At 43.0% G+C, this 144,179-nt stretch overlaps 8 protein-coding genes across 9 annotated transcripts; 7 read left to right on the top strand and 1 right to left on the bottom strand.

Moving 5' to 3' along the window:
- Window positions 1–2,213: 2,213 nt before the first annotated feature.
- On the top strand, window positions 2,214–3,194 carry LOC132779254 (olfactory receptor 11H6-like). The gene has a single exon (XM_060782945.2). The coding sequence runs from the start codon at window positions 2,223–2,225 to the stop codon at window positions 3,192–3,194; it is 972 nt and encodes a 323-aa protein (XP_060638928.2). The 5' UTR covers window positions 2,214–2,222.
- An 8,291-nt stretch (window positions 3,195–11,485) lies between these two features.
- On the top strand, window positions 11,486–12,445 carry LOC132779324 (olfactory receptor 11G2-like). The gene has a single exon (XM_060783017.2). It carries the CDS (start codon window positions 11,486–11,488, stop codon window positions 12,443–12,445), a length of 960 nt encoding a protein of 319 aa, XP_060639000.2.
- A 6,854-nt stretch (window positions 12,446–19,299) lies between these two features.
- On the top strand, window positions 19,300–20,247 carry LOC132779323 (olfactory receptor 4Q3-like). Its single transcript, XM_060783016.2, has one exon. The coding sequence runs from the start codon at window positions 19,300–19,302 to the stop codon at window positions 20,245–20,247; it is 948 nt and encodes a 315-aa protein (XP_060638999.2).
- Window positions 20,248–27,108: 6,861 nt separating this feature from the next.
- Window positions 27,109–28,047, bottom strand: LOC132779253 (olfactory receptor 4Q3-like). The gene has a single exon (XM_060782944.2). It carries the CDS (start codon window positions 28,045–28,047, stop codon window positions 27,109–27,111), a length of 939 nt encoding a protein of 312 aa, XP_060638927.2.
- A 3,953-nt stretch (window positions 28,048–32,000) lies between these two features.
- On the top strand, window positions 32,001–42,422 carry LOC132779252 (olfactory receptor 4M1-like). The gene is made up of 2 exons (XM_060782942.2): window positions 32,001–32,011; window positions 41,492–42,422. The coding sequence occupies exons 1-2, from the start codon at window positions 32,001–32,003 to the stop codon at window positions 42,420–42,422; spliced, it is 942 nt and encodes a 313-aa protein (XP_060638925.2).
- Window positions 42,423–50,416: 7,994 nt separating this feature from the next.
- Window positions 50,417–51,520, top strand: LOC132779322 (olfactory receptor 4K3-like). Its single transcript, XM_060783014.2, has one exon. It carries the CDS (start codon window positions 50,417–50,419, stop codon window positions 51,518–51,520), a length of 1,104 nt encoding a protein of 367 aa, XP_060638997.2.
- Window positions 51,521–59,429: 7,909 nt separating this feature from the next.
- LOC132779251 (olfactory receptor 4K3-like) lies at window positions 59,430–64,295 on the top strand. Its single transcript, XM_060782941.2, has 2 exons — window positions 59,430–60,337; window positions 64,226–64,295. Exons 1-2 carry the CDS (start codon window positions 59,430–59,432, stop codon window positions 64,293–64,295), a joined length of 978 nt encoding a protein of 325 aa, XP_060638924.2.
- Window positions 64,296–79,781: 15,486 nt separating this feature from the next.
- LPCAT4 (lysophosphatidylcholine acyltransferase 4) lies at window positions 79,782–136,146 on the top strand. 2 transcript variants are annotated; one of them, XM_060780126.2, is made up of 14 exons: window positions 79,782–80,157; window positions 122,220–122,362; window positions 122,471–122,691; window positions 125,868–125,980; window positions 126,083–126,143; window positions 127,213–127,271; window positions 127,944–127,978; window positions 128,089–128,143; window positions 129,202–129,284; window positions 130,774–130,899; window positions 131,282–131,423; window positions 132,525–132,623; window positions 133,736–133,895; window positions 135,517–136,146. In XM_060780126.2, the coding sequence occupies exons 1-14, from the start codon at window positions 79,984–79,986 to the stop codon at window positions 135,672–135,674; spliced, it is 1,629 nt and encodes a 542-aa protein (XP_060636109.2). In that variant the 5' UTR covers window positions 79,782–79,983; the 3' UTR covers window positions 135,675–136,146. The 2 variants fall into 2 exon arrangements, with proteins under 2 accessions (XP_060636109.2, XP_060636110.2); XM_060780127.2 differs by having other exon boundaries at window positions 80,023–80,157; window positions 122,476–122,691.
- Window positions 136,147–144,179: the final 8,033 nt, after the last annotated feature.

The following is a 144,179-nucleotide window of genomic DNA, read 5'->3' as shown; positions in this document are numbered from 1 at the left end:
AGGATTTTATCCAGAATGAACAAGATACACAAAAGCATGAAGCAAGTCTTGATAAAAATATTTCAAATCTTTATGAAATCCCTTGAAAACTTATTTCAAAAGCCATCCAGAGTCAGAACTTATTAAAGTCTTTAGACTGGGCATGGGCAAACTTGGGCTCTCCTGGTGTTTTGGACTTCAACTCCCACAATTCCTAACAGCCTCAGGCCCCTTCCTTTTCCCCCTCATCTGTTAGGCTGTTAGGAATTGTGGGAATTGAAGTCCAAAACACCTGGAGGGCCCAAATTTGCCCATACTTGCTCTAGAGGCACATATTCTTTTAAATCACATTGCTGTGATGTGGAATTTAGCCAAGAGTCAGCATTCTTGGGTCCTGCATGCTTTTCCTGTGAAAATACTACAATCATTTTTCAATCAAAAATTCGCACAATACCATTATCTGTAGAAAATGTAGTTCTCATAATTCTTTCTGGGCTTCCCACGAACACCTGACTGGCCACTGTGCAAACATAACACTAGCCTAAATATGCTTTGGATCTAAGCTAGCATGAAGGTGTTATTTTCCTAAAGTCAACATAAAAGCTTTCAAATACACTTTCATAATTATAAAACAAAGTTGGATATCTATATCCACATATGAGATATTTTTAACCAGTAGTGTTTGATCCTTCAAAGAAGAAGAACGCTAAAAGGGATTTGCATGATTTTTCTGGTTTTCTTTTTTGGATTTAGCAAAGGTTGTGCATTGCACCAACATTTCAATTTGACTAAGGTTCCTTCCACACAGCCATATAACCCAGAATATCAAGGCAGAAAATCCCACAATATATGATTTGAACTGGTTTATTTGAGTCCACCCTGCCATATATTCCATTTCAAAACAGAAAATGTGGGATTTTATTCAGCTGTGTGGAAGGGGCTTAAGAAATTATTCACAGCATGGTCCTCAATGTAGCCAGATTTTAAAAATTCTTTAACATAGCCAGAACTTTATTTGATTGTGCATTCCTGCATGGCAAGGGGTTGGCCTGGATGGTTTCTTCCAACTCTACAGTTCTATGATTTCTCAAAAAGGTCTAATGTCAACCTTCCTAATGCCACAACCCCTTATTACAGTTCCTCATGATCTGGTGACCCCCAATCATCAAATTATTATTAGGTTCTTGTGGGTTTTTTCGGGCTATAGGGCTATGTTCTAGAGGCATTTCTCCTGATGTTTCGCCTGCATCTATGGCAAGCATCCTCAGAGGTAGTGAGGTCTGTTGGAATTAGAACAATGGGTTTATATATCTGTGGAATGGAATTATTATTGTTGCTACTTCACAACTATAATTTTGCTACTGTTATGAATTGTAATGTAAATATCTGATAAGCAGGATGTTTTTTCCTTCATTTTCACTGGACCAAATTTGGCACAAATACCCAATATCCCAAATTCGAATACTGGTGGGATTGGGTGGAGAGGGGTTGATTTTGTCATTTGGGAGTTGTAGTTGTTGTGATTTAAAGTTAACCTACAACCAAAGAGCACTCTGAACTCCACCAACAATGGATTTGAACCAGGGTTGGCACACAAATGTCAAGGTCTATTTTCCGCACACTCCACCAGTGTTCACGTTCCCATGACCAACAGAAAATACTGGAAGAGTTTGATGGGCATTGTCCTTGAGTTTTGGAGTTGTAGTTCATCTACATCCAGAGATCCCTGTGGACTCAAACAATGATGGATCTGGATCAAACTTGGCATGAATACTCAATATGCCCAAACGTGAACACTGGTGGAGTGTGCGGAAAATAGACCTTGACATTTGGGAGTTATAGTTGCTGGGATTTATAGTTCACATACAATCAAAGAGCATTCTGAACTCCACCAACAACAGAATTGGGCTAAACTTTCCACACAGAACCCTCATGACTAACAGAAAACATTAATGGTCCTCGTGACACCCCCCCCCCAGGGGTCCCAGCCCCCAGGTTAAGAAACACTGGTCTAATGGAAAGGTATTGTACATAATTTAGATTTGATGAGAAAAAACTGATCTTTCATCTGAGAAATACTCAGAGTCAGAACTGTCGGCCAGAAACAAAGATTGGTTGCTCCTATGCTTTGGATGGCCTGCCTTCATAGCTTTTGCCTTCCAATGGAAAAAGATGGCCAGTTAAAGTTACGTTGACTATTCCTTTGCATGCTGTGTGATAATGATTAGATTTTGTGATTCCAGATGGAGAATGCTAATGGGACCACACTTAAGGAATTTGTTTTACTTGGATTTGGATTGGATCCCTCGAAGCAGTATATAATCCTCATCTTTTTTGTACTTCTCTATGTGCTCACTTTAGTGGAAAATGTTACCATTATCACAGTGGTGCTTCTAGATGCTCAGTTGTCCCAACTTCCCATGTACATCCTGCTGAGTAATTTCTCATGGATGGAGATATGCTACGTGACCACCACTGTGCCCCGGATGCTCTTTGACTTGACTTCTTCTCATGGCATCATCTCCCTCCAGGCTTGCTTAACCCAGTTCTATGTGCTATTTTCTCTTGGAACAACAGAATTCTTCTTCCTCTCAGCCATGGCTTTGGATCGGTACCTGGCCATCTGCCACCCATTGCATTACACCCAAATTATGACTCCGAATTCTTGCTATGCTCTGGTGGCAGCTTGTTGGTTCCTTGGCTTTCTGGGATACATTGTCCCAGTGACTTTGATCTCAACGTTGTCCTTCTGTGGACCGAACATCATTGACCATTTTCTGTGTGATCCTGGACCAATCCTGTCCTTGGCTTGTCCTCCAGTTGGCAACATTCCTCTTCTCTGCCAAATAGTCATAAACACTCTGTTTTTAGCCAATGTCGTGTTTGTTGTTATTTCATATGGCATTGTAATTTTCACTCTGATGAAATCATCCAACCAAGGGAGTCGTAAGAAAGCCTTCTCCACCATATCTATGCATCTGTTGGTGGTGACCCTTTTCTATGGCTCGGTTGGGGGGATGTATTTAATTCCAAGTGGAGAGAACCAGTCTGAGTTCACCAAAGCGATAACTCTTTTCTATACAACCATCACACCTTTTGTCAATCCCTTGATCTACTGTCTGAGGAATGGTCAAGTGAAAGAGGCACTAAGGAGAATTATAAGACGGATATTTGTGAAAGCCACAGTTGAAAAAAGGCACAGATCAGAGAGGTAGAATTAATAAAATACAATTCAGAAACTCTACTTGAATGAAATGTATGTATTTGGTCTTTGTTTAGTATGTTCTATGGGGCAGGCAAGTTTGATTAAAATCTGAGTTGGATCAGGAAAAAAATGTAATAATTTCCCCATTAAAATGAGAAAACAAGCTACAAACTATTGAAACATTATTTGGCAGATATGAGCCTCAATTCACTAGGCCCTTAGTGTAGTTCAAAGAGCCACATGTGAATGTACATAATAATAATAATAATAATAATAATAATAATAACAACAATAACAACAACAACAACAACAACAAGCCGGAAAAGGTTACAGAAAATGAACATATCAAACTCCTCTGGGACTTCCGAATTCAGACTGACAGAATTTTGGAGCACAATACTCCTGACCTCATGATCATGTTAAAAAACAAAGTATGAATTGTTGATGTTTATTTATTTATTTATTTCGAGATTTTATATACCGACCCTCTCACCTTCAAAGAGGGATGTTGCAATCCCAGGTGACAGCAGGATCGAAGAGAAAGAATCGGAAAAGCTGACACAATATGAGGAACTGCAAAGACTCTGGCACAAGCCAGTCAAGGTGGTCTCAGTGGTGATTGGCACACTGGGTGCAGTGCCTAAAGACCTTGACCTGCACTTAAACACAATCAGCACTGTCGAAATTGCCATCTGTCAGCTGCAAAAGGCCACCCTTCGGGGATCTGCACACATTATTCGCTGATACATCACATAGTCCTAGACACTTGGGAAGTGTGTGATCCAATACAACAACCAGAATAGTGATCTTATTTTCTGTGTACTAATCTTGTTGTGTTTGAAGTAATATAATAATAGTAATAATAATAATAATACTTTATTTATATCCCACCACCATCTCCCCAAAGGGACTCGGGGCAGCTTACACAGTACTCCAGGATGCACATATAACATACAACTAGTAAAAATGGTACATAACATCAGTTAAAAGCACATCAACTAATAAAAATATATAACTTCAGTTTTAAAGGATATATAAGGTAAATACATATTGAACATTATTCAAGGTAAAGGTAAAGGTTTCCCCTGACATTAATTCTAATTCTGTCTGACTCTGGGGGTTGGTGCTCATCTCCGTTTCTGAGCCAAAGAGCCGGCATTGTCCGTAGACACCTCCAAGGTCATGTGGCCAGCATGACTGCATGGAGTGCCATTACCTTCCCACAAAAGCAGTAGCCATTGATCTACTCACACAGAAGTTTTCAAACTGTTAGGTCGGCAGAAGCTGGGGCTAACTGCAGGAGCTCATCTCACTCCCTGGATTTCAACCACCACCCTTTCAGTCAGCAAGTTCAACATTATTACATACTTAATAATGGCTGAGGGGGGAAAGGAAGGGGCCTGAAGCTGTTAGGAATGGTGGGAGTTGAAGTCCAAAATACCTGGAGGGCTCAAGTTTGCCCATGCCTGCAATAGAGGGTAGAACATAATGTTGTTCTCTAGGACCTCCAGGAGGTTAACCGGAGCTGTCAGAGGATACTTGCATCATCATATCCTAGTTACAACCATCATTGATGGCTGATTTGCCTCAAATGGCTACTTATTCAGTTGCTGCTTGACTCTCTTGCTGGGCATTACATGCCTGTTCCAATGGGAGGAAGTGGGAGATAGCCAAGTGAAGACTGTCCATTGCTACTTGGCTGTACTTACATGAGGGGAAAATAGTGGAGTGAGGCCTGTCCATCGGTGGCAACAAAGGCCACCAATGGGTTATCCTTTTTGATTAGCTGCCTGTCCCTGCTCTGTCCACATTTGGTCATCATATGTCTGTGGAGAAGACCAAGAAAAGTGAGTCATGGTGTGAAGCACTTCTCCTCCCTGCAAGTAAGTGGAAAACTCCAAATTTTTACCAGATATTTCTACAGTAAGAGAAAACTTGTTTAAATTACCCTTTGGTAATGAAAAATTTAAATAAGTACGGCCCCAAGCCGCCACCAAGACATCTTAAGAAAGAATGGACAAGTTATTTCCTGTGGAGGAGTGAAAGGCAGAAGGTAAGGAAGCTCTCTCATGTCAACAGCAGTTGATAAATTTTAGGAGTTGTGACTATCCAAAGAATGACAAAAGCAGCAACGGTAGAATTACCAGCAATGGAGCCCCCGGTGGCGCAGTGGGTTAAACCCCTGTGCCAGCAGGACTGAAGACCGACAGGTCGCAGGTTCGAATCCGGGGAGAGGCGGATGAGCTCCCTCTATCAGCTCCAGCTCCTCATGCGGGGACATGAGAGAAGCCTCCCACAAGGATGATAAAAACATCAAAATCATCCAGGCGTCCCCTGGGCAACGTCCTTGCAGACGGCCAATTCTCTCACACCAGGAGTCACTCCTGACACGACAAAAAAAAAAAAAAAAAAAAAAGCAATAGGATTCAGACTAGCTTCCCAACAAGTTTCTCTGGGCCTGTGCCATTTGTTTTGTTCTCCACGTTTAGTAACACTAGGAAGAAACAATACTTCGATAGATAGAAACTAGGGCTGGTCAATTCGTTTCGTTAATTCGTAATTCGTTAAAAAATTCGTTATTTTTTGAATTACGAAACGATTACAAAACTTTTTTTTTAACCTGGAAGTGTTTTTAAATATCGAAACGGCAGGCGCCAAAAATTTTTGTATTTCCGTCCATTTCGGAAATACGTAAGATGGCCGCCTGCCGATGCTTGCTGGGAGCTCTCCTCTCTGAGTTGTAGGTTTTTTCAGGCCATATGGCCATGGCCTAGAGGCATTTTCTCCTGACTTTTCGCCTGCATCTATGGCGAGCGAGAGGGGCGAGCGAGCGGCGAGCGAGCGGGGCGAGCGAGAGGGGCGAGCGAGCGGCGAGTGAGAGGGGCGAGCGAGGCATTCTCTCCTGACGTTTTGCCTGCATCTATGGCAAGCATCCTCAGAGGTAGTGAGGTCTATATTTATAAGGGTTTATATTTATGTGGAATAATGACCAGGGTGGGACAAAGGACTCTTGTCTGCTGGAGCGAGGTGTGAATGTTTCAACTGACCACCTTGATTAGCATTTGATGGCCTGGCAGTGCCTGGAGCAATCTTTTGTTGAGAGGTGATTAGATGTCCCTGATTGAGTTGTTGTAGGTTTTTTCAGGCCATATGGCCATGGCCTAGAGGCATTTTCTCCTGACTTTTCGCCTGCATCTATGGCGAGCGAGAGGGGCGAGCGAGCGGCGAGCGAGCGGCGAGCGAGAGGGGCGAGCGAGGCATTCTCTCCTGACGTTTTGCCTGCATCTATGGCAAGCATCCTCAGAGGTAGTGAGGTCTGTTGGAAGTAGGAAAAAGGGTTTATATTTATGTGGAATAATGATCAGGGTGGGACAAAGGACTCTTGTCTGCTGGAGCGAGGTGTGAATGTTTCAACTGACCACCTTGATTAGAGGGCCCGCCAGAGTGAGTGCCTGCCTTCCCTCCTTAATAATAATTTTAATTTCTCCTCCCTATTCTACTAAATTAATAATTAAATTTAAAAAATATTTAAAAAATATTGAAAAAAAAGGGCGCCATCTTTACAAAATGTTTTGTAAATATTTACGAAATTTCGTAAATACCGAACTTTTTTTTTGGAAAATTTTGTAATTATTTTAAATATCGAAACAAATAAAACCCCCAATTACAAAACGATTTTAGAAACAAATTTTTGCGTTGTTACCCAGGCCTAATAGAAACCATGTTCCAAAATGGGAGAAAGAAATGAGAGATATCAGGAGAATCTTGTCTCCCGGGAAATGATGTTGCCATAGCTCAAAGTGTAATTGTTCCAGTGAGACACATTCCCAAGGTTCGCTTCAGCCCTGGACATAAAACTGCAGTCAAAATAATTAATTCAGCTCCAATCTGCAGATCAACACAATGACTTTGACTACCCACAAAACCTTCAGCATGGGCCTTTATTTCTTTGCTCCTTCAATCCCGCTGATGAACATCCATGGAAATGGTACAGCACGGTGTCACTCCTTCTATATTCGTTTGTAACTCTTTGGCAGAACTTTGGCTGGACTGATCACTCATTGGACTCCTACTGAGGTATGGAAATGGGAGACATTTTTCCCCTCAAAGCTAAGGAAACTTGGGTGGAAAATGCAAGGAAGAGAATTTCTGACAATCTCCCCAGAAAAGAAAAATGACTTTTCCAATAAAAATTTGATTCTCCATTTTAATTTACTGAGAGAGAAGGAAGAATGGAGAAGTTGGAATTGGAAGCACAGACCATGAACATTCTCATGCCTCCCATCTATATTAGCTTAGTAAACAAAAATGTAATAACTTCTTATGTGATCTGTAATGTATGGACGCTCATCCTTCAATGACCTGTGCATCCCATTGTGCTTGACAAATGCTATTGTCATTGAGATTCTGAAGAGGTTATAACAGTGGTTCTCAATCTTCCTAATGCCGCGACCCCTTAACACAGTTCCTCATGTTGTGGTGACCCCCAACCAGCAAATTATTTTCATGACAACTTCACAACTGTAATTTTGCTACTGTTATGAAGCATAATGTAATTATCTGAAATGCAGGATGTATTTTCATTCACTGGACCAAATTTGGCAAAAATACCTGATACACCCAAATTTGAACACTGGTGGCATTGAGTGGGGGATTGATTTTGTCATTTGGGAGTTGTAGTTGCTGGGATTTATAATTCGCCTACAATCAAAGAGCAGTCCAAACTCCACCAATGATGGAATTGAACCAAACTTGGCACACAGAATTCCCATTACCAACAGAAAATACTGGAAGGGTGTGATGGGCACTGACCTTGAGTTTTGGAGTTGTAGTTCACCTACATCCTGAGAACACTGGACTCAAACAATAATGAATCTGGACCAAATTTGACATGAAAATCAATATGCCCAAATGTGAATTCTGCTGGAGTTTGGGGAAATAGAGCTTGACATTGGGAGTTGTAGTTACTGGGATTTATAGTTCACCTACAATCAAAGAGCATTCTGAACCCCACCAAGGTTAGAATTGGGCCAAATTTCCCACATAGAACCCCCGTGACTAACAGTAAATTCTGTGTCTTTGGCGACCCCTCCAGGGATCCCGACCCCCAGGTTGAGAAATTCTGGGTTATAAGAAGTCATCTTTTTTAGGGATACCTTAATATTTGTTGTAATCAGACATGCTAATCTTCATTAGGCTTTTCTACCCTTAACCCAGGTGACAGCTACTAAACACATACAAACCAGTCCATCTTCTGTCTAGTCCTCCCTTTCACCCATAGACAGAACAACATGTTCAATTTTTTTGTTCCCTCTAGAGATAATGATGATAATTATTTGATACATAACAAGATTAGTACACAGCAAACAAGATCACTATGCTAGCTGTTGTATTGGATCATACGTCGGACACTTTCCAAATGTCTAGGACTGTGTGATGTATCGGCAAATAATGTGAGCAGATCCTAGAAGGGTGGCCTTTTGCAGCTGACAGGTGGTAATTTTGTCAGTGCTGATTGTGTTTAAGTGCAGGCCAAGGGCCTTAGGCACTGCACCCAGTGTGCCGTTCCCCACTAGGACCACCTTTACTGGCTTATTATTATTATTATTATTATTATTATTATTATTATTGTTACTTATACCCCACTTTATCTCTACAAAGGGAACTCAAATCAGCTATGCACAGTTATATATTTTAATGCCAACAACAGTAAACATATTAAACTGGACAATTTGTGACCATTCATAAAGTAAAAGCCATACTAAAAATATTCAGATCCCTCCTTTTCTTGTGGTGAAAAGAGTTAATTTAAATGCTGTTTTACAAGCATTTAAGTGTGTGTGTGTATGTGTATATACACACATATACACATATATACACAAACATACACATAGGGTCATCCCATGCCAAGTGGTCTAAACCTTCCCACCATCATGTCTCCATTTTTTTCTAAATTTTAGCTGTAGCTTTAAACTAAGTTTCCCAAAATCTGAAGTCTCTAACTACAATATTTTCTGATCTAGACCCCCTTATCTTAAGGATAGTTAATCAGCATGTGCACAAAATTTAAGAAAATGCCATTTTGGGCATCTAATAAAATTGAAATTAAATGCATAAAAATAGCAAGTAAACTGAAATCCTGTGCAGTTTTTTTCTGCTTATTCCATGAAATTAATTTTAACATTATGGATGCAAAATCCAGTCAAACAAGGTGACTGAAAATGTGCATCAAAATGTGTTGAGACTCTTTCTGACAAATGTTGAGCAATATTCAGACTGCAACCATTTCCATGCAAACAAAGATACAAACTTGAAATTTTGACCAAGCATTATGCTTGTGCTGGACATAATGCTGCCAGATTTGCAACTATCCAGCATCTATAGCCACCCTGTGGGATCTCTTCAAATTTGTCAGTGCAAATCGTAAAATCTACTAAAATTCAAAGCCAATTATTTTAAAATGGTCTAACTGAATATGCTTGTGAATAGTGTGAATTTATGCATTATGCTCAATGCATCCTCTGGAATCCAGCAAGTATCGCATGTTAACGGCGATATGAACCAGCAGGACCCTGAGAACGCATAAAGCATAATGCATAAATGCACAAAATAGAACACACTTTGACCTGAGTGAATGAATACTTAATGGTCACATTGCAAAACAAAAACATATCAGTCTTGTAGAGCAAAATTTTCTCTTTCAGATACTATTCACAAGCATATTAAGGTAGGCTCTTAGGAATTGTGGGAGTTGAAGTCCAAAACACCTGGAGGGCCCTTGCCTGATCTACACTGTAGAAATACTGCCGTTTGACACCATTTAGCTTCCATGGCTCAGTGCCATGCGGGAGTTGTAGTTTGGCAAGAACTTTAGCCTTCCCTGCCAAAGAGCACTGGTGCCGCACTAAACTACAAATCCCAGGGTTCTGTAGCATTGAGCTTTGTACCATCAAAGTGTTATCAAACTGCATTAATTCTACAGTGTAGATGCACCCCATGTCATAACACAGTGTCACCGTATCATCGAATCAGTGTTGGAAGAGAACATAGGGGCCATCCAGGCAAAGCCCCTACCATGGCAGTTAAAGTGGTGGCAAATTGCATTAATTTTACAGTGTAGATCAGGCATGAGGAAACTTGGGCCCTCCTGGTGTTTTGGACTTCAACTCCCACAATTCCTAACAGCCTCAGGCCCCTTCCTTTCCTCCCTCAGCTGTTAGGAATTGTGGGAGTTGAAGTCCAAAACACCTGGAGGGTAGCAGTTTGCCCATGCCTGGTGTAGATCTACCCTTAGTCTTTTGATGGCAATAATAATAATAATAACTTTATTTTCATACCCAGCCTCCATCTCCCCGAAGGGACTTGGGGCGGCTTACAAAGGGACAAGCCCAGCGAGCACAGAGTTAAAACGTAATGCAATAAAATAAAAACAAAACAAAACCAAATAGAAACATTTTACAATAAAACATAACATCATGAAAACAGTACCATGGGAGCAAGAAAAGTGCTGAGTTCAAAGGGCTCTGAGTTTGCACAAAATTCCTAGATAGAGCTAAGGGAAACTGCAAAAATCAGAGGAAGGGATGGGAGAGTAATGTCCTTGGGCTTTATAATGTCAGGATTGTAGAGCGGAGGCCATGCTAAAGTGCCAGAACTTAGGTATTAAAGGGCGAATTCTTTGGAAATGCCTAATCAAAGCCACAATGGAACATCCATGTTTTTAGGTTCTTGCAAAAGGAGGACAGGGTAGGTGACAGTCTGATCGCCCTAGGAAGAGAGTTCCAGAGCCAAGGGGCCACCACTGAGAAGGCCCTCTCCCTCATCCCCACCAACGGCACCTGAGATGGAAGTGAGAGGAGGGCCTCCCTGAATGATCTTAGGGCTCATGTTGGTTCATAGGGGAAGATAGGCAGGTCCCGAACTGTTTAGGGCTTTGTAGGTAATCACCTGCACCTTGAATTGGAACTGGAAACTCATTGGCAGCTAGTGGAGCCGTTTAAACAGGGGAGTTGATTGCTCCCTGTAACTGCCCGCCGATCTCTCCACCAGTTGCAATTTCTAGACCATCTTCAAGGGCAACCCCACATAGTGCATTGCAGTAACTAGGACATGGACTACCATGGCCAAGTCAGACTTCATACCGACACACAAGCTTTAATTGCACAAAGGCCCTCCCAGTCACTGTCAACACCTGAGCATCAAGTGTCAGAGCAGAGTTGAGAAGGATAGATGGATAAAGATCCTTTAAGAACATTATAACTTGTTATGCTATGTGAGAGTGATTGGACTTGTTGATTCCAGATGGCGATGGATAACAGCACCACCACTGAGGGGTTTGTCCTGCTGGGATTTGGAGTCACATCACAGAAGCGAGTCCTGCTTCTCGTCTTCTTTGCCATTCTCTACATGCTGACTTTGGTGGAGAACATCATCGTGATCCTACTGGTGTTCCTGGATGCCCACTTGTCTCAGCTCCCCATGTACACTCTGCTGAGCAATTTCTCCTGGCTGGAGATATGCTATGTGACCACCACCGTGCCCCGAATGCTTTATGACCTGACTACCTCTCATAGGACCATCTCCTTCCAGGCCTGCTTGCTCCAGTTCTACAGTCTGTTCTCTTTGGGCAGCACTGAATTCTTCTTCCTCTCGGCCATGGCTTTGGATCGGTACCTGGCCGTCTGCCACCCATTGCATTACTCACAAATCATGTCCCCTAAATTCTGCTATGCTTTAGTGTCCACTTGTTGGATCCTTGGCTTCCTGGGTTACATTCTCCCAGTGACTCTGATCTCTAGGTTATCCTTCTGTGGATCCAAAATCATCGACCATTTCTTGTGTGATCCCGGACCAGTCTTGTCCTTGGCTTGTCCTCCAGTCGGAAATGTCCCTCTGGTCTGTCGAATCATCATGCATGCTGTTTTTGTAAGCAATGTCCTGTTTGTTGTATTTTCATATGGCAAGGTGATTTTCACTTTGGTGAAATCTTGCAACCAAGGCAATCGTAAAAAGGCCTTCTCCACCATATCTATGCACCTCTTGGTGGTGACACTTTTCTATGGCTCGGTTGGAGGGATGTACCTAATTCCTGGTGGAGAAAGCCCAACTGTGATCACTAAGGCCATAACGGTCTTCTATGCTACCATCACACCCTTTGTGAACCCATTGATCTATTGCCTGAGGAATGATCAGGTCAAAGAGGCAATGAGCAGATTGCTGAGGAGAATTATGAACTCGATGCTTATGAAAGGCTCAGTGTAAACAATGCAAGAGAAGGAAAAACAATGGTACAACTCTGTACAAATAAATAAATAAAACTCAAACAGCTCACTTGTATGGTTGTCATCACTTTATTTTGAATCTGGGACTGGGGTACAGTATTTTGTTTGATTTATGTGGTTCATTTACCCAAATTGAAGATCTCCATTTGTGTTCATTAACAAGGTAGTACATCAAGAAAATTAAGTTCTCTCATTACAGGTCTCAGTAAACACTATTTAGCAAGTTGTTGTTGTTGTTGTTGATGATGATGATGATGATGATGATGATGGCGGGGACGAGAGACAGGGCCTTCTCTGTGGTGGCCCCTCAGCTGTGGAACTCCCTGCCTAGGGATATTAGATCAGCCCCCTCCCTCCTGACCTTTCGGAAAAGAGTAAAAACTTGGCTCTTCAAGCAAGCATTTGAAACCTCTGAATAAATAGACAAACTTGAATTGGAAAATGACCCAGGAACGGCCCAATACGATGGAACGGATAAGGACTTGAATGAGAGGATATAGTTCTTAGTTTTTAATATTGTTATTATGCACTGTCTTATGTCTAATTGCACTATAATGGTTCTTTTTGTTATCAGTGTATGTATTTTTATGACATCGAATTGTGCCGATTGTGTACACCACTCTGAGTCGCCTTCGGGCTGATATGAGCGGGGTAGAAATAATGCAAATAAATAAATAAATATTATGATGATGATGATGATGATGATGATGATGATGATAATGCTGTGAGTTTTCCAGGCTGTCTGGCCATGTTCCAGAAGCATTCTCCTGACGTTTCACCCACATCTATGGCAGGCATCCTCAGAGGTTGTGAAGTCTGTTGGAATATAGAAAATTAGTGTTTATATATCTGTGGAATAATGTCCAGGGTGGGAGAAAGAACTTGAGGCGAGTGTGAATATTTCAATTGGCCACCTTGATTAGAATTGAATGGCCTTGCCGCTTCAAAGCCTGGCTGGTTACTGCCTGGGGGAATCCTTTGTTGGGAGGTATTAGCTGACCCTGATTGTTTCCTGTCTGGAATCCACCTGTTTTTTTAATGTTGTTCTTTATTTACTGTTTTGATTTTAGAGTTTTTAAAATACTGGTAGCCAGATTTTGTTCATTTTCATGGTTTCCTCCTTCCTGTTGAAATTGTCCACATGCTTGTAGATTTCAATGGCTTCTCTGTGTAGTCTGACAAGTCTGCATAGGGATCACCAAACTCAGCAGCACCAAACACGAATCAAGGAACATGAAACGCGCTGCAGACTAACTCAACCAGAGAAGTCAGTGATAGCAGCACTTGATGAACCAAACTGGACACAGTATACTATTTGAGAACACAGGAATGCTGGACCACTCTCACAACCACCATGTCAGACTACACAGAAAAGCCATTGAAATTCACAAGCATGTGGACAATTTCAACGGGAAGGAGGAGACCATGATAATGAACAAAATCTGGCTACAAGTATTTAAAAACTTTAAAATCAGGACAGTAAATAAAGAACAACATTCAGAAAACAGGGGAAATCCAGGCAGGAAACAGGGCCAGCTAACACCTCCCAACAAAGGATTTCCAGGCAGCAACCAGCCAGGCTTAGAAGTTGCAAGACCATTCAATACTAATCAAGGTGACCAATTGCAACATTCACACTTGCCACAAACAGACAAGAGTTCTTTCTCCTACCCTGGACATTCCACAGATATATAAACCTCACTTGCCTAGTTTCCAACATACCTCACAATCTCTGAGGGTGCCTACTATAGATGTGGGTGAAACGACAGGAGAGAATGCTTCTGGAACATGGCCATACAGGCCGGAAAACTCACAGCAATCCAGTGATTCCAGCCATGAAAGCCTTCGACAAAACAATAATAATTGTATTTCTTACCTGCTTCTCCTCGTGGCTTGAAGCAGGTTACAACATGACTGAAAACACATAATCATCACATAAAATACACATATTTAAACTTATTTCTACAAAATGTTACACATAAAATACACATATTTAAACTTATTTCTACAAAATGTTACACATAAAATACACATATTTAAACTTATTTCTACAAAACACATATATTAAAATATAACGAACACAAGATGCGAGCTTAAAATAGGATTAAATATCCTAAATGAAATAAAATGGAGTTCTCCGTTTTCATATCAATGAAGAATATACTATAAAAACACAGGACTTCAAAAATGGAATGAACTGGGTAATTACAAAACCACAAAAGCCAAGGCTAGAAAAATCTTAGATGGGCACAACACCTTTTTTTTTGTCGTGTCAGGAGCGACTTGAGAAACTGCAAGTCGCTTCTGGTGTGAGAGAATAGACCGTCTGCAAGGATGTTGCCCAGGGGGTGCCCGGATGTTTTGATGTTTTTACCATCCTTGTGGGAGGCTTCTCTCATTTCCCCGCATAAAGAGCTGGAGCTGACAGAGGGAGCTCATCCACGCTCTCCCCAGTTTCGAACCTGCGACCTGTCAGTCTTCAGTCCTGTCGGCACAGGGGTTTAACCCACTGCACTACCGGGGGCTCTGGGCACAACACTGAAGAAAGAAAAATGTAAACATATGAGTAAACAAAGGACAAATCAGTGTCAAAATAATCAAGCATTCTACAAATGAACAGGAAGAAACTATTGCTGACACACAAATATGTAGGTATAGTAAGGATGCAGATGATTATGTAATACAGCAATCTCTTATTTGTAATTATTGTATACAATTTCATGTGTGGGAGCGTGTGAAACAATATAAATAATTATATGTAAAGTATGTCTATGATTTCTTTTGTAAACTCTATGCACGGAAAGCCTACATATCTGTATATATCTGGGTTTGGTTAGTTGATTTGTTTTGATAATTGATGAGAACTTTTTTGTTCATGTATCCAGTGTACTCATGGGCAAGAAGATGGCTTAGCCTTGCAGCACAGCACTATTCTGCCTTGCTGTTTTGTTCCAAGAATAGTGCCTTATTAAAAATGCATATATTTTCCTTAAAGGGCACATGCTTCTTGCACCAAGCAGTAAAAATACTCTTTCTCTCCACTCCCTTTTTGCTTAATTAAAAAAAATAACCTCTTCCACATTGTGAAACAATGTAGTTTGAAATCTGAATACACTGTTTAGTAATCTGAAAGGATTCAATAAAAATCAAGATTTTTTCTTACAGTGCTCTATTTGGTGTGTTTATATATTTGTAAATAAACATCAATACAACATTTTAATTCTTCTGAGGTTTTTTTAAAGTTTTTTTTTGTCATGTCAGGAGCGACTTGAGAAACTGCAAGTCACTTCGGGTGTGAGAGAATTGGCCGTCTGCAAGGACATTGCCCAGGGGACGCCCGGATGATTTGATGTTTTTATCATCCTTGTGGGAGGCTTCTCTCATGTCCCTGCATGAGGAGCTGGAGCTGATAGAGGGAGCTCATCCGCCTATCCCCAGATTCAAACCTGTGACCTGTCGGTCTTCAGTCCTGCCAGCACAGGGGTTTAACCCACTGCACCACTGGCGGCTCCCTTTTTTTTTTTAGTCAAAAGGCAATACAGTCTTTCAATGCTGCTCCATATTATATTTTTGTACAGGAAGGCTAGAAGCAAAAATGACATAATCAGATGCAACATTAGTAAAGGTAAAGGTTTCCCCTGACATTTAGTCTAGTTGTGTCCAATTCTGGGGGGTGGTGCTCATCTCAGTTTCTAAGCCAAAGAGCCAGCATTGTCCATAGACACCTTCAAGGTCATGTGGTCAGCATGACTGCATGGAGCGCCCTTACCTTCCCACCAAGGTGGTACCTATTGATCTACTCACATTTGCATATTTTCGAACTGCTATGTTGGCAAAAGCTGAAACTAACAGTGGGAACTCACCCCGCTCCCTGGATTCAAGGAAGCTTGGATGAATTTGCCTCTTTTGAGCTCCTAAAATGCAGCTGTTCTGCATGGCCTTTAATGTTTGAAATCACTCTCTTTCAACTGTTTTAAAATTGTAATCAAGGATTGTTCAGGATTCATATCTTTGTAATTAAATATCTTTGTAAATTGACTTATACATGAACACAATTAAATTGAAAAGTTTTGCAACATCTGTATTTCCTTGGGACAATTAATGACATGATGTTACAATAAAGAGGTAAACATTGCACAATGGGAGCCAGTAGAACAGGCCATGGGCAAACGGCCCTTCACGTGTTTTGGACTTCAACTCCCACAGTTCCTAACAGCCTCGGGCCCCTTCCGTTTCCCCCCTCAGCCGCTTAAGGGGGAAAAGAAAGGGCCTGAGTCTGTTAGGAATTGTGGGAGTTGAAATCCAAAACACCTGGACGGCCCAAGTTGGCCCATACCTACAGTAGAAAGACTGTCACACTGTCAAGCAATGTGCAATGGGCAGCAATGCATGGTTCAGCATTCTGGCTGTTGGTACTATTACTCTTGGTACTATTATTCACAGCAATTATCTATTTCTGCAAAAAGAAAAATCCCATCTGATTGGGAACATGGGAGTTGTCTTTGTGACTTGCTTTCTCTCAAAGGTATAAACATGGGCCACTGAAATATTCCAGCCTTCATTTTTGGCTCACCTTTGAAAGAGAATAATAGACATTTTGTTATCAAGGAAACTGTAGGATTTTTTCCCCCTTTTACTTCTGGAAGCGCAGTTGGGCAGTGGTTCCTGTTGAATATCTCCCTCCTCTGAAGCCTATGACTTTTTATCACATTCTTGGATGACACACAGCATAAGCTACAGGTATGAGACTCTAGGTGCTGCTGATTGTTGGTCCTAGAAACAGATAAAAACAACGTCAGCAAGTGGTTCCCATGTTTGTGAAATGAAGAATTCACTCTGGGTTTGAAAGATATTATCCAAGGTGCTGAATAAATACCTTTATTGAGAATCTAGGTTTCAGCACCTTGGATAGTTTTTTACTTTGCTGAGTGGCACATAAGCCAACAATGTCACTGGTTGAGCTTAGAGATACAATCATAGGAGTGAAAAAAATAAAGGTAGACTGTTCTTATCTACTTGATATTTTTTTCAGGTGTTTGTAAGTTATTTATTTATTTATTATTTATGACTTGATAATTATTGAAGGCCTCTTGGTTATTCCGTGTTCGAGACAACAACCCAACACTGTTACTCCTATCTGGAGTAGAACTTATGAATCCATCATTAAATGGTAAGTTAGCATTAACTATGTATGCTCATGTATAAGATAAAAAAAATAGTTGCTAAAATCAACCCAGGAAACATGGTTGAGTCAATGTATGTTGTATGTACTGTATCCTAACTCCTTTTTAAAAGGAACCATCCACTGCTCTGACTAGAGGGATGAAAGAGAGGTGCTATTCTTTGAAAGTAGCACAGTTGGAAAATTGAAAATAATTTTTAAAATATGTATGTGTATTATATTGGGATGATATTGCAAGAGAGGGCCCCAGAGCTGACCAGAGTGAAGACAGAGGAGAGCAGAAGACATTTCCATTTTGTCTTTACTAATAATATAATATAGTATATTGTATATACATATAATATTTATAATATTATAATGTAATACAATATAATACTAGTAATAATAATACAATATTATAATTATCACTATATATTTACATTACATGTAATATTACTAATAATATTACAATATAATGGTATAGTGCAATATAGTGATATTACATGTAATGTAAATATATTACATGTAATGTAAATATACTGATATTGTACTATGCTAATAATATAATATATTGTATGAAAATATATATTGTAAGCCACTCCTCGGGGTGAGAAGGGTGGCATATAAATGCCGTAAACAAACAAATAAATAAATAGGCATTGATCTAGCATAAAGTTGTATTATTCTCTGATTAATCTTATGGATTTCTTATATGATTAGCTTGGTTTCCACATTTGCTGGTATTAGGGACAGAGGAAATCTATGAAAGTGGAAGGACACTAATAGATCTTGATGACTTATCATCAATAATGTTGTGCATTGACACAACTTTCCCTAAGTGTGAGCATTCTAGATGTGTTGTACTGCAATTCTCATCATCCCCATAGTATCTGGAGGGTGTCAGACTGGGGAAAAAACTAATTTAACTGATAGCTAACACTCTTCATTTGTGATTGATCTTTACTTTGCCAATTTAAAATATACTGGAGATCGATGTTGGTTATTATTAAGAAAAAAAACTCTCTCTCTCTCTCTAGAGATATATATGTGTGTGTGTGTGTGTCTGTGTCTGTGTGTGTATATACATATATACATATACTGCTGAATAAACTACAGTTGGACCAAATATAAATCCTGTTGGGAAGATGAGGCTTAAAAACAATTTATGACTGATTTAACAGACAAGAAGAGAGACCATCCGCACTACAGAATTATAGCAGTTTAACAGCACTTTAATTGCCAATGATACATCCTTGGTATTTGTAGTATGTTGTGACACCAGAACTCTCTGACAGAGAAGGATAAATATCACACAAAACTGCAAATGCCAGAATCCCATAGCATTGACCAAACTGCTACAATTCTGCAATGCCAATACATCTTGAGTCCTTTTTCTGAATTATTATACAGTATTTCATAAACTAACCTATTTATCATCAGTTAAATTAGTATAGTAACTTCTGCTCCAACAATGTAAACAAATTAATTGCAATAACATTCATTTATTACTGTTTGCATTTTGTGATAAAATGAGTTATTTTACAGCCCTTGGGATTCTCTTAACATCTATATGTCTGGTTGTTCCATGCTGCCATTGAACAGTGGATTGGGATGCTCCAAAGTGCTCAACCTTAATGCTTCAATCTGTTTCCTTTCGAGATCCAGCCACCTTCATGAATGCCTCGGGTGTTACAGAATTTACTTTCTTGGGTCTACCCTCCTCCCGCCCTATCCAGCTCCTTCTCTTTATCCTGGCTTCAGGTTGCTACATCGCAAGCCTGCTGGGCAACCTGCTTATTGTGATAACAGTGTGTGCAGATACACGTCTCCACCAGTCTCCCATGTACTTCTTCCTGGCCAACTTATCCATCATTGATACCGCCTTGGCCTCTGTGGCTACCCCCAAGATGATGGTAGACCTCATACACCATGGTAGGGCCATCCCTTTTGCAGGATGCATGACTCAACTCTTCTTCATCCACTTCCTGGGAGGTTCAGAGATGCTCCTCCTCACACTCATGGCTTACGATCGCTATATAGCCATCTGCCACCCACTTACATATACTACCACCATGAACCGTTTTCGCTGTGTCAGGCTCCTCATTTCCTGTTGGGTAGGAGGCCTGGTCCACTCAGTCACCCAGCTGGTCCTGATCATACGACTTCCATTTTGTGGGCCGAATGAGTTGGACAACTTCTTCTGTGATGTGCAACAGGTAGTCCAACTTGCTTGTGTTGATACCTACGTCACCGAGATACTCATGGTGGCCAACAGCGGTCTGATCTCCTTGGTCTGTTTCATCATTTTGTTGGTCTCCTATGGCATCATCCTGGCCACCTTAAAAGACCACTTCAAGGAGAACGGAAGGAAAGCTCTGTCCACTTGCAGCTCTCACTTGACTGTGGTCAGCCTCATTTTTGTGCCTTGCCTCTTAGTTTACCTTGTCCCCTTGCCCAGTTCCAGTGTGGAAAAAATAGCTTCTACTTTCTACACAGTTGTCACTCCTGCCCTCAATCCTATTGTATACACCCTAAGGAATCGGGAAATGAAAGAGGCCATGGGACGATTGAAGAATAGGTGCCTTTTTTCACACTCTAGTGTGCAAGGGGAAATTGTATGAGCTCTTTGTTTTAATCCTGTGTCTGTTACTAATTCCTCCTGGATCTCTTTCATATTATACAATTATTCCTCTTTAATACCATTTTAACTGTCATTGGTCTGTTATGTGATGTCAGCATATGCAAGAACTGCAAGGAGCTCAGTGTGTCTAGTTTCCCAGAAGATCAAATGAGACACAGATAAATTGAAGGCAAAAATCAAAGGTTCATTCTCAATGGCCAGAGAGGATGTCAGCAGAGGAAGCACTCCAAAGAACTGACATACCCTCAACTATGAATGCATAGTTTTATTTATAGTAGATTTGACAGAAAGGCAGAGCAATACAGAACAATTTGAAATTGTTATGCCAGTTCCTCTTTGGTCATGGAGGGTGCAAGGTAGAATGTGCAGCCCTATTGGAGGAGGTGCAAGTCCACTTCTACCTCTGAGCCAATCAGAGATGAGGCAGGAAATTTAAAAAACTATCATTTCTGGATTTGAAGTCTTGTGCCTGTTTGTGAGTCCTTCCCAGAAATTGGGTGCGTCTGGGTGGAACACAATTTGGTGGGTGGTTGATGTGTCCTGATGTTCCAATATCAACTAGAAAAAGGAGATGCTGGCCAATGGACAAAAGGTGTTTAAGGAGGATTCAATGAAAGAGTCAGGATAGGTGCTATAGATCAGGCAATGCCAGGTAGATACAGGAAATTGGATTATGGTGATGTTCTCAGGGTGAGGCAAGAGCAAGGTGACTTCACATTCTGGGGCATTTCCAAGGAATTTCATTGTGGAAGTACTTGATTTGTGGTCTGTCAGTCCTATTATTTCATGGTCCTGCATTCTTCAACACAGATTTGACTGTCTCCAGATGTATCTAGACCAGTGGCTTTCAACCTGTGGGTCCCTAGGAGTTTTGGCTTACAACCCCCAGAAATCCCAGTCAGTTTACCATCTGTTAGGATTGCTGGGAGTTGAAGGTCAAGATATCTGGGGACCCATAGGTTGAGAACAACTGATCTAGACTGTAGAATTAATATAGTTTGATGCCACTTTCACTGTATAGCTCACCCTGGGAGTTGCATTATGTGGAGACACCAGCATTCTTTGGTAGAGAAAGCAAAATACATTGTAAAACTACATCTCCCATAGCATTAGCAAGGCTTTTTCAGATGAGGCTAGCAATGTCTTCCTCTGAACATAACCTATAGCAGGTATTATTCTTTGGTGGTTTATCTTTCCAACAGCATGACGAAGTTGCATAACTAGGTGTGATGCTGCCTAGCCTTCAAGAACATTTAGGATTATGTTTCTTCACAGAATTTGGACAGTGTTATTAGAATGAATTACTTTCTTAAAAGAGAAGGCCCTAGTTGTGAGTCTGACAAATGGGAAAAATAGCAAACTGGAGAAAGTGTGGCTAAATACATTACCAGCAGTTGGCCAGCTGAGACCTGTTTCAACAAAGGAATGTTAAGTTCTTTCATTGGAGTTGTCAGACTTTGAACCATGGATTGTATGCATGTTAAATATGCACAGTGGCTCTTTTTGGCACACTCTCTTTTTATTTCATTTTTTGAGTACCACCATTCCTCTGAATGTTCTTCTAGCAACAGCAAGAATATCCCTGTGGGCAGCAAAATCAGGCAATTCCAACTGGACGGCTCTCCACGAGGGTCTTCCTCCAGGGGCCAACCAAGAATGGGCAACTTGGAAGTCCCCGAACACACTCAGAAGCAGAGTTGGCAGATCAAAAGGCAGCCTGGCAAAATGGCAGGTTGTCACCTTGTGCAACTGTTGAACAGAGCAGACAACTCCACATCTGTATGTTTGCCTACAATGCCCTGCCTTGTGCACAGAAGAAGAATTGTTTAAAGCTACAGACAATGCAGTTGCTGATGCCAGTTTTTGGTCTAAAACTATCTAGCAACTTGTGATCCCTTTATTTTATCAGTTTTAGATAAAAATGTTTTATGCAATGGTTTTGACACAATCTATCTATCTAGCTATCTATCTGTCTTTTGGTGATGCACCTATGATTGCTTCTTCACCTAATAAATCTTAACTTGCCTAGGAATCAGAAATGAATGGGCACTTAATTATAAGCGCACTGATTTTCCATAGTTCCAAATCACGTGGAGAATATCCACAGATAGCAGATACTCCTCAACGTCCATGAAGAGAGAGCAATAGAAAGGACACATAAGGTGCCATCACCCACAATAAACATGGTGGCATCATGCTGGATAGAAATATTTGTAATATGGCAGTTAGATTATCCATAGATTTGATTTCAAAGGCTGTCTCTAGAACTCCCTAGATGCTCCAGCATGAAGATTTTGTAAAGATTTTTTGTCAAAAGTTCAGGGGACTTCAAGATGCTGCACCTTGTTGTTGCTATTCATCAGGTATGGGCAAACTTTGGCCCTCCAGGTGTTTTGGACTTCAACTCCCACAATTCCAAATAGCCGGTAGGCTGTTAGGAATTGTGGGAGTTGAAGTCCAAAACACCTGGAGGGCCAAAGTTTGCCCATACCTGATGAATAGCAACAACAAGGTGCAGCATCTTGAAGCAGGCTGTTAGGAATTGTGGGAGTTGAAGTCCAAAACACCTGGAGGGCCAAAGTTTGCCCATGCCTGCTATTCATGCTAAAATTTGATTCGAAGGGTAGATTGTCTACTTAACTGGTATAAACATCACCATTATGTCAGATGGTCAACCCTACATTAGATGAGGTTTACTGTTTATGAATGATTCCACACAATATTTCTGAAACAAATTAAAGAGATTTTAATAGAGATATACAAAAGGCTGAGGAAAATAAAATGCTCAGTAATTCAATGAATCCAGCTGAAGCCAAATCATGGAATCTAGCCAAAGGTATATTAGTCAATCAAATTCAAAGCAAATCAAAAATTTAAAAAGTTAAACAACAGTATCTAGTTTTCAGACAAAATGCTTGATGTTATAAATTCCACATAAATTTAACAGAAGGGCTGTGAAATGTTTCTGATTCACTGGGATGTGTGAAAAGTACAGGGCATGAACATGAATGTATGTCCAGTGTCCTTGTAAATCATCCCAACTAGAGTCTGCACCATAGCCTGAGATTTCTCATCTGGCATGAAAATCTGATGATATTTCCATTTTGTGCATGCTTGAATGATATTTTAATTAATATTAAAACATGTGCAGAGTACTAACTCAAAAAAGTATGCATTTCAATCACATATTCTACACAAACATGAACAAAACACAACCAATGGGCATGTCAACTAACAAACTGGATACCAAGAGACCACAAATGGCCTTTAGGCAGACCTCATATTCAAGGGGATGAACCAATGGTTAGGCTATCAGGCCAGAAATGGAAAAGAAAAGCACAAGATTGTATAGTTTGTCAAATGGTAGTTTTGCATGAAGCCCAAAGGAGTGGATTGACAACAAATTAGATAGGATAGGCTTGTACCTGGAACATCAATGGACAAAGTCAGCATTCTGGAAGAAACTTGCAAATGTAATGTACTGAAAAGTAATCAGACCAATTCAATGACATTATAATTGCACATGCAAACCAGTCAAGGAGCCCATTGGAAACCACACGAGGCTGTCAGGTGTCTATACTTACTTGTCAGGGGTCAATTTTTCTGTCAAGAGTCAATTATTATTATTATTATTATTATTATTATTATTATTAAACTTTATTTGTACCCCGCTAGCATCTGCCGCAGGACTTGATGCGGCTTACAAAGGCCAAGGCCTCAACACAACAACAGCAAAACAATAACAGTACAATTTAAAGCAAAATAAAACATAAGCAATAAAACAATACATCAATTACGCAGTAAAACCAGGGCCGGGCCAGTGATGGGTACAAGTTAAAAAGTGCTAGGTGTGGCAGGTGGTATTTGGATTTCAGGGCAAGTGCAATATGCAGAGAGTCTTAACTCTAATAAAGTGCTTCTGGGATGTAGTGCTGGAGATTATCCTATTCCAGAAAGGCACATCGGAATAGCCAGGTCTTCAGATTCTTCCTGAAGACTGCCAACGTGGGTGCTAGTCTAATGTCTTTGGGGAGGGTGTTCCAGAGTCGGGGGGCAACCACAGAGAAGGCCCTGTCCCTCGTCCCCACCAAACGCGCTTGTGACGCAGGTGGGATCGTAAGCAGGGTTCATACACGGAGATGCGGTCACGCAGGTAGGCAAGTCCCAAACTGTTCAGGGCTTTGTAGGTAAGCACCTGCACCTTGAATTGGGCTCGGTAAGTAAACAGCAGCCAGTGGAGCTCCTTAAACAGAAGGGTTGACCTCTCTCTGTAAGGAGCGCCAGTGAACATCCTGGCCGCCGCCTATAGAACCAGTTGGAATTTCCGAGCCTCTTTCAAGGGCAGCCCCATGTAGAGCGCATTACAGTAATCCAATCTAGAGGTGACCAAGGCATGGACCACCCCAGCCAAATCAACCTTTGTGAGGTACGGTCGCAGCTGGTGCATGAGTCTTAGTTGTGCAAAAGCCCTCCCGGACACCGCCGACGCCTGAGCCTCAAACGTAAGAGATGAATCCAGGAGAACTCCCAACCTGCGGACCTGTGACTTCAGGGGGAGTGTAACCCCGTCCAACACAGGTTGCCAACCTATACCCCGATCTGGTTTACGATTGACCAGGAGAACCTGTCATCAACTGCTGCAATACATATTGCACTATCTAGATGTGAATAAGATCCAAACTCCAAATTCACTTTCATGAAGTTCACGTGTAACATCACCTCTATACTTCATGGTGTTGCTCTCCAGATGTTGATGGAACATAATCCCAGAAGCTCTAGCTTAGTGATTCCCAATCTTTAAGAGACCGCAGACTACTGGAGCAAGAATTGGATACATCATGGACCATCAAAATCAGTCTACCCCTCTCCCTATCAACCAATTTTTAATTAACTAGAATTTATTAATTTATTAATCACCATACTAATATGTACAGATACATTTTTATTTTGTGATATAAAGACAAAACACCATAATGAGACATTGAAAAAATAAAGACAAAGCACCATAATGAGACATTGAAAAATGAATTTTTGATCTTGTATTTCTTCCACTAGACAGCCTCCTCCCCTCTTCCTTTCTCCTGAACTTAAGTACTCAGGTTTTAAGAGCCAGACTGGGAGAATGGGCTCCAAGAGCTTCTCTTCTGCAAACCCAGCCAAAGGGAGAAAGCACCAACATGCTTCCCTTCCTTTCCTTTCCCTTCCCTCCTCACAAGTAGCCAGTAACGGAGCTTCGCTCAGTTCCTGCCTTTACTGACCTACAGCCTGGAGAACTCACATCAGCCTAGTGATTCTGGCCACGAAAGCCTTCGACAATACAGTTATGAACATAGCAATCAGGAACATGGAACGGTTAGGAATCAATAAATCTGTTGTATATGCTTAACAAAGTAGTTATTGCTGAATATTAGCCAATTGTTTCCCATGGAAAACTGAGTAAATATTGTAAAACTTCGTAAGGTAAGAATACAACTCTCAAGAACTGTGCAGGGAAAATGACAAGGAAAATATTGCAGAGAATATTCATCCTTGCATGTGAGGCCAAAGGATGTGAAGATAATCCTACTTGATGTTTCCACAACACCTCGAAAGAGACCTGGAATTGCACTTGGAATCAATGTGCCCTCTTTGGATAGGACTTACAGCTAGTACATGATTGGGATCTCTAACACTGTTGTCCATTATTTTGTCTACCAACTAAGTAGAAGCAAAAAGGTGGATCCATAATTTTAGCACAGCTGGTAAATCAGCAGCAACTATAAGATCTATCAATCGAAAGTTGCAAGTTCAAAGCCCTGGGTCGGCATGAGTGGCCGACTGTCAGCCCTGCTCACTGTTTACCTAAACACTTCAAAAACAGCTTTAGCTTCAATTAGAGAAATTAGGTACTGCTAAAGGAGGGGTGTGTGTGTTTTACTACACAATAAAGAAAAAGAAGATCAGAAAATGCTGGGATGAGGAAGTGATGACGACTCTTCGTCATGGATGCTGGAGCGACAGCACCCCTTGTGGACTCGAGCCCAACCATCCATGGCATTGAAACAACACCTCCTTCTGTGCTGTCTGTCTGTTTACTGTCTATACAAAAAAGCATTGAATGTTTGCCATGTATGTGTACTTGTGATCCTCCCTGGGTCCCCTTTGGAGTGAGAAGGGTGGAATACAAATAAAGTGGTGTTGTTGTTGTTGTTGTTGTTGTTGTTGTTGTTGTTACTATTATTATTATTTGAAACACAACAAGATGAGTCCAGAGCAGACACTCTGCTGGCTGTTGTATTGGATCACACATCGGACACTTCTCAAGTGTCTAGGAATGTGTGATGTATCGGCGAATAATGCGTGCAGATCTCAGTAAGGTGGTCTTTTGAAACTGACAGATGGTAATCTTGTCAGTGTTGTGTTTAAGTGCAGGCCAAGGTCTTTAGGCACTGCAACCAGTGTACCGATCACCACTGGGACCACCTTGAATGGATTGTGCCAGAGTCTTTGCAGTTCGATCTTTAAATCCTCATATGTGTCAGCTTTTCCAGTTTTTTCTCTTCAATCCTGCTGTCACCTGGGATTGCAACATCGACAATCCATACTTTGTTTTTAATTATGATGATGATGATGATGATTATTATTATTATTACTGTAAGTACTGTAAATTAAATTTAAGAACCTTGAACCTGCTTCATTGCTAAAAACACAGCAAAGATCTTAAATATTTCTTAAATATACACTCTTATACCACCAAGCATAGTCAAAATGCATACCACTGACAGCTCAAGAAATAAACCTTTGTATTAAATCAGTTTGGAACAATCTTTATGATGAACATGTTTTTTTAATCCCCAAATAGCTATTCTTTTTGCATTACCAAAAGCCGCTTACATTTATGTTTCAGCTTCCTCATGGCTTCTTTTATTTCTTTGTTCCTCAGCGTGTAGATGAAGGGATTGAGAGCCGGTGTAACAAGCATGTAAAATGTGGAAATCACTTTGTTCTTCTGGGAGTTGGAGAAAGGTTTCAGATACACAATAACGCAGGGCACATAGAAGAGGCTGACCACTATCAAGTGGGACCCGCAAGTGGACAAAGCCTTCCCTCCACCTTTCCCAAAACGATTACACACAGTGGTCAGGATTGTGGAATAGGACACCAGCAAGGTCAAAAAGCATGGTAGAGTTATCAAGCCACTGTTCACTATGGTGATGACCTCAAAAGCATAGATATCCATGCAAGCAAGCTTAATCACCTGTGGAAGTTCACAGTAGAAGTTATCTAGGATGTTGGGTCCACAAAAGGGCAAGTAGGCAACCACTGCTGCATGGATGATGGAGTGAAGGAAGCCTCCTGTCCAACAGACTACAAGCATTTTTAAGCAATACTGCCGGTCCATGATGGCCCCGTATCTCAGCGGGTGACAGATGGCCACATAACGATCGTAGGCCATAACGGAGAGGATAAGCATCTCAGTTCCTCCAAAAAGGTGGAGGTAGAAAAGCTGCCCCATGCAACCTGCATAGGAGATGGAATGGCCACACTTCAACAGGTCGGCTGCAAATTTGGGGGCTGCTACTGAAGCAAAGGTCATGTCGGTAAGGCTCAGGTTGGCGAGGAAGAAATACATGGGAGAGTTTCGGAGGTGAGGGTCAGACAGAACAGTTGCCAAAATCAAGCAGTTGCCCAGAAGAGTGATGGCATAGCAAGCCAAGACTAGAGTAGAGAGGTAGGTCTGAACAGGGCAAGGGAAGCGGAAGCCCAGCAAAATAAACTCCGAAACCGTGGTTCCATTCATGGTGACAACTGACGCTAAGGGAAGAAATGAAGTTAACAGTTATATTAAGATAAGCAATATGTGATGCAAAAATTACATGAGAGGAAATGCAGATATTGGCATGCCATTAAGCAGGAATGCTATAATCCAGTTAGAATCATAGAATCTTAGAGCTGGAAGAGACCGTATGGGCCATCCAGTCCAACCCCTTGCCAAGAAGCAGTAAAATCACACTGAAAGCACCCCTGACAGATGGCCATCCAGCCTCTGTTCAAAGAAGGAGCCTTCACCACACTCTGAAGCAGAGAGTTCCACTGCTGAACAGCTTGCACAGTTAGGAAGTTCTTCCTCATGTTCAGGTGGAATTTCCTTTCCTGTAGTTTGAAGCCAATCAAGGTCGCCCAATTTTTATCTTCTGCCCATTAAGCATCTTCCTTTCTGTGTTGTATTCCAACCATCATGTTGCCACTAATACCATTTATATAGTAAGCACAACTCTGAATGACCAATTATTTATTTACTTACCTACTTACTTGTTTACTGTATTTGTATACCACCCTTCTCAGCACTCAGACAACTCAAAGCAGTTTACAATGGCAATGATTCGATGCCCCAAAACACCATAAAACATTTAAAAACAATAACACATAATATGAAACCATAACAAGAATATTAAAACATAGATCATTTTAATAAAAAAAACACTGTCCAATTGTCATTGTCATTATGCTGCAATGATGGAAGTATTACCCTTGGAACAAGTAGATTCAGATCAGACCACTTGGGCCCCTTCTATACAGCTGTATAAAATCAACATTATCTACTTTGGACTGGATTATATGGCAGGGTAGACGAAGATAATCCAATTCAAATCAGATATTGTGGATTTTCTGCTTTGATAACCTGGAATATCTGGCAGCGTAGAAGGGGACGCAGTTGCAACCTTACATCAGCCTATTTTCAGAAATCACATACAACAGACATGTATATTGCATGTGCAATAGAAACAACAGCAGCAGCAGCAACACATACAATATCTGCCTGTGATATTCTTGTTGGACCACTGAGTTTCCCCCTCAAATGGTTGACAAAATCCTATAGAGCAGGAATGGACAAACTTTGGCCCTCCAGGTGTTTTGGACTTCAACTCCCATAATTCCTAACAGCCTCGGGCCCTTTCCTTTCCCCCCTCAGCTGCTTAAGCGGCTGAGGGGGGAAAGGAAGGGGCCCGAGGCTGTTAGGAATTATGGGAGTTGAAGTCCAAAACACCTGGAGGGTCAAAGTTTGTCCATACCTGCTATAGAGTCATAACAATGGGAAAAGAAATCACCATAACCACCTGCTGTTGCACTCAAACTTCAAGCTAATACTAGAGGCAATGCATTACCATACTGATTAGAAGTCATTTGTGGCTCTGTTTTCCATGGATTTATCCAATTTACATTTATGCCCATCTAAACCATAACTACCTCTTGTCGTAGTGAATTCCACACCTTAACTTTGCTTTGTGTGAAGAAGAAATATGTCAGCTTAAACTCCTACAAATCAAAGGAAGACCAAATAATATTCTCAGGACTTCCTTCTTTCCAGACAGGCATAGGACACAGAAATCATCAATAACCATTGACATCACCAACTACCAGAGCTGCTGTCATAACAACTGAAAGATGACTCAAGCATATCTTAAATATTGATTGAGTTATATAAACCTACCTACTATCGTTCAGAAGTAACCTACTTGGATGGGCAGCTACACATCCAATGAAATATGATGAGGTAGACAGAAAAAGGTTGTAGTTAAATGTTCCTTTGTGAAAAATGGAAAATAGTGAGGCTACTTGTTAGGAAAGGGTTCATCCTAACAACTATGACCAATGGGAATATGATGGAGAATGTGTCCATTCTTTCATATTTCTTTCCAGATTACGTAGAAGTAAATTGAAAAGAGCCTTCTGTATATAATACTCCTAGATCGTATGGTTTAAGATGGTGCCTTTTAAAGGTTAGGCTTTTTTCTTCTTCATAAGGTTGATAAAGGATAGAGAAAGCACTCTGGAGTGTACTGCTTGTTGTTTACTCTCAAAGGGGCAATTAACACCTAATGGGATTTTGAAGTCTATTTTATACAACATAGCCCTTCAGAGACGCACTGAAACATGCATTCCCTCCTTGGTTTAATGTAGTATGTTGTAACATTAAAGTTTGACAGTTTAGCAGCAGGTTATTTGGCTCATGAGGAGTCCCCAAGAGATGGGGTTAGGTCTGCTCCCACTTCTGAGCAACAAAAATGTTCATCTAGATCAGTGGTTTCCAACCTTGACCAGGGATCACTTGACGAGAGACCACTTTGACCAAGGATCACTCTCCAACATTAGTACCAAAAAAGTCACAATCTTTAGATTCGGTTTGGTTATTTGGGGTGCTGATTCAGAAAATTGCATAGGATAGACCACATACACTCTAGTTTCTGAAACAGAACATATGCCATCCAGTAATTGCCATCTGCTTTCCCACAGGAAACTATATTAACAAAAATGTTCATCTAGATCAATGGTTTCCAACCTTGACCAGGGATCACTTGATGAGAGACCACATTGACCGAGGACCACTCTCCAATATTAGTACCAAAAAGGTTACAAACTTTAGATTCAGTTTGGTTATTTGGGGTGCTGATTCAGAATAGGATTCAGAATTGCATTGGATAGATCACATAAGTTCTAGTTTCTGATACAGAACATATGCCATCCAGTAATTGCCATCTGCTTGCCCAAAGAAAACCATATTTAATAAGCCTTGGCAATGTAAGAGGATTTTGCAAAACCAGTCACTCTCGTTGCAACGGTGTAGTAATGGTGAGGCAGTGGACCATATTTTAGTTCTTGCAGACCACTGGTGATCTGTGGACCACATGTTGGGAACCACTGGTCTAGATCAATGACAGGTAATTCAGTTGCCTTTCAAATATGTTTCAACTCATATATTGTTAGGGTCATAGTTCAATATTGTTGACACCAGCTGACAATGGTTGTTCAAGTCACACAACCTTTCATACTTGGAAATGAAAAGGATCGGACCTCGGATCTGGGCAGACCCCTCCACTGAGCTAAAGCCCTTCCCCTCAGCCCTTCTGAGCTAAAGCCCTTCTTTAAAAATAACATAGTTGCTTTACTCACAAACTTCATCTATTCAGCATACAGTAGTATTAGTAATTTTATTGATTAGCCCTTAGGCCGTATCACAATATCAAACAAAACAACAAGGCTTGATAAGACTTGTTTGCACTCTATGCAGTAAGTTAAAATAAGACACTTATAACAATACAGTCAATTATAAGACAATGATGCTGGGGAAAGTGGAAGGTAAAAGGAAGAGGGGCCGACCAAGGGCAAGATGGATGGATGGCATCCTTGAAGTGACTGGACTGACCTTGAAGGAGCTGGGGGTGGTGACAGCCGACAGGGAGCTCTGGCGTGGGCTGGTCCATGAGGTCACAAAGAGTCGGAGACGACTGAACGAATGAACAACAAACAATACAGTAAATAAATATGATATGGCAAAACTGATGAAACTGAGTATATACATCATATTCAGCATACAGGTACTTTGCATATGAATCCAATTACAAATAGGATTTGAAGTAGTTTCTCTACTACTTCATCATTTCTTATAATCAACAATCCAAAGTTCAAAGCAGATCTCTGTTCTGGGAGTCTAGTAGTCTATCTAGTCTGAAAGTCCAATGGAGTCTGTAACCACACAGTACCTATAAAGTCTAAGCATACAGTTTGTTAAAGTCTAAAGTTTTGGCAAGTGTGCGATTGCAAATGCAATTTATTTCTGGTAAGTGCTCAATCCAGCAATGAGAGAAGTTTTGGTGGGTTCAGTTTGGTTTCTTTTATTTGAAGACCTGTAGTACTGACTTCCTGCATTGAAGTCTAAACTGCTTACAGAAGTCTAAACTGCACTGTTCTAAAATGGAGTCTGAGTCCTGAACAAGCCCAGTTCTGATCACATGGTCTGTAACCTCTCCCACAACATGGAACCAAGGGTAAAAAACCCCCTGCAAATCAATATATACATATACAATAGTGTAAACAATCTGAATTACCATATTTACATAACAAATAACTAGTGGAGGCTTGAAGAAGGTTGCTATTTCCAACAAAGTTAGCCCAGAGTAATCAATGTTTTCTAGTTTCCACTAAAAGTTATTTTGTGACAGCATTTAAATGCATTTAAGGGACACTTTTTAAGGGATTTAAACATTTAAAAATATTTATTAATTCTAACATAAGCATTCTAAATCACAAAGTAATAATCATTCAGTAAAAAGGCAGAAATAAGAAACAAAAAGTAAATTATAGGTGTGTGTAACTAAAACAACAGCAGGAAGGGGTTTGGTGCAAAACCCCTGAAAAAGTGGAAGGAAAACACAAATAAAAAAACCCTATATTTTAAAAATCTGAAATAACAGCTTTGTAGGAATCGGTAGGTCCTCCAAGATGATCTTCCAATATTCAATAAATAAACCCACTAATGTGGAAAGCCAATTGCAAGTGAAAACTAAAATGTTTGTTGAAGGCTTTCATAGCCGGAATCACCGGGTTGCTGTGAGTTTTCTGAGCTACAGGTCATGTTACAGAAGCATTCTCTCCTGACATTTCATCCACATTTGCCTGTCATAAATGTGGGCGAAACATCAGGAGAGAATGCTTTTGGAACATGGCCATACAGCCTGGAAAACTCACATCAACTTCCTGCTCGTTAGTATTTTCTTACTTTATGTTCCTTCAATTATCTATTGTATTGTCATTGCTTCTTGATTTTTTTTTCATTCAGTAGTTTTTTTAATAAAAGAAAAATGTATCTTAAGATCACTGGTGCATCAAAGTTTTCCTGTTGTTTTCTAGTTCATGTCTCTGTCCCCGGTTTTGATTCAGCACCTTGGACAGCTCCTTCTGATGAAAGCCTGGGGGAGATTTACAACTCCATTAATCTGAGAGCCACTCATCATATCAGTTTAGGATTCAACAGAGAATAGCATCAGACTTTTAAATCTCAGAGAGTCTAAAAATGCCCTTTCAAAGTAATTTTTAACAGTAACTACTAGAAAACATTACTCACAGCGCCCGGTGGGATGACTTTGCTCCCACTCACTCCATTAGTTTTGACATATCATTTAATTATACCCTTCGGACTAACAAAGGCAGCTTGTTGCATTTTCCTGTCCTCAGGAGTGATGCCATGGCCAGTTTGTTTACCACATATCAGTGATAACTTGATAGAACTGGTGGTATTTTCATATAAAATAACTTTATAACTTCATGGGTTGTGTGAAGCTTATGGGATTTCTAGTTACCCACCAGTATCCAAGAAAGTAGTAAAATCTGGGAAATTGTTGACTTAAATACTTGTAAAAACAATTTATCCACATTACTTGTATTTGTATTTGTGGATCATCGGAGGTGGAGGATATCACACATGTACTGTTCAACTGTGAGCTGTATAAGAAAGAGAGAGACCATTGCCTTGGACCATACATTATTCACAAAACACACTGGGATCCACATATTAAAACTTCATTTTTGTTGGCCGGCCAGAACCCTAGGACAACACACAAAACAGCCCTTTTTCTATTCAAAGCAACACAGCTGAGAATTGCACATTTAGAATCAATTGGGGTAAGCTGTGGAGGTGACGTAGATATTTGACCTGAACGGGATCTCGCTAACAGTTTGTTTATTTTAACTTCTTTTATACCGAGGGTTGTATGTTGTATGTATGACTATGTGTTAAATGTGTTTGTGTGTTAAATGTTTTGATACGGCCAATAGGCCAATCAATAAAACGTATCTATCACATTACTTGTTTGAAAAATATTTTTGCCGGTGCTTGCTGCAATCTTTCTTGATTCATTTTATCTAGTGGAACTGACTGGGAGTTGGGAACATGCGGAACGGGTGGGTGGAGTACACACGCACGTTTAGGGGCTTGGGAGAGTCACTCTTTTGGCTTCCTTTTCCCCTCCCCTTCAGAAAATACTTCTAAAAGATAATAATTATTATTCATAATAGTAATCCCAGCAAACAAAAAGAAAAGTCTCATTCTCAGAAAACTACTACCACCTAGTTACCTCTCCTCTGGAGTAGAAAAAGCTTTAAGGAAGCAGAAAAGTGTGAGGGGGAAAAGGCAGGCACCACTCCAGGCAGGGCCTGCAGTGCATATCAAGAGAAAAGAGATCGCTTTTTAAAAGAAGCCCAGGAGAGGATAACTCCAGGTCATCACTCTTCCTTCACTGGGAAGTGTGAAGCCTGTGTAAAATGCCTTGGAATGCTGTCTGCAGGATGAGAGCACACATCTGTCTCCTCTAGAGTAGAAAGAGCTTTAATGGAGCATTATAATAATGTTCACAGCGACAACCCTGACAGAGGGGAACACAAACCCACCACTGGACACCACTGAAATAATGATCAATGCTAAACTGGGCAGGGGGGACAAGCAATCACACCCACTGCCCTTCAGCTTACAGGGTTATTGTTCAGCTGGACATTTCTTTGAGTAAAGATAGTTAACCATAACAAGGGGGAAAGACTCTCTTATCCCACCTTAGTACTATATCTTTTAAGTGACCAACTGTGATGTAGTTGTAGACCGATGTATTTGTTAAATCACTGCCACCACCTCAGTTAAATAGGTCTGAGGAAAACCATGTGTGTGAAGGTGAAAAGAGGAAAAGTTGTATTCAAGCTCTTTGTTCTTCTTTGACCACTGTTATTTTTACTGACTGGACTGAAAGAAATCTTCTTTAAGTTAGCTGAGATGTAAAGGTTGCGATAGACTGAGGCAGACACCAGATTAAAGGTGAAATAAGTAACAGGTTTATTTTAGAACTTAATGAACAGAACAACTCTTAAAAAGAGTGGTACAATAATCTTGATGCAGTTCAGTTCCTGAAGCTTAGCTGGTTTTTAAACAGGCAGTCTTACTTAAAGGCTTCAATTTTTGTTTCACAGTGAGTTCCTTATCCTCACACTGATCACTAACTGACACAGTGTGTCTTTGAGCACAGTACGCAAACTGCCTCCCAGAGCAAATCAGGCTTCCCTTTCACTGTCCCTACTCTGACCAGTGAACCAGGATCCTATGCCTATCCCTTGCTCTAATTCTCAAGGCTCACACAAAAGTCTTCCCTCCCTGCCTAAGATATTCATAGTTCTCCCTTCCTAAAATATACGTCTTTGCTCCACGATGTCTAAACTCCAACTCTCAACTTGTCAAATAAGCCAGCCTTTCCCCCCTCTAAATCCTAACTCCACCCCTGACTGTCCTAACCAATCAGGAGTCGGCTGACTCCTGCCTCTGGCTCTCTTGCCTAATCCAGAACATGTCAGCTACTGACTTCCTAGGCTTCGGCCTTCCTGCCAAAAAGGTCAGTTTCACTACACATTAAACCCAGGTGTCCTCTATAGAGCAAGGGCAAAGGATCGCAGAAAGAGTGATATCTTAATTCTGATGCTTTTTGGTCTTAATCAAGGATATAAGGATGAACTATGCCATTGCCTGAAATGATGGGAAGGGGAGCCTGGGTAGCTTGCCCATCACCACCAATGGGCTAGATCTAGTTGCATTTTTCAGCTATGGTCTGAAAACGGCCATCTGACTGTGTGGCCATATTTGAGAGGTGCATGAAACCAGTTACGGGGGTCTACTGGTATCCAGCCAACAGAAATGGATTGAGGTTCAGCCGAAAGGCACAAGCCTATTACTTACTAAGTTGAAACTATCAAGGGGTTTTCTTGGTGTGACCTCTGTGGATGGAGTGTGACTTGCCCAAGGGTGTTTCCGTGGCTGAGTAGGGATTCATATCCTGACATCCCAACTTCCATGTCCAACATTGAAACCACTACACTGTGCTGGCTGTTGATATTCAGATTATAATGAGCAACATGTTGAACAAGTCATATAGTAAATTGGATAGACACATTGGAAATACACATCACTAGGCTCATCCTGGTTGCAGGCCTTCTGCCTTCTCTATCTCCCACTGTAATGTTCATTTCTCTTGGGAGGTTTTCCTTCGCATCATCCATTGGGGAAAAAACATAGTTTTACTTTTAATTATGCCTCTTGAAACATACCCAGCACTTGGTTGCTTCTGTTGCTCTCTTGGGAACTCACTTGATTCAGGAACTTCTAAACCCATTTAGCTACTGTAGATGAAACTATATGTTGCTGAGAAGATGTTGATCTGCCGGAGAGGACAACATCTGTGGTGTTGGAAAGACATGACTTCCCCTCCTGGTAGGTGTTAGGGTAGGTTTTGTAACTCTTTTGTAAAGCTGACGTGGCTTCAGTGGCTCATAAAAGGCAGAAATGAAAGAGGTGGCCTGTTTGCCATCTCTAGAAGTGCCTTCACCACAATACTGCCACCACCATCTTACTTTCCTAATAGTTCTTAATACTGTTGCAAGGCTTTAGGAAAATAATATACAATTGTATCTAAATCCTAGTTGGGTTTTTGTATGTTTGTTTCTTCTGCTCCTAGATTTATTTACATATGAATTCACTGCACTCAGTGAAGGAAGACAGGGAGGAACTAGAAGTTACATTTAGGATCAGAGGCTGGAACTATATAGCCAGACAATAAAGTCTGAACTGTGTTATATGGTCCATTCAAACTGCATTTATAGCAGTGTAGATCCATCTTGGGAGCAAGTCAGAATAGCATCTTTATCTAAATCAAGTATGAGCAAACCCCAAGCCTGGGGGCTGGATGCGGTCCTTTGAGCTCTTTTGTCAGGCCCTCCTGTCTCTCACCATCCTCTCCTATCCTTCCTTCCTTTTCTCTTTCCTTCCTTCTTCCCTCCCTCTTTCTCCCTCCCTCCATTCCCTTCCACACTTTCGTCCTTCCTTCCCTGCCTACCTCTTTCTCCTTTCATCCTTTCTTTCACCCTTTTTTCAAAAAAAATATTCTTTATTGAAATTTTCATACAGGAATATGGTTAATTCCCAAGAAAAAGGGGAAAGGGCAAAGTGAGAGAGAGAGAGGAAAAAGACAAAAGGTATAAAAAAAAGTGAAAAAAAGAAAAAAAAGGGAATTAAATACAAAAAGCAGGCAAAGAACAAAAATAAAACAAAGCAGTAATAAATACTAAAAAGAAAGAATTTTGACCCCCTGGTATCTTTGTGGGATCTTTCCAGTCCATTCAGTTTTGTGTGTGTTTCTTCCGAAATTCTTCTTTCCCTCTTTTTGTCGTACTTCAGTCTTTATTTGTCATTCTCAAATTACTATTTCTTTATTCTTATTTTTTAAGTATTCTGTAACTTCACTCCAGTCCGTTTCTTTCCTATTAATTTCCTTATTCTTCAGCAGTAAAAAGGTGAGTTTGTCTAAGTTCCTAATATCTAGCATTTTCGTTACCCATTCATTTTCTCCCGGAGTTTCTTCTTGTCTCCACATCTTAGCGTAGCACATTCTTGCGGCTGTTAATGTCAGGAACAGGATTTTGTCTTTATCTTTATCTAGATTTCTTTCATACATCCCCAATAAGAATATTTCCGGTTTCAAGGGTAACTGTATTTTTAACATTTTTTGAGTTTCCTTATGTATCTTTCTCCAGAACTCTCTTGCTTTTTCACACGTCCACCCTAAGTGGAAGAAAGATCCTTCTTTACTTCTGCATTTCCAACACGCGGTGCTTGAGTTGTTATAGATTTTTCCCAGTTTTTTGGGGGTCAAGTACCATCTTTGAGATATTTTGACCCAATTTTCTCTAAGTTCTATTGCATACGTAAACTTTAATCTCTTCTTCCAAATTTCCTTCCATTCGTCTCTTCTAATATTTCTGTGTATGTTTTCATTCCATCTCCTCATGTAGTTTTTCTCTTCCTCCTTTTCCAGATACCAATCTAATAGTTTTTTGTAAATCTTGGTAATTAGCTTCTTGTCCGTTTCCATTATTCTGTCCCAGAATTCGTTACCTTGTGCAAAACCTAATTTTTTATCTAATTTAAATTTCGCTTTAATCTGCCAGTAGTGAAACCATGTTATGTTTTTATCCATTAATATTAACTCCTGTTGTTCTTTCATTTCTTTCTCCCCTTATTTATCTTTTAAAATTTCTTTATATACGGGCCAGTCAGTCCATCCTAGGCATCTCCTTTGAGTCGCCTCGAGCGGTGAAACCCAGAGAGGTGTTTTGCTATACATTTTTAATTTATATTTGTCCCAGACTTTTAGAATTGCACATCTTGTAAAGTGGTTCCCAAAGTTTTTTTCTTTTTCTTTCCCCTTATACCAAATATATTGGTGCCACCCTGCCCTAAGATCTATCCCCTCCAGAGTTAGTAATTTCTTTTTCTTTAACATGGTCCAGTCTCTGGCCCATGTTAGGGCACATGCTTCGAAGTATGTTTTTAAATCTGGGGTTGCCAATCCACCTTTTTCTTTTTGTTCTATTAGATTTTAATAATGTATTCTTGGTTTCTTATTGTTCCAAATGTATTTTGTGATATCTCTATTCCAGCTTTTTATCAATTCCATGTTCCTAATTATAGGTAGATTTTGAAATAAAAATATCATTTTTGGTAGGATTTTCATTTTAATAGATGCGATCCTTCCTAGTAATGACAAATTTGTTTTTCTCCAATTGTCTAAATCTTTTTTTAATTTCTTTCTATTTGTTTATATAATTATTTTGTAAAAGTTGTAGGTTTTTTGCAGTTATCTGGATCCCTAAGTATTTTATTTTTGGGACAATTTGGATCTTCCATTTATTATATATTTCCTCTTTTTCCCTTTCTCCTATATTTTTAATTATTGCTTTTGTTTTTTCCAAATTTATCCTAAAGCCTGCTACTTCTTAATAATTTTTTATTTCTTCCAGCCAAATTCCTGTCTTTTCCTTCGGATTCTCTATAATACAAATTATGTCGTCTGCGAAGGCTTTGTATTTATAATCCAATCCTTGTATTCTGGCTCCCTCTATACTCCTTTCTTCTCTAATCCTTTTAAGAAGCACTTCTAGTGATAAGACAAATATTAGGGGTGATAAGGGGCATCCCTGTCTAGTTCCCTTTTAAATTTGAATCGTTTCTGTTTCACATCCGTTAATTATAATTTTTGCCTCCTGTTTTTCGTAAATTGCATCCACCGAATTTTGAAAGTAATAACCCATGTCAATCTCCCTCATCAAAAATTTGAAAAAATCCCAATTAACATTATCAAATGCCTTCTCGGCATCCAAAGCCATGAACATTACTTTCTTTTGATGATAAATTTCATAATATTCGATTAGATCTATTACTGTCCTTACATTATCTTTCTGTTGTCTTTTAGGTAGAAAGCCTGCTTGGTCTTCATCTATATATGTTTCAAGAATTTTTTTTAACCTTTCCGCCAGAATACTGCTGAAAATTTTATAATCCACATTGAATAACGAAATCGGTCGATAGTTTTTTACATCTTCTGGGTCCGAATTTTCCTTATGAATTACTGATATGTTGGCCTGTCTCCAGGAGTTTGGTATTTCTTTATTTATTCTTACATTATTCATTATTTTCTTCAAGTATGGTGTTAGTTCTTGTTGAACATTTTTATAGTATCCTGTTGATAGCCCATCCGGGCCCGGTGCCTTATTTGGTTTTAAGTTTTTTATTGCTGATTTTATTTCTAGTTCCGATATCTCCTTATTTAGGATTTCTCTTTGTTTGTCCGAGATCTTTTCTATTTTTTGCTTTCCTAGATATTGATATATCTTCTCCCTATCAATCTTCTCATCCTGGTATAATTTCTTATAGAAACTCAGAAATTGGTTCCTGATTTCTTTTTCCCCAGTGTATATTGTATTGTTCTCTTTTATCTTTGTAATATGGGATTTCTCTCTTTTTTTTCTTAATTTGTTCGCCAACCACCTTCCTGATTTATTTGCATTCATAAAGTAATTTTGCCTTATATATTTTAATTGTTTTTCTTTTTCATCTAATTCTAGAAGTTCTAGTTGTTTGTATAGATTCTCTAATTTATTTTTTATCTCTTTATTTTTTGGGCTTTTTTTGAGTTTAGCTTCCTCTTTCTCTAGTTCTCTCATGATTTTGTCCGTCTTTTTCCTTTTTTGCTTATTTCTATATATTTTTTGTTGTATAAAATGACCCTGTACTACTGCTTTGCTTGCTCCCCACAAATTTATAATATTTGTCTCCCTATTATCATTCAGTTCGAAATATTCTTTTAGTTTATTTCTGGTTCTTTCAATGTCCTCCTCCCTTTTTATCAGGTTTTCATCTACCCTCCATCTTCTTGATTTTTCCCCTACTTCTTTATCTAAACCAGGTATGAGCAAACCCAAGCCTGGGGGCTGGATGCGGTCCTTTGAGCTCTTTTGTCAGGCCCTCCTGTCTCTCACCATCTTCTCCTATCCTTCCTTCCTTTTCTCTTTCCTTCCTTCTTCCCTCCCTCTTTCTCCCTCCCTCCATTCCCTTCCACACTTTCGTCCTTCCTTCCCTGCCTACCTCTTTCTCCTTTCATCCTTTCTTTCACCCTTTTACCCTTCCTTCCTTTCCTCTTTCATCTCCCTCTCCCTCTTTCTCCTTCTTTCCTTCCTTCTTTCCTTCCTTCCTTGCCTCCCTCCCTCCCTTCTTCCTTCCTTCCTCCTTCCTTCCTTCCTTCCTTCCTTCTCTCCCTCCCTTTTGTCTTTTCTTCTCTTTTTCCTTCCTCCTTCCCTTCCTTCCATCCTTTACTTTTGTCTTTCCTTCCTTCTCTTTTCCCTTCCTCCTCCCCTTCCTTCTATCCTTCCCTTTTGCCTTCCCTTCCTTCCCTCTTTCCTACTTCCTTCCCTTCCTCTCTTTGGTCCTTCCTTACTTCCTTCTCTCTTTCCCTCTTTCCATCACTGGGCAACCAGTCCTCCTAGAAGGGAGTACTAGCATGTGGCCCCAAGTTAGAACGTTTGCCCAGGCCTGATCTAACTAAACATAGGGCTAAATCCTCTTGGTAGTCCTATCTACAATAGGCTCATTGAATTAATAATATTTCATGTGATTTGGGCAATAGTGTCCAAAAACATTATGACTGAAGATTGCTTGGATGTAAAGAATTAGAAAGCAAATTCAGGTTGAAGGTTTACTCTCTTGTTTTGTTTTGTTTTGCATTACTTCCCTCCACTGTCCCCCCCCCCCCCCCCCGGTACTATTTATTTGTTCTTTTGCTTGTCTGGAATATATGAAGAATTGGAGGAACAAATGGATACATCAACTTAGTCCAATTTGTGTTCATTCCTGACTCCAATATAAATCAAGTGACAATGGTGACTTTCCTTTCCCCTTCCTGTACTATTTCTTCTTTCTTTCTCCTTTCCTCCTTTTCATATTTAGGTCGAACTCCCTTAAATCTCATACAAAAGATGGATAGTGTCACCGGAGCTGCTGAAGTTACATCAGTAGACTCACCACCAAACAGCACTGGACTGAGGAACAGCACTGGAGTGACCGAGTTTATCTTGACAGGATTGTCCCACGGACATGGAATCCAGATTTTCCTCTTTGTCCTCTTCCTCACTTTCTACCTGATTGTCCTTCCAAGCAACATTTTGATCATCATCGCCATCCGGGGCGATCCCCACCTCAGCTCACCCATGTATTTCTTACTGGCCAACTTGGCTTTCTTGGACATCTGGTATTCCTCCATCACTGCTCCAAAGATGCTGGTTGACTTCTTTGCAGAGCGCAAGGTCATTTCATTTGGGGGTTGCATCACACAGCTCTTCTTTCTCCATTTTGTGGGGGCCTCTGAAATGTTCCTGCTCACCATCATGGCCTATGATCGCTACGTTGCGATATGCCGGCCCCTACACTACACCAACTTGATGAGCCGGCGCCTTTGCATTGTACTGGTGATAGCAGCTTGGGCCGGGGGCTTTGTCCACTCCCTCATTCAGGTCGTGCTGATTCTCCGCCTCCCTTTCTGCGGACCCAATGAACTGGACAACTACTTCTGTGATATCACCCAAGTGTTGAGGATCGCCTGTGCCGACACCTTTGTCGAGGAGATGGTGATGATCTTCAGCAGTGGCCTCATCTCTGTGGTCTGCTTCATAGCCCTCTTGGTCTCGTATGCCTTTTTGGTCACCATGTTGAAGAAGAATGCCAGTGACTCAGCAAGCAAAGCACTCTCCACTTGCTATTCCCACATCACCATTGTCGTTTTCATGTTTGGTCCTGCTATCTACATCTATGCCCGACCTTTTGACGAATATGCCCCTGATAAGGTGGTCTCGGTCTTCCACACCATCATCTTTCCCCTCCTGAATCCCATCATTTACACCCTCAGGAACAAGGAGATCACAACAGCCATGAAGAGAGTCGTTACCCAACACCTCATTTGCAAGAAATGTTGCAGATGACTTCTTTTAACATCATCATCATCATCATCATCATCATCATCATCATCATTCCTTACTTATTGCCTTGAACCCCATAATGTTACTACCTCCACATTTTCTACCACGTAGTTGTTGAGATGCAATCACAGAAAAATGCATTATATGAGTGTACACTGACCATATAATACAGGATCAAGCTGCATTATATAGAAGTTGGAAGGGTTATGTAGTCGAGCTTCCAACTATGCAGGAAAACACAACTACAGTGCTCCTGAAAGATGCTCATTCAATCTCTTTTTTAAAATGTTGAAGTTGCCTATGGTTTTGAGCTTGGAAATGCCTTTTCAACATGATCAACACTATGGTTCAGGTCTTGTGAACTGACTAGGGCAGGGGTCCTCAAACTAAGGCCCATGGTCCGGATACAGCCCTCCAAGGTTATTTACTCAGCACTTGCTTACGGTCAACCTAAGTTTAAAACTACTTGAAAGCACACAACAACAACAACAACAACAACAACAACAATCCTATCTCATCATCCAAAACAGGCCCACACTTCCCATTGAAATACTAATAAGTTGATATTTGTTAAAATTGTTCTTCATTTTAATTATTGTATTGTCGAAGGCTTTCATGGCTGGAATCACTAGGTTCTTGTGGGTTTTTTCGGGCTATAGGGCCATGTTCTAGAGGCATTTCTCCTGACGTTTCGCCTGCATCTATGGCAAGCATCCTCAGAGGTAGTGAGGTCTGTTGGAATTAGGACAATGGGTTTATATATCTGTGGAATGGCTGGGGTGGGGCAAGGAGCTCTTCCCTGCTGGAGCTAGGTGTGAATGTTTCAACTGACCACCTTCATTAGCATTTGAAGGCCTGGCTGAGCCTGGGAAAATCCTCTGTTGAGAGGTGTTAAGATGTGCCTGGTTGTTTCCTCTCTGCTGTTTTGCTGTTGTAATTTTAGAGTTGTTTTAAGAGTTTTTTTTAGAGTTTTTTCCACAGATATATAAACCCATTGTCCTAATACCAACAGACCTCACTACCTCTGAGGATGCTTGCCATAGATGCAGGCAAAACGTCAGGAGAAATGCCTCTAGAACATGGCCCTATAGCCTGAAAAAACCCACAAGAACCTAATTATTGTATTGTTTTTAGGTGTTTTGCACTACAAATAAGATATGTGCAGTGTGTATAGGAATTAATTCATGTTTTTTTTCAAATTATAATCCGGCCCTCCAACGGTTTGAGGAACTGTGACCTGGCCCCCCTGGACTAGAGTATGGGATATGCATTTCAGTTTTTACTATGTGATATGTATTTAAAGTTTTAAATTGGGGTGTTGTGTGGTTTGAGAGCTGTATGGCTGTGTTCTAGCAACATTTTCTCCTGACGTTTTGCCTGCATCTCTGACTGGCATCTTCAGAAGATGCCAGGTTTACATTGGCTTAAATTGTTTCTGAGTTAATATCTTTACAAGTTTTGTTTTGGTTCATCAGCCGAGAAACCTTCAGTCATGAGAAGAGGCAAACATAAAGGATGAGAGTCTCACATTAAAACTGATCATATAACCTTTCTATGTGTTCAACTGGAGCCCCCGGTGGCACAATGGGTTAAACCTTTGTGCCAGCAGGACTGCTGACTGAAATGTCGGCGGTTAGAATCCAGGGAGTAGGGTGAGCTTCCGTCTGTCAGCTCCAGCTTCTCATGTGAGGACATGAGGGTGTCCCTTGGGCAATCCTTGCAGACGGCCTATTCTCTTACACCAAAAATGACTTGCAGTTTTTAAAGTTGCTTCTGACATGAAAAAATATGTGTTTTACTGTGCTTTTTCCCCAAATTGAGCCCTGGCTGCTAGACATGGTGACTGGGGATATTAGGGACTATAATCCTACAATACCTTGGAACCCAAAAGTGGTAAATGGTTCCCATCGTTTCCACGAAGAACTAAAATATTTTTTCAAAAATTTTGAGCTATTTTCAATGCTATACATCTGACAAATACAAAATTCCTCATCACACCAAACTGCATGCAAATAAGTAAATAATCAGATGACATATCTTCTTCTACAGATGCAGGTAAAATGTCAGGAGAAAATGCTGCTAGCACACATCCATACAGTCCGGACACCACACAGTGCTCCAGATTACATATCTTTAGATCAATCGGAACCTCCCCTCACTATTGTGATATAGCTGAGTCTCCTTGTGGAGATAAAAAGCAGGGTATAAATAATAAAAATAAACATAATAAACATAACAACAACAACAACAAATCTTTCCATACCTAGAGATCATACTATTTCCACCCTAGCTATGCAGTTTCCCCCAGTGTTTCCAAAAGGAAATAAAAGTTTCTAGAGGTCATAAAGATCATGATGTCTCTTCTGTTTTGCATTAAATAGCAAGTGCTGGATTTTTCTCCTCTGTTTAGAAACCTCTAAATGTTGTTGTGATGCTAAGGATCAAAGCTTGTGTGTACATGCTCGTGCCAAATGAAAAGCATAGGTGTGTTGTAGCAACACACGACCAATGCATGCATTTTTGTTTATCTTTTATTACAGTATGTCTCTTCCTGGAAAAATAATTCCTGTCCATAAGCTTACATGCAGGCTATTTTGTATTAGTATTAGTATTAGCAAGCATTAAGGTATCTGTAACTATTATATGCTTCAGTTGTCGTTGATGCTGAGTTTTAGAGCACTGTCCACACAAGGAGTGGGTCACTGCAGAAAGTTGGAAACAACTAAAGTTATGTCCTTGGGTCCTTCTGTGGCTACACAAATGATCAAAAATGATCAAGAAATGGAAAGAAAACATAACTGGATCTTCACTTCTAGTATTATAGGTAAAGGTGAAGGTTTTCCCCAGACATTAAGTCCAGTCGTGTCCGACTCTGGGGATTGGGACTCATCTCCATTTCTAAACCGAAGAGCCAGCATTTTCCATAGACACCTCCAAGGTCATGTGGCACCTCCAAGGACATGTGGCTGGTGTGACTGCATGGAGTGCCATTACCTTCCCATCGGAGCGGTAACTATTGATCTACTCACATCTGCATGTTTTCGAACTGTTAGGTTGGCAGAAGCTAGGGCTAATAGCAGGAGCTCATGCTGCCCAAACATATTAATAGTGGAGCTTATTTATAAGGTAAATTGTTTAAGGATTCCAAGATAAACAATTTGGAGAATGGCGAAGAAAATCAAAATTCAAGCTATTTGGAGGGGTCAATGGACACAAACCCAGCCTTGAGCATTGCCTGATCTTACATAAAAACTAAAAAGATGTCACTACTGTTAGGGAAAACTACCCTAATATAAAGCATAGCATCCAAAAACATACAGGATACAAAAGTTGAGCATCTGCTCACTAGCGAGCAGAGCATGAAGTGCCGTGTGACGTGGCTGTAAAGAATTCAGAGCTTAGGAGGCAAACATGCAGAGTCCAATCTTAAAAAATCACAAAAGGTTTATTTACAGTAATTAAAAGAACTGCATTTCTTAATAGTAAAGACTTGGGTCTGAGCTACGCTAACACCCATCTCTACTAAGGTTTCAAGAGAGGGAAAAACTCAATCACTACATCTCTCCTGACACACAAGCAGAGAGAGATCTCAAAGCGCACAGCACATACGCCCCATACTAAAAGTGTAAGAATACAGAAATCAGATTCAGAAAACTTGCAGTAAAAAAGTATCCATTTTAAACAACCAATCAGAATGAGAGCAGAAACAAATACATATATTCCAACTGTCATTCAGGAGATGGGGGGACGGGACGGGGGACTCTTAGTCTATACTAAACTAACTGCTCCTCATTGAGTGTGGGGTTGAATCCCAACAACCACAACTGTACCTTTGCAAAAACAACCCCCTCTGAACAAAACTTACCAAGAAAACCCATGAGAATTTCACTTGAAGGCAGACAAAAACAGCTTCTTATAGAGACAATCACTGGGTCATCCTGAACTGTCAACATCCATTTGACAAGCTTTAGTGCCTTAGAACTGTACACCCTGATCACTCTAGAAATCTGACAGCATAATAATAAGGTACAGTATATGAGGGGAACTTCTTTGAATCAGTCTCATAAAATTAAGACTCAAATAGTCTTCATTTTTACTGCAGGCTGCCATGTATTATTCAGTCTGCATCAGTAAACCATCTGAAAGGGCTCAGGACATACACAAGTTGTCATCAGACTCAGCATTAAGTTACAGACCTAAGTTATTCTGGTTCTTTTTTATTCCAGTACAGGTGGAAAAATCAGAGATTGAGGCCTTCAGATTGACACAGATCAAGCACCCATCCAGTTCACTAACTAGAAGAAGTATGGAGTACATCACTTAAGTTCCCAATAGTTAGCAATGAACATGTATGTCAGGACAGTACTGTTTATTAATTGTCAGTTTGTTATATTCTTGGGATAATTCATACTGGATTGCTGTGAGTTTTCCAGGCTGTCTGGCCATGTTCCAGAAACATTCTAGACTGACATTTTGCCCACGTTGACCAGGGACCACTTGACCAGGAAGCACATGACCAGGAAGCACATGAGCAGGGACCACTTTGACCAGGGACCACTTGACCAGGGACCACTTTGACCAGGGACTGCTTTGACCAGGGATCGCTTTGACTAGGGACCACTTGACCAGAGACTGCTTGACCAGGGACCACTTTTACCAGGGACCACTTTGACCAGGGACCACTTGTCCAGGGACCAGTTTTACCAGGGTCACTGGACCAGGGACCACTTGACCAGGGACCACTTTTACCAGGGGTCACTTTTACCAGGGACCACTTTTACCAGGGACCACTTTTACCAGGGACCACTTTTACCAGGGACCACTTGACCAGGGACCACTTTTACCAGGGACCACTTTGACCAGGACCACGTGACCAGGGACCATTTTTACCAGGAACCACTTGACCAGGGACCGCTTTGACCAGGGACCACTTTTACCAGGAACCACTTGACCAGGGACCACTTTCACCAGGGACCATTCTCCAACATTAGTACCAAAAGGGTTACGAATCAACTTTTGGTCAACTTTAGATTCAGTTTGGATATTTGGGGTGCTGATTCAGAAAATTGCATTGGATAGACCACATCAGCTCTAGTTTGTGATACAGAACATATGCTACCCAGTAGTTGCCATCTGCTTGCCCACGGAAAACCATATTTAATAATCTAGAGCTGATGTGGAAGTAGTAATCTTTTGTGGGTATTCAGCCTCTCCACTCCCAACATCCCTGTTGCCTCGGCACTATAAGAGGGTTACACGAGATCAGTCACTCTTGTTGCAGCATGGTTTCAAGGCAATGGTGTAGTAATGGTGAGGCTGCGGACCATATTATCGTTCTTGGCGACCACTGATGATCCATGGGAACCACTGTCCTAGAGTCTCAACCATTTCAATATAGTTTGTGGCAGCCACAAAAACAAAGTTTCTGGAGAATAACAACTACTTTTCAAATAAGGATTTAACAATTAAACAGGAAATAAACACTTATAAACCACTGCACAATTAAACAGGAAATAAACACTTTCAAACCAGGAACAGAACATTTTTCAAATTTTGTCACATTGTGTTAATGACAGAAAAACTGTTATTCCTCTGGAACCCAGATCTATCTCTTTGTCTCCTTTCCCACTTTGACATTACCTCTCTTAATGGGGTCCCTTGAGAGTTACGGGAATGAAGTGTCTCCGTCTTTATTCTCAAGGCTCCCTTCTTGATCTGGAGGCTTCCAAAGGGCATCCCTTAGGGGCTAGAAGTCATATCTGAAAGTGCGAAGGGAAAAGAGAAAATATTATTTTATTTCAGGCGATGTGAGAGAGAGGTAACAAGTCTTGAGAGACCCCAGTTCAAGTCACCACAGAGCCATCAAGCTGTCTACTTGACACAAGCTTCATGACCAGTTCTTTTTGCTCTTGACTTCGCTCTGTCTTGATTTGCTATTCCTCTACTCATGCACAGATGATACATCTTCAACCTGCTTCTCAGAGGAACATAATGCAGCCGGGCCCATTCACTGTCTGCTGATGGATAATGCCAGAAGAAGTTCCTCCAGAAATCTTCAAGAAGCTTATGGTGGAATTTCCTGGTAGGTGAGAATTTGGAAACAGTTGAGGATCGTCCTTTCCTCACCCAAACTCAAACTAAATCTAAGACAAGTCGACACACTTTTCACAAAGACAACCTTATATTATTTTTTCAGCTTGCAGACGCTTCCAAAAAGCTTTCAGATCAGTCCTAGTATTTGGTAGATGGAGGGCATAACCTCATTCAGCAAAATTTGGCAGTCATAAAAGGAGGGCAAATAGTTAGCAATCTACTATTGTTCCATTTTAACTATCCAGGAAAGAGAGAGGTGCTTCTAGAATTTTTGTCTCCCATCCAAATCCCAAGTCTGTTTCACCCTTTTTGTAGCTCCGTGTTAGTAATGCTAGGTTTGATATCTTATGTTGTGACATGCCTTCAGGTCAAGCCTGAGCTATGGTGACACTTTCTAAGGATTTTCTTTCCAAGATTGATTTAGAGAAATGGCTTGCTGTGAGTTTTCCGGGCTGTATGGACATGTTTCAGAAGCATTCCTTCCTGATGTTTCACTCACATCTATGGCAGGCATTCTCAGAGGCTGATGGGTCTGTTGGAAACTAAGTAAGTGAGGTCTATATATCTGTGGAATGCCTAGGGTGGGGTAAAGAAATCTTGTCTGCTTGAGGTATGTGTGAATGTTGCAATGTGCCACTTTGATTAGCATTGAATGCCCTGCAGTTTCAAGGCCTGGCTGGTTGCTGCCTTGGGGAATCCTTTGTTGGGAGGTGTTAGCTGGCCCTGATTGATTTTTGTCCAGAATTCCCCTGATTTTTGAGTCTTGCTCTTTATTTACTGTCCTGATTCTAGAGTTTTTTTAAATACTGGTAGCGAGATTTTGTTCATTTTCATGGTTTCCTCCTTTCTGTTGAAACTGTCCACATGCTTATGGATTTCAATGGCTTTCCTGTGTAACCTGACATGGTAGTTGTGAGAGTGGTCCAGCATTTCTGTGTTCTCAAATAGTATACTGTGTCCAGGTTGGTTCATCAGGTGCTCTGCTATGGATGACTTCTCTGGTTTTATTAGTCTGTGTTTCCTTTCATGTTCCTTGATTTGTGTTTAGGTGTTGCTGCATTTGGTGATCCCTATGTATTGTTCACAGCTGCATAGTATACGGTAGACCTGCAAAAGTGAGAGGATCCCTCTTGTTCTTAGCATGTGTTGGATTTTCTAACAACTACCAGACAAGAATCAATCAGGGCCAGCCAACACCTCCCAGCAAAGGATTCCCCCAGGCAGCAAGACTTGAAACTGCTAGGCCATTAATTGCTAATCAAGTTGGCAAATTGCAACATTCACACGTACCTCAAGGAGACAAGACTTCTTTCTCCCACCCTGGATGTTCCACAGATATATAAACCTCACTTACTTAGTTTCCAACAGACCTCACAATCTCTGAGGATGCCTACCATAGATGTGGGTGAAACGTCAGGAGATAATGCTTCTGGAACATGGACATAAAGCCTGGAAAACTCACAGCAACCCATTGATTTTGACTGGGATGGTCTTTGACAGCATATTAAGAGAAAGGCTATCTTAGGCTAAGAAAATGTGATTTGCCCAAGGTCAGCCAGCAGGTTTGTATAACTCCATTAGGATTCCCATCCTGTTCTCAAATATGATGTCACACTGGCTTTGCTGGGGATGTATCTACACTGTAGAATTAATGCAGTTTGGCACCACTTTTGATGGTTTGACTCCATGTTATAGAATAATGGAAATTGTAGTGGAATGGGGCAACAGCATTCTTGAGCAGAGAAGGCTAAAGACCTTGTAAAACTACCACTCCCATTACTCCAAAGCACTGAGTTATGGTATTTAAAATGGTGCCAAACAGCATTAATTTTACCCTGTGATGGAAGTATCTCATTGCTGTCTTTCTCTCTTCCTTATTGCCTCACTCAATAGATAGGAAGTGAATGGCGTGGGAAAACAAGACGAAACCCAATGACTTTATCCTGCTGGGCTTCTCTCAATCCTGGGAAGTTCAACTTGTATTGTTTATCATCTTTCTCCTCCTCTACCTGGCGACTCTCTTCAGCAATATCCTTGTTCTCCTGGCAATCTTTCAAGAGCCTCGGCTTTACAATTCACCCATGTTTTTCCTGCTGGGCCACTTGGCTTTCCTGGACCTTGGCATAGCCTCCTTTGCAATGCCCAGGGCTCTTGTGGACTTCCTCACCCAACGCCAGGTCATCTCCTTCCAAGGTTGCATGACACAGATCTTCTTCCTCCATTCATTTGGTGGCAGCGAAATGCTCCTGCTGATGTTCATGGCTTACGATCGATACGTAGCCATTTGCTATCCTCTTCACTATGCCTCACGCATGAGCAGGCGTCACTGCATAAGATTTGTCCTCATGGCCTGGCTTTTTGGGCTCCTCCATACCAGTGTGCAATTAGGCTTTACTGTGAATATACCTTTTTGTGGATCCAATCATGTGGACAGCTTCTTCTGTGATATGCCATTGATCATCAAGTTGGCTTGCGTGGATACGTATCTTCTGGAGATCATGATGTTGGCCAACAACGGCATCCTAACACTGGTGAGTTTTGCTGCCGTGTTTCTCTCCTACGGGCTCATCCTCTACACAATCTACTCCCAGAGCACTTCTGGGGGGACCTCCAAAGCCATCTCCACGTGCAGTTCTCACCTCATTGTAGTCACCATGTGTTTTGGACCCATTGTGTATATTTATCTTCAGCCCAATCACCATTTCATTTCTGATAAAGTACTTTCGGTCTTCTATATCTCCATCACCCCTTTCATGAACCCTACAGTGTATGCCTTGAAGAACAAGGAGATGAAGGCTGCCATGAGGAGGTTGTTGACTAAACGTTCTGGAGTGCTTTCTACTCAGATTGTCACCATTCGGCCAGGAGGGCTGCCTTGTTGGAAACTTAAGAAGAAAAGTCTTCCCTTCAAGCCCAGCCTTAATCCAATGTCACTTACAAGATCTGTAGTGGCAAGAGTGGAAAAGGAGTGTATAGAGCCAAGAGACAGACTGGGAACAAACAGTTAAAACTATAGTTTGGTAAAAGAACAGTGTCAATTCAAGATTCAGAATAAGGAAAATCTCCTTCCACTTTTTTCTTCAATAATGGATGAGAAAACACATTTGACCCTCACTGCTCTCTTTCCACTACAGTCAGAAACTCACAACCTCTGAGGATGCCTACCATAGATGCAGGTGAAACATCAGGAGAGAATGCTTCTAGAACATGGCCATACAGCCTGGAAAACCTACAACAACCCAGACAGAGACTTTTTTATTCAGGCAGGATTTTGTCATCCAAACTAGAAGGTCGCTAAGGCTCTTTGCCTCAACTCAGTTTGTTTGTGTGCCATCTAACCTGAATTCTTGTTGATTGAGTCGGGGTTACCTGAAAGATCCTTATATTAGTCTGAAAAACTATATCTCCTCATATGAGCTTGCTTGAATTGTAATATCCTTGCAAGTTTCATGAAGAGAGACTCCTCAGTGGCTGTTCTCTAAGGTTGCTAAATGTCTTTTATTATACAGTCTGTCTCCATTTGTGGGTTGGGAAGCATTTTCTTTGGTATAGACCAGAGTTTCTCAACCTTCCTAATGCTGCGACCCCTTAATACAGTTCCTCATGTTGTGGTGACCCCCAACCACAAAATTATTTTCATTGCTACTTCATAACTGTACGTTTGCTACTGTTACAAATCGTGATGTAAATTTCTGATATGCAGAATATATTTTCAGTCACTGGGCCAAATTTGGCACAAATACCCAATATGTCCAAATTTGAATACTGGTGGGGTTGGGGGATTAATTTGTCATGAACACTGGTGGAGTTTGGGGGAAATAGACGTTGACATTTGGGAGTTATAGTTGCTGGGATTTATAGTTAACCTACAATCAAAGCACATTCTGAACTCTATCAATCATGGAATTGAACCAAACTTGGCACACAGAACTTCCATGACCAACAGAAAATACTGGAAGGGTTTGGTGGGCATTGACCTTGAGTTTTGGAGTTGTAGTTCAGCTATATCCAGAGAGCACCGTGGACTCAAACAATGATGGATCTGGACCAAACTTGGCACAAATATTCATTATGCCCAAATGTGAACACTGGTGGAGTTTGAGGAAAATAAATGTTGACATTTGGGAGTTGTAGTTGCTAGGCGTTATAGTTCACCTACAATCAAAGAGGATTCTGAACCCGACCAATGATAGAATTGGGCCAAACCACCCAAAAGAACCCCCGTTACCAATAGAAAATACTTTGTTTTCTGATAATCTTTGATGACCCCTCTGATGCCACCCTCACGCCCCCCAAGAGGTCCCGACTCCTATGTTGAGAAATGCTGATATAGACTGACGACCTCATCACATTGACCAAAATCAGCAGCATACACCACTTCCTCTCCATTTGCCCCACAGAACCTGTTGACTCCCACCCCATGATGTAGAACTACTTCTGGTAGGGCTCCACGGTGCAGAAGGAGGGGAACCGGCATATGCCACCACCGCGGCAACATGGGAAACCTTCCATGTTGCATTAGCAACAATGGAGGGAAGCCAGGTGGTTGATGCTTCTCCCCATGAGATGGAGTTAGGAGTAAGTTGAGTGATGCAGGGCGTGAATGATGGGTTCTCCTTGCCAGGCACCACCGGATATAATAGGTTCCGTTTTTTATTTAATTTTAGTTGTTGTCATAATTTGTTTTTATATGTTGGGTTGTCAAATTTCATTACTATGGGTATATTGTTGTTGTGTTTGGGCATTGAATGTTTGCCTTTTATGTTTGGAATCCACCCTGAGTCCCTCCGGGGAGATAGGATGGAATATAAATAAAGTATTATTATTATTATTATTATTATTATTATTATTATTATTATTCACCATGATTTATACCAATTCCGGCAGCAAACGTGATGAGGTCCTGAATGTAATGCCAAAAAAATTCCTGTATTTTGCAGTGCAAGTCCTTCAGAAAAAATTAAAAATGTACTGTATGTATCATGTAATTTGTGAATGTGGACAATGTGTTGATTTTACAGAAAAATACAGTAACAACCCCCATATCCATGAGACCAGTGCCTGAAGTTTCATTTCTCCACATCTGACCAAATATGTCCTCAAATTTCCAAAACAATCATGTGTGAATTGTGCATTGAATAATTTGTTGTTCATTTGTTCAGTCGTTTCCGACTCTTCGTGACCTCATACCAGCCCACGCCAGAGCTCCCTATCGACCATGGCCACCCCCAGCTCCTTCAGAGTCGAGCCAGTCACTTCAAGGATACCATCCCTCTATCTTGACTTTGGTCGACCCCTCTTCCTTTTTCCTTCCATTTTCCCCAGCATATTTGTTTTCTCTAAGCTTTCCTGTTTTCTCATTATGTGACCAAAATAGCATTGAATAATATGTTCCAGCAATTATTCTAAAGGTAAAGTTTCCCCCTGATTTTAAGTCTAGTCGTGTCTGACTCGAGCTTGATGCTCATCTCAATTTCTAAGATGAAGAGCCGGCATTGTCCGTAGACACCTCCAAGGTCATGTGGCCAGCATGACTGCATGGAGCACCATTACCTTCCTGCTGAAGGGCAGATTTACTTATCTGTAAATTTCAGAATTCAAGATAAGTACCATCCAACTTGGGTTTCAGCCCAACCTTCTTTAATACAATAGACTATCACTTTCCAAAGTGTCCTGAATTTCCAAGCTGATGTTCTGCTGGATAGAACTATTTAGGGCAGTTCCAGACAGGACTTTAATGGAGGCACACTCAGATTTAAGAAACCCAATTAGGCCTGCATTACAGCCCACACACCACCCACAAACACTCGCAATTTCCTTGGGGGGGGGGGTGCCCAGGTGCCCTGTCACACCTTCCAACAGGACACTGGGACACAAAACAATTCTCCCCCTGAAAATCCTTAAAAAGGAGAATAATTTACCCGGACAGCATTTCCGTAATGCCAGAACTCTCCTGGTGCATAGAAATGGCACGCCAGGAGAAGGGGGCACCAGGAATGATTTCCCCCTCCTCCTGCTGGTGTGCTATTTCAACGTGCCAGGAGAGAGCCAGCAGCACTGTAATGGTTGCCAGGTAAGTTAATCTCCTTTTTAAAGACTTTTTGGGGGGGGGGGGGGAGGTTGGGGATATTCTTGAGATATTGTTTTTATACTAAAGTACCGTTTATGTTATATACTATACTTGTAGTGCCTTGTAAGCCACCCCGAGTCCCTTTTGGGAGATGATAGTGGGATATAAATAAAGATTATTATTATTTATTAAGAGGATGTTGTCAAGCTGTGGATAGAGAGACCCAAGCCATTGTTGGTTGCCTGGTGAGAAAGAGAAGCCAGTATTCCAGAATAAATCTCACCAAGTTGAAGAGAAAGCCACCAAAGTTTTATTTCATTCCAGCTGGAAAGGATGACGATTGCAGTAGCCTGCCAACAAAATCAACATGCCCACTGGGCAGAGAAATATAAAATATATAGCCTTCAGATTCAAAAGTTTCCATGCTGCCCCCCCCCCCTTAAGCTGGCTTTGTTATGAATGGCTGTGACAGTGAGGGCCCTGGCCCTGCTTTTGGCTGCTCAGCCAATGAAGTGGAAAGGAGGCGAGCAACAAGGAAACAATGAAGAAATGTCTAGTTGACTGGATTAAGAATGGCCGGTGTTTGCCAAATGGCTGGGCGATAGCTTTTTGGCTCTCAAGCCTGGCCTAGGTTATTGTCTGATTCTCTGAATTAATATTCTTGTCCAGCCCCTAGAAGCTAGGTCCTTTTGTCATACTGTCCTGCGATATGGAGTTCATTGATGAAGTTGATGCTAGTTTTGGGAGCTCAAGATATGGCACAACAGGGAGGCGGTGACAAATCTCCAGTTCCTCACAGATGGAGAGACATTCTTTGTGTTGGGTAATCCAAAATGTCCATAGACCCTATCATTCCAGATGGCCTAGCTTTCAGCCCTCTGAGGTCTGGTCTGATAAGAGCCATTTACTTATTGTCCACGCAAATGGGCTTGGTGAAATCCTTTGTTTGGGAATTATTGGCTCAGGAAGTTTTGGAAACTCCAAGAGCCACGAGTTGCTGGCTTTTATGAAACAGGCTGCTTTCCTTCATATTTTTCATATAGGCATCCATACATATAGGGAATAAGGAATGGGGCAGGGGATCATGCAGGGTCTAAGGGGAAGTCACGTTAGCCCCCTAAAGTCCATAAAAGTCTATAAAGTTTGGCAAGAGTTTATAAAATGTTCCTATAAAGTTCATGAAAGTTCATGGAAAGTCCATAAGAGTTCATAAGAGTTCATGGGTGTGGATAGAAGGCCCTAGGAGCACTGAGTAGCTGGAGTCTATTCATAAAACAGGAGTTTCATTCATAAAAAGGAATCCAATTAATAAATAATAGCCAAATTGGACTGATGCTAGTTTGGGTTACATGTGGGGCCATGGGGCCATGGAAAAAGCCTTAGGTTCCCACATGGGGGAGAGATAGGGGATTATGGGATCATTCCAGCCTGGTATCCTTGGCAAAACTATGAATTCCCTGATTTTGAACTATCGTTTGCAGAGTCCTGTGTGTGTATGTGGGGGGGGGGGGGTCACCTACGATCACAAGGATGGTGGATCCTCCTTCTTTAATGAGAGGTTGAAACCCAAATTCCAATCCAACACTCTGACTTCTATACACACACTACTTTGACTCATTATACTATGTAACACGATTTTTGTTCCTGGGATATAAATGTCGCTTCATAATTGGTTCTATTATAAAAACATAGGAAAACTTTATTAGACTACAAAAAACTTTGCTTTTGTGGGACATCCTGCAGCACATTTTGCTATTGTTTTTCAATGGAAATCGCCTAGAGCCTCAACCCTTTCAACATAGTTTGTGGCAGCCACAAAAACGAAGTTTCTGGTGCTTAACAACTACTTTCCAAGTAAGGACCATACAATGAAATAGGAAATAACACTTTCAAACTAAGAACAGAACTTTTTTCAAATTTTATTACATAGTGTTAACAACAGAAAAAAATGTTATCCTCTGGAATCCAGATCTATCTCTTTGTCTCCTTTCCCACCCGACTCTTTCTGACATTCCCTCTCTTAATGGGGATCCTTGAGAGTTACAGGAATGAAGTGTCTCCGTCTTAACTCTCAAGGCTCGCTTCTTGCTCAGGGTGTTTCCAAAGGGTATCCTTTAGGGGCTAGAAGTCATACCTGAAAGCAGGAAGGTAAAAGAGAAAAGATGATTATTTTTTTCTGGCAATGTGTAAGAGAGGTTACAAAGCTGCATAGGATATTGAGAGACTCCAGTTCAAGTCACCAGAGAGCCATCAAGCTGTCTACCCAACACAAGCTTCATGACCAGTTCATTTTGCCCTGACTTCGCTCTTTCTTGATTTGCTATTCTTCTACTCATGCTTTCCTCTGAACACCGATGATACATCTTCTACCTGCTTCTCAAAGGCACATAATGCAGGAGAGCCCATTCATTGTCTGCTGATGGAGAATGTCAGAAGTTCCTCCAGAAATCTTCAAGAAGCACATGGTGGAATTTCCTGGTAGGTGAGAATTTGGAAACAGTTGAGGGCACTCCCCTCCTCACCCAAACCCAAAGTGGATATAAGAGAAGTCAACTCATTTTCACAGAGACAACCTTATATTATACTAGCTCTACCCGCCACACATTGCTGTGACCAACATTCCCTTCCTCTTTCTCTTCTTTCTTTCTCTCCTTCCTTCCCTTCCTCTTTCCATCCTTCCTTCTCTTCTTTCTTTCTTTCTTTCTTTCTCTCCTTCCTTCCTTCCTTCCTTCCTTCCTTCCTTCCTTCCTTCCTTCCTTCCTTCCTTCTCTTCTTCTTCCTTTCCTCCCCCCCACCTTTTCTTTCCCTTCCTCTTTTTCCCTGTTCTTCCATCTCTACCTATTCTTGGACTACAACTCCCAGCACTCCTCCTGATTGATCTACCTACCTACCTATCTCCACCTAATCTATCTATCTGGAGGATTGCTGTGAGTTGCAGTCCAGGAATAGGAAATTGGAAATATGCAGGAATTGGGATGCTCTCAAAGAAATCCAAGGAGAAGAAGGCTTGCAGCTTGGAAGCAGTGCATTTGGATCATCCTCCTCTCCTAAAGGGCCTGGTCTAGGGGATGCTGGGAGCTGTTTGTGTTTTGTTTGCTGGGGGAGTAATTTCTGCACATGCACTGAAGCATCTTTTTGCTTTTTTTAGATTTTAAAGTCCATTCCACTGTGTTTTTCAGTGTTGTTATGAGTAATGGTCACTTGTTGGCCTGATAGGTGTCTTGTGTCCAAGTTTGGTGTCAATTCGTCCAGTGATTTTTGAGTTATGTTAATCCCACAAACAAACATTACATGTTTATTTATATAGATTTTCTGAAAAGCTTTTAGATGAGTTTTTGGTAGAAGGAAGCATGGCAAAACAAAAGTCAGCAAAATTTGGCAGTCATAAAAGAAGGGCAAATAGTTAGCAATCTACTGTTGTTCCATTTGAACTATCCAAAAGAGAGAGATGTGCTTCTAGAACAGGCATGGGCAAACTTAACAGCTGTTAGAAATTGTGGGAATTGAAGTCCAAAGCAACCTGGAGGGCCCAAGTTTGCCCATGCCTGTTCTAGAATCTTTCTTTCCCAACCAAATCCCAAGTCTACCTTGTGGTAGCTTCATTTTAGTAAAGCTAGGTTTGATTTCTTTTGTTGTGACATGCCTTCAGGTCAAGTCTGATGTATGGTGACATTTTCTAAAGATTGTCTTGCCAAGATTTATTAAGAGAAAGCTTATCTTAGACTAAGAAAATGTGATTAGTCCAAGGTCAGCTAGCAGGTTTGTATAACTGTGTTGGGATTTCCATCCTGATCTCTTGGAATTCACTCAAACCATGATGCCATGCTGGCTTTGCTGGGGGTGTCTCTATACTTTAAAATCAATGCTGTTTGGTACCACTTTAATGGCATGGCTGCATGTTATAGAACAGCATTTCTCAACCTGGGGGTTTGGACCCCTGGGTGGTTGGAAGGGGGTTTCAGAGGGGTTGCCAAAGACCATCAGAAAACACTGTATTTTCTGTAGGTCGTGGGGATTCTGTGTGGGAAGTTTGGCCCAATTCTATGCTTGCTGGGGTTCAGAAAGCTCTTTGATTCTATGTGAATGATAAATCCCAGCAATTACAACTTCCAAATGTCATGTCAAGGTCTATTTTCACCAAACTCCACCAGTATTCACATTTGGGTATTTTGAGTACCTGTGGTAAGTTTGGTCCAGATCCATCATTGTGTGAGTCAACAGTGCTCTCTGGATGTAGGCGAACAACAACTCCAAAACTCAAGGTCAGTGCCCATCAAACCCTTCCAGTATTTTGTGTTGGTCATGGGAGTTCTGTGTGGCAGGTTTGGTTCAATTCCATCATTGGTGGAGTTCAGAATACTCTTTGATTGTAGGCGAACTATAAATCCCAGCAACTACAACTCCTAAATGACAAAATAAATCCCCCCCACCCGACCCCACCAGTATTCAAATTTGGGCGTATTGGGTATTTGTGCCAAATTTGGTTGAGTGAATGAAAATACATCTTGCATATCAGATATTTACATTACGATTCATAACAGTAGCAAAATTACAGTAGCAACAAAATTATGGTTGGGAGTCATGAGAATCTGTATAAAGGGGTCATGGAATTGGGAAGGTTGAGCACCACTGTTATAGAATAATGGAAATTGTAGTTTGCTGAGGCAACAGCACTCTTGAGCAGAGAAGGCTAAAGACCTTCTAAAACGACCACTCTCATTATTCCAAAGCACTGAGTTATGGTATTTAAAATGGTGCCAAACTGCATTAATTCTACCCTGTGATGGAGGTATCTCATTGCTGTCTTTCTCTCTTCCCTGTTGCCTCACTTAATAGATAGGAAGTGAATGGCGTGGGAAAACAAGACGAAACCCAATGACTTTATCCTGCTGGGCTTCTCTCAATCCTGGGAAGTTCGACTTGTATTATTTATCATCTTTCTCCTCCTCTACATGGCGACTCTCTTTAGCAATATCCTTGTTCTCTTGGCAATCTTTCAGGAGCCTCGGTTTTACAATTCACCCATGTTTTTCCTGCTGGGCCACTTGGCTTTCCTGGACCTTGGCATAGCCTCATTTGCAATGCCCAGGGCTCTTGTGGACTTAATCACCCAACGTCAGATCATCTCCTTCCAAGGTTGCATGGCACAGATCTTCTTCCTCCATTTATTTGGCGGCAGTGAAATGCTCCTGCTGATGTTCATGGCTTATGACCGATATGTAGCCATTTGCTATCCTCTTCACTATGCCTCATGCATGAGCAGGCGTCACTGCATAGGGTTTGTCCTCATTGCCTGGCTTTTTGGGCTCCTCCATACCAGTGTGCAATTAGGCTTTGCTGTGAACATACCTTTCTGCGGATCCAATCATGTGGACAGTTTTTTCTGTGATATGCCTTTGCTCATCAAGTTGGCTTGCAAGAACACATATCTTCTGGAGGTCACGATGGTTGTCAACAATGGCATCTTGACACTGGCGAGTTTGGGAGCCTTGCTTCTCTCCTACGGGCTCATCCTCTACACTATCTGCTCCCAGGGCACTTCTGGGGGGACCTCTAAAGCCATCTCCACATGCACTTCTCACCTCATTGTGGTTGCGATGTACTTTGGACCCATTATGTTTATTTACTTCCAGCCCAATAACCATTTCATTTTTGATAAAGTGCTTTCGGTCTTCTATACATCCATCACCCCTTTCATGAACCCTACAGTGTATGCCTTGAAGAACAAGGAGATGAAAGCTGCCATGAGGAGGTTGTTGACAAAACGTTCTGGAGTGCTTTCTACTCAGATTGTCACCATTCGGCCAGGAGGGCTGCCTTGCTGGAAACCTAACAAGAAGAGTTAACCCAATGTCACTTACAAGATCTGCAGTGGCAAGAGTGGAAAATGAGTTTATAGAGCCTAGAGACAGACTGGGAACAAACAGCTAAAACTATAGTTTGGTAAAAGAACAGTGTGAGTTCAAGATTCAGAATAAGGAAAATCTCTTTCCATTTTTTTCTTCAATGCTGTATGGGAATATACATCTGACCCTGTATTGTTGTAGGTTTTTCAGGCCATAATCTAGAAGCAATCTCTCCTGATGTTTCGCCTGCATCTGTTTGTGTACCATCTAACCTGAATTCTTGTTGATTGAGTCTGGGTTACCTGAAAGCTCCTTATATTAGTCTGAAAAACCATATCTCCTCATATGAGCCTGCTTGAATTGTAATATCCTTGCAAGTTTCATAGACACCACTGTTCTGGACGCATGAATAGAGCCTCCTCAGTGGCTGCCCTCTAAGGTTGCTAAATGTTCTTTGTTATACGGGATGAGTCCATTTGTGAGTTGGGAAGCATTTTCTTTGATACAGACTGACGACCTCATCATATTGACCAAGACTGACAGCATACACCGGTTCCTTTCCATCTGCCCCACAGAGCCCGTCAGCTCCCATTCCATGACGTAGGGCTACTTCTGGTGGGGCTCCATGGCACAACAGGAGAGGAGCTGACATATGTCACCACGCAGCAACACAGGAAGTTTTCCGTGTTGCATCAGCAGCAGTGGGAGGAAAGCCAGGTGGTGGGTGTTTCTCCTAATAATAATAATAATAATAATAATAATAATAATAATAATATATTTATATACCGCTCTATCTCTCCAAGGGGACTCAGGGCAATTTCCAAGTAACATCACCAAAGCATAGGGAGCCCCCGGTGGCGCAGTGGGTTAAACCCCTGTGCCGGCAGTACTGAAGACCGACAGGTCACAGATTCAAATCCGGGAAGAGGCGGATGAGCTCCCTCTATCAGCTCCAGCTCCTCATGCGGGGACATGGAAGAAGCCTCCCACAAGGATGATAAAACATCAAAAATCATCCGGGCATCCCCTGGGCAACGTCCTTGCAGATGGCCAATTTTCTCACACCGGAAGCGACTTGCAGTTTCTCAGGTCACTCCTGACACGACAAAACAACAACAAAAAAACCCCAAAGCATACAGAGTAAACAACATAAACATAAAATTAACAACATAAGCATAAAAATTATCACAATAACACATATAGATTAAAAAAAATCCTGCCTGTTCAAAGCAATTAAATGGACCAGACTGAGGCTAGTGCAAACTCAAAGTATGGGAGGCCTAGCAATTGAGTACAGTGCTATAACACAACAGCAATAGCAGGTACTGGTCTGTGGCTGCTCATTTCCAGGGCCTATTAGAGGAAGTGACCAGGGTAGATAGGTAGGAAGAATACGGCCATATCCAACAATGGCTAGGGGCTGGGCTAGAACTGGACATTCTCAAAGGCTTGTTGAAACCACTAGGTCTTCAAGCTCTTACGAAAGGAGGGGAAGGATGGGGCCTGTCTAATTTCCCTGGGGAGGGCATTCCAGAGGTGGGAGGCCTCCACTGAGAAGGCCCTCTCTCTCGTCCACACCAACCATACTTGTGACGGTGGTGGGAGTGAAAGGAGGGCCTCCCCAGAAGATCTTACAGTTCACGCTGATTCATAGAAGGAGATGCAATCATGAAAATAGGCGGGGCCCGAACCATTTAGGGCTTTATAGGTCATAACCTTCACCTTGAATTTGGCTCGGCAATCAGCAGCCAATGAAGATGTTTTAATAGGGGTGTTGTATGCTCACTATAGTTGGCTCCAGTGAGATGGAGTTAGGAGTAAGTTGAGTGATGTGCGACGTGGGTGATGGGTTCCCCCGCCCAGAACCACCAGATTTAACAGGTTCTATTTTTTATTTAATTTTAATTGTTAAGTCATAATTTATTATTTTGCCATTATTCGTGCCAGTTCCGGCAGCAAATGTGATGAAGTCCTGAATGTAATGCCAAAAGATTTCCTGTATTTTGAGGTGCAAGTCCTTCAGAAAGATAAAAATGTATTGTATGTATCATGTAATTTGTGAATGTGGACAATGTGTTGATTTTACAGAAAAATACAGTAACAACCCCCATATCCATGGGATCAGTGCCTGAAGTTTCATTTATCCACATCTGATCAAATATGTCCTCACATTTCCAGAACAATCATGTGTGAATTGTACATTGAGTAATATGTTCCGGCATGTTTTTCTTCTTTGATTGCATGTTTTACTTGTAAGATTTAGCCGGTCAATATCACTGCGAGGATGCAGTGAACGATGAATGGTCATGAGTTTTCTTGTTTCTTCTTCTTCTTCTATTATTATTATTATTATTATTATTATTATTATTATTATTAGAAACAAAACAAGATGAGTCCACAGCAAACAAGATCACTCTGCTGGCTGTTGTATTGGATCACACGTCGGACACTTCCCAAGTGTCTAGGACTGTGTGCAGATCCCAGTAAGGTGGCCTTTTGCAGCTAACAGATGGCAATTTTGTCAGCACCCATTGTGTTTAAGTGCAGGCCAAGGTCTTTTGGCACTGCATCCAGTGTGCCGATCACCACTGCGACCACCTTGACTGGCTTGTGCCAGAGTCTTTGCAGTTCAATCTTTAAATCCACATATCGTGTCAGCTTTTCCAGTTGTTTCTCTTCAATCCTGCTGTCACCTGGGATTGCAATATCAATGATCCATACTTTGTGTTTTAACACAATCGTGAGGTCAAGAGTATTGTGCTCCAAAACTCTGTCAGTCTGAATTCAGAAGTCCCAGAGTAGTTTGACGTGTTCATTTTCTGTAACTTTTTCAGGCTTGTGGTCCCACCAGTTCTTTGTCGCAGGCAGTTGGTATTATTATTAGTCCAATAGTTAAAGCACTAGACTGCACTGGATCCCAACAGCAATTGATTATTTGAAAAAGTGATTATTTGAAAAATTGATTACGGTATTTGAAAAACTATAGATAATATAGCAGGTTGTGGGCACCAGAGGGCAGCAGGCTACAAATCATAACAGCAACAGGCGCTTTGCTGAGACTAACCCTCATCCCTCACATTTTAATTTTATGAATTTGGATTTTGTTTTGCTTATGGGAAAGAAAAGTGCTCTATATTCATTTACATGGAAGTGGACTCCAGTAAACTCCATGGGATTACTTCTGAGTATTCATGTAAATTCATGTAAATAAGACTGTGCGTCAGTTTGTTCTGCAAAACTCCCAAGTGGTACTCATAAGCTGAACCTCCTTGAACAATGCTATTAGGAGAAACCGGAGGGGCTTTGCTGGGGCTGAGTTACTAAAAGCAATTGCCTCTGCCCCACACATATTGAAAATGGTAACCTGATGGTTCACGTTGTTGACTCTGAGCACGACCCTTTTAACAAAGTTTTAAAATACCAGTCCCCTTTTCCTCATCATGCTTGAGCTGAGAAAGAATGAGATTGTGCTCTAGTTTATTTATTGTGTCAGGAGCGAGACAAACAGTTGTATTGCAAAAAACCCTCAAAGTTTGCAAACTTGGCGTTCTATTAAATGTCCTTTAAATGTCCAGTAGCTGGCCATTTTGAGTGCCTCTGGTGTTGCTATAAGAAGATCCTCCATTATGCATGTGGCAGGGCTCAGGTTGCATTGCAGTAGGTATGCCGTCGTGCCTGGGGGCTATAAAACTCTTAGTGAAAGAGACATAGACATGACATCTTTCCCCCTTTAAAGAACTGGAACTCCCAAGGACCAAAACACTGTAGATAACTCAAATCCCAGAACTCTGCAGGAGGCAGTCACAGCACTTAAAGTGGATTAAAGTAGATAACTTCTTGAGTGTGATGAGGATGTCAGTCATGTAAACCTTTCGGGTGATGGCAAGCAAGTCTCAGAAGAAGGTAAACAACAATAGCAAGCAACATTTACTTGAGGGTTTGTTAGATGTCCTCCAATGCAATTCTATGTGTGATGAGGCCACAGAGCGGATTTAAACCCTAGTATCCAGAGTCATAGCCCAATGCTCTCCAAGGAAATATACTATCATGAGAAAATGTCATTGCTTTAAAATAGCCTACAGTAGGCTATCCACTTTTACATGGGTTAGAGATCAACCTCTTCCAGATGTTAACCATACGGTCACATTGAAGGACCTGGAGACTTCTAGAGAAGCTTTCTTTCAAAGAATCTCTATGTCCTGCAGTATAACTTTATGGCCAACTTTAGGTGAACTTAGAGTACTTAGAGATTCCTAAGTCAGGAGAGAATGCTTCTGGAACATTGCCACACAGCCCGGAAAACTCACAACAACCCAGAACTGGATTCATTCTGAACCAAGTGGCCTCATGTCCACACTCAGCAGGGATGGGAATTTTTCAAGGATTCCCTGGCTCCAGTTTCCCTTGTAGGGCAGCCAGGGTGACTCCGTGAGCTGTAACCTGAGCTTCTTTCTATAACCTCAGCCCCTGTGCATCCAGCGTCCCAAAGGTCCCTAGCTCCCTGTTTAGCAGAATGCAGCAAGCCTAAGATAGATCAGAGTGGGTCAAAGGAGGACAAGCTGAGATAAAAATATGGAGATGGAATCCATCCCAGGCTTGCCTGGACTTTGGAACCAGTAGTGAAATATAATGCTCCAATGTGACAACATCTTCACCCAGTCCAGGTGATATGAATGGATGCCACCCACCAAAAAAGATAAGGCTAAGCCTACTACAACTATTTTGTTTATACACAGTCATCACACTCGAACTTCACACCTTCCACAATAGAAAATCCTCCTTCTTGAGTGGCCTCTAATACCCATCATACTTTACTGGAAATAGTCAGAGCTGTACTAAGGTCGCATACTGAAAACTGGAGAGAACTTTAATATTTGGGTAGAAGAAGGAATAATAATAATAATAAAAAACTTTATTTATACCCCGCTACCATCTCCCCAAGGGACTCGGTGCAGCTTACATGAGGCCGAGCCCATAGAACAACAACAATAAAAGCAATAACAAAACATCAATACAAAACAATCAAAATAAATATCATAAACAAAAAATAAACATTAAACAGTAACAATAATAACAAGCATTAAAAAACCTATGGCTGGGCCAAATGTGATAATTAAAAATTAAAAAATAATGCTGGGCATGAACAAGGTAATATACTCGGATAGAATTTTTGGTGAGAGATGGGGCGAGCAAACAATCCTAAATCAATGATAACGTGCATTTAGAGGACCTATTGCTGAGAGTATTTCCTTGTTCTGGGAAGGCACACTGGAACAACCACGTTTTCAGGCTCCTCCTAAAGACTGCCAAAGTTGGGTGTTCTGATACATAACCTATACTCAGAGGCCAGTCTTAGGACAGAATATGGAGAAACCGAATGATTTCCAGTTGGCAAGGGAGTAGAATGTTGCATCCCAGTTCAAGAAACGAGACCATAAGATTAAATCCACCACACTGGACTGTAGGAAAAGCAATCCTTGTTTATTGATGAAAAATTGGTTACAAAAGAAAGATAAATGCAAAGTCAAAAAGCCACAGAAAAACACAGCAGTCAGTAGAATCTCTGAACTTGAGCAAAATTTCAAAAGCCACAATACAAGAACCAGGAACCTTTTAGTCTTTTACTAACCATGAACTTGATAAATACAAGCCTCTGGGATTACCGGCCATGAACCACAGGAATTCTGCCAAGGCACAGCCACAGTCCCAAACATTGCTTGATCTAAAGAGGCACCTGGCAGGAGGCCTCTTAAACCAAAGAAGCTATTCTTTGAAACGCCCCTTGACTTTGGAGCTTGGGCCTGTCTCTCCTGTAAACGAAGTGACCTTCGTAGAAACTGGGAAATATTTCTGTCTCTAACTATCTGTTCTCTTTGGTCTTCATTAAAAACCCCAGATGGAGAGATATCACGGCTAGTTTCCAAAACATTTTCCTCCAGTTGTTGAGTTTCATTTTCATTACCGTTGACCTCTGTATCAACAACAGATTCCACACTGTCAGGGTCAGGGAGAGCTTGCTCAGTTGGAAAAACTATCAGAGAATCCGGTTCACACAGATCAGGATCAGGCTGAACCCCAACATAGAACAAGGTTGAAGAAAGGAGCAGCAATAATCTAAAATGTGCAGATGATATTATACTATCGGTAGAAAATAGCAAATATTGTTGGAGCATGTAAAAATAAGTTGATGAGTGTGAAAAATGTAAAGCATGAAGCTGATTGGTTGGGCCACACTCAAAAGCTAGCTGAGCCTGGGAGTTTTGGCAACAGTTACATGTTTAGTTTTTTCTGTGCAGGAGCTTGTCAAGACAAGTTAGTATATTTTCTGCTTCTGAGCTGCTGTAAGAAGATCATTTACATGGAATCTCTCTCAAAGGACATTGTGTAAGTCAATGCAACTGTTTGCATGGCCGTATATATGTTGCTCTGCATAACAAAGAGTAAACACCTTATTCTTTACTGATCATTTGCGTGGCATATATGTTTCTCTAGCAAGACAGTGTGTGGATTGGTAAAGATGTGAACTAGATGTGATTTTTAGTCCACCACAACCTATACTCAGAGACCAGTCTTAGGACAGAATATGGAGAAACTGAATGATATCCAGTTGGCAAGGGAGCAGAACAAGGCTGCATTTTCTTAACCCTTCTATTTAACTTGTATACTGAACATCTCCTATGTAAAGCAGGGCTGAACTCAGAGGAAGAAGGCCTGAAAATTGGAGAAAGAAACAGCAACAATATGCGGATGATATTATACTATCGGCAGAAAAGAGCAAATATTATCCATTGTCTTGGACCTGCCATTCTCTTTTCCTCTAGATCCACATCACCAGATTATATAGTTTGAAACTGCATTACATGGCAGGACAGAATTAGGCTATGTACTCACAACAACCCAGAACTGGATTCATTCTGAACCAAGTGGCCTCATGTCCCCACTCAGTGAAGAGAAGGAAACAAAATGTATTTAAAATTCAGAAGTATCTCAAAGGCAAATGTTTGTCTTTCCCTAAATGTATCACTGCAAGAAGGAGTTTGAATATCTGATTTCTCTCCCATGTGCATATTTTTTTTTTAAAAAAAACATAAATAGTAAACAAGGGAGCCAGAAAATCCTCCCGTTTAATGTGCTCCTTTTCTTCTTGTAGGGAGATGTTATTTACATATGCATAAACACTGGGCATTCAAGAGAGCTTCTTCAACACCATTTAGAAGAAGGCAGAGACTAGCTTTTGGTGTTAAGGATGGAATCAGAGAGGATTGGGAATCAGGCCAAGCTAGGAACTGCAGTGATGGCTATAACATTATATTCCAGTCTTCCATAAAGTGGGGCCCATGAGACACATGAAAGCCACACAATCCCATTGCACACAGGAAATATGCAAGGTGGGAGTTGTAGTTCATTATATCCCAACAGACTACAAGTAAGTTATATCACTCTCCAAGGCATAATCCCATAGAATTTCCCACGAAGAGGACCTTTTTACAGGACAGCAAAGGCCAGGAGATGCAGATCTCATAAAATCTTGCCTTCTCCTTGCCTCAGTTCCTCGACACAAGTACAGGAAATATATATTTACTCCCTGCAGTCCAGCTGGATGAAAGGTAGCTAAACCAGTTAGCTATGAATACCGGAAAGAGATGTGGTTGGAAAGAGACAAATGCATCTGTCCCTTAGACAAAACCCAACAGGAAAAACCAGTCATGCTGGTTACAGTAACCAAAGTCCAACTGTTGAATCATTTGTGTTACCACAGTCCTCCATCCACCCATCCAAAGAGCAAACCCATTCCCAAAGCAGAAGCTTAAACCAGGAAACTGGTAGAACAATGTTGGAGTGTGTGCCTTCAAATTATCTGTTGACTTTTTGGCATCCCAATACATTTAATTGGGTTTTCTTAAGCAAGGAATACTCAGAGGTATTACTTGCTTAAGAAAATACTCACATATTGCTTCGCTTCCAAGATCAGACCGGTTCTCGTGCCTTTAGGGTATTTAAGTTCCTGTGTGAATGATAACAATAATAATATCTGAGCATGAGCAGGGTTTTATCCCATATGTCAGGAACTCATATGGCCCTCCATGCTGTTTTTTGTGACTCCAAGAAGTTGCAAACACACCGTCTAATTGTGTGTGTGTGTGTAGATAGATAGATAGATAGATAGATAGATAGATAGATAGGTAGCCTGCAGATTATCTGTAGTGCTTCCAAGGCTCAGCATGTTGCTAAATGGCCATTTCGCCACACTTTCGAGCATTCAGAAAGGGTATCATTCATGTATATCACAGACTGCAAAGACAAATGAATGGATCAGACAGGAACTGAAGCCTTAACTCATCCTAGGTAAAGGTTGTCCCCTGACATTACGTCCAGTCATGTCTGACTCTGGGGTGTAGTGCGCATCTCCATTTCTAAGCCAAAGAGCCGATGTTGTCTATAGACACCTCCAAGGTCATGTGGCCGGCATGACTGCATGGAGCACCGTTACCTTCCTGCCGGAGCGGTACCTATTGATCTACTCACATTTGCATGTTTTCGAACTGCTAGGTTGGCAGAAGCTAGGGCTGACAGCAGAAGTTCACGTCGCTCCCCAGAATCGAACCTGCGACCTTTCGGTCAACAAGCTCAGCAGCTCAGCGCTTTAACCCACTGCGCCACCGGTGGCTCTTAACTCGTCCTAGATATCAAGAAAACTAACTAAAGCTATCTTCCTTTAGTCATGTTGTGAGATGACAACGCTCTTTAGGAAATAATAATAGTAAAGTAAAATGCAATGGGAAAAGAGGAAGACTGCACTAGAATAAATTGACTCAAACAAAGAAGGTATTGCTTCATGTTTATAGGACCTGAGACAAACTGTTGCATACCTCCCAACTGTCATGTTTTGCTAGAAGCATTCCCATTTAATCCTCTGCCATCCCGCTTTTTCAGATGCATTTAAAATGTTTGAATTTTTCTCTCCTTCAGCTTTACCCTTTTTTTTCTATGTTTACATCAATTGCTTCAAACTGCAAGTCACTTCTGGTATGAGAGAATCAGCATTCTACAAAAATATTGCCCAGTGGACACCTGGATGTGTTATAATCCATCTGCCCTTGCACTTTGCCACTCTGCTGCTGAATACGCATATGTGGCTGGGGATGATGGGAGTAATTCCCCAAAACATCTGGAAAATGTTAATTTGGGAAAGTTCATGAGAGATTCCACATCCATTTGTTTCAAGTTTGTTTTGCAAATTGCGTATCCATTTTGGATACAGCTGCGTAACAAACATGGTTATTAGCAAGTGTTATTGCGTGTGGTTATATAAATAATTTGTAGATCCAAAAATAGCATGCATTAATGGTTCCCTGGAGGATTAATATTGCCCTCTGGCCTTCCACATTTGCCCATCCCTTGTCTAAGTGGTTTGCTTCATACCATGGGAGACAGGTGTACATCAGCTTCCTGACACATTTATTTATGCAAGATGAATAAATGCAACAGCTTCCCAGTGTGTTTATTTATGTAATATGCCTTTGCTTATTAGTCAAAATATCAGTAGAATTAATGTAGCTTGACCCCACTTTAACTGTGATGGCTCAGTCCTCTGGAGTCATGCCATTTGTAGTTTAATGAAGCATCAGCACTATTAGGCAAAGAAGCCTCAAGGCCTTACAAAACCATGGCTCCCCAGATTCCATAGCATTGAACCATGGCAATTAAAACAATGCCAAGCATTAATTCTATAGTGTAAATGCACTATTACCAGGGGCAGCTCAACCCATTACGCAAAGTAAGCATTTGCAGTATAGTTGATTTTGCCCAGGGGCGCTCTTGGGGGAAAATAGACCTTGACATATGCGAGTTGTAGTTACTGGGATGTATAGTTCACCTACAATCAAAGAGCATTCTGAACTCCACCAATGATGGAATTGAACCAAATATGGCACACGGAACTCCCACGACGAAAGGAAAATATATATTAGTGATTGGTTGGGGGGGGGGGGGCAAAATACTGTTTGTTTACTGTTGAAAATTACCTAGGGCCGCCTCTGACTATTACTCATATTGTAGTTCAAAGCTGATTTGACAGCAAACTACAACGATTAGAGGCTAAATGTTTCTGATCCTGTCGAGATCCTCATATTCTGCTAGACGTGCTGGTTGGCAGATATTGGGAGCTCCCAGTGGTGCAATGGGTTAAACCCTTGTGCCGGCAGGACTGAAGACTGACAGGTTGGAGGTTCAAATCCAGGGAGAGCACAGATGAGCTCCCTCTGTCAGCTCCAGCTCCCCATGCAGGGACATGAGAGAAGCCTCCCACAAGGATGGTAAAACATCACACATCTGGGCGTCCCCTGGGCAACATCCTGACAGATGGCCAATTCTTTCACACCAGAAGCATCTTGTAATTTTTCAAGTCGCTCCTGACACACACATACAAAATCCAAGGGTGCAATTGCGAGCGAATTGGTCACTGTTGGGGCTCAGCAGCAAGATGCTGGGAATTCCTCAGAGGATGAAGGGGTTTCCCACTGAGGAGCCTGTGTGTGATCAGAGTGAATTGCAGGCCTTAGATCAGAGAGTAGTATCAGCAGACGCAGATGGGGATGTTTTGGGATTCCAATGTCCATTCCTTAGCAATTGGGGAAAAGTCCGTTTCTCTTGGGAATCAGCCTTCAGCAGATGCAAATAGGGAGTTTTCCAAAGATATCAGATTAGGGAAATGAAGGATAGATTAATTATGTACTCAAAAAGATTACGTGAGAAGTCCTTGAAACCCAGGTCTCAAAGGCATGTCCTCATGGCTTCTTGGTCAAGCCTGAACTTAAATTAAGTGATGTTTACTTGGTGTCTCTAGAGCAGACAACTTTGTCAAGTTCCCGTTTCAGCTCTTAAGTTCATGTTTTCATGCATATGGATTTATGCCTATGTTCTGGAATTCCTGGATTTTATATACTTTGCAATTTTGGACTATTGATCTTTTGTATATATGAACTATTGCTATTTTGTAGCACCTTTCCTACTGCTTTTGGGGAAATGCCTTTTTTCCTTTTTGTACATGCTTTTGTAAATAAATTGTTGTTGTTGGTTATTTCTGGACTTTGTGTGGTGCTGGGTGGAAAGGTGTTCCAAGGCTAGAGTCCAACAGTCACTTATTAACAGGTTTTGGACTGATCTAACGTGGTTGTTCTTGAATCAAGAACATGATGAAGTTGGAGTGTAGGTTTTTTTGGGGCTATACGGCCATGTTCTAGAGGCATTTTCTCCTGGCGTTTCGCCTGCATCTATGGCAAGTATCCTCAGAGGTAGTGAGGTGTGTTGGAATTAGGGAAAAGGGTTTATATATCTGTGGAATGACCAAGGTGGGACAAAGGACTCTTGTCTGTTGGAGCTAGGTGTGAATGTTTCAACTGACCACCTTGATTAGCATTTGATAGCCTGGCAGTGCCTGGAGCAATCTTTTGTTGAGAGGTGATTAGATGACAATTTCAACAGAAAGGAGGAGACCATGAAAATGAACAAAATCTGGCTACCAGTATTAAAAAACTCTAAAATTACAACAGCACAACAACAGAGAGGAAACAAACAAGGACATCTAATCACCTCTCAACAAAAGATTGCTCCAGGCACTGCCTGGCAATCAAATGCTAATCAAGGTGGTCAGTTGAAATATTCACACCTAGCTCCAACAGACAAGAGTCCTTTGTCCCACCCTGGTCATTCCACAGATATATAAACCCTTTTCCCTAGTTCCAACACACCTCACTACCTCTGAGGATGCTTGCCATAGATGCAGGTGAAACGTCAGGAGAAAATACCTCAAGAACATGGCCATATAGCCCAAAAAAACCTACAATCCAATTATTCCGGTCATAAAAGCCTTCGACAATACAATGATGAAGTTGCTTTCTTGAATTTTCCCAGTATCCTATTCAATGCTTGGAAAAGTTCTCCTTTGGACTACGAATATCTCCCAGCTGGCCTTTCTAATCAGTTGTCCAAAAAAGTAAATTATGTTTTGTCGAAGGCTTTCATTGCTGGAATCCCTGGGTTGTTGTAGGTTTTTCGGGCTATATGGCCATGTTCTAGAAGCATTCTCTCCTGACGTTTTGCCTACATCTATGACAAGCATCCTCAGAGGTTGTGAGAACCTCACTACCTCTGAGGATGCTTGCCACAGATGCAGGTAAAACATCAGGAGAGAATGCTTCTATGTATGTATGGCCATGTTCCAGAAGCATTCTCTCCTGACGTTTCGCCTGCATCTATGGCAGGCAGAGGTTGTGAGGTCACACCTACCTTGAACAGACAAGAGTTTAGACCTCACAACTTCTGAGGATGCTTGCCATAGATGCAGGCGAAACATCAGGAGAGAATGTTTCTAGAACATGGCCATATAGCCTGAAAAACCTACAACAATCCGTAAATTATGTTGTTTCAGGCTTTCAATTGAGGATATCCTGAAGGCTAAAGGAATAGGGTTGCCACCTGCAGTTTATGGCTTACTCTTTCCCCTTTCCGAGTAAGCATCATAAATTCAGGTTGCGGAAAAGGCCACTGTACATTAGCACAGACTGAACAAGCACTCGATTTTTATTCACTGGATTGTGTTACCTCCTAAAGACTTTATTCATTAGCCCTCCCTTCAGGAAGCTTGAAAATGGTTTCCAGTCAGCCTCTGGCGCTTACCAGGCAAGGATCCGCTTTGCGTTCACACCAGAAGAGCATCGCATCCCCTTAGAGCGTCCCCAGAGGAGCTCTTTTTACAGCTTTATTGATTCCACGGTGCTTTCAATCTGCCTGCGCAATACATTATTGCACTGTGCGGTGGCTTTTGCCTCAGACGATGCCTTTTTAACGTCTTCGTCATCAGGGGAGACATGATCTATGGGTGCAGCAAAACCAGGCGACGGATGCCCGAGATGCAGCAATTTCAGACTGCAAATGGCCAATGCTGTGGTTAAACTGTTCTCTCATGTCGAAAGAGAGGAAGAAAATATCCTTCAAAGGTTATTTTTTGAAGCACCGCAAGAAGGAAACTTTCTGGTTCTGTCTGTTCCCTGAAGAGCTAGTTTTCTACTTGCATAGAAAGTGTATATAAAGGGGAGGGAGCATCCCAAAAACGTGATTTATTCCACCTTGTATCTGATTTGGTACTTACTTACTTAGGCGATCCCTCATAGCTCGAGGATGATGGTCTTCCAGACGGTAGGTCCATAGGTGACTGTGGAGCCCTATTCTTGATGTGCATGTTCTTCCGCAGTGAGGACATCATATTCCAGACAGAAGGCGGTCCCGGTCAGGGTTGGCACATTTCTTACCTCCCATTCATGCCTCTTCGAATTCTGCAGCACTGCTGGTCACAGCTGACCTCTGAAATGGTTCAGGTCTCTGAATGTTATAACTGCATCATGTAAAATCAGTTTTTCACTGATAGCCTCATCCATCTGCTATGAAATTCCCATAGATTTTAGGATATAAGGAGATCAAATACAGTGAAATAATAGATGGGGACCAGTTCTGGATCCAGAATGGAAAGAACCCAGAAGGAAAACCAGTTCAGGATCCCAGAAGGAAAATTCAATGCGTATATGGCCATCTTATCTGAGGTCTATGTGACTAGCACATAATATAGATCAGGCATGGGCAAACTTCAGTCCTCCAGGTGTTTTGGACTTCAACTCCCACAATTCCTAACAGCCTACCGGCTGTTAGGAATTGTGGGAGTTGAAGTCCAAAACACCTGGAGGGCCAAAGTTTGCCCATACTTGATATAGATTGTCTGTTCAGAGAATGTTCTAGGGATCTGGCACTGTATGTAGCTATAACACCTGATTGTTGTCCCTGTGTGCATAACATTGCAGTTTCAGCATTGCTAGCCTAGCACAAATGGCAGAGCTCAGCAAAAATACAGGCCATGGGGAGAGGTCAGCTAGTATCAAAATGGATCAGACTCACTAAAATAGATCTTTTGGTGGCTGTTGGCCTGCATATCAAAGCAGGGAAGAAGATCCACTTTGTCTTTCAATCTGAACTTTAAAAGGGCCATCGAAGATGCTGGACATATTTGGAGATGGGGCTTAGCACCTTGGAGAACTCAAGTTTGCACTGAAAGCCAGAACTGATCCACACCCTTGCTGACATGAGGGGCATCTACACTGTAGAATGAATGCAGTTTGACACCACTTTTGCTGCCATATCTCAATGCTACGGCATCCTGAAAGTTGTAGTTTCATAGCAGGCATGGGCAAACTTTGGAACTTGGGGTTCACATGCTTTTACTCTCTGCTAGGAAGACTGGCTTCCTGGTGATGGAAGGAAGAGAAGAGGAAGGAAAGAGAGAAGGAAGGAAGGACCAAAGGGAGGAAGAGAAGGATGGAAAGAGAAAGAAGGGAGAGAGGGAAGGAGGGAGGAAAGAGGGAAGGAAGGAAAGATAAAAGAGAAGGAAGGAAGGAAGGAAAAAGGGGGAAGGGAGGGAGGGTGGAAGGAAGGAAAAGATGGAAGGAGAAAGAGGGAGAAAATATGGAAAGAAGGAAGGCATAAGGAAAGGGAAGAAGGATGAAAGGGTTGGAAGGGAAGGAAGGAATGGAAGGAGGAAGGAAAAAAGAAGGAAGGATGAAATGGAGGAAGAGAAGGATGGAAGGAAGGAAAGACAAAAGAGAAGGGAGGGATGGGGAGGGAAGGAGGGAGGGTGGAAGGAGAAGATGGAGAAAGGGGGAGGGAGGAAATATGGAAAGAAGGAAGACATAAGGGAAGGAAGGATGAAGGGGTTGGAAGGAAAGGAAGGAATGGAAGGAGGAAGGAAAAGGGAAGGAAGGTTGAAAAGGAGGAAGAGAATGATGGAAGGAAGAAAGGAAAGGATAAAGAAAAGAGGGATGGAAGGAAAGACAAAAGGGAAGGAAGGAAGGTGGAAGGGAAAGATGGAAGGAGAAAGAGGGAGAGGAAATATGGAAAGAAGGAAGGCTTAAGGGAAGGAAGGATGAAAGGGTTGGAAGGGAAGGAAGGAATGGAAGGAGGAAGGAAAAGGGAGGGAAGAATGAAAAGGAGGAAGAGAAGGATGGAAGGAAGGAAAGGATAAAGGAAAGAGGGATGGAAGGAAAGACAAAAGAGAAGGAAGGAAGGAAGGAAGGAAGGAAGGAAGGAGAAAGAGGGAGAGGGAAGGAGGGAGGAAATAGGGAAGGAAGGAAGGCATAAGGGAAGGAAGGAAGGATGGAAGGGTTGTAAGGGAAGGAAGGGAAGGAGGAAGGAGAGAAGGAAGGAAAGACAAAAGGGAAGGAAAGAAGGAAGGAAGGAAGGAAGGAAGGAAGGAAGGAAGGGGGAAGGGAGGGAGGAAGGAAGGGAGGGAGGGAGGAAGGAGAGGGAGGAAAGTGGGAAGGAAGGAAGAACAAAAGGGTGGAAGGGAAGGAAGGAGGGAAGGAGGAAAGAAAGAGAGAAGGAAGGAAAGGATGGCAAGAGAAAGGAGGGCATGAGAAAAGAGCCCAAGTGGCTGGGTTTGCCCATACCTGTTTTATAGGGTCTTTGACCTTCTTTGCTAAAGAGTCCGGTTGTCTCACCAAACTACAGCTTCCATGATTTAATAGCACTGAGCCATAGCAGTTAAAGCAGTGTCAAACTGTATTTATTCTACAGCGTAAACATTCCTCAGCCATCAGACATTTATGGACGAAGGAAAGACGGGCTTTTAAGGATGGTGCAATTGGAATTTCCTGCTGGGAATGCATTTTAATATTTTAAAGTCTAATGGTTTCAATGATACAAATGCTTTGAATGTTTTTTAATGTTTACATTTATGTTGTAATGCATTTACATGTTTCATATTTGCATTGTTTTGTATTTGCATACTTGTCTTGTTTTATATTTATTGTTAGCTGCCTTGAGTCAATGAATTCCATTTTATTATGTTTCAGGGGCAGGAACTAGCCAAACCACCTCTGAATATCCTTTGCCTAAGAAAACTTTCTGGAATCCATGCATTTGCCATAAGGTGACTTGCAGGTGTGCGCACGTGTGCGCACACACGTATATTCAATGCTAGGGAATCAAGGGAGTTGTATGTGTTGTTGAAGGCTTTCATGGCTGGAATCACAGGATTGCTGTGAGTTTTCCAGGCTCTATGGTCAAATTCCAGGAGCATTCTCTCCTGACATTTCGCCTACATGTATGGCAGGTATTCTCAGAAGTTGAGGGAACAACCTCTCAACCTCTGAGGATGCCTGCCATAGATGTGGGTGAAACATCAGGAGAGAATGCTTCTGGAACATGACCAGACAGCCTGGAAAACTCACAGCAACCAAAAGGAGTTGTAGTTTGGTGAGGCACCAGCACTATTTGATAGAGAAGACTACAGACCCTGTAGAACTACAGCTCCCAAGAATCCATAGTCATGAGCCATGGCAGTTAAAAAGGTGCCAAACTGCATCCATTCTACACTGTATTACACCATATAATTAATGCAGTTTGACATCATTTTAACTGCCATGGCTCAATGCAATGGAATCTTGGGCAGAGAAGGCTGAAGACCTTGTTAAACTACGATCCCTCTAATGCCATAGCATTGAGTCATGGCCGTTCAAAGTGCATTAAATGGTGCCAAACTGCATTAACTTCAATCTAGATCATGTATGTCTGGATCGGAATCAGTTTAGGCCTTGCCTCTACGTGGGAGGAAAGGCAAAGACAATGCCAGACAAAGAGCAATAAAAGATAATAATATAATAATACTTTATTTATAATCCGCCCTATCTCCTCTAGGGAAACTAAGCAGGTCCAGCTCTGATGAGCGCTTGGATGGGAAATTGCCAATGAATCCCAGGCTGAGAAAGGAAGAGGCAAAAGCTCTTCTCAGTATTCCTTGTCTAAGAAAGCCTCATGAAACTGAGGGGAATGGCCATAAAGGAATATAAAGAATCATGGAGTTGGAAGAGATCGTGTGGGTCATCCAGTCCAACCCCTTTTTGCCATGCAGGTTAAGCACAATCAAAGCAGCCCTGACAGATGACCATCCAGCTGTTTAAGAGCCTCCAAAGAAGGAGCTTCCACTGGAGTTCCACTGTTGAATGAAGGCTGCATCTACTCTGTAGAATAAAAGCAGTTTGACATTGCTTGACCTGCCATGGCTCTGGAATCCTGGGAGTTGCAGTTTTGGGGGAGTTGCCTCTCCAAACACTGAATATCCCATAGGATGGAGCCATAGCAATTCTAGTAGTGCCAAACTGCATCCCTTCGACAGTAGTGCTGTAGATGCACAGGAGGGTATTTTGGCCCCAGGTGAACTGCAATGGCCATCCTATCATTATTTGAGTCCACAGGGCTCTCTGGATGTAGGTGAATTACAACTCCCAAACTCAAGGTCAGTGCCCACAAAACCCTTTTCTCTTGGTCATGGCAGTTCTGCATGGTAGGATTGGTTCAATTCCATCATTGGTGGAGTTCAGAATGCTCTCTCATTGTAAGTAAACTATTAATCCCAGCAACTACAACTCCCTAATGTCAAGGTCTATTTCCCCCAAAGTTCACCAGTGTTCACATTTGGGAATATTGAGTATCTGTGCCAGGTTTGGTCCAGATCTATCATTGCTTGAGTCCACAGGGCTCTCTGGATGTAGGTGAACTACAACTTCAAAACTCAATGCCTATTAAATCCTTCCAGTATTTTCTGTTGGCCATGGGAGTTCTGTGTGCTAAGACTGGTTCAATTCCATCATTGGTGAAATGCTCTTTGAATTGTAGGTGAACTATAAATCCCAGCAACTATAATTCCCAAATGACAAAATTCAAACCTGGGTCTATTTGTGCCAAATTTGGTCGGGTGAATGAACATACACCCTGCAGATACATTACGATTCATAACAGTAGCCAAAATCACAGTTATGAAATTGTTGTTCATTCGTTCAGTCGTCTCCGACTCTTTGTGACCTCATGGACCAGCCCATGCCAGAGCTCCCTGTCAGCCATCACCACCCCCCGCTCCTTCAAGGTCAGTCCAGTCACTTCAAGGATGCCATCCATCCATCTTGCCCTTGGTCAGCCCCTCTTCCTTTGGCCTTCCACTTTCCCCAGCATCATTGTCTTCTCTAGGCTTTGCTGTCTCCTCATGATGTGGCCAAAGTACTTCAACTTTGTCTCTAGTATCCTTCCCTCCAGTGAGCAGCCGGGCTTTATTTCCTGGAGGATGGACTGGTTGGATCTTCTCTCAGTCCAAGGCACTCTCAGCACTTTCCTCCAACACCACAGCTCAAAAGCATCGATCTTCCTTCGCTCAGCCTTCCCTAAGGTCCAGCTCTCACATCCATAAGTTACTACAGGGAATACCATGGCTTTGACTAGGCGGATCTTTGTTGCCAGTCTGATGTCTCTACTCTTTACTATTTTATCGAGATTGGACATTGCTCTCCTCCCAAGAAGTAAGCGTCTCCTGATTTCCTGGCCAGTCTGCATCTGCAGTCATCTTTGCACCTAGAAATACAAAGTCTGTCACGGCCTCCACGTTTTCTCCCTCTATTTCCCAGTTGTCAATCATTCTTGTTGCCATAATCTTGTTTTTTTTGTTTTGTTTTGTTTTTTTGACGTTTAGCTGCAACCCAGCTTTTGCGCTTTCTTCTTTCACCTTGATTAGAAGGCTCCTCAGCTCCTCCTCGCTTTCGGCCATCAGAGTGGTGTCATCTGCATATCTGAGGTTGTTAATGTTTCTTCCAGCAATTTTCACCCCAGCTTTGCATTCATCCAGCCCCGCACATCGCATGATGTGTTCTGCATACAAGTTAAAAAGGTTGGGTGAGAGGATGCAGCCTTGCCGTAGGCCTTTCCCAATCTTGAACCAGTCTGTTGTTCCGTGGTCAGTTCTGACTGTGGCTACTTGGTCCTTGTACAGATTCCTCAGGAGAGAGGGAAGGTGGCTTGGTATGCCCATCCCACCAAGAACTTGCCACAATTTATTATGATCCACACAGTCAAAGGCTTTAGAATAGCCAATGAAGCAGAAGTAGATGTTTTTCTGAAACTCCCTGCCTTTCTCCATTATCCAGCATCCGGATATTGGCAATCTGATCTCTCATTCCTCTCGTTATGAAATAGCAACGAAAATAATGTGATGGTTGAGGGGTCACCACAACATGAGGGACTGTATTAAGGGGTCGAGGCATTAGGAAGGCTGAGAAACCCTGCTTGAATGCCCTCCACCCCTGGAGATGCAGGGAAGCCGGAGAGTGCCTGCTATTGGCGCAGAGAGAGGATGCTTGGCTCCTTCTCTTCCATCCAAAGCGAAAGTCCATCCCTCCTCCTCCTCCTCCTCCTCCTCTCTCCCCCTTCCCTTGGATGTCGTCGCCGTGACGACGCCCGGGCCTTAGTCCCGCCCCCTCCTCCCTCCCTGCCCTCCCCTCCCCTCCCTCCCTCCGGAGCATCCCAGCTCCCTGCTGCCCAGCTCCGGTGCCAGGGCCTCCCCCCGCCGGCCAGGATCCCGTGCCTGGCCCTCTCCTCCGCGCTCGGTGCCGCTCTCCCGGGCCCTCCCCTGCTGCCCGCCAAGCCCCGGGCTGGAAGACGCAGGGCAGCCTGGAAGGGGGCTCCGGCCATGGAGGGAGGCGGAGGAGGAAGAGGAGGCGGCGGAGGAGGCGAGGGAGGCGAGGGCGGAGAGGCCGGAGGGGGGTCGAGCCGGGCGCCCCCCAAGGAGGAGGAGCAGGACCCCGCCAAGGAGCCCAACCCCTTCATCCATGACCTGCGGATGAGCCGGCTGCAGAGGGCCAAGGTGAGCCTGGGATAGCATTGGGGGGGGGGTCCCGTCTTTTGGGGTGCCTCTGACAGAAGGGGAGCAAGGTTGCGGAATGATTGCTGCCTCTGGGAGGACTGGGCAGGGAGGGCTTGCTGGAGGTGCTTTCTTTTGGGGTGTCTCTATGAAAGGGAGGCTTTGCTGGAGGCCTCCTTTTGGGGGACCCCTGGAGGGAGAGGTTAGAGGGTGTCTGGAAGGAGATTGGAGGAAAGGGCTTGCTGGGGATGCTCCCTTTTGGGGTGTCTCTACAAAAAAGAGGCTTTGCTGGAGGCCTCCTTTTCGGGGACCCCTACAGGGAGAGGTTAGAGGGTGTCTGGAGGAAGATTGGAGGAAAGGGCTTGCTGGAGGTGCTTACTTTTGGGGTGTCTCTGCGAAAATGAGGTTTGCTGAAGGCCTCCTTTTGGGGGACCCCTGGAGGGAGGATATCTGGGTGGAGATTAGAGGAAAGGGCTTGCTGGGGTGCTTTCTTTTGGGGTACCTCTGTGCAAATAAAGGCAGAAGGAAAGCTTTGCCATGGGCTTTCCTTTGGGGTGCCTCTAAGAATTGGAAACGGATGGGTATGGGAATGTCTGGGGAGAGGGTATTGGAGGAAAAGGCTTGTTGGGGGTGCTTTCTTTTGGGGTATCTCTGCAAAAGGCTTTGCTGGAGGCCTCCTTTTGGGAGGACCCCTGGAAGAAGTGGGGAGGGACGGATTAGAGGGTATCTGGGGGAAATTGGAGGAAAGGGCTTGCAGGGGGGTGCTTTCTTTTGGGGTGTCTCTACAAAAAGGAGACTTTGCTGGAGGCCTCCTTTTGGGGGACCCCTGGAGGGAGTGTATCTGGGGGGAGATTGGAGGAAAGGGCTTTCTGGGGTGCTTTCTTTTGGGGTATCTCTGCAAAAAGGACACTTTGCTGGAGGCCTCCCTCTTTGGGACTCCAGGAGGGATAGGTTAGAAGGTGTCTGGAGGGAGATTGGAGGAACGGCTTACTGGGGGTGCTTTCTTTTGGGGTGCCTTTGTGCAAAGAAAGGCAGAAGGAATGCCTTGCTAGGGGCTTTGCTTTGGGGCGCCCCTGTAAGTAGTGGGAAGGGATGGGTTTGGGAATGTGTTGGGAAAGTGGAGAGGAAAGGGCTTACAGGGGGTGCTTTCTTTTTGGAGTGTCTCTGCGAAAGGGAGGCTTTGCAGAAAGCCTCCTTTTGGGGGACCCCTTGAGGGATAGGTTATAGGCGATCTAGAGGGAGAGGCAAAGGCTTACTGGGATGCTTTCTTTTGGGGTGTCTCTATGAAAAGAAGGCTTTGCTGGAGGCCTCCTTTTAGAGAGACCTGTGGAAGAAGTGGGGAGAGATGGGTTAGAGGGTATCTGGAGGGAGACTGGAGGAAAGGGCTTGCTGGGGATGCTTTCTTTTGGGGTGCCACTGTGAAAAGAAAGGCAGACGGAAAGCTTTGCTAGGGACTTTCCTTTGGGGTGTCTCTGTAAGAAGTTGGAAGGGATGGATTTGGGAATGTCTGGGGGAAGAGGGGAGGAAAGGGCTTGCTGGGGGTGCTTTCCTTTGGGTGTCCCTGTGGAAAGAAAGCTTTCTTTTGGGGTGTCTGTGCAAAGAAAGGCAGGAAAGCTTTGCAAGGGGCTTTCATTTGGGGTGTCCCTGTGCAAAGAAAGGCAGAAGGAAAGCTTTCTTTTGGGGTGTCCTTGTGCAAAGAAAAGGAGAGCTTTCTTTTGTGGTGTTTCTGTGCAAAGAAAGGCAGAAGGAAAGCTTTCTTTTGGGGTGTCCCTGTTTAAAGAAAGGCAGAAGGAAAGCTTTACTAAGGGCTTGCTTTTAGGATGCCTCTGTCATAAGCGGTGAGGAATGGGGTTTGAGGGCGCTTGCTTTTGGAGTGTTTGTGAGAAGCGTTTGCTGGGAGGCTGCTTGTTTTTGGGGTGACCTCTTATAAAAAAGGGGCTGGAAGGTTAAGTGTGTGAAGGGCATTGTAGGGAAGGGCTTTGGCATCCCCTCCCTCCCTTCCCACTGCATCCTTCCCTTTCATGACCTGCTGTAAGGAAGAGGGGCAGAAGCGGGATGTCTAGGTGGGCCCCACTTCGCCCTGCATCTGCTTGAGATGTGTCTTTCCTTTTGGGATGCCTGTATAAGGGTGCAGGAAGAGTTTGACAGAAAGGAGGGTATCTTATAGAAGGGTCTTTAGGGCTGGTTTGGCACCCCTCTGAAAAAAGAAACCCCCTTCTTTCCCTCAATGTCCTCCTGGGGGATTTTGAAGCACCTTCTTTCCAGGCCAGAAGGTGACTGTCTAAAGGGGGTCTGTAGGAAAGGGAGGCCTGTGGGGCCAAGGTGATGGGGAGGGAGAAGGCTTAAAGGTCCTGGAAGCATTTGCTGGGGGTCCTTTTGGACTGTCTTTATGAGAAGAAGGGAGAGAAGTGTTTCTTGGGAGGGTGAAGGACATTTTATGGAGGGGGTTTGGTGCTCCTTTGAGGAACCAGAGGTTGGTTCGCTGCCCCACAATTGTCACTCCTTCAATTGTAGGGCATAGTGGAACTTTGGCACCCCTTTCCCAGAGGAGAAGTGGACTAGGGGGATTGTCTGTGGGGAAACTGTGGGGGCAAGTTTGAGTTTGCAGTGGAGGGAGGAAGAGCAACGCTATCAGGCTTTTGCTGGGGTGCTTCTCTTTTTAGATGTCTCTATGAGGAGTGAGGTGGTGAAGGGTAAGGGGCAAAGGGGCATGTTCTTGGGGTGCCTCTGAGGAACTAGAATTGGAGGTTTCTTCCCCCACAAACCCTATTCCCTTCAGTGTAGGGTAATGCAAAGTTTTAGGGTTTCCTTGAGAGTCAAGAAAGAAGTTTGTGGGGTCAGAGGGGCAGCAATGGAGCAGAGGCCTTTCTGGAGTTCTTAAAGCAGGCACGGGCAAACTTTGGCCCTCCAGATGTTTTGGACTTCAACTCCCACCATTCCTAACAGCCTTAGACCCTTTCCTTTTCCCTTTCCTTTCCTGCTTAAGTGACTGAGGGGGAAAAGGAAGGGGCCTGAGGCTCTTAGGAATGGTGGGAGTTGAAGTCCACAACACCTGGAGGGCCGAAGTTTGCCCATGCCTGTCTTAGAGGCATCCTGCCTCCTATGTGTTCCTGCCTGCCATAGAGAACAAGGTGCACACAGGGGGAGTGAGGTCCTAGGGAAAATATCAGTTTTTTCTGGGGTTTCTTCTTGACCAACTTCCCCTTGGACATTGTCGTTGATTTTGTAGTCCTTTGTATTGTTTAGGGCTGACATTTCTCAAGGAAGTTTGGTTGCTACAAATGGTGATGTGAGACAGAGTGGTGTTCTCATTGGTGTCAATAATAATAATAATAATAATAATAATAATAATAATAAAGTTAAGGTTTCCCCTGACATTATGTCTAGTCGTGTCTGACTCTGGGGGGTGGTGCTCATCTCCATTTCTAATCCAAAGAGCTGGCGTTGTCCATTGACACCTCCAAGGTCATGTGGACAGCAGGACTGCATGGAGCACAATTACCTTCCCGCAGAAGCGGTACCTATTTATCTACTCACATTTGCATGTTTTTGAACTGCTAGGTTGGCAGAAGCTGGGCCTAACAGTAGGAGCTCACCCTGCTCCCTGGATTTGAACTGCTGACATTTTGGTCAGCAAGTTTATATTTATCGTGTCATCAGCAACTATACCATTGTATTACATTTCTAACAGAACAAACAAACAAACAGATTAAAAAAAACACAGGTTTTGCAAACTTGGTCAGCAAGTTCAGCAGCTCAGTGATTTAACTGAGCAATTCATCGGAATAATAGTAATAATAATAATAATAATTATTATTATTATTATTATTTCTTTATTTATATCCCGCTTTTCTCCCACACAGGACCCAAAGCGGGTTACAACATATTAAAATCATGTAAACAACTATCCATATACATTGGTAATAAGTACAAAACTTTATAAAATAAGCAGTTTAAAACAACAATAATATACATTCACGTTCTCGTGGCATCATGTTCAAATTTATGGGATGTATTTTATATTGATAGGACTGGAAGTTATGGTAAGGAAGTAAAGGATGCTATACTTCAGAGGTAGTATATATCACATGTGGGGTTGTTTTTCGTTTTGGTCCCAAGACCATTGTGTATGGGGAAGACTATAAATCTCAGAGCTGGGGTTGGGTTGGCCTTTCCATCAATAGCATCCTCATCTGGTATCCATAAAAGTCCCTTTTATGGTATGGAAGAAACATAATGGGGGCATTTTTGGTGGGGAAGGGTCACAATAGGGGGCAAATGTATCTAAACGTCTATAACACTCCTTATGTCAATGTTTGGGTGTTTTTTTCCCACAGCAGAATAGGACTGGCCCTATAAATCCTATACTAGTATATCAGGGGATAACAACAACAAGAGATAATAGGGTTTATGAGCAATACGATTTCAGGTTTGGGTGCTTTGGTGCTAAGCAAAGTAAAAATGGCCAGGGTTGCTGTGTTTTCTGGGTTGTATGGCCATGTTCCAGAAACATTCTCTCCTGATGTTTCACCTTCATCTATGGCAGGCATCCTCAGAGGTTGTGAGATCACACCTACCTTGAACAGACAAGAGTTCAGACCTCACAACTTCTGAGGATGCTTGCCATAGATGCAGGCGAAACGTCAGGAGAGAATGCTTCTAGAGCATGGCCATACAGCCCGAAAAACCTACAACAACCCAGTGATTCCAGCCATGAAAGCCTTCGACAATACAGACAAGAGTTCTTTCTCCCACCCTGGACATCCCACAAATAGATAAACCCCCCTTTCCTAGTTTCCAACAGACCTCACAACCTCTGAGGGTGCCTGCCACAGATGCAGGCGAAACATCAGGAGAGAATGTTTCTAGAACATGGCCATATAGTCCGAAAAACCTACAACAACCCAGTGATTCCAGCCATGAAAGCCTTCGACAATACAGACAAGAGTTCTTTCTCCCACCCTGGACATCCCACAAATAGATAAACCCCTTTTTCCTAGTTTCCAACAGACCTCACAACCGCTGAGGGTGCCTGCCACAGATGCAGGCGAAACATCAGGAGAGAGTGCTTCTGGAACATGGCCACACAACCCGGAAAACTCACAACAACCCCATGATTCTGGACATACAAGCCTTCGACAATACATTAAAGGGGGTTTGCTATTTATTTGGGGGCTTCTTCAGATGTATAAGGGCAGAGTGAGATCAGTAGGGGCCGCTGCAGTGTCTGAAGGGTGATTATGCAGTCCTGAACAGCTAAGGGTCAGAATGTTCTGCAGGGCAAAGCGTAGAAAGAAAATTGCATTGCAGACCGTAACCCAGGACCGTGAAGGACCTTGGGTGCCTTCAGGGGGGGAATGTAAGAAGCCTGGATTGGGAGGGAGAGATCTCTTTGTGGAGGAGTGTGTTGAGAAGCTGGCCGGTGGAAGGAGTGAGCCAGGCCTCAGTTTCCTTTGGAGTAGGGGGAGGGAAAGGGGAGAAGTCAAGCTAATGACTCTCCTTTCTGCTGCTTTGCTTTAGCCATGCGGCAAGGCAATGCTGCTGGAAGGAGGCGGAGGGAAGAAGGGAGGGAGGAAGCAGGCAGTGAAGAATGGCAGAGGCCATTCGAAGCAGGCTCAGATATCTCTGCTTCCAGGTCCTGCAGTTCGGTTCTTGCTTGGGAGTCCCACGGGAAGTGGAAGCCTAGTGGTGAGAGCAGTGGTTCTCAACCTTCCTAATGCTACGGACCCCTTAATACAGTTCCTCATGTTGTGGTGACCCCCAACCATAACATTATTTTCATTGCTACTTCATAACTGTAATTTTGCTAGTGTTATGAATCATAATGTAAATATCTGATGTGCAGGATGAATTTTCATTCATTGGCACAAATTTAAAATACTGGTGGGATTGGGGGGGGGGTTGATTTTGTCATCTGGGAGTTGTAGTTGCTGGGATTTATAGTTCACTTACAATCAAAGAGCATTCTGAACTCCACCAAGAACAGAATTAACCCAAACTTGGCACACAGACCTCCCATGACCAACAGAAAATACTGTAGGATTTGGTGGGCATTGACCTTGAATTTTGGAGTTGTAGTTCACCCACATCCAGAGACCACTGTGGACTCAAACAATGATGGATCTGGACCAAACTTGACACGAATTCCCCAATATGCCCAAATGTGAACACTGGTGGAGTTTGGAGAAAATAGACCTTGACATTTGGGAACTCTAGTTGCTGGGATTTATAGTTCACTTACAATCAAAGCACCCCTTGAACCCCACCAATGATAGAATTAGACCAAACATCCCAAACAGAATCCTCATGCCTTGAAGGGACTCAGTGGTGCAAACCTCCCTCCAGCCTCGTATGCTCTCCCTCACCCCGTATATGCCGCCACCACGCTGCCATGCGCTGAGCATGCCTGCTCTCCCCTCCCCACTTGGAGTCTCAGAAACAGCCCTCCCCTTGGCTGAGAGCCTGGCCAATCACAGCAGAGGATTCGTCATCACTTTCCGAAAAGGAAGAGCAGGACAGGCAGCGAGATCTTCAGCCTTCTCTGCCAAAGGGGTTCCAAAGACCATCAAAAATATATGTTTTCTGATGGTCTTTGGTGACTCCACTGAACCCCCCTCGCGGCCCTCCAAGGTCTCAACCCTCAGGTTGAGAAACTTTGGGTTAGGGGGAGATATGTTTTCAGTCTTTCCAAGGATCGGTTCCTTCTAACAGCCCCTTTCAATGCTTCTTTATTTGGTTTTGCAGTTGTTAGGTTCTTCCTTTCCCTGGCAACTGGTACAGAAGCAGGCAGGCTTGCTTTCTTCTCCTGCATCCTGCCTTTTGTCCTTCATCTGGTCCAGACCTCAATTCATCTCTTCCCATCACCAATAAAACTCAGTTTGAGTTTCCAAGATCTTTACAAGGGTGGTAATAACAATGTGTCCTGGAAGTCGCTTGTTCATAGGGTTTCTGGAATTCAAATTAACAACAAATACAAACTGCCGGTTAGCTTGTCCTGCTGTAGCTTTGTCATCCTGCTGTCCTTGCTGCCAGACTAGGATGCATCTACACCAGGCCTGGGCCAACTTGGGTCCTCCAGGTGTTTTGGACTTCAATTCCCACCATTCCTAACAGCCTCAGGCCCCTTCCTTTCCCCCCTCAGCCGCTTAAGCGGCTGAGGGGGGAAAGGAAAGGGCCTGAGGCTGTTAGGAATGGTGGGAATTGAAGTCCAAAACACCTGGAGAGCCCAAGTTTTCCAGGCTTGACCTAAACTGTAGACTTAATGCAGTTTGACAACACTTTAGCTGCCTGGAATCCTGGGAGTGATATTTTCTCAAAGTAGTACCAGCCCTATTTTGCAGAGGAGGCCAAAGACCTTTTAAAAACTGCAATTCCCATGACCCATGGATGTCCACGTCAAACTGCATTCATTCTACTGTGTAGATCAGGCATGGGCAAACTTTCTGACTTGGGGGCCGCATGGCGGGCCGAAGCAGGGTAGGTGGGCCAGGAGGGGGGTATTTCTCCCCTTTCTCTTTTCTTTTGGGAAACATTTGGATCCCAAAGGGTTGGGCTTGGTCAGGATGAGATGGTGGACGAGAGAGAAGAAAGTGTATCAATTACACCCTGTATTGCCTACTCCTGATATAGAATCCTAGAGCTGGAAGAGACCCCCAAGGGACATCCAGTCCAACCCCCTGTCACGCAGGAAGGCACAATCAAAGCACTCCTGATAGACAGCCTCTGCAGAAAAGCCACCAGAGGAGACTCCACCACACTCCTAGGCAAGCTATGCCACTCTCCAACAGCTCTCAGGAAGGTCTTCCTAATCTTTTCTGTCAAATCCCTTTCCCTGCCATTTGAAACCATTGCTTCATTGTGTCTTGGTCTCTAAGGTAAAAGTTTTCCCCTAATATTAAGTCCAGTCGTGTCTGACTCTTGGGGTTGGTGCTCATCTCAATTTCTAAGCCGAAGAGCCAGCATTGTCCGTAGAAACCCCCAAGGTCATATGGCCAGCATGACTGCATGAAGCTGGAGCGGTACCTATTGATCTACTCACATTTGCATGATTTCAAACTGCTAGGTTGGCAGGAGCTGGGCCTAACGACAGGAGCTCAACCTGCTCCCAGGAATCAGACCTGCAGCCTTTCAGTCAGCAAGTTCAGCAGCTCAGTGGTTTAATGCACTGTGCCACCGGGGGCTCCTGTCCTGGTTTTAGAGCAAGAGTAAGTCAGTTTTCCTCCTCCCTCCTCCTTAATGGGACACCATTTGAAATCTTGGAACATGGTTCTCATGTTCCCTCTCCACCTTCCCCGAGCTAAACATATCCTAGGAGGAAAGGAGGAAGGAAAAAGAGAAGGAAGAAAGGAAGAGAGGTGTGGAAGGGATGAAGGGAATAGAGAGGGAGCAAAGAGAGAAGGAAGGAAAGACAAAAGGGAAGAAAGGAAGGGAAGAGAATGAGAGAGTGGGAAGGAGGGAGGATAGAGGAAAGGAAAGCAGGGTGGAAGGGAAGGAAGGAGAGAGGAAAGAGGGAAGGAAGAAAAGACAAAAGGGAAAAATGAAAGGAAAGAGAATGAGGAAGTGGGAAGGAGGGAGGAAAGAGGGAAGGAAAGAAGGACAAAAGGGTAGAAGAGAAGGAAAGAGGAAAGAGAGAAGGAAGGAAAGACAAAAGGGAAGAAAAGAAAGAAAGTGAATGAGAGAGTGGGAAGGAAGGAGCAAAGAGGGAACAAAAGAAGGATGAAAGGGTGGAAGAGAAAGAAGGAGAGAGGAAAGAGAGAAGGTAGGAAAGACAAAGGGGAAGAAAGGAAGGAAAGAGTATGAGAGAGTGGGAAGGAGGGAGGAAAGAGGGAAGGAAAGAAGGACCAAAGGGTGGAAGGGAAGGAAGGAGAGAGGAAAGAGAGAAGGAAAGAAAGACAAAAGGGAAGAATGGAAGGAAAGAGAATGAGAGAGTGGGAAGGAGGGAGGGAAGAGGGAAGGAAAGAAGGACGAAAGGGTGGAAGGGAAGGAAGGACAGAGGAAAGAGAGAAGGAAAGAAAGACAAAAGGGAAGAAAGGAAGGAAAGAGAATGAGAGAATGGGAAGGAGGGAGGGAGGAAAGAGAGAAGGAAAGAAGGACGAAAGGGTAGAAGAGAAGGAAGGAGAGAGGAGAGAGAGAAGGAAGGAAAGACAGAAGGGAAGAAAGGAAGGAAAGAGAGAGTGAGAAGGAGGGAGGAAAGAGGGAAGGAAAGAAGGGTGGAAAGGAAGGAAGGAGTGAGGGTGAAAGAGGAAGGCAGGGAAAGAGAGAAGGAAGGAAGGATAGGATGATGAGAAAAAGAGAGTGAGGGCCTGAGAAAAGAGCCTAAGGAGCCGCATCTGGCCCCTATTAATATATAATATTAATATTGTGCTATGATAATAATATAATATATTGTATTTACCTTTTACTTGTAAGCCGCTCTGAGTCCCCTTCAGGGTGAGAAGGGTGGCATATAAATGTCATCAATAAATAAATAAATAAATAAATGTGTCCTAAGAGCCTCAAGAACCTATTAGTTGAACTTGACATGAATACATCTTGCTAAGAAAAGGCTGTGTTGGGTTGCCTTAGTTTTTAGAGCCAACTTAACATGATAGTTTGAACATTTATGGGAAATTAGGGTTCAAAAACTTTTGTCAGTGCTGTAAATCCACTGAGTGACCTTGGGCAAATCAGTCTCCGAGGAAGGCTATGAACACCCTAAGGATCAGCCAAAAACAATTAGGGAGGGACAGCAATTTCCTTCTTAGCTTCAAGGAAAGACTAATGAATTGAGATCCCCCTGGGGTTATGGGAAGCAGAAGTCATAAGAGAGATTTATTCTATTATCCAAGCAGAGATATGTTACCTCTTTTTTTAGTCATTACAACTCCAATAATTCACCAGCCAGTGGTAGCAGGCTGTGCATTCTGGGAGTTTCAGGGCAGGAAAAGGGATCTTTGCCCCTTTTTTGCATGTACTCAAGTCTTGCATATAACCAGGAAATAACATGTTCAGCCTCAAGTCCGTAAGAGTGGTTGGTCTGCATTCTGAATGTCATCCATAGCAAGGAGAATGGATGAGCCTTCTTGTGAAATGCAAGAATAAGCGTTTACCCAAGGAAACGAAAGGGCAGCAGATTGGTCACGGTTGAAAGAAAGTACTTCACACTGAACATTTCTTCATTTTTCAGAAAATTCAAACCAAGCCTTTCTCGCAATGAGCTCAAGCTAATATAGTTGGAAGTAGGTCAAGCTTGGAGAGAGTGATTTGACCAAGGTCAAGCAGTGAGTTCTACGGCTGAGGGTGTATCTACACTCTGGAATTAATGCAGTTTGGCACTAATTTAATGCTGTGGAATCTTGGAAGTTGTAGTTTAACAAGGTATTTACCTTTCTCTACCATAGTAGCTAGGTGACACGGGAAAAAAAAAACTGGGAATTGTAGTCTGGGCTGGATCACATGGATTAATGACCTGATCCAGAGTTATATAACCAGACTAGAGTTTAGCACAGCTGGTTAATCACCAGCGGCAATAGATCTTACTAATCCAAAGTTTGGCTGTTCGAAGCCTGGGTTGGGGTGAGCACCTGACCTTCAGCCCAGCTTACTATCTACCTAAGCATAGAATCATAGAATCAAAGAGTTGGAAGAGACCTCATGGGCCATCCAGTCCAACCCCCTGCCAAGAAGCAGGAATTTTGCATTCAAATCACCCTTGACAGATGGCCATCCAGCCTCTGTTTAAAAGCTTCCAAAGAAGGAGCCTCCACCACACTCCGGGACAGAGAGTTCCACTGCTGAACGGCTCTCACAGTCAGGAAATTCTTTCTCATGTTCAGATGGAATCTTCTTTCTTGTAGTTTGAAGCCATTGTTTCATGTCCTAGTCTCCAAGGAAGCAGAAAAAAAGCTTGCTCCCTCCTCCCTGTGGCTTCCTCTCACATATTTATACATGGCTATCATATCTCCTCTCAGCCTTCTCCTCTTCAGGCTAAACATGCCCAGCTCCTTAAGCCGCTCCTCATAGGGCTTGTCCTCCAGACCCAGTTCGAAAACAGCTGTGAGCTGTGAGTAGAAAAATTAGGCAGCACTTAAGCGGGGAGGTATTTTACGGCACCATAAAGGAAATACCAAAAATGCCGGCAATCAAAGGAAGGAGGAAGTCTGTAACCAATGGCTCTTCATTATAGAAGATGGAGCAACAGCACCCCCCTATGGCTGGAATGGAGCACAACCTCCAGGACATTGAAGCTGGGAAAAATGCTTTATATACCTCTAATCTGTTGTCCGTCCTGTCTGTTTAATGGCATTGAATGTTTGCTGTGTATGTATTCTTCAATCTGCCCTGAGTCTCCTTTGGGGTGAGAAGGGCAGAATATAAATGAGGTAAATAAATAAATAAATGCATTCCACTTTGTCTCCCAAATAAGAATTCTGCCCTTAATTTTCCTTAAGTCCCCCAACTTCTAGTAATAACTTCATAATTCAGTCCATTTAAAAATAGACTTATCTGAGGAAAGGGGCAGGCAAAGTTACCAAGGGAATGTGAACACAATAAATATAAGGGTTCTGTTGTTTTCAAGGTCTCGCTTTAGCTATGCTAGAGGCAAATTGCCTGTGATCAAATCTTGCCAAGAAAACCCTGTGATAGGTTCGCCTTCGGGTTGCCGTACGTCAGAAAGGATTTGAAGGCACACAACAACAACAATTTGGGAAGTAATACTGTTATTTTTAGCAGCAGTGACCTCATTTTCCCCTTCCCCATAGCTATACTCCTGGCTTGTCCTCACCAGGAATGCTATGTCCAGTTCTGGGCATCACATTTCGGGAAAGATCGTGTCAAGCTGGAAAGTGTCCAGGGAAGAGGGACCAAAATGACCAAAGTCTGGAAACCAAGTCCTATGAGGAGCGGCTTGAGGAGCTGGGTACGTTTAGCCCAGAGAAGAGAAGGTTGAACAGTGGGTTGTTGTAGGTTTTTTTGGGCTGTATGGCTGTGTTCTAGAAGCATTCTCTCCTGATGTTTCGCCTGCATCTGTGGCAGGCATCCTCAGAGGTTGTGAGGTCCTCACAACCTCTGAGGATGCCTGCCATAGATGCAGGCGAAACGTCAGGAGAGAATGCTTCTAGAACATGGCCATACAGCCCAAAAAACCTACAACAACCCAGTGATTCTGGCCATGAAAGCCTTTGACAATACATTGTAGGGTTGTTGTAGGTTTTTCGGGCTATAGGCCCGTGTTCTAGAAGCATTCTCTCCTGATGTTTCGCCTGCATCTATGGCAAGCGTCTTCAGAGGTTGTGAGGTCAACCCAGTCATTCCAGCCATGAAAGCCTTCAACAATACATTAAAGGTTGAACATGTTAGCTGTGTTTAAATATTTGAAAGGATGTCATACTAAAGTTGGAACAATTTTTGTTTTCTGATATTTCAGAGACTGAGATGTGGAGCAGTTGATTCAAAATATAGGGAAAAAAATTCCACCTAAACATTTGGAAGAACTTCTTGACAATGAGATCTATTCAACAGTGGAATATGCTGTCTTAGAGTGTAGTAGGAGTCTATGGCCCTTTCTATACTGCCATATAATCCATATTTTATTTATCGTGTCAGAAGCAAATTGTGAATATAGTTACAAGGCATACAAAAACCACTTACAAAGTTAAAAGTTTGGCATTGCACTATATTTCCTTTGACCGCTTGGAATGCCTCTGGTGTGGCTGTGAGAAGGTCCTCCATTGTGCATGTGGCAGGTCTCAGGCTGCATTGTAGTAGGTGGTCTGTGGTTTGCTCTCCTCCACACTTGAATGTTGTGGACTCCACTTTGTGGGCCCATTTCTTAAGGTTGGCTCTGCATCTCGTGGTGCCAGAGCGCAGTCTGTTCAGCGCTTTCCAAGTTGACCAGTCTCCTGTGTGCCCAGGAAGGAGTTTTGCATTTGGTCTAAGCCACTGGTTGAAGTTCCAGGTTTTAGCCTGCCACTTTTGGACTCACGCTTGCTGAGGTGTTTTTGCGAGTATCTCTGTAGATCTTAGGAAGCTATTTCTTGATTTAAGGCATTGGCATGCTGGCTGATATCCAAAAAGAGGATGGGTCGGAGATGTCAATGCCTTGGTCCTTTCATTATAGGCTGCTACTCCTCGACAGATGTCAGGTGGTGCAATAACATCTAAACAGTATAATTTCTCAAGCGGTTTAGGGCATAGAATCCTGTGATAATGCGGCATGTCCCATTAAGAGCCATGTCCACTGTTTTAATGTGGGTTGATGTATTCCACACTGGGCATGTGTATGCAGTAGCAGAGTAGCAAAGCGCAAAAGCAGATGTCTTCACTGTGTCTGGTTGTGATCCCCAAGTTGTGCCAGTCGGCTTTTGTATAATATTGTTTCTCGCACTCACTTTTTTGCTTGATATTCAAGCAGTGCTTCTTGTAGGTTAGAACATGGTCCAGCGTAACTCCCAGGCATTTTGGTGTGCTGCAATGCTCCAGTGGGATTTCTTCCCAGGTCATCCTCAAAGCTTGAGATGCTTGTCTGTTCTTAAGGTGAAAAGCAACCATCTGTGCTTTAGATGGATTAGGAATCAACTGGTTTTCTTTGCAATAGGCAGTAAGAGCACCTGAAGCGTCAGAGAGCATCTGTTCAACCATTTCAAAGCTCCCTGCTTGGACAGTGATGGCACGATCGTCAACATAGATGAAACTCTATGCTTTTCTGCTTTGATATTTTGTGTTGTATGACTGTGTGGAATGGCCCTGGATATGGTTGTGATCCCCAGGTTATGCCAGATCTTCGTTGAGTCTACACTGCCATTTAGGTGCCACTGGTGGTGCAGTAGGTTAAACCGCTGAGCTGCTGAACTTCCTGACTGAAAGGTCAGTGGTTTGAATTCATAGAGCAGGGTGAGCTCCTGCTGTTAGCCCCAGCTTCTGCCTACCTAGCAGTTCGAAAACATGCAAATGGCGGAAACGTAATGACACTCCATGCAGTCATGCTGGCTACATGGCTTTGGAGGCATCTATGGACAATGTTGGCTCTTCAACTTAGAAATGGAGATGAGCACCACCCTCCAGTGTTGGACATGACTGGACTTAATGTCAAGGGGAAACCTTTACCTTTACCTTACACTGTCATATAATAAAACTTTATTTATTTTCCACCTTATCTCCCCAGAGGGGTTTAAAGCAGATTTGAGTCACAAAAAGGCAAACATTTAATGCCTGTTCAATTCCCGTTCATATAATCCAGTTCAAATCTGGATTTTATATGGCAGTGTAGATAGGGCCTATATCACTGAAGTTTTTAAGCATAGCATCTGTTGGGAGTGCTTTGGGTATTCCTGAATGGCAGAGGATTGGGCTGGATGTCCTTTGGGGTCTCTTCCAACTCTTCCAAGCTCCACTGGCTGCCGGTTCAGTTCCGAGCCCAATTCAAGGTGCTGGTCTTGACCTATAAAACCCTGTACGGTTCCGGTCCAGCGTATCTGTCCGAACGTATCTCCCTCTACGTCCCACCACGGAATTTAAGATCATCTGAGGGGGCCCTGCTCTCGACTCCACCGCTTTCTCAAGCAAGGCTGGTGGGGACGAGGAGCAGGGCCTTCTCAGTGGTGGCCCCCCACCTGTGGAACTCACTCCCAGTGGATATCAGGGCATCGACATCACTCCTGTCCTTTAGGAGAAAGACAAAGACGTGGTTGTGGGACCAGGCCTTCGGGCAGTCTGCTAACTAGATAGGACAACCAGGCAATTAGGACCGGCAGGACTGATATATGTGGACTGATAAATGTGGAAGAAAACTCTGAACCATGAGATAGCGAACACTGACTGGCAAGAAGGAAGAAGTGGTTGTATCGGTTTGTATGAAATTTTACTGGTTTTATTGGTTTTAACGGTTTTAGATGCAATGTATTGTTGTTGTTGTTGTTTGCTAATTTGTTATTTTGTTTTATTGCTTATTATTGTGTATTATGTATGCTATGGGCATCGAATTGTGCCTTGGATGTGTAAGCCGCCCTGAGTCCCCTTCGGGGTGAGAAGGGCGGGGTAAAAGTAAACCAAATAAATAAATAAATAAATTTGATCCTTATTACATTTCTGATGTTCGGTTGCCTCAATGAAGACTCGAGCTCTTTTAGAACAATTAAAAGTCCTAAAAGTCGAAATTATGTTCTTGATGCCTTCGGAGGGTGCATCGGTTCCATCCCAAGAGCTTGTGACATGGTTTAATGTCCTAGATAAGTGGATGCCAGGCCTCAGAACTCCTTTGACCTACCTCTAAGGTGTTATTTTCAGTCTGAAATGTATTTCTCGATGCTAATGGAGGGGCTTCTGGTTTTCTTTCAATCAGTAATTTTAAATCACGATGACTCACTAATCAAGATGGGGAAAAGGAAGAGCAGAGGCAGTTTTAAGTCAGGTTTCACATCCCTGCATTATGTATCCCCAGCGAATAAATAATGCATGCTAATTGGTTAATCTCGGCATTAAAAGTGGTTCATTTGTAACTCAATGAGTTACACTTTTTTCTGGTGTGGATGCTTTCTGCTTTGCTTGTCTTGTACTGAGTCGTTTCTCTGCTTTGTACCAATTCCTGTCCCCACTTTGGGAAAAGAAAGACCGATTCCCTCAACCTCAAAAAGACTTTTCCTCTTTGGGTTTGACAATGAAAGGTTTAGAAGTGAAAGAAGAGCAGTTGATTCGTTTCAAAAGACAGAAAGGATGTGGCCTTGTTTGCTGAAGGGGAGTAAACAGTATCTGTGGTTTGAGAACCGAAAAGAGAAAACGAAAAGAAGATTAAAAAGAGGAACATACAGACATATGAAAAGCATCATCGGAAAAGGTCAAATCCATGCTGTGATCTCGCATGCCTGAGATAATCTGTCTTTTCGGGCAGCTGCATAAATGGCCCAAGCAAGGGCTTGGTTGGCAATGCTCCTTTTTAAAACTACAGTCTCCATAATTCCCCAGCCAGCATGGCCAATGGGAGTTGTAGGTAAAGATAAAAGTTTCCCCTTGATAGTAAGTCTAGTCGTGTCCAACTCTGGAGGGTTGTGCTTATCTCCATTTCTAAGCCAAAGAGCTGGCGTTGTCCATAGACACCTCCAAGGTCATTTGGTCCAATGCATGGAGTGCTGTTACTTTTCTGCAGAAAATATGAGAAGAGTTTGGTGGACATTGACCTTGAGTTTTGGAGTTGTAGTTCACCTAAATCCAGAGACCACTGTGGACTCAAACAATGATGGATCTGGACCAAACTTGGCACAGATACTCAATATTTCCAAATGTGAACACTGGTGGAGTTTGGGAGAAATAGAGCTTGATATTTGGGAGTTGTAGTTGCTGGGATTTATAGTTCACCTACAATCAAAGAGGATTCTGAACCCCACCAATGATAGAATTGGGCCAGACTTCCCACACAGAACCCCCATGACCAACAGAAAATATTGATCTACTCACATTTGCATGTTTTTGAACTGCTAAGTTGGCAGAAGCTAGGGCTAACACCAGGAGCTCACCCTGCTCCATGGATTCGAACCACTGACCTTTCAGTCAGCAAGTTCAACAGTTCAGCGGTTTAACCTACTGCACTACCCTCTGCAGTGTAGACACATATAATCCAGATCAACGAAGATCTGACACAACCTGGGGATCACAACCATACCCAGGGCCACTCCACACAGTTATATAACACAGAATATCAAAGCAGAAAAGCATAGAGCAGTGATTCTCAACCTGGGGGTCGGGACCCCTGGAGGGGTCATGAAGCAGTGTCAGAGGAGTTGCCAAAGACCATCAGAAAACACAGTATTTTCCGTTGGTCATGGGAAGTCTGACCCAATTCTATCATGGGTGGGGTTCAGAATCCTCTTTGATTGTAGGTGAACTATAAATCCCAGGAAATACAACTCCCAAATATCAAGCTCTATTTCTCCCAAGCTCCACCAGTGTTCACATTTGGAAATACTGAGTATCTGTACCAAGTTTGGTCCAGATCCATCATTGTTTGAGTCCACAATGGTCTCTGGATTAGGTGAACTACAACTCCAAAACTCAAGGTCAATGTCCACCAAACTCTTCTCATATTTTCTGTTGGTCATGGAGTTCTGTGTGTCACATTTCGTTCAATTCCATCATTGGTGGAGTCCAGAATGCTCTTTGATTGTAGGTGAACTATAAATCCTAGCAACTACAACTCCCAAATGACTAAATCAGTACACCTCCCCCTGCAACCTCACCAGTATTCAAATTTGGGTGAATCAGGTATTTGTACCACATTTGGTCCAGCGGATGAAAATATATTCTGCATATCAGATATTTACATGATGACCCATAACAGTAGCAAAATTACAGTTTTGAAGTAGCAACGAAAATAATTTTATAGTTGGGGGTCACCACAACATGAGGAACTGTATCAAGGGGTCGTGGCATTAGGAAGGTTGAGAAACACTGGCATAGAGTTTCATCCATGGTGATGATCTTGCCATCACTGCCCAAGCAGGGAGCTTTTGAGATGGTTGAACAGAAGCTGTGGCTAACATCACACCCTGGATTTGAACCACCGACCTTTTGGTCAGCAAGATCAGCAGCTCAGCGGTTTAACCCGCTATGCCACCAGGGGCTCCAATGGGAGTTGTAGTATCCCACAAATGTATTTTTTGAAGTCTGAAGAGCCTGCCTAGGATACTACAGGGGAAGAAAGATGAGATAGCACCAAAGAAACAAGAGAAGAAATGCATAATCAATAAAACCAGGAAGACTAGGGAGAATAGAGACTTGCATTATTTTCAGATGTGTTCGTACCTATAAAGGAGATGCTGTTTCTTGGCTTTGATTTAAGTAAACCTGCATATATTGTGTGGGAAGGCTGTAAGCAGATGCCTGATCCTTTTGCTGGAGGGCAACTCAAGGCCTCTGGCTATTCCTCCCTTCTTCAAAGTCGGCACTTTTCAACCAGACTTGGAGCAGAAAGCTTTTCGAGCAAATAATGCTTTCAGACAAAGGAGTATCTAATAGGACAGGCAATGGGCAAACTTGGCTGTTAAGAATTGTGGGAGTTGGTCCAAAACACCTGGAGGGCTGAAGTTTGCCCATGCCTGCTCTATGATCTATAGTAACCTCTTCTTTCCAGTTGCATCATGAGCAATAATAATTTTTTTTTGGTCGTGTCAGGAGCGACTTGAGAAACTGCAAGTTGCTTCTGGTGTGAGAGAATTGGCCGTCTGCAAGGATGTTGCCCAGGGGACGCCCAGATGATTTGATGTTTTTATCATCCTTGTGGGAGGCTTCTCTCATGTCCCCACATGAGGAGCTGGAGCTGATAGAGGGAGCTCATCCGCCTCTCCCCGGATTCAAACCTGTGACCTGTCGGTCTTCAGTCCTGCCGGCACAGGGGTTTAACCCACTGGCCACTGGGGGCTCCAATAATAATAATAATAATAATAATAATAATAATAATAATAACAACAACAATAATATAGGCAAAAGGTAAACATTAAATGCCTAGAAACAATAAGCACAGACACACAGGTAAAGGTAAAGGCTTCCTCTTCATCTCCGGCTCAAGGGGAGGTGCTCATCTCCATTTCTAAGCCGAAGAGCCTGCGTTGTCCTAGCTCATGTGGCCAGCATGACTTCATGGAGTGTGTTTACCTTCCCGTCAAGGGGGTACCTATTGATCTACTCACATTTGCATGTTTTCGCAGGAGCTGGGGCTAACTGTGGGAACTCACCCCATCCTGCGAATTTGAATCACCAAGTTCAGCAGCTCAGCAGTTTAACCCATTGTGCCACTACAGTGCAAGAGGGTCATCAGGTTGACCACCATAGAAAAAGGAAGCTGTATAGTGCTTTGCCTGACCCAGAAGTGCTGTTATATTCTTTATAGTGACTCTGTAGTCCTTGAGGAAATTACGAGGCTTTCTTGTGCCGTGCTTATGCTTGAACTCACTGTAGAATTATCGCCGCTTGATACCATGGAGCCTCCAGTGGCGCAGTGGGTTAAACCCTTGTTCTGGCAGGACTGTAGACCGACAGGTCGCAGGTTTGAATCCAGGGAGAGCGCAGATGAGCTCCCTCTGTCAGCTCCAGTTCCCCATGCAGGGACATGAGAGAAGCCTCCCACAAGGATAGTAAAACATCAAAACATCCAGGTGGCCCCTAGGCAACGTCCTTGCAGACGGCCAATTCTCTCACCCCAGAAGCGACTTGCAGTTTCTCAAGCTGCTCCTGACACAACAAAACAAAAACAAAAAAACCATGGAATTGTGGCAGTTGTAGTTTTACAAGGCCTTGAGCTTTCTCTGAGTTGGGCCTCATCAAAGTACAACTCCCATTATTCTTCCGGCGTTGAGCTATGACAGTTAAAGTGGTGTTAAAGGCTCCATGTAAACTGGCATATAATCTGGTTTCTGAATCCAGATAATCTGTTTTGAATTGAATTATATAGGAGTGAAGACTCATATAATCCAGTTCAAAACAGATGATCTGGATTCAGAAACTGGATTATATGCCAGTGTAGATCCAGCAAACTGTAGATGTATCATCAGGGAGGACTTGGGTTTGGTTTTAAGATGAGGAAGTTCAGGAAATAAAGTTTTCTGAATTTACAAACATATGAGTCTTTCAAAAAAATATCTCTGTATCATAGTGTTTCCTAAATATTTGGGGATTGGCCTTGGGAGACATCAAATGGTTTGAGTGTTGGAAACCAGGGCTGACATTCCCATGAGAACTGACTAATATTAAAATAGCAGAGTAGAATAAAGAAGTTGGTTAATAATGCAATATTGTCATTGTATGTCTTTAAGTTGGGAGACAGGAAGTCCATTTTAATTTTATGAATATTGTTTTTAGGCAGGGCAGGGCAGGACAAGGGTGTGTTACTGGCTGTATTGGAAAATTCCCGACTTTCCAAATTGCGTAACTATAATTACATGGCTGAAAAACTAATACATATATCTATCAATATCTATATATCTATATCTATATCCATAATAAAAAAATCAAAATGTATATGTATGTGTGTGGATGGGGTGCCCACTTCTACAGATAGGCTCCTGCTTCCACAAACAGCTTTAACTCACTGTGCTGAGGAGCCACCAAAAGCCCTCCCTCCATTGAGATTGCAGGTTATAGCTAGCACCACGAACATGTAGCCCAACCCCTGCCAATGTCCTCCCCAAATACCATACTGCCCACCACCCAAGGAATGCTTTCATTCGGGGACAAATTAATCCTAGATTTTATGTGTTTCCTCCACCACAGACATCCCAATGTTTCTTACTCTCTCCATTGGTGTGGAATTTGCATGACCTCACTCACTGCCTCTCCCTTAACCCTTTCCTACTCTTTTCAACTCTTTTCAACTCTTACTGGCAGCACATGGGGTGCAGACCCAAAATTAGTAAGAACATCAGCCTTGGCCTTGTCTTACTCAACTGCCGAGTATGCCTGTCCTGTTTGGCACAAGTCTGCCCATGCAAAACAGGTAAACATAGCATTGAATGAAAAATGCAGAATAATCACAGGATGTCTTAAACCTACACCTGTTGATAAACTCTGCAAGCCAGCTCCCCCGATGTGCAAAGGGAAGTTACTGCTAAATATGAGAGAAATAAGGTTGAACACTGTGAAAGCCACTCATTGTATGGCTACCAGCCCCCTCCCAGTAGACTCAAATCAAGGAAAACCTTTATGAGAACTACCACTCCTCTTGGCGTCCCTCCAGCAACAGCAAGGGTATCCCTCTGGGCAGCTAAACCAGGAAATCCCAATTGGGTGGCCCCCCACGAGGGTCTTCCTCCAGGGCCAAACCAAGAATGGGCAACTTGGAAGTCCCTGAACAGACTCAGAAGTGGAGTGGGCAGATCAAAAGATAACCTGGCAAAATGTCACGACCTAAAAGAATCCCACACCTTGTGTGACTGTGGAGCAGAACAGACAACTCTGCATCTGTATGCTTGTCCACTATGCCCTGCTTCATGTACAGAGGAAGAATTGTTGGAGGCTACATACTTCACATGATGGAAGTTGTAGTACACCCTGCATCAAGTCAGAGTACTGTGACCCCAGACTGACAATGGACCACGACCACTTTTGGCACACAGAACCCCACAACAAAAGAAAAATTCTGAAGAGGTTTGTGGGGATTGGGGGAGGGGAGGAATTCACCTTGATTTATAGCTATTGTAGGTACTGGGATTTATATTTCACCTGCAGTCAAAGAGCACTCTGAACCCCACCAATATTTATTTATTTATCATGTCAGGAGCGAACCAAAATAGTTGTATTGCATTAAAACACAAACAAAGAAACAAAACACAAAGTTTGCAGACTTGGTATTCTATTAAATGTCCTTTGACCAGTAGCTGGCCACTTGGAGTGCCTCTGGTGTTGCTGCAAGAAGCTTCTTCATTGTGCATGTAGCTGGGCTCAGGTTGCATTGCAGTAGGTGGTCTGTGGTTTGCTCTTTTCCACACTCGCATGTCATGGATTCCACTTTGTGGCCCCATTTCTTAAGATTGGCTCTGCATCTCGTGGTGCCAGAGCGCAGTCTGTTCGGTGCCTTCCAAGTTGCCCAGTTTTCTGTGTGCCCAGGGGGGAGTCTCTCATTTGGTATCAGCCACTGAATGAGGTTCTGGGTTTGAGCCTGCCACTTTTGGACTCTTGCTTGCTGAGGTGTTCCAGCGAGTGTAGATCTTAGAAAACTATTTCTTGAGTGAAGTCATTGGCGTGCTGGCTGATACCCAAACAGGGAATGGGCCAGAGATGTCACTGCCTTGGTCCTTTCACTATTGGCTGCTACTTCCTGATGGATGTCAGGTGGTGCAATATTGGCTAAACAGTGTAATTTCTCCTGTGGTATAGGGCACAGACATCCTGTGATAATGCGGCATGTCTCATTATGAGCCACATCCACTGTTTTATCGTGATGAGATGTGTTCCACACTGGGCATGCATACTCAGCAACCCCACCAATGATGAACCAGGACCTAACTTAGCACACAGAACCCCCATGACCAACAAAAAATACAGGAGGGCTTTGGGGAAAATTCACTTGGCTTTATATTTATTTAATGGGTTTTAAAAATATGTCGCCCATGGTGATGAACCTTATTTTAACCCCCAAATCAGTTGTATAGCTCCATTTAAATTCAGGATGAAACCCAGGGAAGTAATGCTGGAGTCCATCTGATTCTACTTCTCTGGAAAATTGATATAGATATTTATCAGATAATCAATCAACAATGAGGTTATGTATGCTGCTATCCAGCATGGGAGGTTTTCTAATGATTCCTGTTTAGATAATGATAATGATCAATGTCTGTATTTTTAGTATTTCTATTCCGTCTCACTTGGCTGATTGCATTGCCTCCCAGTTGCCTGCTCCAAGGATTCATATAATAGTCCACCAGCCATGTCACCATGCTTCTGACAAAATGGACCATAAAAGCTTATTCTGACCAAGATGTGTCTGTTTTAAAGGTCACACAAGGCTTTTTGCTGCTCTGGCTTCCTCAGCCTCGTTGGAAAATATCTTATCTTAGGGTTCAAGGCATATTTCCTGTAGTTCTTTATCTGTCAAGCTCAAGCAATCACTCTGTTTGGCTTGGAGCGGGTGTAACGCTTCCTGGTTTGACAAACCATTATCTTGCAATTGGGAGATACCTCTTTCTTTATTCTTCCTTCACCTTCTTGTGGCCTTACCTGCTGATCCTCTTAAGCTAAAATTTTAGTGTCCTGTTGTATCCAAAAATGGGAAATGCTAAATTATAATTCTATACTCAATGATATGGCAAGAAATCTTATTGATTTTGTCTTCTTGCTGTCCTATTGTGCATCTACACCAGGCCTGGGCAAACTTGGGCCGTCCAGGTGTTTTGGACTTCAACTCCCACAATTCCTAAGAGCCTCAGACCCTTTCCTTTTCCCCCTCAGCCGCTTAAGCGGCTGAGGGGGGAAAGGAAGGGGCCTGAGGCTGTTAGGAATTGTGGGAGTTGAAGTCCAAAACACCTGGACGGCCCAAGTTTCCCATGCCTGATCTGTACTGTAGAATTAATGCAGTTTGACACACTTTAAGTACTTTGGCTCAATTGTATGGAATCCTGGGAGTTGTAGTTTTACAAGGTCTGAAACCTTCTCTGCCCAAGAGCGCTGTTGACTCACCAAACAACAATTCCTAGGATTCAAAAGCATTGCACCATGGCAAGGTTGTGACAAATTGCATTAACTCCTTAAGTGTAGACACACCCTAAATCTAGATCCCAGCCTGGCATTGAATATATACCAATTCTTTGCACTCTGTATGAGTCATAAACAAATATTGCAAACACAGTCACAATGATTTAATGAATTTGCAAGTTCGTATCATTTTTAAAATATAATAGAAACAATGCAACGTACTCAATGCTATGAGAATCTAAGAGTTATAGTTTGGTGAAGCACCATCACTCTTTGGCAGAGAAGGCCAATGATCTTGTAAAGCAGTAGTTCTCAACTTTCCTAATGCTTCAACTCCTAGGACAGCAACATAAAGGCACATGGCACATGACTACAACAATGTGGGTTGTAGAGAAAAGGAGGGAAGCTCCACAGACATTTCCTTTAGTATAGTTCAGTGGTTTTCAACCTTCCTAATGCTGTGACCCCTTAATACAGTGCCTCATGTTGTGGTGACCCCCAACTATAAAATTATTTTTGTTGCTACTTCATAACTATAATTTTGCTGTTATGAATCATAATGTAAATATCTGATATGCAGGATGGATTTTAATTCACTGGACCAAATTTGGCACAAATACCCAATATGCCCAAATTTGAAGTGGTGGGGTTGGGGGGGGGGTATTAGTTTTGTCATTTGAGAGTTGTAATTGTGAGGATTTATAGTTCACCTACAACAATGGAATTGAACCCAACTTGGCACACAGAATTCCCGTGATCAACAAAAAATACTGGAATGGTTTGGTGGGCACTGTCCTTGAGTTTTGGAGTTGTAGTTCACCTACATCTAGAGAGTGCAGTGGACTCAAACAATAATGGATCCAGACCAAACTTGGCTTGAATACTCAATATGCCCAAATTAGAACACTGGTGGGAAAACAGAGCTTGACATTTGGGAGTTGTAATTGCTGGAATGTATGGTTCACTTACAATCAAAGAGCAGTCTGAACCCCATCAACGATAGAATTGGGCCAAACTTCCCACAGAGAATCTTCATGAGCAACAGAAAGTACTGTGTTTTCTGATCATCTTTGATGACCCCTCTGACACCCCCTCATGACCCCACCAGAGGTCCTGACCCCCAGGTTGAGAAATACCATTGTAAAGTGACAACTCTCAATTTTTCCATATGTGAGTTGAAGTGATGTCAAACTGCATTAATTCTACAATGTAGATGCACTTATGTAACAGCAAGGTCTATAAACCCTCGGGGAGAAAGGGCAGAATATAAATAAAGTTTTATTATTACTATTATAAACAAACAATGGAGCAGGACTTCCTTTGGTCGGCTTTAATTCTCCTTCCAGCGAATGCCTTTGGACGAACCTGAGTTTCCATATCGTGGGAGTTGGAGGCAGGCAGGCGTGCCTTTCCTTTCCTTCTGTTTGCTCTCCATTCTTTTTTCTGTTCCAGTCTTGCACATGGAGGAAACAACAAAAAGAAACCACCCCTAAACTGTCAGCACAAAGGCATGCAGGTCCCTTTCTCCCCCTGCCTTCCTTCCCTCCCCTTTCGAATTCCTTGCAGTCCAAACCGAAATGGAATCCCTGTGTCATTCTTCCGCTCTGCATTTCTGTTCCTTTTCCTTCTGGTTCTTTTAAAAACAGCTTTCTCACCAGGCTTATCAGAGGGCTCAGTGCAGCATGAAATGACACCTTGGCCCAGATCCAGTCCCTCGTCCCAAGTAGAGCAGAGCCACCGAATCTTAGTGCTGCATAGGACACTGGTTCAGCAGGTTTGCTCTCGGATGGACCGTGAAATGGATTCGGGCCAATTTATATGCTGCCAGGTTTTGAACCTTCAGTTTATATTGTTCAGGGACTAGAGCCATGGGGTCAAATCTGCGTGTCATCTCCACTTCGTGCTTTTTAGGTCTCCCTTAGCCAATGTGATCCGTTGAGCAGAAGATACATTGTGCAGTCTGCAGAACTTGAGTGTTGATGTGAATGTTGAAAACATTCAAAATAGTGTAAATATTTCTTTTGAATTGGGAGAAATTGTGTAAATATTTCTTTTAGATTGCAGCAGGTTGGACTTAAGCAAATGAATAGCTCAAGCAAATAGCAACCTAGAACTAGGAAAGATGTGACTTCTCCCTCCCACGAGCTTATATCAGAGGCGTGGAATGTAAATTCAGGCCTTGCCAGAACTGTCAAAGCCTTTCATGGCTAGAATCACTGAGTTGCTATGAGTTTTCCGGGCCCTATGGCTATGTTCCAGAAGCCTTATCTCTTGACGTTTCACCCACATCTATGGCAGGCATCCTCAGAAGTTGTGAGGTCTGTTGGAAACTGCTGGAAGCAGCCAGGCTTTGAACATGCAAGTCTATTCAATGCTAAAAAAAGGTGACCAATTGCAACATTCACACCTGCCTCCAACAGAAGAGTTATTTCTCCCACTCTTGACATTCCATAGATATGTAAATCTCACTTGCCTAATTTCCAACAGACCTCACAACTGAGGATGCCTGCCATAGATGTGGGTGCAACGTCAGGAGAGAATGCTTCTGGAACATGGCCAGATAGCAACCTTGCCAGAAATGTTTGTCTTCAAGTTGTTTCCAACATATGCTGACCTTAAGACAAACTTATTGCAAGATCTGTACCAAAATGGTTTACTATTGCCTTAGTCCGGTTTATACTTTTCCAACAACAACAACAACAGTAGACGACTAATGATGACAAGAGCAACTGCACTCACTCAGGTTGTTGAGGTGGAGTCAAAAAGATTTAAAGGAGCTATCCAAGGTACTGAACTCTGGATACCTTTTGGCACCTCAGATAGCATTTTTAAGGTTCAGAGTAAAATCCAGAATGCATTTACTGCCCCACTGGCTTAGTGCAAGTTGTAGGTGATGATTTTGTGTGTGTGTGTGTCAGGAGCAACTTGACAAACTGCAAGTTGCTTCTGGTGTGAAAGAATTGGCTGTGTGAAAGAATGTTGCCCAGGAGACCCCCGGATGTTTTGATATTTTACCACCCTTGTGGGAAGCTTCACTCATGTCCCCACATGGGGAGCTGGACCTGACAGAGGGAGCTCAGTCTATCAGTCTTCAGTCCTGCCGGCTCAAGAGTTTAATCCATTGCGCCACTGGGGCTCCTATGATGGTGATAATAATGGTAATGATGACTTATTATGTTTAAACCCTTCCCCCTTTTCAGCATCAAGGGGAAACCCCAAAAAGAGAAGGCCATTCTCTTGTTCACACAAAACAAGCTTGTGATATCAGTGGTATCGAGAGAAGGGCCTCTCCTGAACATCTCAGGGCCCGGACAAGTTTGTACAGGGAGATACAATCAGCCAAATAGGCTGGTTGTGAGTTGTATATGGCTTTAAATCAGGCATGGGCAAACTTTGGCCCTCCAGGTGTTTTGGACTTCAACTCCCACAATTCCTAACAGCCGGTAGGCTGTTAGGAATTGTGGGAGTTGAAGTCCAAAACACCTGGAGGGCCAAAGTTTGCCCATGCCTGATTTAAAGGATCCTTGTTGAGTGGATATGAACATCAGTGCCTTTAAAAAAACAGTTGTGGTGGCACTGGCTCTTGTTTCTGTAGCATTTCCCAATGCTAATTGTTTCATTGATATGGGCATCATCCACCTTCTCCTGGATTTTGACTCAACATTAGCACCTCAGCTAATGTCCATATCCAGAATTGCTGTTTAATTTTTCCAGATCCTTTTCACTTACGGTTGCAATTTATCAATGAGTTGAAGATATTGTCTCTATTTACCTGAACTGCTTCCTAGTCTGTAATCAAGAGATACTAGAGCAGAATTAAGTCTATATGACATGAGAAGACTTTTTTCCATTCCAAGAGTGCTTATATGGAAAGAAGGCTGCCCATTTCACCTCTTGATAATTCAGTCTCTTGGCCTTATCTGTGTTCATTCAGGAGTTGGTTGCCTGCTGTGTTTGTACTGAGTTTGAACTATCAGTCTCAATGTTGTTAGTGTTGTCATAGGAGTTTAGTAGCAGCCGGTAGCTTCTGTATCAAAGGAGCAGAGAGTCTGTTTTGGCTTTTAGCCTGAATGTAAACAAAACTGTCCAAAGTGCTGAACCGATTTGGTGAGTGTTGGGAATCTATGAGTGGTTAGACTCAAAAATAACCCTGTCTTGGGGTGATTCCTCCAAAAATACAGCAGAAGCAAAAGAAGCACAAAGTTGTTGTAACTAAATGTTTTTCTAAATCTCATGTTCCAAGAAAGGCAAAGGTAAAGATATCAGAAAAATATGCATTCAGCTACAATGTATTATCGAAGGCTTTCATGGCCGGAATCACTGGGTTGTTGTAGGTTTTCCAGGCTGTATGGCCGTGTTCTAGAAGCATTCTCTCCTGACGTTTCACCTTCATCTATGGCAGGCATCCTCAGAGGTTGTGAGGTCTGTTGGAAATAGGAAAATGGGGTTTATATATCTGTGAAAAGTCCAGGGTGGAAGAAAGAACTCTTGTCTGTTGGAGCTAGGTGTGAATGTTTCAATTGGCCACCTTGATTAGCATTTGATGGTTTGACAGTTTTTGGTGTGGCTTCTTACTGCCTGGGAGAATCCTTTGTTGAATGGTGATTAGGTGCTCCTGATTGTTTCTTGTCTGGAGTTCCCTGTGTTTGAGTTTTGTTCTTTATTTACTGTTATAATTTTAGAGGTTTTTTTAATACTGGTAGCCAGATTTTGTTCATTTTCCTTTCTGTTGAAATTGTCCACATGCTTGTGGATTTCAATGGCTTCTCTGTGTAGCCTGATATGGTAGTTGTTAGAGTGTTTTAACAACAATTCAAGGAACCCTCGGTGGCGCAGTGGGTTAAACCCTTGTGTTGGCGGGACTGAAGACTGATGGGTTAATGGTTCAAATCCGGGGAGAGCGTGGATGAGCTCCCTCTGTCAGCTCCGGCTCCCCGTGTGGGGACATGAGAGAAGCCTCCCACATTGGATAGTAAAACATCAAGACATCAAGTGAGAAGGGTTTAAACATAATAAGTCATCATTACCATTATTATCATCATCATAGGAGCCCCAGTGGCACAATGGGTTAAACTCTTGAGCCGGCAGGACTGAAGACTGATAGGCTGAGCTCCCTCTGTCAGCTCCAGCTCCCCATGCAGGGACATGAGAGAAGCCTCCCACAAAGGATGGTAAAACATCAAAACATTTGGGCGTCCCCTGGGCAATGTCTTTGCAGATGGCCAATTCTCTCATACCAGAAGCGACTTGCAGTTTCTCAAGTTGCTTCTTACACACGCACACAACAAGAACAATTCAGCTACATCTCGCCTGGAGAATGGCAAGATGCCTCATCACAGGAGGAGGCAAAAGGCAGAAGAGAAAAAAAATGGAGGCCCAGTCAAAATGGCTGTAAAGAGGAAGTTGCATCATACCCCAAAGAGATCACATTTCTACAACTTCAAATGGGGAGGAGATGGTAGCAAACAGGAAGAGAGGAGTAGACACAGAAATAGAGAAAGGAATCCCTCATTCTAATCCTGTTTTCTTAGTCTAACTACTCATTGGGGACTGAAGACTTGTGGAGTCCAGGATGACACCCTACATTGAGTTCAGCACCTTGGAGAGCTCCTTTAAAACCCAGGCTGACATATAGCATGCCCCAATGACATGAAGGCCACCAATAACCCTGCACAAGTAACCCATGTAAATATCTGTCTATCCATCTAATTTATGTAGAAAGATAATTACTTATTTTTGCTTTGGGGGAAGCCATTAATTTTATTGAGGGTCTGCTGGCTGCAAGACAGTTTGAGTAATATGGGTAGGTTGATTTTACAGCTCTGCCATTCTGGTTCTTCCTGAAAATATATACTCTTTCGCTCATGAAATTATACTTTAAGAATCTTAGTATATGCTGGTTTTTGACTATCTTGATAAGCTGCTAATCTTCATTGGTTGCTAGATTTACTTTTAGAGGTCCCTCCATTTAACACGTCTGCCATTCCTTGCAACTCCCTTCATAATGTCCTCCTCTTTTCCCCTCCATGCTTAGGACCCTCTTGGTCTCAGCTTGCTATTCCCCACACCCGCTTTCTAGTCCTTCCATGAAAGTGGAGGAGACTCCAGGTCACTAGCGGTCAGTGCTCTCTCTGTGTTAGTTCACAGGGGTATTTATGACCAGAGAGGCCCCAGAAAGGGAGTCCCAGCTGGGACCGGCTTCTCTGGAAGCCTCGGATTCCAGGGCAACGGCCACTAGAACAGGGAGCAGGCTTGTTTCCTTCTGGTCTTGGTTGAAATCTGTTGCTCGGGAGGAGAACGAACAGGAGCTCCTTCTGTTACAACATAATCTTCGCCTTATTGTTTTAGGGCACAGCACACAGTTTTAATCAGCAAAACAGATCTGGCAGTCAAAGCTGGGAATGAAATGTGTTTGGCTTGTGTTGGAGCAGAAACTCACCCAATTCGCATTTCCCGAAATGATGCAGAATTTTTTGACAATACAGAAAAACTTGTGTTTTCACACCAGTTTGGATATTGTGAGTTGTCTTGTAATTTTTAAAAAAATGTGTATATTATTGGGAGAAAGAAAAAGGACAAATCACCTGGAAATGTATGTTTGTTGTTCATTCGTTCAGTCGTCTCCGACTCTTCGTGACCTCATGGACCAGCCCACGCCAGAGCTCCCTGTTGGCTGTCACCACCCCCAGCTCCTTCAAGGTCAGTCTAGTCACTTCAAGGATGCCACCCATCCATCTTGCCCTTGGTCGGCCTCTCTTCCTTTTGCCTTCCACTTTCCCCAGCATAATTGTCTTCTCTAGGCTTTGCTGTCTCCTCATGATGTGGCCAAAGTACTTCAACTTTGTCTCTAGTATCCTTCCCTCCAATGAGCAGTCGGGCTTTATTTCCTGGAGGATGGACTGGTTAGATCTTCTCACAGTCCAAGGCACTCTCAGAACTTTCCTCCAGCACCACAGCTCAAAAAGAAATGTATGTACTTGGGAGAAATGCTTTCAAACATGGCATATAGTAGGAGGAACATGTATTGGCAGGTAGAGAGGGAGTGTATGGATTTTTGGCACCTGAAAAAGCATACAGTTCTCTGTACAGAGATACAAATAAATAAATACTTGATCCCTCGTAGCCCAAGGATGATGGTCCTCCAAGTATAGTGTCTTGGCGGTGGATACATAGGTGACTGTGGAGCCCTATTCTTGAGCCGCTCTTCCACTGTGAGGGCATTGGTTTCCAGGTGGAAGGCAGTCCCGGTCAGGCTTGGCTTCACACGCATTCCTCTTCATGCATTTTTCCCTTTCACTCTCCATTCATGCCTCTTTGAATTCTGCAGCACTGCTGGCCACAGCTGACCTCCATCTAGAGAGCTCAAGGGCCAGGGCTTCCCAGTTCTCGGTGTCTATGCCACAGTTTTTAAGGTTGGCTTTTAGTCCATCTTTAAATCTATTTTTCTGTCCCCCAACATTCTGTTTCCCATTCTTGAGTTGGGAGTATTGTAACTGCTTTGGGAGATGATGATCAGGCATTCGGACATCGTGGCTAGTCCAGTGGAGTTGATGGCATAGGAGCATCACTTAAATTGTGGTGGTCTTTAATTCTTCTAGCACACTGACATTTGTCCTTCAGTCTTCCCAAGACATTTGCAGGATTTTTCAGAAGCAATGCTGATAGAATCATTCCAGGAGTTGAGTGTGACATCGGTAGACAGTCCATGTTTTGCAGGCATATAACAGGATTGGGAGGACAATCGCTTTATAAACAAGTGCCTTGGTCGCCCTATGGATGTCCAGGTCCTCAAACACTCTCTGCTTCATTTGGAAAAATGCTGCACTTGCAGAGCTCAGGCGGTTCAATGCTGGCGGTCTTTGCTTCTTCTGTCATACTTATATTTGTTCTCCAGTCTTCCCAAGACATTTGCAGGATATTTTGGAAGCAATGCTGATAGAATCATGCCAGGAGTTGAGTGGGACATCTGTAGACAGTCCATGTTTTGCAGGCATACAATAGGATTGGGAGGACAATAGTTTTATAAACAAGGAGTTTGGTCTCCCTACGGCTCTCCCTGTCCTCAAACACTCTCTGCTTCATTTGGAAAAAATGCTGCACTTGCAGAGCTCTGGCGATCTTGTATTTCATTGTAAATGTTGACTTTTATGAAGAGGTGGCTGCCAAGGTAGCAAAAATGTTCTACTGTTACACCATTAAGCTGTATTTCTGGCATTGCAGAGGGATTGGCTGGTGACTTCTGGAAGAGAACTTTGGTATTTTCGATGTTCAATAAGAGGCTGAACTTCTTGCATGCTTCTGCAAAGGTGTTTAGAGTGGCTTGATGTTATCATCAGCATATTGGAGTTCTATAACAGATGTTGTGACCTTGGTTTTGGCTTTCAAAACCATAATGAATAAATAATGACCAAATGAATGGATGGATGGATGGATAAGTAGATTGTTCATGTCATCATATTTGCTTGTAAAAGTTGGGGAGTGAAAAAGCAAGCCTTCTTGAGTCCCTATATATTGTAAGAAAAGCAGAATAATAATACAATAAAAGGAAAAGAAACCTGATAGAAAGAGAATTGACTCACTTGAGATGTGGTGCTAGAGGAGAACTCTCTGGATGGTATGGACTGTCAAAAAGATAAATAAATGGATCTGAGAAGTAATGAAGCCTGAAATGTCCCTAGAAGCCAAGATTGCTAAACTTAGACTGTTGCACTTTGGAGATATAGGGAGGAGACATGACTCATTAGAAGAGACAATAATTCTTGGCAAGATAGAAGGCAACAGGAAAAGAGGGTTAGATTACTGGTGCATAGATACAATCCAGGAAGCCAGGATTTGCAAGTCTTGAATAGAGCTGTTGAAAAAAGGGTGATTTGGAGGAGTTTCATTCAAGGGTCACTATACATCAAAGTCAGCTTGACAGCAATTAGGGACTACATGGAATTTGTTTCTGAATCATTGTTATTGGGTCCTTCAAGTCATTTCCATTTATAGCGGTGGTTCTCAACCTTCCTAATGCAGCGATCCCTTAATACAGTTCCTCATGTAGTGGTGACCCCCAACCCTAGTATTATTTTTGTTGCTACTTCATAACTGTCATTTTGCTACTGTTATGAATTGTAATATAAATATCTGATATGTAGGATGTATTTTCATTCACTGGACCAAGTTTGGCACAAATACCCGATACGCCCAAATTTGAATACTGCTGGGGTTGGGGGAGGAATTGCTTTTGTCATTTGGGAGTTGTAGTTGCTGGGATTTATAGTTAACCTAAAATCAAAGAGCATTCTGAACTCCACCAGCGATGGAATTGAACCAAACTTGGCACACAGGACTCCCATAACCAACAGAAAATAATGGAAGGGCTTGGCGGGCATTGGCCTTGAGTTTTAGAGTTGCAGTTCACCTATATCCAGAGAGCACTGTGGACTCAAACAATGATCTGGATCAAACTTGGCACAAATACTCAATATGCCCAAATGTGAATAGGAGTGGAGTTTGGGGAAAATAGACTTGACATTTGGGAGTTGTAGTTGCTGGGATTTATAGTTCACCTACAATCAAAGAGTATTCTGAACCCCACCAACAACAGAAATGGGCCAAACTTCCCACACAGGAACCCATGGCCAACAGAAAATTCTGTGTTTTCTGGTGGTCTTTGGTAACTGCTCTGACAATTTGGAGTGCCTCTGGTGTCACTGTAAGAAGGCCCTCCATTGTGCATGTGGCAGGGTTCAGACTCCATTGTAGTAGGTGGTCTGTGGTTTGCTCTTCTCCACACTCGCCTGTCATGGACTCCACTTTGTGGCCCCATTTCTTAAGGTTGACTCTGCATCTCCTGGTGCCAGAGCACAGTCTGTTAAGCACCTTCCAAGTCGCCCAGCCTTCTGTGTGCATAGGAGGGAGTATCTCAGTGGTTCTCAACCTGGGGTCCCCAGATGTTTTTGGCCTTCAACTCCCAGAAATCCTAACAGCTGGTAAACTGGTTGGGATTTCTAGGAGTTGTAGGCCAAAAACATCTGGGGACCCCAGGTTGAGAACCACTGGAGTATCTCATCTGGTATCAGCCATGGTTTGAGGTTCCAGATTTTAACCTGCCACTTTTGGATTCTTGCTTACTGGGGTGTTCCTGCGAGTAGCTCTGTAGATCTTAGGAAACTATTTCTTCATTTAAGGCATTGGTGTGCTGGCTGATATTTGAACAGGGGATGGGACAGAGATGTCACTGCCTTGGCCCTTTCATTACAGTCTGCTACTTCCCGGTGGATGTCAGGTGGTGCAATACTGGCTAAACCATAAAATTTCTCCAGTGGTATTGGGTGTGGACATCCTATGATTTTCTTTTGTGTCAGGAGTGGCTTGAGTAACTACAAATTGCTTCTGGTGTGAGAGAATTGGCCATCTGCAAGGACGTTGCCCACGGGCCCGGATGTTTTGATGTTTATCATCCTTGTGGGGGGCTTCTCTCATGTCCCCACATGGGGAGCTGGAGCTGACAGAAGAATCTCATATGGTCTTCAGTTCTGCCAGCACTTTATCCCATCTCTCTCTCTGCCTCACTCTTTAAACGGTCTCTCTCTGCAGCTGCATATCTCAAGCCTGAACAAAAATGTAACCATATCCAAAAGTCCCAGGCTCAGCCATCTACCTAGGCATTTCCTGACCAACTAGCTTCATTTATCACATCCTGTGATAATGTGGCATGTCTCATTAAGGACCACGTCCACTGTTTTAACGTGATGAGATGTATTCCACACTGAGCACGCGTACTCAACAGCAGAGCAGCAAGGGCAGCTGTCTTCATTGTATCTGGTTGTGATCCCCAGGTTGTGCCAGTCAGTTTTTGTATGATATTGTTTCTTAATAGTCAAACAGTGCTTCTTACAAGCCAGAGTGACTCCCAGGTATTTGGGTGTGCTACAATGCTCCAGTGGGATTCCTTCCCAGGTAATCCTCAGAGCTCGAGATGCGAGTCTTTTTCTTAAGATGGAAAGCACATGTCTGTCTTTATTATGCTCTAATTTATTATGCTTTAGTTTATTATACTTTAATTTCCCTGGGTGAGCCTTCCTTTTGAAACTTGGAAATTTGGATGGATTGCATTTTTTGGAACTTCTGGATCTCTCTCCGGCCACCATAAGCTAGCAGACATGTTGGCATGGGATTCATGAGATGTAGTTAAAGTAATTATTTCTCCAAACACAAGAAAAATACATGTGGCTGGAACTATTTGAACTTTGTAGGTGACCTCCCAAGGGTACAGAGAAGCTCCTTCCAGTTTTTTTCTCTCTATTAACAAGAAGTCATCTGTCAGATTTTCAAGGCACATTTTCCTAGGGGAACACATTTATCCCTTCGCTGCATACAGGCTTTGAAAGAAAAATAGGCTTAGCCATGGGTTACTTGACCATAATGATGTATCTAATTAAGTGCAATATAGAAAAACATGTTATTGCTTTAGCGTCTGGTCATAAGAAGGAATGACTGGCAACAGAACACAAACATAGCCACAAAAACTAGGTGTGGGTTTCTGTATACTTCAACATCCTCACAATTAAGGGTAAGAGTCAGCGTGTTTACTCACGCAAGCAAAGCCTATTGACTTTCAGGAAGCTTAATCTCAAATGGGTGTGCTATTGTTGCCTTGGCTGGTTGAAAGATACAATGGTCTGCTTTTAGGAGGAGTGAGCAGAACTTGGAAAGTTGCTGATTCATTATACTGTGAGCTTGCTTTAATTGTCCAGGACCTGCCACAGATACTAAAAAACACCTGTAGATAGCCATGCCCAATCAAGCTGATGAAGAAACACAACTTATTGTTGGAACATGCAATCAGTTAATGTATGTATGTGTGTGTCAACTGCAAAATAAGATGCATGAAGCATGGGGCTACCCTTGAAATTGGCCCGGAAATTTCAATTGGTTCAACGGGCGGCTGCCAGGTTGTTAACTGGTGCTCCTTACAGGGAGCAGTCAACCCTCCTGCTTAAGGAGCTCCATTGGCTGCCGTTCATTTTCTGGTCCCAATTTAAGGTGCAGGTTCTTACCTACAAAGCCCTAAACGGTTTGGGACTTGCCTACCTTCGTGACCGCATTTCTGTATACCAGTGGTTCTCAACCTTCCTAATCCCGTGACCCCTTAATACAGTCCCCCATCTTGTGGTGACCTCCAACCATAACATTGTTTTTGTTGAACATCAAGCAAAAAGTGGGCGCTAGAAACAACATCATATGAAAGCTGACTGGCACAACCTGGGGATCACAACCACACACAGTGAAGACATCTGCCCTTGCGCTATGCTACTCTGCTGCTGAATATGCATGTCCAGTGTGGAACACATCTCACCACACTAAAACAGTAGATGTGGCTCTTAATGAGACATGCCGCATTATCACAGGGTGTCTGCGCCCCACACCACTGGAGAAATTACACTGCTTAGCCGGTATTGTACCACCTGACATCCGCCGGGAAGTAGCAGCCAACAGTGAAAGGACCAAGGCAGAGACATCTCCAGCTCATCCCCTGTTTGGGTATAAGCCAGCACGTCAATGACTTAAATCAAGACATAGTTTTCTTAGATCTACAGAGACACTCGCTGGAACACCCCAGCAAGCGAGAGTCCAAAAGTGGCAGGCCCAAACCCAGCACCTCAATCCATGGGTGATACCAGATGAGAGACTCCCCCCTGGGCACACAGAGGACTGGGCGACTTGGAAGGCGCTGAACAGACTGCGCTCTGGCACCACGAGATGCAGAGCCAATCTTAAGAAATGGGGCTACAAAGTGGAATCCTCGGCATGCGAGTGTGGAGAGGAGCAAACCACTGACCACCTGCTGCAATGCACCCTGAGCCCTGCCACATGCACGATGGAGGACCTTCTTGCGGCAACCCCAGAGGCACTCCAAGTGGCCAGATACTGGTCAAAGGACATTTAACCAACTACCAAGTTTGCAAAATCTGTGTGTTTTTTCTTTCTTTTTCTTTTTAATCTGTGTGTTTGTTTTGTTCTGTTAGAATTGTAACACAATGGTATGGTTGCTGATGACACGATAAATAAATAAATAAATAACAGTCATTTTACTAGTGTTATAAATCATAATGTAAATATCTGATATGCAGGATGTATTTTCATTCACTGGACCAAACTGGGCGCAAATACCCAATACACCCAAATGTGAATGCTAGTGGGGTTGGGGGAGGATTGATTTTGTAATTTGGGAGTTATAGTTGCTGGGATTTATAGTTCACCTACAATCAAAGAGCATTCTGAACTCCACCTATGATGGATTTGAACCAAACTTGGCACACAGAACTCCCATGACCAATGGAAAACACTGGAAGGGTTTGGTGGGCATTGACCTTGAGTTTGGGAGCTGTAGTTGACCTACATCCAGAGAGCACTGTGGACTCACACAATGGTGGATTTGGACCAAACTTGGCACGAATACTTAATATGCCCAAATGTGAACACTGGTGGAGTCTGGGGAAAATAGACCTTGGGTTGTAGTTGCTGGGATTTATAGTTCACCTACAATCAAAGAACATTCTGAACTCCACCAACAATAGAATTGGCTCAAACTTCCCACATGGAATCCCCATAACCATCAGAAAATACTGTGTCTTCTGATGGTCTTTGGTGACCCCCCTGACACCCCCTCACGACCCCCTCAGGAGTCCCGACCCCCAGGTTGAGAAACACTGCTGTTAATGAACCCACACAATCTCTTCGATCATCTGGAGAGGCCCTGCTCGTGCTCCCACCTCCATCACAAGCGTGATTGGTGGAGACGAGGGAGAGGGCCTTCTCAATGGTGGGCCCTCGACTCTAGAACTCACTCCCCAAGGACATCAGGCATGCCCCAACTCTGGCAGTCTTTAGGAGGAGCCTGAAAACATGGTTGTTGCAGTGTGCCTTCCCAGAATAAGGAATCTTCCAGCAATATGTCCCTAAATGCACTTTATCAATGATGTAGGATTGTCTGCGTGCCCTTTCCTCTCCGAAATTCTATCCTAGTTATATATTTCACCTGGTCATGCTCAGCATTTTTTTTAAAATTTCAATTATTACATTTGGCCCAGCCATAGGTTTTTAAGCGTTGTTGTGCTATTGTTAATGTTTACTGCTTGTTTTTTGTTTATGAGTTTCATTTTATTGTTTTGTATTGCTGTTGTTGTTTTTGCTGATATATTGTGGGCTCTTCCTCATGTAAGCTGCACCAAGTCCCTTGGGGGAGATGGTAGCGAGGTACAAATAAAGTTTTATTATTATTTTTTATTATATGAAGCTGATTGGTTGGGCAATGCCCAGGGAGATCGCTGAGCCTGGGACTTTTGGATACTGTTACATTTTTGTTCAGGCTTGAGCTATGAGCTGCAGAGAGAGGAAATTTGAAGAGTGAAGCAGAGAGAGGGTTTGGAGTGTGCTCTCACTTCATGAGCTGCTGAAGGAGTTTATCCACATGGACAGAATATTATCATTTTAAATCTCTCATAAAGGACATGTGTGAGTTGATCCAACTGATCACAAGAAGAGAATGTATTGTCTAAAAGAAGACGTTTCATATATTCATACCCTTTGCAATATTTTATCTCTTTTTTGTTGTTCTGAATTAGGAAGAGAGTACTACTTGTTCTTTACTGTTCACCTGCGTGGCATATTTTCTTTCTCTGGCAAGGAAAGGCGTGGGCTGAAAAAAATGTGAACTACACTTGGTTTATTTTACATTGCACCACAAAACTATCTACAGACTTGCTAAGAAATGCTACGTTCAGCAAAGGACAAGAGTTATCCTCTCACCTCTGAAGGAGTCTACCATATACCATACAGCTGTGGACAAGTCTATATAGGGAACCCCAAATGCAGCAATGCCCGAACTTGAATCAAGGAGCATGAAAGGCTCTGCAGACTAACTCAACCAGAGAAGTCAGCAGAGCATCTCATGAACCAACCTGGACACAGCATATTATTTGAGAACACTACCATGTCAGACTACACAGAGAAGCCATTGAAATCCACAAGCATGTGGACAATTTCAACAGAAAAGAGGAGACCATGAAAATGAACAAAATCTGGAGACCAGTATGAAAATCTCTAAAATCAGGAGTGTAAATAAAGAACAACACTCAGAAAACAGCAGACTTCCAAACAGAAATCAATCATAACACTTCCCAACAAAGAATCCCCCTGGCAGGAAGCAGCCAGGCTTTGAAGCTGCAAGGCCAATCAATGCTAATCAAGCTGGCCAATTGGAATATTTACACTTGCCTCAAAGAGGCAAGAGTTCTTTCTCCCACCCTGGACATTATTCCACAGATATATAAACTCCACTTGCCTAGTTTCCAACTGACCTCAAAACCTCTGAGGTTGCCTGCCGTAGATGTGGGCGAAACGTCAGGAGAGAATGCTTCTGGAACATAGTCATACATCCCAGAAAACTCACAGTAACTCAGTGATTCTGGCCATGAAAGCCTTCAGCAGCGCATGCCCAATATTGTTAAATGATGGGGATGTAAATATACACATTTTGGCATGTCTGGGTTCACATCTCTACCTAATATAAGGTGCAATGATCCAGGATCAAATCAAATCATGGATCTGGAGGGTCCATTGTTACAATGGTGTTAAGCCAAAGAAAAGGGCATAACACAAAAGCGTGTATAACACGATTTCTTGGGGAAAGGTCCATTCAATATGACCTCCTGGTTGTTTTTTCTCCTAAAATAATAACAAGACAAAACATCTCATCAACATTTCTTGTTACTCCCCAGAAATGATGATATTGTTACCAGGTATTTTGCACACACAAAAAAGAGCTCCTGTTATGGCTTTGACAGCCTCACAAAGTAACATTATTAATATTAATATGATGTACTTGATGCTCCACAGAACACAGCAATAAAAAGGAAACCCACATCCCTGCCAGTAATGTACAGTCTGCCAGAAAGGACATATTGGGAGAGGAGAGGACAAATGCAGGCACACACGTATTTTGGAAAACAAGATCTTAGGGATAACGTTTCAAAATTAAAGCAACATGCTAAAATATTCATATTCCCACCTGACATGATAAGACGTCAAGGCAGTGTACAGATAAGGCATTCAATTAATATAATTGAAAAAGGATCCAAAGAGATTGAAAAATGTATTAAACAATGTAAACCATTTAAAATCTTGCATAATGTAGGTGAGGCATGGCAGGTTGTTAGGAATTGTGGGAGTTGGAGTCCAAAACACCTGGAGGGCCGAAGTTTGCCCATGCTTGATGTAGTGGTTTAAGCACTGGACATCCAGGCGTCCCCTGGGCAACATCCTTGCAGACAGCCAATTCTCTCACACCAGAAGTGACTTGCAGTTTCTCAAGTCACTCCTGACATGACAAAAAAAAGTACTGGATCACAACTCTAGAGATCAGACTTTGGATACTTGTTCATCCATGAAACCTACTGGATGAGTTTGGGGAAGTCACACTTTCTCAGCTTCAGAGTGTTTCAAAGGCAAACCACCTCTAGACAAAGTTCGCCAAGAAAACACTGTAATGAATTATCCTCAGGGTCCCCTTAAATCAGAAATGACTTGAAAGCATAGAATCATAGAGTTGAAAGAGACCTTGTGGGTCATCCAGTCCAGCCCAAGAAGCAGGAAAATCGTATTCAGAGCATCCCCGACAGATGGCCATATAGCCTCTGTTTAAAAGCCTCCATAGAAGGAACTTCCACCACACCCCATGGCAGAGAGTTCCACTGCTGAACGGCTCTCACAGTTAGAAAGTTTTTTCTAATGTTCAGGTGGAATCTCCTTTTCTGTAATTTGGAGCCATTGTTCCGTGTCCTAGTCTCCAGGACAGTAGAAAACAAGTTTTCTCCCTCCTCCTTGTGACTTCCCCTCACATATTGATACATGGCCCTCATCGTTCCTCCTCTCAACCTTCTCTTCTGCAGGCTAAACATGCCCAGCTCTTTAATCTGCTCCTCATAGGGCTTGTTCTCCAGACCCTTGATCATTTGAGTCACCCTCCTCTGGACACATTCCATCTCTCTTCAATTGCAGTGCCAGAATTGGACACAGTGTGACTGGCTTTTTTAGCTGCAGCATCACATTGTTGATTCATGTTTAACTTGTTGTCCACGAGGACTCCAAGATCTTTTTCACACGTACTGCTCTTGAGCCACGCGTCCCCCATTCTGTATCTTTGCATTTCATGTTTTCTGCCTAAGCAGAGTATCTTGCATTTGTCCCTGGTGAACTTCATTTTGTTAGTTTTGGCCAATCATCTCTCTAATCTTTTAAGATCATTTTGAATTCTGCTCCCATCTCCTGGAGTATTAGGTATCCCTCCCAATTTGGTGTCATCTGCAAACTTGATGATCATGCCTTCTAACCCTTCATCAAAGTGATTAATAAAGATATTGAACAGGACTAGGACCACGATGGATCCCTGCTCATGGCACTCCATTCGTCACTTCTTTCCAGAATGAAGAGGAAGCATTGGTGAACACCCTTTGGTTCATATAACAAAACATTTCAGGATTTCAGTCCCAAGCGAACTATGTGGTATTATTTTGAGTGAGCAACTGCGTAATGGACATATGTTAACATAGGATTACATTCACTCTTTCCATATCCTGCCATAACTCTGCATCTACATATTTCAGGGTATCCATATTTCACTGCGCCATGAGTCAAATATGCACCCCAAGGGCCATTGGTTGTGCACTCTTAAAATGGAGAATGTCTTCACAATGGACTACAGCAACGCAGGGACAGATCTCCCCTCCACCCTCTCCATTCCCAAGATCCAAAAAGGGCATCTGTAAACAGGACTGGCAATATGACTCATGATCACTGATAATCTAGGATGTGCCCTGACAGATGCCGGACAGTCGCTCGGACAGTAATCCTGGTAAATCGGGGTGGGTGGGTGTCCGACGGAAGTCCACGTGATTGGCCTAACTTGATGCCAACTGTGCATCCTGGCTGCATGTCAAGGAGCATGAGATATTATTAGAAATCATTTCATCTGGCAATCTGGATGCAGGAGGCTTGCAAAGAGAAGGGATGGGTTTTGTGAACAGGAAGTCAACACCCTGCATTTTATATCCTTGGGTGGCTTTAGATGTCCAAGTGATCTGGCCAGCTGCCCATTGCCATCAGTGCAACCCTTCTCCCTGCAATAGTTCACCTACAATAAAAAAAAGCATTCTGAACTCCACCAATGAGGGAATTGAACCCAGCTTGTCACACAGAACACCCATGACCAACAGAAAATACTGGAAGAGTTTGGTGGGCATTGAACGTGACATTTGGGAGTTGTAGTTCACCTGCATCCAGAGAGCACTGTGGACTCAAACAATGATAGATCTGGACCAAACTTGGTATGAATACTCAATATGCCCAAATGTGAACACTGGTGGAGTTTGGGGAAAATCGACCTTGACATTTGGGAGTTGTAGTTGCTGGGATTTATAGTTCACTTACAATCAAAGAGCATTCTGACCCCCACCCCCCACCCCCCAATGATAGAATTGGGACAAACGTCCCTGGAGACTAGGACATGGAGTAATGGCTTCAAACTACAGAAAAGGAGATTCCACCTGAACATTAGGAAGAATTTCCTAACTGGGAGAGCTGTTCAGCAGTGGAACTCTCTACCCTGAAGTGTGGTGGAGGCTCTTTCTATGGAGGCTTTTAAACAGTGGCTGTATGGCTATCTGTTGGGCGTGCTTTGAATGCGACTGTCCTACTTCTTGGCAGAATGGGGTTGGACTGGATGGCTCATGAGGTCTCTTCCAACTGTATAATTCTATGATTATATTGGCCCCTTCCAACTCTGTGATTCTATGAGGCTATAATCTGTTGCTGGATTGGATTGCATTCTTATGATATTCCTCCCCTTGGGATTTGTGTCTTTGCAGTTCTATGTGCTTGGGATCATCCTGGCCCCAATCCGTGTCGCTTTGGCCTTTGTGGTCCTCTTCCTCATCTGGCCCTTTGCACTACTCCAAGTGGTGGGACTTCCGGAGGAGACGTTGCAGGAGCCATTCTCCGGATGGAGAAAGTAAGTACTGTAGTGGGATTTGCCCTGATAACCCTTTGCCCTCCCTGAATTCACCTAATACCCCTTCGTTTTAATACCCCTTCCACTCCCCCCCCCCCCCATTTTCAGCACAGTTTCCCACAGTTTGGTCTACTTGCTGAGCCGGTTGATGTTCTTCCTGCTCGGTTTCATGCGGATACGGGTACGAGGACAGATGGCATCACGGCTTGAGGCCCCAGTCCTGGTGGCAGCACCTCACTCGACCTTCTTTGACCCGATCATCTTGCTGCCCTGTGATCTTCCCAAAGTGGTGTCTCGCACTGAGAATCTCCATGTGCCAGTCATTGGAGGTGAGCGAATCTAGCATGGCACAAGATGGGAGGAAAGGGATGGAGTACCTCTGTTACTGGCCAGTCATATCAGAGAACAAAACATGCTCTGAATTCCTCTTCTTTGTTACGAACTGTTTGTGGCACATAGTAATGGGGACACGCAGCATCAGATTGCTATTCCAAGTGTGACTAACAATTTTGCAGATTTGGCCTCAGGTACAAATCCTGCTTTAGGAATTACTAGAGTCTAAATGAGTCAAATAATGTTGACACCTCTCAGCAGTCATGGGGAGTCCACACAACTGGATTTGCAACAGAAGTGCTACATCCAGCTATGAATTCAGCTTGAGAAGAAGTAGGATTTAATTTGGAGCTTCCAGTGATGCCAGAGTGTTGGAAGTATTGACTGCTGGATCCACCTCCATCCACTGTCCTCACATCACAATGAACCCACCATTATCACAAGCAGCTCTCTAGGAGAGGCTTGCTGGTGATGTTGTGTGTTGGTGACATTCTGGTGCAGTAGTACCAGGGCACCCAGTAATGTTACCAGGAAAATAAATGGTGCCATAAAGGCTCTGCTGAGAAGTTGTTTGTGACCAGCAATGCAGCTGCAATCCAGCTTTCCATCTATTATTTATTTACAGTATTTATATTCCACCCTTCTCACCTCAAAGGGGACTCAGAGAGGATCACAAAACACATACACAGCAAACATTCAATGCCATTATACAAAGACAAGACAGACAATTGTACATAGATAGAGGTATATATAGTCTTTTCCCATCTTCAGCATCTTGGAGGCTGTGCTCGGCCATGGGGGGGTGGGTGCTGTTGCTCCATCTTTCCTGCCAAAGAGCTTTTTGTTTGTAAACTTTCCTCTTAGATCAGATTGCCAGCACTTTTCTGGCCTTAACAGAGGCTGGATGGCCATCTGTCGGGGATGATTTGGATGCAATATTCCTGCTTCTTGGCAGGGGGTTGGACTGGATGGCCCATGAGGTCTCTTCCAACTCTTTGATTCTATGATTCTATGATTTCCTTATGGGTTTCTAAATACCTCCCCACTTTTAAAGCAGTACCTATTTATCTACTCACAATTGCTGTTTTCAATCTGTTAGGTTGGCAGGAGCTGGGCTAAAGGCCAGGAGCTCACCCTGACCCTGGCTTCGGACTCACAACCTTCAGATTGGCAAGATTTACTGCAGCTTTTGGGTGCATAGGGCTAAAGCCCAGCCCTAATCACCCAAAAGATCCCAGGAACACTCTGGACTGCATCAAGACAGCTCTAAATCAGCTTGCCTTGCATTAATTGGTTGCGTGTGGACAGAACCAGCTTCATGTCCAAAATAAAACAAAACCTACATTTCCAAGCATTGTTATGGTGAAGAATGGTGGACGAAAATGGGCCATACTTGACTATAAAAACTGATAGTGAGCAGCAGATAGGAATCCTAGGGGTCAAATAGAGTGGGAGAGGCTGATTTCATCTGTTTTCTTTGTCATTTACATCCCCTTACCTTGAATGCATAGAATAAATTCACTATACCAAAAAAATAACTATACCAATTAAGAAAGTCTGTTCAAGTGTGTCTTAACAGTCTCTTCAGTGTGTCTATGGGAAATCAGGTTTCCTTGGTGAAAAATCATTCAACGTACCTATTTATTTCCCTCAGATTAAGAGGGCACACAGCCATGATTTAAATGTGGCAGATATGTGAATAAATGCTCTAAGCAGCTTTATGTATTTACTGACCTCATTCCCAAAGTGAGAAATTTCTCCAAGGTTTTGGTGGAGAAGGGAGGAAACAGCCTATGGTTATGATCACATTTTGATTATTAGACTTTCCACAAAATTGATCACTTCAGGGGGGAAGTGTATGGGAAACGAAAACAGCTCACTTCTTTGGATACCGGATCCTCTCAGGAAGTTAACCAGCAATCATGGGAGAGAGTTGTTGCCTTTCACATCCAAAATGTGTTTGGAAACAGTGTAGGAGGGACTATGATTCCCAGACTCCCCCAACCACCATTCCTGCTTTTGTAGATTTGAGATTTGTAGTTGAAAAAGAACTTTTCCAGGTTCTACTTGTAGTCATCTGGTTGACTTAACATAGAGGTTGGGGATGTAAGACAAGATTGGCTTGTGGTCTGATCCAGGTGGACTTTCTTAATGTTCCTGTGGGGCGCTCATTCAGAACGGCAGTTTTCCAGTGGGTGAAATGAATACAGGCAGTTGCCAAATTACAAACAAGATATGTTCTGTAGGTTTGTTCTTAAGTTGAATTTGTATGTCAGCCAAAACATTTTTAATTGTGGATATATATATATATATATATATATATATATAGATGGAAGCTTTGACTAACATTGGAAAGGGTTAATACCCCTGTGGTGTTTGTTTGGCTGCCTGTGCCCCTCTTCAGAAGATTTCACCTCATCTATGATAATTGGATTTTTAAAAATTTGGCTTGTGGAAGGAAGGATTGGTGGTATAGCTTCCATTGAGACACCTTTTGTTGGAGCATGTAAAAATCAGTTGGTGAACCTATTAACTGAAAAATGCAAAGCACAGAGGTGATTGGTTGGGCTATGCCCGAGAAGCTAGCTGAGCCTGGGAATTTTGGCAACAGTTACATGTTTAGGTTTTCTGTGCAGGAGCTTACCAAGACAGTTAGTATTTTTTGCTTCTGAGCTGCTGGAAGAAGATCCTTCACATGGACACCTAAGGACCATTTGAATCTCTCTCAAAGGACATTGTGTGAGTCAATGCAACTGTTCACATGACTGTATATATTTTGCTCTGCATAACAAAGAGTAAACACCTTATTCTTTACTGATCATCTGCGTGACATATCTTTTCTCTGACAAGACGGTGTGTGGATTGGTAAAGACGTGAACGATACACGATTTTCATTCCGCCACACCTTTTCCTCATGATAACTTTTTCAGGAGTAAATTTCCCATCCCATGGACAGATTTCTCTCCCTTCCTGTTGTCTCACCCCGTTCTTAACTTCTTAGTTGTTTGTAAGTCGGATGTTTGTAACATAGGGACTGCCTATACTGTCTCTCACATTTAAGGCACAGTTTCTCAGACAGGCCCTGGTGACAACGAAAAAAACAAGAAAAACAGACAAACTCAACCAACCCATTGAATTCTTCCCACCTCCCTTTCTCCTCCATCTCCTCCAGCCCTGCTGAGGTTCAACCAAGCCATCCTGGTCTCCCGCCATGATCCAGCCTCTCGCAAGAAGGTGGTGGAAGAAGTGAAGAAACGAGCCACTTCCCAAGGAAAATGGCCGCAGGTGAGAACGGTCGGAGCCCATCAACCATGATGTTAACTCTGGTTGGCAGTTTCCCTTTGTGAGTCCACCATTTCCCTCTGACTTCCTTCTCTCGTTTTCTAGGTTCTGTTTTTCCCAGAGGGGACCTGCTCAAACAAAAAAGCCTTATTGAAGTTTAAACCAGGTAAGAGACCAGCAAGTCTTTAAGACACTTTTAAGAATTTGACTATAACTCCTGAATAATTATTTTAAATGGATCAGTGGAAATAGGTGAAAAGCAATTTCTGAAACATCGCCTGAGTCTCAACATTACCTATACAGGGAAGCAGAAGGGGAAGTGAAGGAAACCTGAGATACCCCCATTTAACCCCCCTGTTTAAACAACTCCGCTGGCTTCCAATAAGTTTCCGGTCCCAATGCAAGGTGCAGGTTATTATCTATAAACGGTTTGGGACCTGTTTATCTCCGCGATCACATCTTCCCCTATGAACCAATGTATACCTTGAGATCATCCAGGGAGGCACTGCTCTCTCTCCTTCCACTGTCTCAAACACGGTTGGTGGGGATGAGGGAGAAGGCCTTCTCAGTGGTGGCCCCCTGGCTCTGAAACACCCTCCCTAGGGAGATAAGACAGGCTCCCACTTTGTCCTCTTTCCGAAGACAACTAAAAACCTGGATGTTTTTGATTAAGCAGTCCACCAGTAATTTCCCTGTCCGTACTTTAAGTTCAGCACTTTACGTCAGCCCTCTTATCGTCCACCTTAACACTTTTGATGACACTATTCCAAGCCCTGTCTACTTGATTGTTGTACTTTCCTTGTACTCCCTTCAGGATGTATTGCACTCATGGAACCTGAACCTCAGCTATGTTCTTTTTGTCAGCCATATTGTTTTGATGTTGTTTACAATTGTGATTGTTTTTTATATTTTTTCTGATGTTTTTTAATTGGTTGTGTTCTATTTGTAATTTTTGGGCTTGTACCTTGTAAGCCTCCCTGAGTCCCCTTGGGGAGATGGTTGGCAGGATATAAAAATAAAGTTGTTGTTGTTATTATTATTATATTGCAAGAAAGAGTTTGGATTTAAACCTATGAGTATGAAGGTGGCAGTATCAAAACAAAAAGTACTGGAAAGTCTGGAAAGCTGTACTACGATAGGTTCTTCCTTGTAGGAGTGTGAACAGACTTGATTCATTTTCAGCATCCATGGAATGCTTGAACAAACCTTGAAGGGCATGTATTTTGTATCCTCAGGTGCCTTCATATCTGGTGTCCCCATCCAGCCCATTCTTATTCGGTACCCCAACTCTCTGGTAAGTCAAAACAAATGGCTCATTAGGCTTGTGCACAGATTCATTTTGACCGTTTGGATTCAGCTTCTTTGGCTTGTTCGGATGCCCATAATGGCAAGGGCTCAATGTTGTTTTATTTACCAAGACGGACTATGTGGTTGCTGTTTTTGGCTACCTTCTGTTCTATTCAGGATCACAGAGTGCCCTGAGAAACTGCCTCATGCTTGCACAGGATTACCCTGTGAGACCTGCCTGTTGGGCCAAGCAGAATAGAAAAAAAGCCTTGACGTGTCTTATGCAAGCTGTGTCTATTTAATGGAGCGAGTGCCTCAATTTCTCAGTTGCGTCCTGGCTCTAGAGAAGTAGTTTTCAACCTGGGGTCCCCAGATGTTTTTGGCCTACAGCTCCCAGAAATCCCAACCAGTTTACCAGCTGTTAGGATTTCTGGGAGTTGAAGGCCAAAAACATCTGGGGACCCCAGGTTGAGAACCACTGCAGAGAGGTGCTTCAGTCCGATTGCCTTGCCACTCACTCTCAGCTTTAGCTTTTTGGCTTGGCTTGGTTTCCAGCTTTAAATGAGGAAGGGGAGATTCAACTGCATCATTCTGCACTTTTTCCTCCTCAACACCCCTTTCAACTTACACTAGGGATCTGTTCTGTCTATAAATATAACTGTTTCTCTTTGCTTTGCAGGATTCAACAACCTGGGCATGGAGAGGACCTGGAGTGTAAGTTACTGCCAGTTGTGAGTGTGGGGATTAGCAATATTGTGTTTTGATCTGTTTGGGTGGAAATTCCATCTGTTGGTAGAGTGTCACCCCCTGGTTTTGCCTTTCAGGTTGAAAGTCATCTGGTTAACTGCATCTCAACCATGCACAACTGTGGAAGTGGAGGTAAATCATATATTTTGAATATTTTCCTTTTTTAGTACTGTAACTTCTTCTACTGAGCAGTCCGGCCAGCTCATTTCTTTATGGCTACTTCTTCCCAGTACTCCCAGTGAAGCATCTGCCTCTGGTTGAATTCATTATGCAATCAATCAATCAATCAATCATTGATTGAATTCATTATGCAGAAGCAGTAACCTCCTGGACAAACTCAGTCATTCTTTAGTTTTATTGGAGGCAACTAGTTGTCCCAAAGTCTCTGAAGTAGTGCACTTCAAGTCCCAAGATTTCCAACCATCAGACATGCTTGCTGGGACTTTTGAATCCGTAGAATCATAGAATTGGAAGAGACTGTATGGCCATCCAGTCCAATTCCCTGCCATGCAAGAAAAGCACAAACTACCCCTGACAGATAGCCATTTAGCCTCTGTCCAAAAGCCTCCAAAGAAGGAGCTTCCAATGTACTCTGAGGCAAAGAGTTCCAATGCTGAACAGCTCTTACGGTCAGGAAGATTTTCCTAATGCTCAGATGGAATCTCCTTTCCTGTAATTTGAATCCATTGCTCCATTGAGTCCTAGTTTCCAGGGCAGCAGAAAACAAGCCTGCTTCCTCTTCCTTAAGACAGCCTTTCCGATGTTTAAACATGGCTATTATGCCTCCTCTCAGCCTCTCTTCTACAGGTTAAACATCTCCAGCTCTTTAAGCTGCTCCTCAGAGGGATTCATGGTCTCCAGACCTTTGATCATTTTAGTTCCTCTCCTCTGGACACATTCCAGCTTGGTAGTTGGGATGCAAAATGTTAAGAGGGCCAGTTTGAGAAACACTGTTCTAAACCAGACTTATCCTGAAACTAACCCTATTGCCAGAGTAAATCCTGTTGCCATTTAGCTGCTATTCTAGTTGGCGTCTGTACAAGGAATGGATGGTTGCCATCTTGTTCTTTGCTTTGGATATAAATATGTCTCAGGCAGTTGGAGCAACTTCTTAGCTCCACACATGGCACAAGCTGGCTAGCATATGTCAGTTGTACAAAAAGCCACTCTGATTCTTCCTGGTATTTCAGTTCCTTCCAGTTTATCATCCCAGTGCTGAAGAGGCTGTGAACCCAGCGCTATATGCCAACAACGTCCAGAAAGTGATGGCCAAGTGAGTAGAAGGAGAAGGGGTTCACAGGGTGGAGGTGGCGCCCTTTGACAAGGGTAAGAAGGAAACTTAGAGATGGGCCAATGGGAATTAATAAAGTATGGGGAAAAATGATAGGTCTAAGCAGTTGGTTCTAGGTATCCCACCCAAAAGAGCTGGACCTCATTCCCAATCCATATTGTATATGAGCCTGTTCAGCCCGTAATTGTGTCTGATGTTCGTGTTGATGTTCATGATGGGAATGGGGATGATGTTCATTTCGTTCATGATGGGAATGGGGATGATGATCCAGTTCCTGGGCCAGGGTCTGTTGGGTTTGGGGATGAGGGGTCACCTGGGCCTGATTTGGGCTCACAAGAAAGGCCAGAGCTGCAGCAAGAGGATTCTCAAGATCATATGCTTGGGAAAGGCCTTTCCTCACTGTTCCCTGAGCAGCAATCTGAGAATAAAGTTGATTTACCAAATGCAGGAGTTAATGATGAGAGCGAGACCTTGAACAGAAACAGAAGTTTTAGTAAACAGAGGCAGTTTGGGCAGCAATTAAGGAGGTCAGCTCAGATCCAACAGAAGAAAGATAACAAACTGAAACTAAAAAAGAATGCATTCCTTGCAGCTTTGGAGTCAGGGAAGGGTGTATAATGATTCGTGGGAGACAGTTGTTTCATTTGGGGCAATGTTGGGATAACGCCAAGTTTAAGTTTCTTTTGCTTTGAGTTCCATGTAACAAGGTTTGCCTAGCTCATGTTTTACTTATGGGATTTACTCCCTATGTTGCCTATGGATTCAAGTGCCTAGTTTCATGGGATTCTAGTGAGTCCTTGTTCCTGTTTTCCTTTGTACCTGATGGATTAAATTGGATTTAGAACCTTTACTGTTGCTTGCTTTTTTACTGCTTTAGCTACATATATTCTTCAATAAACAGCTTGCTGATTTTACCCAACTGGTGTGGTGTTTAAAGTCAGAGGTGATCCTACTCTGAAGTATGATAGTCCATACCAAAACCACCACAACAAGTTAAGGAAGCGTTTAATTGATGGTCAACATTGTTGGGCCCGTACTCTAGCAATGGTGTCCTCTAAGAGAGTTGTTCACTGTATTGTCAAAGACTTTCATGGCTGGAATCATTGGGTTGTTGTAGGTTTTTTGGGCTATATGGCCATGTTCTAGAAGCATTCTCTCCTGACATTTTGCCTGCATCTATGGCAAGCATCTTCAGAGGTTGTGAGGTCATTCACGCTGCTGCCTTTCTCCTCCTTTTTGCTGATCTATTGTTTACTGCAAGTGGGGATGCAACAATAGCCATGAGGAGGATGAATAGCCAATGCTACTCACACTTCCTGGCAATGCAAATTTGACTGAGAAGAATAGAAATCAAGTGGTAGTATGGACAGTGACACTGAGCTTTGACACATTTTTGGGATCTTCTCTTTATGCTCTAGGTGAGCCTCAGTTTGCTGCCTCATTGACCTCTTGTCTCTTCTTTTCCAACCAGGGCCCTGGGGATCCCTGCCACCGAATGTGAGTTTTTGGGCAACCTTCCGGTCACTGTAGTAGGGCGTTTGAGGGTGGCACTGGAACCACGGATCTGGGAACTGGGCAAGGCCCTCCGAAAGGCTAGGTGAGTGACCTTAATGATAGAAGAAAAACCTGGTGGGAAGAGTGGTTTTTGCTTCAAAATACTGCCCAAGTGCCCTCTGATGGCATGAGAGGGCATTTGTGTTTTTAGTCCCCGGGACCAGTTGAAGCCTTGGCACACCTACCTTTGAAACAAGAAGTGGCTTCTGCTGTTTAAAAATGCTTTTCTAAGCCTAAAGTAACCTGAAACATGATGAAAATAAGGCTTTTGGAAGCGTGGGTGTGAAAGGTGTGACTCCACCAAGACCATGACATATGAATCAAAAGAGGCAAGCTATAAGAAGGCAAAAAACATGTGGCAAAAAGGCATGATTATTTCCAAAGAGTTATGTGAAACTCTTACTCCTTTTCACCTCTCTTTGCAGATTCCTAACAGGAGGAGCCAAAGGTCAGCTTGACCCACTTCCTGATGGCACATTAGGAAAGCTCAAGCCAGCAGAGTTGGCTCAATGTTTGGGTCTGACGTGCCCCGAGGCTGTGGAAGGACTCAGTACCTATTTCCAACAGGTAAAACGAAGTAGAAGGGAATGTGTGAACCATGTGCATGTTGCTTCAAGTCACTTGTCAATTTATAGTGATGCCATGAATTTCATAGAGAAAATGAGGTTTTATTTATTTATCATGTCAGGCAACCGAACAGTTGTATTACATTTTTGACAGAACAAACGAGCAAACATACAAAAGACACAGAGTTTGCAAGCTTGGTAGTTGATTAAATGTCCTTTGACCAGTATCTGGCCCCTTGGAGTGCTTCTGGTGTTGCTGCAAGAAGGTCCTCCATTGTGCATGTAGCAGGGCTCAGGTTGTATTGCAGCAGGTGGTCTGTAGTTTGCTCTTCTCCACACTTGCATGTTATGGATTCCACTTTGTAGCCCCATTTCTGAAGGTTGGCTCTGCATCTCATGGTGCCAGAGCGCAGCCTGTTCAGTGCCTTCCAAGTCGCCCAGTTTTCTGTGTGGCCAGGGCGGAGTCTCTCATTGGGTATTAGCCATTGATTGAGGCTCTGGGTTTGAGCCTGCCACTTTTGGACTCTCACTTGCTGAGGTGTTCCAGCGGGTGTCTCTGCAGAGCTTAGAAAACTATTTCTTGATTTAAGTTGTTGACGTGCTGGCTGATACCCAAACAAAGGGATGAGCTGGAGATGTCACTGCCTTGGTCCTTTCACTATTGTCTTCTACTTCCCGGCGGATGTCAGGTGGTGCAATACCGGCTATGAGGTGGCGCAATACCGGAAATGAGGTGCTTTGTCATTGCTTTCCTCTGAAATAGAGGAATTCATTGGCAATCCTCATCCAAGTATTTATGGGCCTGATCTTGTTTGGGTTCCAAGTTCAAAAGGAATCTAACACAATCAAGGTGCTCACTCCCCAAGAAAATATGGAAGATTTGGAGAATGAATAGAGTTACTCTTGAATAGGGGATGTCCATATGGCTGGAATAGGGAATATTACTACAATCACTCTGACTAGGTTCTATTTGTCCTAAGTCTCTACATGGCCAAATACGCTGGACTCCTTACTGTGACACCAGTATGCCTGATTATTGAATAACTGGAATCACTCATAAGATACTGGTGTTATTACTTATCCTTGTTGCCTTTATTTCTAGGATTCTGACGGTAACATGGATTCTCGGGAAGTGGCCCTCGCACTGGAGGTTCTCGAGGGAGAGCATGACCCACACACATTGACACGTCATGCATTTGAGGTAAGGACTGGCTTTGTTTTGGCTGGGCAAGGAAAGCAGACCTCCATAATATCAGGCTAGACCAGCTCCCAGAAATCCTAACAGCTGATAAACTGTATTGTCGAAGGCTTTCATGGCTGGAATCACTCAGTTCTTGTGGGTTTTTTCGGGCTATATGGCCATGTTCTAGAGGCATTTCTCCTGACGTTTCGCCTGCATCTATGGCAAGCATCCTCAGAGGTGAGCTGGTAAACTGGTTGGGATTGCTGGGAGTTGTAGGCCAAAACACCTGGGGATACACAGGCTGAGAACCACTGGGTAAGACAATCAGGCCGACATTGGAGTAAACATCTTAAGTTCACCTGTAGTCTAAGAGCACTCTGAACCCCACTAATGATGGATCTGGAACTAATTTGGCACACAGAACCCCCATGATGAATGGAACATACTGCAGGGATTTGTGGGAATAGACGTTGATTTTGGGAATTATAGTTCACACTTACCCAGAGAGCACTGAACCCAGTGATGTCGGATCTGGGCCAAACTTGGCACACAGATCCAACATGGCCAACTGAATACTGGCAGGGTTTGGGGGTGATTGTCCTTGGCATATGGGAGTTGTAGTTCACTCTTATCCACTGAATCCAGCCAACATCAGATCTGGACCAAATTTGACACACAGACCCAACATGGCCATCTGTGAATACTGACTAGGTTTGGCGGGGTGATTGTCCTTGGCATATGGGAGTTAGAGTTCATTTTTACCCAGAGAGCACTAAACCCAGCCAACAAATGCTGCTTTCAAATCACCCGGGCATCGCCAGGTCCCCAAGCTAGTAAAAAAAAAAAAGACAACAACAACAAGAAGATGTGTTAGCATTAAGTGAGTAATTGTGAGGATAGGAGAAAATCAGGAAGGGGTGATGAGCTGCAAAAGAGACTAAGCTGAAATAGGATAAGAAGAGCTATGGAAAGCAAATGGTGGTTGGCATATTGGTGGATTCGGGGATGCATGGGAAAAGAGCCAGAGGTTTGAAGCAGGTTGAACTGTGACAGTGCAAAGGTGTATATTTTGTAGTTCTCTAGCCTTTGGGTTTGGATTTTGCATTCCTCATGCATATACTTCCCTCCAGTTATTTTCAGAGATGAATGCTGGGACAGGGGACCACAGGCTGTGCCAGGACGGTTTCTGCACCATTTTGAGGCTTTTTTTCGGCACACCGGCTACGGATGGGGCTGAACTCTATAGCCGGCTGAGCACTGAGGAGAGCAGCCAGAAAGAACTGACTCTTGGTAAGAATTGGGGTGGGAAAGGTAGTCTATGGGGATCATGGCAGCTATACTAGTATATATCATTAACACTATCTTTATTAGGCAGAAATATCATAAAACCATAGGATTTGATGTAGAGTGCATACCATTCACGGAAGGTGGTTCCGGTCAGGGTTGGCTTGACGTGCCTTCCTCTTGATACGTGCCTTCCTCTCGCCCTCCATTCGTGCCTCTTCAAATTCTGCAGTACTTCTGGTCACAGCTGACCTCCAGTTAGAGTGCTCAAGAGCCAGGGCTTCCCAGTTCTATGCCACAATTTTTGAGGTTGGCTTTAAGCCTATCTTGAAATCTCTTTTTCTGTCTACCCATATCCCGTTTCCTGCTCTTGAGTTTGAAATAGAGTAACTGCTTTGGGAGACAGTGATTGGGCATTCAGACAACATGGGCGGTCCAGCGGAGTTGACGGTGGAGGACCATCGCTTCAGTGCTGGTGGTCTTTGCTTCTTCCAGCACACTGACATTTGTAAAGGAACTTGATGAATGCTTTGTATTCCACTGGGTCCATTACCAAACCTCACACCACTTCAGCATCTGTAAAATCAAGACAGTTATCAGTTCTGAGTTGTAAATTGGCACGTAACCTATAGAGACATTTATCATTACACATGTGCAGTTTCAGCACCCTGTGATAAATAGAAGTGGGTCAGGGAAAGTCTGTGATGAACGCCCCTCGTATAATATTTATTTATTTATTTATTTAAAAGTTTTGTATACCAACCTTCTCACCTCTCTTGAGGGACTCAGATCGGTTTCCAACCATAATATCACATACAGTCAATAAAACATCATAGTTCATATTACAGTAAAACATTAAAACAGCAATTGCATACAATAACTACAATGGTCAGTCGTCACACTAAAATTGTTGTTCATCATCCTCCATCCATATCTCAGGGTATTGGCTCATTCGTCGAATGCCTGTCTCCATAACCACGTCTTCACCTGTTTCCTAAATGTCAGGATAGAAGGGGCGGTTCTGATTTCCAGTGGGAGAGAGTTCCAGAGTCGAGGGGCCACCACCGAGAAGGCCCTGTCCCTCGTCCCCACCAGACGCGCTTGCGAGGCCGGTGGGACCGAGAGCAGGGCCTCTCCAGACAATCTTAATAATCTTGATGGTTCATAGGGGAGAATACGTTCGGAGAGGTAAACAGGGCCGGAGTCGTTTAGGGCTATATAGGTTAACACCAGCACTTTGAATTGTGCTCGGAAGCTAATTGGCAGCCAGTGGAGCTGGCATAACAGCGGAGTGGTGTGCTCCCTGTACCCAGCACCCGTTAGTAGTCTGGCTGCCGAGCGTTGGACTAGCTGCAGCTTCCGGGCAGTCTTCAGAGGCAACCCCACGTAGAGAGCGTTGCAGTAGTCTAAACGGGATGTAACCAAAGCGTGGAGGGATTCCCTGATAATTATTTTAATGGTTTGCCCATGGTAAAAAAATTGAGGCAAGAGGGCACCCGTTTCCTTGTGCAAATAGTTGCTTTTGATGCAGAGACTGCTGTGTGCTGCAGTGCTGAGGCTCCACGCACTGTTTCTTGATATCCTCAGCCCCCCATTTCATGTCTGTCTTTTCTTTTTATTTCTCCAGACAAGTTCCAGGATTTCTCCCTCCGCCACCCGGAGTATGCCCGCCTGTTCAGCACGTACCTGCGCCCCCCTGCGGCCTGCACGCTGCCCAAGCCTGGCCTTCCGCCCACCTGTGCTAATGGCTCTCCTGCTGCCCCCCTCAAGAACAAAGCCGACTGAAACTCTCCAAACTCTTTAGCCATGTGTATAAACACACAAGAACACACACACACAAAGAAGAGCCATGCCACGCTCTTGGCCACGCAAGACCCGGCCCCTCCCGCTTGCTTGTTTGCTCCCAGCTGCCGTGGTGGTTAGGCAGAGGGGGGCAGAGATACCCCCCCATCTCAGGGCAACCGTAACTGGGGAATCACCGCCGCAAGTTTGTTAGGGGATTGGGGCTTCTCTCTGTTTCCTTTGGAAAGTTTTTATTTTTGTTATGGTTTAATTATATCACTTATTTTATGTTGTGTTTTTATTTTTTTCATTTTTGTTAGGGGACGAAAGACGGAAGAACGAGATCAATGTGGCTTTTTGTTTTGTTTTTCTGTTTTGTAAAGTATATATAAAAAGTGCTATTTTATATATTAAATAAATATCTATATCTCTATAATTATAAAAAAAAAAGACATATGTATGAAGTTTTAAAAGAGAGGTGGTTCCTGGTGTGGTTTTTGTTTCATTTTGCATTTTGAAGGAACTTGACAGCTCAAGTTGGGGCAACCACAAGACGAAACACATGTCTCAGATACCAAGGCTTATTTCCAATATGTTTGGTGCATACATCTTGTACAAGAGAGCTGTATTTATGAATTCGGTCATTAGAGCAGTGGTTCTCAACCTTCCTAATGCCGCAACCCCTTAATACAGTTCCTCATGTTGAGGTGACCCTCAACCATAACATTATTTTATAGCATTATTTTCATTGCTACTTCATAACTGTCATTTTGCTACTGTTATGAATCGTAATGTAAATATCTGACACACAGGATATATTTTTATTCACTGGGCCAAATTTTGCACAAATACCCGATACACCCAAATATGTATACTGGTGGGGTTGGGGGAGGATTGATTTTGTCATTTGGGAGTTGTAGTTGCTGAGATTTATAGTTCACCTAAAATCAAAGAGAATTCTGAACTCCACCAACAATGGAATTGAACCAAACTTGGCACACAGAACTCCCATGAACAACAGAAAATACTGAAAGGGTTTGGTGGGCATTGACCTTGAGTTTTGGAGTTGTAGTTCCCCTACATCCAGAGAGCGCTGTGGATTCAAACAATGATGGATATGGACCAAACTTGGCACAACTACGCCATATGCGCAAATTTTCGAGACTGGTGGAGTTTGGGGAAAATAGACCTTGACATTTGGAAGTTGTTGTTACTGGGATTTATAGTGCACCTACAATCAAAGAGCATTCTGAACCCCACCAATGATAGAATTGGGCCAAACTTTCCACCCAGAACCTCAATGACCAACAGAAAATACTGGAGCGATTTGATTTAGGGGAGATGTAGTTCACCTACCTCTGGAGAGCACTGTGAACCCAAACGACAATGGATCTGGACCAAATTTGGTGCAAATACATAATATGTCCAAATTTGAATACTTTTGCAGTGTGGGGGGGGGGGGGGGGTTGATTTTGTCATTTGGGAGTTGCAGTTGCTGCCAAAGGGGTTCTTAGGTAGGTAAAGGTAGTCCCCTGACATTAAGTCCAGTCATGTCTGACTCTGGGGTGTGGTGCTCATCTCCGTTTCTAAGCCGAAGAGCCAGCGTTGTCCGTAGACACCTCCAAGGTCATGTGGCCGGCATGACTGCATGGAGCGCTGTTACCTTCCTGCAGGAGCAGTACCTATTGATCTACTCACATTTGCATGTTTTCGAACTGCTAGGTTGGCAGAAGCTAGGGCTGACAGCGGAAGCTCACGCCGCTCCCCGGAATCGAACCTGCGACCTTTCGATCAACAAGCTCAGCAGCTCAGTGCTTTAACCCACTGCGCCACCGGGGGCTCCTTAAGGGGTTCTTAAGACAATCTCTGATTGTGTTCTCTGATGGTCTTGGGTGACTCCTCTGAAACACCCCTCATGACCCCCCTAGGGATGAGAAACGCTGCATTAGAGAAAGAAAATCTCTCTGAGATGTGCAGGGGGAATACAAAACATTGTGCTGTACTCCTACTCCTTTCACAGTCTTGCTCCTGCTGTGGCCTCTGGAGTTCTTCGAGACCAAAGGTGAAGTGGAAAAACATCTTTGGCTGACATCCTATATCCTTTCCTTATCTAAATAGTGTCTACTGACCCTATCATCCATCTTGCTTTACCAAGTATCAGCTGCTACAAATGGGAGAGATCTGTTCTCTTGATCCGGCCAATCTCTAATGTGAAAATTAGAAACAGGATCCCTTCTCACCTTGGAGGTTGTTGGCACGAACGGGTGGAAATGTTGATCCGCTGTCCTTTGATGAACCAGAAAACAAACCCTTATTATTCAAAGCGGCTGGTGCCTGGTAAAACAGGACTGGGAAAACATTTGCAATTGTTGCAATTAGAATCGAGTTGGAAGAGACCTTGTGGGCCATCCAGTCCAACCCCTTTCTGCCAAGAAGCAGGAAAACCGCATTCAAAGAACCCCCGACAGATAGCCACCCAGGCTCTATTCAAAAGCCTTCAAAGAAGGAGGCTTCACCAAAATGAGGCAGAGAGTTCCACAGCTGAACAACTCTTCCAGTTAGGAAGTTCTTCCTAATGTTCAGGTGGAATCTCCTTTCCTATAGTTTGAAGCCATTGCTCTGCATCTTAGTCTCCAGGGGAGCAGAAAACAAGCTTGCTCTCTTCTTCCTGTGACTTCCCCTCACAGATTTATGCATGGACATCATGTCTCCCCTCAACCTTCTCTTCTGCAAGCTAAGCATGCCTGACTCTTTAAGCTGCTCCTCATAGGGCTTGTTCTCCAGACCCTTGATCATTTGAGTCACCCTCCTCTGGACACATTCCAGCTTGTCAACATCTCCCTTCATTTGCAGTGCCCAGAACTAGACACAGTGTGATTTCAGGTTGGTCTGACCAAGGTGGAATAGAGGGGTAGTATGACTTCTCTGGATCTAGGCACCAGGCTCCTATTTATGCAGGCCAAAATCCCACTGGCTTTTTTAGTTGCTGCATCACATTGTTGGCTCATGTTTAACTTGTCCAAAAGGACTCCAAGACCTTTTTGACACATCCTGCTGTCAAGCCAGGCATGGTCCCCCATTCTGTATCTTTGCATTTTATTTTTTCTGCCTAAGTGGAGCATTTTGCATTTGTCCCTGTTGAACATCATTTTGCTAGTTTTGGCCAATCATCTCTCTAATCTGTTAAGATTATTTTGAATTCTGTTCCTGTCCTCTGGAGTATTAGCTATCCCTCCCAATTTGGTGTGAATATATGATTTCAGTTACAGATGCATAACACTCGGATACGTATTCGTAACTGCAGTATTTAATTCCGGCCTTCCTTTTTCACTTCCCATTGTCTTGAAACTTTATTTAATTAATTATTTACTTACTTCACTTGTATAGCACTTTTCTCACCCCAGCGGCGGACTCAAAGCGGTTTCCAACATAATTATGGCAAAATTTTGGGTATCTTATATCAGGGATTGAGCCAAATGAGGGTTTTGTTTTTTTTTTTTGGTCGTGTCAGGAGTGACTTGAGAAACTGCAAGTCGCTTCTGGTGTGAGAGAATTGGCCGTCTGCAAGGACGTTGCCCAGGGGATTCCTAGATGATTTGATGTTTTTATCATCCTTGTGGGAGGCTTCTCTCATGTTCCCACATGAGGAGCTGGAGCTGATAGAGGGAGCTCATCTGCCTCTCCCTGGATTTGAACCTGCGACCTGTCGGTCTTCAGTCCTGCCAGCACAGGGGTTTAACCCACTGTGCCACCGGGAGCTCCTAACAAGGAGGTGATGTGGGGGGCCAATTTTTGCCATGATAACCCTCTCTTCTCTTCCAGCTGATAGGGCACACAAGTGCGTTGGGTGCACCAGAGATGATATCCCATCACATTTTGGTCACAATTTTATGCCACTTTCTTCCCATAGGGTGACCTAAAAGGTCACAAAACCAGGTCAGAGGGGCACAGATGGCCCACAGGCTCCACTTTCCCCAATCCAGTTTCACAAGAAGAGATTATATTGGAAATCTTGTTATCAGCTGTGCAATAGGGTGCTTCATTGCTAGGGGTGGTGAACGTGGACTTTTCAAGACAGTAGGATGGGTAAAGCATCACGTTTCTTCCTTTTTGAAACCTCCCAATAAAATTTTAGCAAGGTTTTCTTAAAACATTGTAACACCCCTTACATATCCTCTTCTTCACTGTTACACATATCTGTAGGATATTATAACTCAACAGAATTGGATCAGCTTGAAGGATTCTATATGAGTAGTTCAGCAAGGATTTCTGACCGTCAATTGTTCTACAACAACTTTCTCCTTCATGACTATATGTTGTGCCCCAGGGCTCAGTTGGTATGAGCTAAAGCTTCTATGAAATAGCAAGGTAAATTCTGCAATCCTGGAGTGTGCCAACTTTTGCTACAGGCTTTTAGGAGACTAATCAGATCAACACTCCTTTCTCACACATTGCTTTTCTTTTAGTTCTCTTGTTACCTAAATAGTAATCTATATTCCATAGTATTGGGAAGAACTTAGAGTAGAATTACATTTTTGCTTAGGTCAGTGTTTCTGAACCTTCCTAATGCCGTGACCCCTTAATACAGTTGCTCGTCGTGATGACCCCCAACCATAACATTATTTTCATTGCTACTCCATAACTGTAATTTTGTTACTGTTATGAATTGTAATGTAAATATCTGATATGCAGGATGTATTTTCATTCACTGGATCAAATTTGGCACAAATACCTGATATGCCCAAATTTGAATACTGATGGGGTTGGGGGGGGTTGATTTTGTCATTTGGGAGTTGTAGTTGCTGGGATTTATAGTTCATATAGCTACAATCAAAGAGCATTCTGAACTCCACCAACGATGGAATTGAACCAAACTTGGCACACAGAACTCCCAGAATCAACAGAAATGCTGGAAGGGTTTGGTGGGTATGGATCTTGAATTGTGGAGTTGTAGTTCATCTATATCCAGAGAGCACTGTGGACTCAAACAATGATGGGTCTGGACCAAACTTGGCACGCATAGTCAATATGCCCAAATGTGAACACTGGTTACGTTTGGGGAAAATAGACCTTGACATTTGGGAGATGTGATTACTGGGATTTATAGTTCACCTACAATCAAAGAGCAGCCTGAACTCCACCAATGATGGAATGAACCAAACTTGGCACACAGAACTCCCAGAACCAACAGAAAATGCTGGAAGGGTTTGGTGGGCATGGACCTTGAGTTGTGGAGTTGTAGTTCACCTACATCCAGAGAGCACTGTGGATTCAAACAAAGATGGATTTGGAACAAATTTGGTCCCAATATTCAATATGCCCAAATTTGAACACTGGTGGAGCTTGGGGAAAAATAGAGCTTGACATTTGGGAGATGTAGTTGCTGGGATTTACAGTTCACCTACAATCTAAGAGCAGTCTGAACTCCACCAATGATAGAATGAACCAAGCTTGGCACACAGAACTACCAGAACCAACAGAAAATGCTGGAAGGGTTTGATGGGCATGGACCAAACTTGATCCCAATACTCAATATGCCCAAATGTGAACACTGGTGGGGTTTGGGGAAAAATAGAGCTTGACATTTGGGAGATGTAGTTGCTGGGATTTATAGATCACCTACAATCTAAGAGCAATCTGAACTCCACCAATGATAGAATTGAACCAATCCTGGCACACAGAACTTCCATGACCAACAGAAAATACTGGAAGGGTTTGGTGAGCATTGACCTTGAGTTTTGGAGTGTTAGTTCACCTATATTCAGAGAGCAGGAGGAGGGCTTTTGGTGGAAGAATTTACCGTCTGTTTCCAAAAAGGAAGAGAAGGACAGGCGGAGAGATCTTCAACCTTCTCTGCCAAAGGGGTTCCTAAGACCATCAGAAATATATGTTTTCAGATGGTTTTTGGTGACCCTTCCGAAATCCCCCTCCCCAGGGGTCCTAACCCCCAGGTTGAGAAACACTGGCTTAGGTTTTAAAAATTAGAGTTCTCTTTGAAACAAAAGAAATGGCTCTGATTTCTGGGGCGCCCTTCAAATTTCCAAAATTTCTAAGCAAGGGATCATCTTCTATGGTTTCTTGGGCACCCTTCATGTTTCCAAAACTTCTAAGCAAGGGATCATCTGAAGTTAATATTAGAGTAAATAACAGCAAGGTTTCCCTTGTGCAGTGAGGGCAAGACGGTGAGTTTTCAGAGCTAGGTTCATAGAATTGACCAAGCGTGATTTGACATGTCTTTAATTTGCTAAGAAACATGAACAAATATGGGGCTCTCCTCTTCCACTGAAGGTTTGTCTCCAAAGACTATTTCAGCACATTGTTCCTCTTTGCCTCAGTAATGTTTTTGCAGTCCATCCAAGTGGTGGAGCTTTGAAATGGCAGGGTAACAAAAATGATAATGCTGGAACAGGAACCTCAATATTTCACCAGGGTTTAGGAGAGCCAGTCTCCATTCCTGACCAGTTTCTGTTACTGATTGCGAAGACGCTTACTTCTCCGGGTACCTGAGGTATTGCACTTTCTCTTGTGGCTACGGAGGACAGCTGGCTTGGCTTCCATATTTTTGCTTGGGAGAGTGCCAGAGTTGTGGGGTATCTGTCCCCGAGTGGAATGCCTTGTCTTAGCACCGTGTTTCCCAGCATCTGCGGGTGAAGGAGGAAGGATGTTCACTTGCCCCATTGACAGAGGGCCATGACCAAACGGGGTCGTGAGGCTGAGCTTGGAGGCGAGCAACGAAGAGAAATTAGACAACTCATCATCTTCATCTTGTTTTTGTCTTTTAGTGCTGCATTTACACCCAGCTTCCATTCTTGCTTCATGGAGGTCTGGTACCACAATATTTGGCAAAATGACCTTCTGATTCAAGCCTCCATCATCTGCCTGACTTGGGTTCTTTGTGTCACTCTCCACATTGGGTAATTTGGAAGAAAGAGAAACGTTCAAGTCGTATGTCTGGGTGGGTTCACGATTATTAGGGCTATTGCTATCTTGGAGAATGGTCTGTGGTGGAAGCATTGGGGCTGCTTTACTAGGACTGGTGGATATAGGGGTGTGATCTCCACCAGGAGCGCAGTTGTCTCCTTCAGCTTCAGCTGAGATGTCAAGGTCTAAAGGATTTGAAGGTTTCAGAGTGGGCTTTATGATATGCTTCTCATCTGAACAACTTTCTACTAACGGGTTGACCTTGCACTGCCCTGCGAGTGGCTGCTGAGACTTCTGGCCTCCCTCAAGGTCCTTTTGGGTCCTCAAAGATGGGGTCTTCAGCACCAAACAGGTGAAACATGGGAGATGCTCTGAGTCTGTGCCTTGATCATCAAGTGTCCTTATCCCTCCAGATTGAGTTGAAGACAACAGCTGTCCATTTCCTTTGGTAAGTTCAGCATGTGATTTTAAGTCAACTTCCTGATCAGTTTCTGGTATAGATGGGTCATCTGGCTGTTGACCTCCTTGTTTAATGGAAGACGATTGATTCTGTAGTTGTAGCTTTTCTATAGACAACCTGGTAGGGCTGATATCCTTCATGTTTGCGGTGTTTGTTTGTTTCTGGTTGACTTCTGGCATCTTTTGAGACTGGACCTTTGTTTTGGGGCTCTCAAGTTCAGTTCCAGGATCTGGAGAAACTGATGTTAAATTGTTTTGTCCCGTCAAGCTTTGACAACCTGTGTGTACAATCCCAGGATGGGTTGTAGTTACAGTGGGGGTAGATTTGGTTTCTTTCCAAATAACTTGGAACTGGCATTGATCTTTCACTATCTCTCCTTGGCAGCCATTTTGCTTTTCACTTGCATGCTGAATGTGTTCCTGGCTACTCTTTTTCATATGACTGTTCCAGTGAGGTTTCATCTCCTTGTTCTTGCACCCAAACTCTTTTGTATTTGAGGTATCCTCTGATCTTGTCTGTTGAGCCTGACCTGTGACTTTTTCTGCATGGCCAAAAATTGGTTCTTTGTGTCTGTTCAGGTTCAACTTCAGAGCATTCCCTCCTGTTACACGATCCCCAAATACAATTTTGGTCCTCTCTTGATTAATTATCTCATCATGCTCTGTCTCTTTTGAAGCATTATCCTTCATTTCCTGGAAGGCCTGAGGCTTTTTTAGACATCTGATCTCTCCTTGTTGGCTACCACATTGTTTTGCATATTTATTGTTGGCTGATTCTACATTATTCCAAACCAGCTGACTTCCATTATGAAACTGTACTATGACGACTCGGCTGCTCTTCTCTGCTGCCTTTGGAACCTCCAGTTGACCCTTCACCTTGTCTGCTGCTTCTTCTGCTCTGTTGCTCTCTTGGTTTCCAGAAAAGTTGGTGTTTCCTATTACATTTAGAGTGGCTTCTGACTTGACCCTTTGGATTTGAGGAGTGACTCTGATGCTGTGGTCTCTAATGTGATCCTGTCCTAATAAATGCTTTGTTTGTCCTCCATCTGAAGTCTTCAAGGAGGGTAAAGGAGTTCCTTCTTGAGATGCACGATTGCCGTTTTTGTGAAGGTATGATCTTCCTGCAGC

The sequence above is a fragment of the Anolis sagrei genome, chromosome 6 (assembly GCF_037176765.1).
Source record: "Anolis sagrei isolate rAnoSag1 chromosome 6, rAnoSag1.mat, whole genome shotgun sequence".
Classification (NCBI taxonomy): domain Eukaryota; kingdom Metazoa; phylum Chordata; class Lepidosauria; order Squamata; family Dactyloidae; genus Anolis; species Anolis sagrei.
Note: the sequence above shows the minus strand (reverse complement) of the source record. Positions and strands in the feature narration are given on the sequence as shown.

Bases quoted from the DNA above. Each gene is read 5' to 3' on its own strand.
- LOC132779251 (XM_060782941.2), top strand. From the start codon at position 59,430: ATGGCGTGGGAAAACAAGACGAAACCCAATGACTTTATCCTGCTGGGC. The intron at 60,338-64,225 runs GTTGACAAAACG...ACTCTGCAGGAG, and splicing joins AAAGCTGCCATGAGGAGGTT to GCAGTCACAGCACTTAAAGT.
- LOC132779254 (XM_060782945.2), top strand. From the start codon at position 2,223: ATGGAGAATGCTAATGGGACCACACTTAAGGAATTTGTTTTACTTGGA.
- LOC132779253 (XM_060782944.2), bottom strand. From the start codon at position 28,047: ATGAATGGAACCACGGTTTCGGAGTTTATTTTGCTGGGCTTCCGCTTC.
- LOC132779322 (XM_060783014.2), top strand. From the start codon at position 50,417: ATGGCGTGGGAAAACAAGACGAAACCCAATGACTTTATCCTGCTGGGC.
- LOC132779323 (XM_060783016.2), top strand. From the start codon at position 19,300: ATGAATGCCTCGGGTGTTACAGAATTTACTTTCTTGGGTCTACCCTCC.
- LOC132779324 (XM_060783017.2), top strand. From the start codon at position 11,486: ATGGCGATGGATAACAGCACCACCACTGAGGGGTTTGTCCTGCTGGGA.
- LPCAT4 (XM_060780126.2), top strand. From the start codon at position 79,984: ATGGAGGGAGGCGGAGGAGGAAGAGGAGGCGGCGGAGGAGGCGAGGGA. The intron at 122,692-125,867 runs GTGAGCGAATCT...CATCTCCTCCAG, and splicing joins CCATGTGCCAGTCATTGGAG to CCCTGCTGAGGTTCAACCAA. The intron at 128,144-129,201 runs GTAAATCATATA...CTGGTATTTCAG, and splicing joins GCACAACTGTGGAAGTGGAG to TTCCTTCCAGTTTATCATCC.